This window comes from Leptinotarsa decemlineata, unplaced genomic scaffold (genome assembly GCF_025532065.1).
Source record: "Leptinotarsa decemlineata unplaced genomic scaffold, Ldec_3_MD MMD2_tig00000505_RagTag_RagTag, whole genome shotgun sequence".
In the NCBI taxonomy this organism is placed as follows: Eukaryota; Metazoa; Arthropoda; class Insecta; order Coleoptera; family Chrysomelidae; genus Leptinotarsa; species Leptinotarsa decemlineata.
In genome coordinates this window covers 17,951,459-18,095,637 of record NW_027412549.1, presented here as the reverse complement: position 1 = coordinate 18,095,637, position 144,179 = coordinate 17,951,459, and the positions used below count along the sequence as shown (strand labels likewise).

The following is a 144,179-nucleotide window of genomic DNA, read 5'->3' as shown; positions in this document are numbered from 1 at the left end:
GCAGAAATAAAATATGTTTTTTAGAATGAGGATAATTATCAAAACTTTTAGTCGAGTATATCTCCGTTTTTACATTACCTTTCCCAACTTTTTCAAAGAAAATTTCTTGTTCGTAAGACAGTGTACGCCCAATTAAAATGGCAAGTAAATCAATATCCTGTCCTATTATAACTGCAGTTTTTTTAGACTTTGAATCTTCGATTGCAGTTTCAACAATAAGAACATCGGCATCATCTCTGGCTTGTTTAGTAGTAATATTTGCAGCTTGTAATTTTTCAATTAACATATTAATGAACTTATCTTTGTTATTTCGATTTGACGTAGTGAAAGAATTTTAAAATTTACAGATTTTAAAGAGGCACTAAAGTAGGGTGCTAATGCCGACTGAACGCCTCCCCCCACCCCTTTTGACCTTGAGACGTCACACGACCTTGAATGACGTCACCTAACCTTGAACGTCGTACACGTAGTATGAGCTTGAATGCGGTGTTTGACCTTGAGTGTGGGGTTTGACCTTGACGTTCGACACTTCGACTACCTTGAGCTTGCTCCATGGCATTGAATGTTGACCTTGAAAGAAATCGTGACGTGTACAGAATATAACCTTGAACAGTGGGCGTTCGGCGTTGTCCCCTCCCTTGTTGGTAATTCCTATATAAGTTCAGAATATCGTATGACCTCACCTAACCTTGAACGTCGTACACATAGTATGAGATTGAATGCGGTGTTTGACCTTGAGTGTGGGGTTTGACCTTGACGTTCGACACTTCGACTACCTTGAGCTTGCTCTGTGGCATTGCATGTTGACCTTGAATGAAATCGTGACGTGCACAGAATATAACCTTGAACAGTGGGGTTCGGCGTTGCCCCCTCCCTTGTTGGTAATTCCTATATAAGTTCAGAATATCATGCTTCCACATTCAGTTTAGACACTCTAAAATACCCAAATAGGTAAACAGAAGTATTTGTCGAATTCCAAAGTGAAGACAACGAGTATCAACCCATCCGAGAGGGCGTTTTCGTCAGTGAGGTGAATATATATTTTATTTTAATTAACCGTAATTTCACTATATTTATGAATATGGATAATTTGAAATTTGACATTGAAAAAATTAATTTTTCTATAATTCAACAAAGTGAAGCTTTAGAGCAGAAACCTATAAACGCTCTGGTTATTGATAAAGAATATAAAATAGAAAAAATGTCAATGTATTCCACACGATATGGTAAATCAATTCAAGTAGTTTTATTGGATGAGGAAAGTGATACTCCTTTTAAAGCATGGCTTCCAAAACGTGTCACAGAGCAATTACCAGAAGACTTCATTCGTGAAGTGAATTCATCCAAAGCCAAATTCACACTTACTTATATGGGTCAAAGTTCGCAGGATTATCCTGGTGCTAAAACCCGATCATTGATGAAATTCAATGTTTTAGATTGAACATTTTGAAATTATGATTTTTTTTGTAAATAGTGAAAATATGGTAGATTAATATAAAATATGTATCAACTTGGTCACTTCATAGACATAGTCAGATTTCAAGTGAGTATTTTTTTTTATATTATTTGCAAACTAATGAATGCCATTTATGAATTTTCAGAACTCACCATTCTATAAATATGTGGATGCAATATTCAGCCCAAGAGTGGCCGGAAGCAGTGGATTTGGATTCCGCCATAAGAAAAATGGCTTGGGAGATGGCTGATCTGAGTTTTGATGCTCTACATTCATCAAATTATGATTTGAGTGTATGTTACGATGCTGAAGAGGTGCGAAAACTTTTGGAGCTTAGTGAGAAGTATGAACTCGGTGTGGCATTGTGTCATAAATATTCATATGGGAGTAGAAATTTGGATGAGTTCTGTGAGTTAATAATTGAAGCAGACTTGAAACATTTTCTTCAAGACATATGCACCTACCTACCGCAAAATATCATAGAGAAATATCAATTGGAACCACAGAGTCCCAACCCGCAACTGGAAGAAGCGATAAATGATGGTGTTGTAAATATTTGAAATCTGTTGTATATGTTTGTGAATAAAATAATGTTTCAATCCATATTTGTTTGTATCTAATTGTTTGGTGAATAAAAGATATAACATAATTATTGAGTGTTTTATTATTCATTAATATCGAATATTTCATAGCATATTACATGTCAATCTTATTACAATCCAGTTTGAACAGAGCCATTAAGAGCATTATATGATAGAACAGCATCGTGGAGGATGAGTGCATATACTTTGGTGTTTGCTGGAAACTTCACCTTGCGTGTTTCGAATTCTATTTTGATGTCGACAGTGGATGACTTCATAGCTTCGGGTTGATGGGAGCAGTCGATAATGAATAGTGGGTTGTTGCGAAAGCTACCAATATCCATCATCGGTTCACTCATAGTTTTATAATAGTAGCTACGTTGGAAGTTTTCATATGCATAGTAAGCTGATGAATCTAACTTCTTGTCGAAATCCAGATTCCAACGCTCATATGGGTATACTTCAGAGTTCAGAGATAGTCGAATATTATTAATATTCACATGTGTGAATTTCGTTACATCTTTGGACATATTTTCGGATTGGTCGGTGTTTTGAAAGCCGATGATGATATATCGTGGTCTTTCGAGGCTGCTGGTTGTCTTCACCGCCCATATATCCGAGGATGTATCACGAAGTGTGGGTAATTCATAAAGGTCCCACATACGATAAGCCACCTTCACTTTAGCATTATTACCATTTTTATTTATGCGATTCAATAGTTTCAGTTTCTGTCGATCTTCCGGCACAATGTGCCTGATTCTCCATTCTATTTTATTGATTTCCAAATCTGCATCGACTTCCCCAATGAATGAATTTTTGAATGAGCGAGCTATAATCAAAATGAGCTCCTGCTTCACATTCATTATCCCCTTATTGTAATCTTCAGCAAAACCCATGAGATACTTCAAGGGTAATTTACCACTAAATACATTGCTAACGGGATCGAATATATCTTGTTTATTCACATCGAGTCCCCATCCTATCGGTAGTAGCGAATTTGCATGCGTTTTTCCAAATGATATCATCGTTTTCATTGTGGTAGTTATGCCAGGTTTTCGAACAACAACCACTTGCTCACCACCCATTTCATAGCGAATTTCGTCGAAGAGAAAGGCGAGAGCATTATTGGATAGGTAGCACCGCTTTGTGGCATCAGATGGTGTGAACTTCCCCTCGATATAAATGTAACTATCTGCAATATCGAGTATGAGATCTTGATAATTGATTGGAATTCGTATTTCATCTGAATTTTTGTAATATGGTGAACCATACGGCTTATATGTATGCTCATGAAGGCTGATGAGGGAATGGTCGAACATGGGCTCCTCGAACACTTCCAATTTATCACTTGTGGTGATTGTCGCCATGTTATTACTATTTTTTATATCGCACCTTCAAGCCAATAGATTTGAGAAAGTTCAGGCTACTAGCACTTATTCTATATCTTGACCGTTTGGCAGATATACGTGGAATGAATCGACTGCTGGATTTTCGCTTCTTTAAATGCACATGATCATAACCTCCACCAAATACATTATGCTGACTCAACTGCTGCCGCTGCGGCAATCGCTGACTATTGAAGCACAACCCCATTTTTAGAAACGATAATCGCAGAATTTATAGTTCCATCAATGAATATCACCTGCTCAGCGTTAGGAAGTAACAAATACTGAGTAACAATTTGATCAACTTCAGCTTTATATTGACTTTTTTCACAGATGATCATCGCTCACCATCGTTTTTGCTCGATCGTTTGAATGCTTATCGAGGGTTGTTTTTTCAAATCAGATTGCAGCGATTTGATATCCTTATCCATATGCTCATACTTTTTTACAAATTCTACTAATTTCAGTCCAAGCGTAATGAGATCTTCCCTCACTGATACGGAATATTTTTCTACTCCATCTAATTTCAAATTAATTTTGTCAATATCAGTATCTAATTCTCCTCTCATCTTTGAGATGTAAAAACCGACATATCCTCGATTAACACAATCCGTACTCTCTTCAGGCTCTGCTATATTTTTCAAACGTTTATTTTCCATATCAAAGTTTCCATCGGTTGTTAATTTGAAACCAACTCCAGGCTGCCCACGCAAAACAGTATTTGAAACTGCCTTACTTCTGCGACCAAACTTATCGATGCTTCCTTTACTCATTTTCTTTATGATACACTAATGACAGTCATCGATGTTCTGAATCAACGTATGAGAAACGATGATTGTTACTAATGACTGTCGTCGATGTTGTGAATAAATATATGAGAAATGATGATTATTATAGCTTTATCAATTCCAATTTGACTATTATTTTTTCACCATTGAAATTGATCAGATTACCATTATCATCCAATATGCGAAGAGTGATATTGTCGAGGTACTGACGACCACCAGGTCGGATTGGCATATAAATAATATTTTGTGGCTCCTTGGTGAGTTTGTAACCGGGCTCTACATCAATATCAAATTCAAAGATGCTATGGATTTCATCGCCATTCGAATATGCTCCAGCTGTGACATTACAATCCACACGAATAATCCTCACCTTATTGATATTCACGGGCAATGTTGATTCATGTATTTCACCACAATTGAAAACATTGTCATCGAATCCTAGAAGTTCAGCAATGCTGTTTTCATGTTTGAGATGAATGTAATATTTCGATCGCATTTCACATTTCAGAGTGTTGTTGTTTGCACGTAGGAGAAATACTTCGTCGATATTTTCTTCAATTCCATTTTCTAGTTGCACTTCTTTGGATTTCATGAATCTTTGAATCACCTTATTAATTTCATCAATTTCATATGCCCCAGGTGGAATTTTTATAATAGTGGGGGGTGAGATAATTGTCTTCGAATAGCCGATAACATTATTCTTAGCATCTACATTGAATATGGAATTGTAGGAGTAGAAACCATGTAATCCCAGACCATAATTACTATTGGTATCCAATTCGATGGGTGGGTAGAAGTTGGCACTCAACTCGCTAGAGTATCCCGACAATGAAAACGTGCGTGACATGACTGACGAATTTTCGATGATTCATGTCTTTTTATTGCTGACAGCAGAAATTGTGGACCAATCGTCGCTTTTTCGGTGGTCTATCCATATCATTATGTGTGACTACATTTACATCATTCACTTTACAATAACAACAAAAAATTTTTCTTGTAGGTGGACCATCATTCATATCGGAATTACTACTGCTACCGCTGGAATCATTGTAATGCTCTTGACAGTACTGATACTTCAAGACATCAATATCATTTTGTAGGTTTTGTGGTAACTTATCCCATACAGATGCAATTTCATGTGATGCACACCCAATCAACACCTCTTTCGGCATATCAGCGAGTTGTTCTTTACTCATTTTTTGTAAAGTGCGTACTCTGGAATATGCGATCAATGAATGACTCATCCTCTTGATACTCTCCCTATCCTGTACTGGTGTTAACTCCATGTCTTGTTCTGAAGAAACTTCAAACACAAATGGCCACACCATACTGTGTTGAATCGTTGTTCACGCTTATAGTTATATGTGATAGTATTGATAGGATTCGAACCCATATAAAAATAGTGAATCAGTTCTTTGGGAGGGGGTAAATCGCCAAAACTATCAAAATATTTTATCGAAGTTCCCCTTTTTCTATATGCTACCCAATGTGTCCCTTGACCATGTCGACTATCCAAATTTACTATGGCAGATTCATATCGGAGTGGTCCTGATTTTGGTAAATCGTCACGCATATATACCCCCCGAAAATATGGAATCGTCATTTTCTTAGCGTAATAGTTGAGGTCGATATTGGAGAGAGCTCTTTTAGGTAGCAAATTTATGAGTTTTTTGAATTTTGAGGTTTCAAATAGACTCCTAATCCTTTGCGGTAAGGCTTCAAGTAGATACCACTTCCTTGTTTACCTATAGCAATTGCCTCCATGTGTTTATTATGGCGATTTGTCTCACTCAACTGCTCCCTACTCGCTTTTGCTGCTTGAACTGCTTTCGTTATACCAGCAGTAGCACCGGCTAAACTACCTAGTGCTGATAAACCAGCAAAAATTGGAATGAGTGGTAGTATTCCACCAATTTTAGGAATCGGTATGATTCGCGGTGTGCGAATTTTCTTTTTCCCACCTGCAGCCCTCATATATTTGCGTGCTGCTTTGAGTGCAATTTCAGCTGCTCTTTTAGAATTTTTGACAACAAATTCACTTCCACCCGCTTTGTGTAGAACATCACGCACTTTCTGAACGATCCCAGAACCAAAAGCTATCACCTTAGAAGCTTTCAATATTTTTTTAACTTTTTTTTTCTTAATAGAACGCTTTTTCTTCGGAATGTGTGACTGCTTGGGAGATGAGTCACAACCCATACCAAATCGGCGTTTCCCTTTCATTATATTCGTAACTAGCCAAGCAGCTCCTTTTTCTCCAATAGTAGCGTCTTTTGCTTTGACACGATTCCAAGCACTTTCTGCAAGCTCCTTATCCGCTATGTGTCTAGCTGCAAGATTATCGGGGTTCTGTGAATATGCAATATCGTGTTTTTTGCATGCAAAATCCAGCTGATTGACACCCGAATCACCTCTCAACAATCTTTTCTGCAATTTGGTGCCCGGACCGCAATACTGATAGCCAGGTAAGTGTAATTCAAATGGTAGATTATTGATGAGGGAATTGATCAATCCTCTACCAGTTTTATTTGAATGCAATTCAGTAGATCTGCATCGACTCATAACCCCTATTTAAATAAAGGAATCGATGTGGAACCCTGCTTATATAGTCTCCAACTGTCATACAATGCGCATATTGAAGCAGAAGCAGCAATTTTCCATCGATAATTTCGATGAAAAAGTGGGTGGTGGATCGGGAAGCGGTGTCAAACAACGTCACGGATCTTTACTTCCACTTTCTATTCGCGGCCTGATTATTGGACCTTCTAACTGTGGCAAGACAAATGTTATGATTTCTTTGCTAACGCATCCTCTAGGATTACGATTCGCAAATGTTTATCTTTATTCAAAGTCTCTTTATCAACCTAAATACGAGTATTTACGTGAAGTATTATCTCCAATCGAAGGGTTGGGTTTTTACACTTTTGCCAATAATGCAGGTGAAATAGTAGAGCCTTCAGACGCCAAACCTGATTCGATATTCATTTTTGATGATGTTATGTGCGAGAAACAGGATGTTATACGATCATATTTCAGTATGGGTCGTCATAAAAATGTGGATTGTTTCTATTTAGCCCAAACATATTCACGAGTTCCGAAGCAATTGATACGAGATAATGCAAATTTTATCGTAATGTTCAAACAAGATGATATGAATCTCAATCATATTTTTTCCGACCATGTATCACCAGATGTAACATATAAGCAATTTCAAGATATGTGTGCGAGATGTTGGGAAGATAAATATGGATTTTTAGTAATTGATAAGGATCGAGAAGTGGTAAATGGACGTTATCGAAAAGGATTCGACGCTTTCATATATCCTTGACGTTCTTGAAGAATTGAATCACTTGAGTGCTAGATAGTGGAGATAACACTTCATTATACAAATTCTTGGAGTGAATTATGGAGGGAAAAAATGATGATGAAATATGTTTAAAAAGAAAGTTAATTGAAGCAACGGATGCCGTTCGGAAGAAATTCAATTATATCAAAAGTAGTCGTCTAGGTGATCAATCAGCACTCGAGAGGATCTATGAGCCAATAATAACACCTTTGAAAGTAATATCTGCCAATACTGAAGGAGCATCTCAAATGAATCAAGTGATGCAGAAAACAAAGCCTGCTACACCATTAACAGCCAAAACTATAATTGAAAGTGAGTGGAAACCGAAATTTGAAGGGGCTTCCTCGAAGGATCTTCAAACCTCTCAATTGACAACTTTAGATTCACAATCACCTAATGTATTCGATGATGGTGATGAAGTACAAAAGCATATAAAAAAGTTACTATCAGGAAATCCCTCTTACGATACAGTCTTTGGAGTACACATGAACACTGAAACGGGAAATTTACAAATGGGAGTAGCTGATGTGGAATTTATCGATGAGAAAATTGTGTTTATGAAAAATGGTAAAACTATTGGCTCTTATCAGGGCACTCCAAAACTATATAACTTGATATTCATGAAAGTACCATCGAGAAATATCCCCTCTTCCGATATGACCACATATGGTGATATACTCAAATTAACAAAGGCTGCATATAAATACAATGAGAGAAAACAAGGTCTTCTATCGAATAATTGGAAGAAATATAGAGAAATAATCCTACCATTATTATCCAATGGAAACCCTAGTAGAGAAGGTGCTGGCATGATCAAAATACCCACCCAGAAAAAATATATCAGAAATAAGCATACAGATTATGTTTATTGGAATGAACTCGAAGAATTGATTGATCGCCTTCGACTACTTTGGAGTTCACGACTGGCTGGACATACCGGACATGATAATGAAATATTAGCCATAATTGAGGAATTACGTGAAGAAGGATTAGTCTATTGAACGCAATATCATGAACATGATGTGTGAAACTGGCTCAGTCGATCACAAACGATCTAACTATGCATACCACAATTGATAAATTTGGTCGTAGAAGAGGTGGTGTTAGTAAACCAATAGTTGGAAGATCTGGTGTTGGATTCATTCTCACACCAAATGGTGATTATGATATTCAGAATAAGCGGTTTCAAAATGTTGGTGAACCTGTAGACAGTAAAGATTCTGTTACTAAAGGATATGTTGACGATCACATTAGAAAAGTCAATGAGACAACTCTGAAGTATTTCCAAGAATTCATTGCATCAACGCTACGTAACATCGGAAAACATATTGATTCAAAACATAATGAGGTGCAAATAATCATTGACAAAAATGCACTCATCACTTCTGCATTAGCTGATCAATTGAGTAATGTGGAAAAGCGAACTGACGTAATAGCTAAGTTGGTTGATACTTTTACTGAGCGAGTCATTGAAGTTTAATAGTCAATCGTTACACTTGCACCTGAACAGTAGAAAAGTGATTCCTCAATTTTATCATCTTGAAGAAGTCTTAGAGCAGTAATATGAGTAATGCAAAATGGCAGGTTGTGAAAGAAATACACAAGCCGGCGCGTCGAAATTTCCCCCGTCGGAAGACAATAATAAAGGGTTTTTCTGACTTGTGGCAGATGGATTTGATGGAAATGCAACCATATTCTAAAGAAAATGAGGGATGTAGGTACATCCTTATAGTTATCAACTGTTATTCAAAGTTTGTATGGTCAAGGCCGTTGAAGAATAAAACTGGTGATTCAGTTACTGCAGCTATGGCAAGCGTGTTGAAAGATGCTAAATATACTCCAAAAAATTTACAATCTGATCATGGTACTGAGTTCTATAATTCGAAATTCTCATCGTTAATGAAGAAACACAACATCAATCATTACTCAACATTCAGCACAAAAAAAGCTGCAATTGCAGAACGAGTAATCAGAACATTGAAGAGTTGGCTTTATAAGGAGTTTTCACTTCAAGGTCATTACAAGTGGTTGAACATTCTTCCTAGAATTACTCGTCAGTATAACAACAAAGTTCATCGTACGATTGGTATGAAACCTGCAGATGTGAAACAGTCTACTAAATTGTCAATGTATGCCGAATCTAAGAGTCCACATGTGAAACGTAAAAAAAATACGTTTAAAATTGGGGATAGTGTTCGAATCAGCAAATATAAAAATGCATTCGATAAAGGTTATACAGCAAATTTTACAGCTGAAATATTCAAAGTTGTGAAAGTTAGTAATACAGAACCTATAACTTATGCATTAGAAGATGTGAATGGGCAACCAATCAAAGGCTGTTTTTATGGGCTGGAGTTGAATAAAACGAAAGATCCCAATACGTATTTGGTGGAGCGAGTTTTAAAAAGAAAAGGACATCGCCTCTATGTAAAGTGGCTGGGGTTCTCTGAAGATCACAACTCATGGATCGATGAAAATTCTTTAGTGTAATGACATTATCATGATTGTACTCAATATTAGATAAAAAATAAAAAAATAGTGTATTAAAATTGTTTTATTTATTAAAAACTAAATAGAATAATAACCTTAGAAATGATGCAAGTAATATGTAAACTATTGGTTTTATTTTTCATAAATTCAACATATTGAAATCACTTCAAGATGTGTATGTTAGCATAAGATTTCCATGAATCCTCCGTCTCTCTATCCGCTCTTCATGGGTTAGACACCAGCACTCTCGAAAGTGGACATCTCTGTTGGGGTGAAATTGGCCGACATTCTCACACAATTGCCAATCATTTCTACAAGCACTGCATAAATTGTTCCAACAATCCACACTATATTCACCACATTGTAGACATCGCTGGACTAATGTATCGCAAGTCGCTACACAATTTATGCATATATTCCTTGAAATGCCCATATTATTACACATAATCTCTTTCGAACATTCTCTGCACTGCTGGCGGTAGTCACTTACTTCTAGAGTTGAACCATTTATCCTCTTCCGAAGTGGGTCTGGATTCCTTGCCACAACACATCTACGACACAGGCCGGTACATGGGTTGATATATGTTTCAGGCCAATACCCATGGCAGTTGTAACACATTATATGTTTGCCAATTTTGATTGGAAAGCCGCGTATTGTCGGTTTTGTATCCCACTCTTTAGGGAAAGACATATTCACTGATAGATGTACAAATATTCAATCGATGAATTAACTACACTCTCACGCTCCCATGTTTCCCTCTTATAAACAGGTACCGTGAAGAGTGGAGTAGAGTGGAGGGAGCTACCACCACCACTGTCAAAAATCATATAAAAATCGGTGAGTGATTGTAAACTTCAGTCAGTATTCAAGTATCACCACAAGAATACATTAATATGTCTGCCCAGAGAGCTGCTGTGTTAGCATTATTATCTCAGAGAGATATTAATAACCATGAGCTGGTGGAAGAGTTTGAAGACGTTGGACAGATAGTGGGTGTTGACGAAGAAAATGATGGTGGAGATATGCAGTATGAGGTGAATGAGCAAGGTGCAGAAGGTGGCTTAAATATCGAAGACGATGAGGCAATTGAGCAAGGTGTTGGGGATTTAGACATTGATGATGATGAAGAAGGTCTTGTTGAAGAAGAAGATGAAGGTATCGCAACAGATTCGACTCACGAGACTGACGACAGCGGAGTAGTTATTGGCAATGTTGAGTGGTTGAATATCACTGAGACATTGGATGATCCGTTAGATTTGTATTGTGTAACGGATAGCCATGTCAGGATCAAAACGATTGACGGTGAAATAGAGAAGTTGTGTTGGTGTTGCTTCCGCTTTTATTCTGTGCGGAATAACAATGGAGGGTATTATGAGCACGTCGACATTCATTACACCGCCCGCTTCATGGAGATGGGGCAAACATGGTGTAAAGCATGTGATAGGCCTTTGACCAACTTTAGGAGAATAGCCGTCTGTATCATATGTAACAACACCCCACCTCTGGAGATGTAACCGTGGACCTTCGGGTCAACAAAAAAAACAGCCCTTTTCAGGGCTACATTATTTAAACAAAGAGTAGATATCTCATAATGAGATTGCAACAACACCCCATCTGCGGAGCAGTTACCGTGGACTTTCGGGTCAACAAAAATACAGCTCTTTTCAGAGCTACAAACAAAGTGTAGATATCTAATAATAAGATTGATCACTCAGTCAAAGAAATAGAATATTTTGAGTGTCACATAATCATACGAAGAGTAGTTTGTAATATATGGATATACCTCTAAAATGTACATCCATATACATATGAGGTATGCACAAATGTGTTATAGAATATGTAAGTTCTCTGAATATCTTATCTTTGTAAAATAAATCACATTGAAAAATGATTGTTTAAGCGTCCGAGTGGATTTGAATCTGTTTGATAACATACTAGCTCTCTCTTATCTGAACAATTGCAGAATTCATGTCAAGATTTGGAAATATAATTTTCATGAGACAATATTTCAAATTCGAGGGGTGTTTATTCAGAGTAGTCAATAAGAGTAATTGGTATTGTAATTCAGAATATTTATTTCAAAGGTGGAAAGGAGAGAGGGAGGTAGACACTGCCCCAACCACGCAGTGTCTCGTGTACACCAACCAAACAAAATGTGTACTCCGAGGAAGGATAAAGGATGGGTGAAATAGGGAAAAAAATAGGAAAAAAAAAGGAAAGGATTACAAGTCGTCGTCGTCGTCGCTGTCATCGGGTCGGGGGAAGTACTGCCACATCACCGAACCCTCAGAAAACGCCATTTCCTCCGCAAATGCGTCGTCGTCCCAGAGATCGTCATCATCATCATCCGAGCTGCTCGAGTCTTCGGAGTGGTCTTCGGTACTGGTCACATGCAGTACCTGGACCGAAGATGTGGAAGGGTGATGAGGCGTGGTGGTTGAATCGGCCTCCATATCTGGATTCTCCATATCGGAATCCTCCAACTGAAGATCCGGGAGTGGCGCTGTAGGTTCTTCCGCCTGGGGTCCGGTCGTGGAATCGGCTTCCTGGTATGTTGACATGCTGACGATAGCTACTCAACTGAAGATTACATTGAGGAACTCCTACATTTATACTCTTGCACAGGAGGGGGTATAGTGGGAGGCGGAGTGGGGGGGAGGTGGGGGTCGCAAAAAACGCGCCCCGGATGCAAGTGGTGGATGTTGAGCGCCCCAGGCCGCGAAGCGGCCTGCTGAGCGATCGCTTCACGATCGCGAAGCGATCGTGAAGCGATCGCGAAGCGATTACTTTGCGATCGCCTATACAACCTTTCCCTTCGTTACTTATCCGAATATACATTGCTTGAAATTTCTTTATGATACGAATTTTTATCAACATTATTAAAATAATGTTCCAAAGATATTCAAAGATAATGATTAACTGTTTCCATTTTCTAATTAGTTCGTTTTATAGCGAAACAACTAACGTTTCACCGCAAGGGTGTACCGATATAGCCCTATTTTTTTCACTACTACCAAAAAGAGTGGTTAGGTTGAATGCTGCCCCATCCACGCAGCATTCCGTGTGCACCAACCAGGTACTATGTGCACTCCGAGGAAAACCTAACCTAACCTACCTGATCATCATCATCATCATCATCTATAATGATGATGTCAGGTTCGGGAGAATCAACCACCACGATGATATTTGGTGGAGCGATTTGATGATCTTCAAGCCACAGTTGATCCACAAGTTCTGGGCTGGCAAATTCATCATGTTCAAACTCATCTTCGTCTGAGGTTACATCTTGTTCTTCATTCAGCTCTATTGTTGTATCTGAATACCCATCGAATTCATCATCGGGAGATGTTGAATCAACTACAGCAACTTGAATGTCACCATAGGACCAATTCTCTGGTGGGGCAAAATGAGGTTCACTGGTGGAATCAGCTTCCCGAATAATTGGTGTTGCTTGATTCATGATGAACGAACAAGTTGAAGAATATTGAGAATACAATCTTATTTATATGATTTGAAGAAAGTGGGGTAGAGTAAGGGAAGGGGAATATGTGAAAAATAAAGACCCACTAGGTTATTTATTCAAGTATTGATGTGAGAATTGGGGAATTAATCCAATATAATATTCATTAGATTCATGATTTCATTTTTACACATTCACATAAATGAAATTTGTTTGAATAATGTTGAGAGAAGTAATGATGAGAGAAGTGTCAAAAGGTTTTGGAATTATACTCAGAGCATTACTAGAATCACTTTTATTTATTCTCTAGAAAAAATAACTATTTTACAATTCACACACTTTCAAATGATGGAAATTCTATACAATTATTCTATTTAACTAATTTTATTCTATATACTACATGTGACTAGAAAATGACTAGAATGAAGGAATAAATACTGCCCCAACCACGCAGTATTTTGTGTGCAACAACCAAAATAGATATGCACTCCAATATTCCTTATTTTATTTTTTCATTCATAACATTCATAACCTTAAAATTAACATGCAAGTTTTCATTATATTCCTAAAATTACAATTTTTTTATTCTAAACTTACATCTAACTTAAACTAAACAAAAATATATTTACAAAAGGGGTTAGGTATTAAGGAACCCCTGGCACATGGCATCCCATTCCTGAACAAGAGGTCCATATTTTTGGATGTAAGCCAAACTCTTTGCTTGTTGCGAATCTTCTTCTTGAAGTTTCGCCCTAAGCATAGAGAGTCGCTTCTCTAATTCCAGTTTCTGGGCCTCGATGGTGGAAATATCCGCCATCAAGGCCCTTTTTCTGGAATCAGAACCATCCACAACCTTCTTTTCCCTCAAATATCTCTTTTTCACAGACTGTGCATAGGTAATAGACTCTTTGAGTTTATTACCCTCTACCACAGTCTGTGAAAGGACATTTTCCGGGCCAACCTCTTGTTCGGAATGCTCAACACGTACCTGGGGGGTGACTGGAGGGGGTGACGCATTCCGATGGACCTGGGGGGTGACTGGAGGGGGTGACGCATCCCGATGGACCTGGGCGACGACTTCCACCAAGTTCTGCACCTCCATCACTGGAAGGGGTGCTGTAGGCCAACCACCGTAAGGTGAGTTCTTTTCACACTTTTTGCGAAAAGCACTCAACTTACCACCCCTCCCACCTTTGGCTTTGGATGCCTTCACAGGTACGGACTTCTTCACAGGTGCGGACTTCTTCACAGGTGCGGACTTCTTCATCTTCTTGGCCCTCTTCACCGGTTTCTCGAACTCATCCCCTGAATCGATGGGGGATAATGGTTCGATGGGCGATAAGAAGCTTTGAAGATGCGATAAATCCGCCAGAGACTCGTCCAGGTCCGGGTTGTAGACATTCAGTAAATCTTCAATTTGGGGTGCTGACGAAGAAGTTGGTCCACTGAATGTCGACAAAGTTGGTGGGGGGTCAATCTCCTCCTCCTCGGGGGTTGGTTTGAAGTCCTCGAAAAAGAACTTCAAGTCAGGAGCCGCCACTTCCTGGGTGGAAGTCATCCCCGGTGGTGGAATGGGAGCCGCCACTTCCTGGGTGGAAGTCATCCCCGGTGGTGGAATGGGAGCTGCAGCTGGTGTTGCAGCTGGTGGTTGTACCATGATGTCCTGTAGGACAACCACCCTCCTCCGCTCTACATCCTCCAACTGTCTCTCACTGAGAGTGGTAATCGGGGTCATCAGAGCATTCCTCAGAAAAGACATGATTCTAGAAAGAGAAAATGAAAATATTAGACAATATAATATAAATAGTATGGAAGTGTGTACTTACATCAAGCTGCTTGGAATTTTCAACTAAGTTGGCTGGCAGGTATCTCAGGTTGGCTGCTTCTTTCGAAGGAAGACTGCAATCGAATGATGAACTGTGGCCTCCTCCTCATGTTTTATAGCCGTATGCTCCCTACCACTTCGGGTGGGAATGGAAGTGGGGGTGGAAGTGGGGTAGGATAATTCGTTTGAAATATTCGACAAGTATGAATTTTACAATTTGTTGAACAAACCAGATAATGAGTGAAAAAATTCAATTACTCGATTGCTCTTCCAATAAGGCAATGAGTAAATTTAATTTCTTGTCACTTATACTGTTTTCATCTTTCAGTACATTCAAAAGAATTCTTAAATTTTGTTCGGAACTTGTCTGATAGAATTCAATATCGTTGTGGCCCCAAGGTAATGTCTTGGTGGTATTAGGAATGATGAATCGCTTATCATCATTATGTGATAGCGCGACTTTATTGCACATCAACGTGTAAATATCATGTAAATCACTCCTGAATACATTCATCTTTCTAAATATTATACCGCCTGTTTCAACAATCCTAATGTAATCTTCAATTGAAATTTGATTTTTTATAACGGATTTTTTAATACATTTTGCTTTCTTTATTTCATCAGACACACTTTGTACATGATATGCTTTCGCACCGGTGCCATGGAAACTGATGATGGGATCACTCGGAAGTTCATCCTTCATATTTCCAATCACCGATTTGCTAACTGGCACATTGAATTTATTACCCAACCTATAGTTAGAAGTGTCAAATTTGTCAACATTTGCAATCATAAAATTATAAAAATTATCCGTCATTATTTTCAGTATCAAAGAATCCGTATCGGTATAGAGAAGAGAAGCTTGTGGTCCGTAATGTTTTTTGATGACATCATAGAAAAAATCATAAATGACTGTTTTCGACATATCCAATATACTGAACCCCAAATACAATGGTTTATTATAACAAACCTTAACTTTATCCATATGTATGACGACAAAGTGTTCCGAAAATATGGATAATGTTTTGAAATTGGGACGAGCTATCAAAGCATTGGCACCCATACCTCTTCTTATGGATTCCCAATGTGTGACAATTCGAATGTCTCTTCTATTGTTTACATTTTCCATCGTTTTGCCAAATATGGAATTTATATTCAATTTGAAGTAACCCTTCTCAAACTTATTGGTAGCCTTATTTCTCAAATTTGTATTTAAATCGATATATTTTTTCAGCCACGGTGACTGATTGAATCTGAGAATTCTATGAGTTTTCATCACCATCAAACCATTACGGACCGCTTGTTTCAAATTCCTATAATGAACGATATATTTCTTTTTATCATTCAAATTAGGAATAAGTTTGGGTATTTTGGACTTTGAACCAGGTGGTATAATACTTTCAACCAAAAATGGTAAATCCGAATGTAGATCGTGTAACTCGACAGGATAATGCACATCTACTTCAAGTATGTATCCTTGGGGGCTATCATCTGGAATACTATTGATATCCAACTGACATATTTCACTGGCGGTCAACCAAGTGAACCCACCAAAAGGTAATGATTGAGACATGCTATGACCATACAGATTTGTTGCATCCAAATACATTATGAAAGATGAAGGTTCTTCGGGATTATAATTTGGAAGAAACTGATTGTTTGCAATATGCTTTCTCTCCGAACACTGGCTTACACCACCACGTATACCGTTTTGGAGAAAATGCACCATATCGATATCAGTTAATAATTCCAAGTTGACACCCGTATACTTCAACATAGCATCCCAAGAAAGACCTGGAGAAGTGAAATAGTGAGCAGGATCCAATTTATATGTATCTAAACTCATATTTCTAAAATTTTCAAAAATATCGCACAACAGTAGAACATCAGATTTTAGGTATATGTCAGAATATTCACCCAAATCTTGACAATTGAATGTGTTCCATACCTGCTTTACTCTATCATAATCCTAATCAGAAACATGTTTTTCATTTAATTTATCATAAAAGTCCACCTTTGATGGTATACTAGAATAATTTAATTTATCTAAAGAATCGATAAAACTGTACGGAAAAACACCTTTCTGCCTCATAAGTTTGAATTTATCCTGTTCCGGAAAATATTTTCTTGTTTCCACAAAATGTTTTTCATCTAAATTGTCACCTAACTCTTGAAGGGAAGCAGCCATAAATTTAAAACTATCGATGAACCTTAATTTCAAAAACTTATTTTTCGTCACTCCATTGTGATCTACTATTCTCTCCATAATTATATGTTTCGTGAAGGAAACATACTTTTCTTTAGTTTGAGCAATGACATCAACTTTTGTTTTGTTTGTGCATAACTCTTTTATGAACAAATGACAGTCATACCCACTGAGATTATGAAAAATTATGGGTATAAAGTTGGGCAATTTGAAATTGAGGTTACAAATACTATGTGCAGCTCCATTTCTTTTTTTCCCCGTTAGATGGCAGTGGTCACGCACCTTAATATCACCATCACCAAATGGTTCTCCACATATACCACATGTGGCGGCAATATTGAAATCATGCTCTTCCTCATCAGTCAATGGACTCATTGGAATGACTTTCTTCAAATATTTGTGATAAATATTGGTGACATCAGCCTCCAAGTTTGACACAAACACTTTAGCTGCATCAGCACCTCTATATAGTACAAATTTAGATATAGAATCATCAAAAGAGCACTTTATGAGGTAAGAAAAAGCATATGGTTCATGAAGATATGTTCGATTTGTATAAGAGTTAGCAGGATTTGGCTCATTAGTATGCACTGGTTTCAGAATAGATTCGAAATCAGCATATACAACGAATGGAACCCTCAACTGTTTCTCGATATTTTCAAATTTCAAAATATTCTCAGGTACCCTTTTACCAAATTTATCAACCCTGAAATTTGTGGATGGTGTCGTTGTCGATATGTGATTACAATCATTCAACTGATGTCGCAATAAAGTTCGTTCATTATCAAAGTACAATAAACAACCATCACAAAAATACTTTTTATGACCACGGGCAGATATTTGTGATGATACTAGTCTCGATAAATCCTTAATCCAACAATAATGACTATTACCAGAATCATCTGTAATAATCAACAGATTAACATGACTATTTAATCTACGTTTAGAATAGTGTAACGGACCCACAACTTCATATTCAATTCTACCATTTTTAAAAACATTTTCCAACCCATAAACATTGATAGAGCAATCGTTCATAACCTCAAACTTAGGAATATCTTTCAACTTAACTGGAAATTCCATACCTGCTACATTCAAGACGGTTGAGAAGTGGGGATATGATGAAATTTCATTAAGTTTCTGACTGGCAGGGTATAAAGCTGAAGTCACAGCCCACGCAAAGCAGCACTGATCTTGATTAAGAACATTCACCACACTTTTCTTCAATTCGATGAACCTTGGCAATTTGATGAATGAAGACCCTCCGAAGGGGCTATACTTGTTGATATTCACCTCCAAGTACAAAATTTTCTCAATGGTCCAACCTGAAAATATAGGTTTTCTCTATAAGTCCATCATCATCAACATTTTGACTAGATCACATACCTGAATCCCGATCTTGAAATTCCGCTGCTTTAGCAGTTAAACTATCTGCAAAACTGCTATAAACCACATCCAAATCATTCGATTGATCAATTACTTCATTGGGACTATTAAATGATTTGATGTCTGAAAGATCCTTAGTTTGCAGACTGTACCGCCCAAACACTTCCATGTTCACTTTCATGCATTTATGGATATCCAACACTTCTTCGAGTAGTTTCACTACTTTCTACTTAATTTCATTGAAGAATGTTGGGTAATCCATGTGGTGGTTTTCACTGTCCACTCGGTAGCTCACAATTCGACACTTGAAAGCTGTATTGACAATTTTCACACCTTCCCCATATTGAACACATGCATTTGTTCTGTGCTGCAACGTCCTCCGATGTACATTCATCTGATCGCTTGCAATAGTCAAATTGCAGCAAACGCATGTTTGCAGTGTTGGAAGTGCTGGGGGTGTCAACCGTTGCCTCTTCGATGTTGGAGGTCCATCACCATTTGCGGGTGTGCAGGAATCCCGCTGATGACGACGTAGGTTGTCACTACGAGTGAAACTTTTTTTACAATCAACGCACGAATACATCTTGTATATAGAAATATATACCGTACGATAAGGAGAATTTGAAATGAGTGAAACGTTCACACCACACTCCTTATAAAAGCCCAACTCCTCCCCCCCACCATAACCCAAATGAGAGCTACAAGGTCAACATTCAATGCCACAGAGCAAGCTCAAGGTAGTCGAAGTGACGAACGTCAATGTCAAACCCCACACTCAAGGTCAAACACCGCAACGCCTAATCCCACTGTATATTCTGTACACGTCACGATTTCATTCAAGGTCAACATTCAATGCCATGGAGCAAGCTCAAGGTAGTCGAAGTGTCGAACGTCAAGGTCAAACCCCACACTCAAGGTCAAACACCGCATTCAATCTCATACTATGTGTACGACGTTCAAGGTTAGGTGACGTCATACGATATTCTGAACTTATATAGGAATTACCAACAAGGGAGTGGACAACGCCGAACGCCCACTGTTCAAGGTTATATTCTGTACACGTCACGATTTCATTCAAGGTCAACATTCAATGCCATGGAGCAAGCTCAAGGTAGTCGAAGTGTCGAACGTCAAGGTCAAACCCCACACTCAAGGTCAAACACCGCATTCAAGCTCATACTACGTGTACGACGTTCAAGGTTAGGTGACGTCATTCAAGGTCGTGTGACGTCTCAAGGTCAAAAGGGGTGGGGGGAGGCGTTCAGTCGGCATTAGCACCCTACTCACTAAATTATTTTCTATTCAAAATGTCATTAGTGTAAATGGGAATGTAATTATATTATGATTTAAGTTTTTCTCTTAATTATTTTTTAATTTTAGTAAACGGTTATCAGTATTATTGAATAGATATAGATTTAATGCATGAAGAAAATTATAAAATATAATATAATAGTTAATAAAAATTGACAAATATTTATAATCATTGATTTATCGATAGTTCATCAACTATATATGGCGCGTTTTCGACCGGAGGCACCGGTTGACCTGAAGTGATGCTGTGACCGAGCGCTCTCCGCCCTCTATCTCGAAAACGGTTTACCGTATAAAAAATTTTTTTAAACAAAATTTGTAGAGAATTTTGTATTCTACAATATTGATAATAAATACAAATAGCAAAAAACCCATAGGAAGTGAGATATTTCCAAAAAAAGCGCAAAAAACCGATTTTTGCGACCTTTGACCTTGAATTTCAATAGTTGCTTACACCCTATCATATGTAAGTTTTGAGACAACTTTTAGGGTGTCAATGTACAAGTATTTACAGACTTACAGCTGGGTATCTCGAATTCCGAGATTCTTACCTAATTTAAGCTTAAATGACTGGATTACACCCAAAGAGCGTTCAGTGCTGTAGAACCGAAGGATTCGACGGTACCACGTGCATCGGATTAGTTATAATAAACGGTCAGAAATTGATATTGTGTTTAGTTTATTCGCTGTTGTTATTATTGTTTTTGGTTTTTGTAGCTGATTATAATCTTCTATAATATCCTTAAATTCATTTTTTATATGAGCGTACGCCTATGGTAAAATAATGAAATTGGCTCCGAACTTCGTTTCGAGGGGACCGAAAACTTTGTGAATTTATGAATGAAAGTAGTGGGAGTGGACTTACTGGTTGATTTATTATACTATGACCTGATAACAATTTTTCTCCCAAATTTTTTATTGAATGTACCTACAGGCAAGCCTTATCCAGAATGATATTGAAATGAAAGCGACACTAAATCCCAACAGTGTGAGGATTCCTTGTCTTAGGCTTTTAATATCTATAATAATATCGAAGAAAATACGAAATAACTTTCTTTAATATTTTTCAAATGTAGATTTTGAAAAAAATTGTCTGAATGAAGAATGTTCTTGAAATCAAGTTACCAGAAAATTTCCCATTTTAGATTATTTTAACAGCTTCCTGATAATTATTTCAGGATTAATTTTATTTATTTGTATCTAACTAGGTATGCTTGGTTGAGTGGAAGAAAAGCTATGTATGCTTAATTATCCGGTCAAATTAGACTAAAAAATAAGAGTGAAGGTACATAAATTTAAAAAAAAATTGCAAATGCATGTAATTGTTCAAAACATAGTTAAAAATGAGATTTTGAAATTTCGAATGATTGCGATACCTGGAAAAATATGTATTCGAGGTCAAAGGTCAATAATCTCGAAAAAAATTGGATTTTCGCGATTTTCAGGAAAACGGCGAGTTTTATCATAAAATAACCTCAGATAAAAATTGTAAATCATAAAATTCTCTACAAAAAATGTATTTACTTTTTTTTCTTAGAGCCACCGTTTCTGAGATACGACGAGTCAAAAAGTTGTAATCGTCATTATAAGCATAAGTATGCCACGTATATACATCTCTTAAGTTGTGATTTAAGTAAAAATATTTTTCTATTGGTATACATGAGTATAAATATAAGAATATCAGGTAGAATGAAATCCAGTCCCTTAATTTGTACGCTAGTGTACCTTGAGCCAACATCTGTCTCCCTGTTCAGTACGTACGTAGACATTTTGGTGCCAGAATTTCGGACGTATTTGATGGCTATGATGATTACACGAGAAATACTAAAGCTGCAGAACAATGTCGTCGAACTTTAGCAACATCTTCATCTTCCGATATTCTATTCTTACAGTCAACAGAAATTTCTTGCAAATACTCACAACAAATCTCGGTTCATTTCAATGTTGAAGGATAAGTTTATTGGCGAAACTATATTGGTTAAACAGGCTAATAACGATGCCGACGTACTGATTATTGAAACAGCTATAGAGCAATTTAATTTGACAAATACAACTATTGTTGTTGGTGAAGATGTAGATTTACTCGTACTTCTTACTGCTCGAACTCCACCTGAAAAAACTATTTTCTTTCTAAAGCCAGGAAAAGCTCAAAGTCAAATCGAAATATATTCGTCAAAAAGTTTATCTACTTTTGTAAAGAGTCAAAATCATGTACTATTTTTACACGCAATAACTGGCTGTGATACGACGTCTGCATTTTACAGGAGGGATGAAGCAACAGCCTTTAAAATGTTTGAAAAACAAGATTTAGTTCAATGTGCTGAAGTTTTCAAAAAAAGTAATTCGACTCAACAAGAAATTATCACCAACGGGATTCTGTTTCTTCTTCCTATGTACAAAGCTCCGAAAAAAACCACCTGCTTAGATAAGTATCGATATGCATGTTTAGTAAAAAACACTAAAAATAAGAAACAGGTGCAATTAGCTTGTCTTCCTCCAACCTCAGTTGCTGCTCATCAACATCTTTTCCGGGTATATTACCAAGTTCAAGTGTGGCTTGGTTATCAGCAAGACCCAAAAGACTGGGGTTGGAAGTTGGTCGACAATGCATTAGAACCTATTCAGACTTTACTCCCACCTGCGCCGGAAAAACTGCTGAACACAATTTTTTGATACTGTAAAAAGGGATGCAGCGCTAAATGTGGTTTTAAAAAAGTTGGACTGTTGTGTTCTCTGGCATTTACACATTGTCAAGGCCAGTCATGTTCTTATGTTGAATACTCAATAGTGGAGGATTCATTTGATACCAACGAGGAAACATGCGATACATCACTCTTGACGCAGTTTACCTACACCCAGGATGAACATCAAGAAGAAGAAGAAGATCAAGAAGAAAAAAAAAAGACCAAGAGAAGAACGACAAGAAGAAGTATTTGAAGGTTATGACTCAGATGAATACATTTTTACATTTTTTAAATTTCAATCGCTTTTATAATTTCCAACCCTTCCTAATATATTTTATTATGCAAGCTTTCAATTTGACAGAATCACAACAGACATGTGGAATAGACCTACTAGGGAAACCACGTTAAAAAAATGCGCTAAGTACACTACCTCATACGTGGCGTGGAAACGTGTGCATATAATGACGATTACAAGTTTTACAACTTTTTGACTCGTCGCATCTCAGAAACGGTGGCTCTAAGAAAAAAAAGTATCAATATATTTTTTGTAGAGAATTTTATGATCTGCAATTTTTATTTCAAGTTATTTTATGATAAAACTCACCGTTTTCCTGAAAATCGCGAAAAGCCAATTTTTTTCGAGATTTTTGACCTTTGACCTCGAATAAATTTTTTTCCAGACATGGCAATCATTCGGAATTTTAAAATCTTATTTCTAAGTATGTTTTGAACAATTACACGCGTTTGCAGCTTGTTGTAAATTTATGTACCTTCCAATGTCTAGATTGACCGGATTATAACTCCGCCAAGTGAAATAGCAGGCCATTTATTATTATTATTATTTATCAAATCGAAATATCTTACTTAGGGTATAAGTTCGTAGTTATCCCAGACAACTGCTCACTATACGCTGTCCAGAACGATGCGCCTATTGATGCTAGAGTGGCTGACACTAGTACAGTTATAGCTGATTTTGGGTATTTTGTTAAAAGCAACAGTATGAATGGTGAAAATAGATACAACTGCATGTCGATGTTTAGGTACCATGATTGTCCAACGCACTGGAAAATTCAAAAGATACGTGATGTACCATTTCTTATACCTTCAAATTGAATATTTGAAATCAAATTTTCATTTTTGTACTCCGCCTGGAATAATGGAATAATTATTAGAACATAGTTACACAGACTACGGAATATTGCAAATCAATACATCGCAGATGAAGAAGAAATCGCACAAGAGAATTGCCGTGTTTAGTATTGCCAGGTCTGCTTTGCAGTAGATCTCCTGTTGTAACTCTCGAGCCAATGTTTAACTGTTTGAGCGTAAAAAACCCATGAGCACTCAGTGAATTTTCTATAATAATCATTAGATAACTGAAGACAGTGAAAATTTCCATGTGTGCAGTAATATTCATAAAATATATTTTCTACTGTTGTTTGCAACAAGGTATTATTTTTTCTGACACAATGACCTGGCAACACTGGCCGTGTTAGTATGTCCCAACTTCGTGCTTCACGAACAAAACATTTTATTCCCTTGAAATGTTTCATTTTTTAGGCCTAAGCATGGAGAAACAATAAATTTTCTGCAATGAAGCCACCATATATTGAATCCGAAGATTGGGACTGGAAAAAGCATGGATGCCGATCCCAACTTCCAAACCTTTCGAACTTCTGAATTTAATTTTCTACAGATGCAAGGGAAACTGTGGAAGTATGTGTGGTTGCCAAAAAACAGGCCTTAAATGCTCTGCAGTATGCTACAATGGGGAATGTTCCTTCTGACGAAAATCAAGTAGTTTTCATAAAAGAGCTCTAAAATAACGCATTTTAAAATTATCATTTCAACCTTTTTCTTTAAAAAATTAAATACTTGAAAAAGAGGAATGAAATAATGCATTCAACATTTAAAGGGATTCGTTTCTATTTCACCATTTGGCAACATCGGTTATATCTAATAAAGGACAATTAATCTGTTACCTGAATGAGACAAACTAAGATAACATATTTCAGAGGCGTGCTGTTCTGTTTACTTAAGTTCCGAGTTCCGAGACATTCAGTGACATATGATATTTTGTGCACCTAACCTATCTTGCTCTATATAAATAAATAACAAAACAACTGTTGTTTATGCGACTTGTGGAGGTGGTATTGAACTATAATTTATATTTTGCCTTAATTGTTTATTTATAAAGATATTTTTCCTTTTTTAAAGTAGAATATCTAGGTACGTATAAATTATTTCAACTTAATATAGGCGCTGTTGTCAATATGTGAATTAGAAACAAATATCTTTGAAAATTAAAACCCGACATTTGAAACATCAATTTGAATAATTTTCGAAGTGAATTTGAAAAACTCATGAATTAAACTCAACTTTATTTTGTTCTAACTTGCATTTGCTGTAATAACCCAAATTGAGGGACATTCCCCATTGTATAAGATTGAAATCCACCACAAAGATGGTGGAGAAATAATAAATCAATAATAACATAAGAGTGTTTAGAAAATGATAAATTATATGAATAAAAAATATATATATAAAAGAAGTAAAAAAGTCAAAAAAAAGGTCGAAGACTTGAATTTTCAATTTTATTTTGAAAATATGCATGGTTTTAGATTCTTTCATAATATCTGGTAGAAAATTATAGGCACGTGGAGCCATCTGATTGGGTGATTAAAAACTAATTTGGTTTTTGCAGATGGTACAAACTTATTGTTTTTTTTTTGTCTTGTATCAATATCATGCTTATATTTATCTGGTACAAACAACTTATTTCTATTCTCAAAAACAGAAAAGCACAAATAAAAAATTAAAAGACTGGAAACAGAATTCTAAATATTTCAAAAGCATTTCTGCATGAATCAAGGTAACTTATGCCATTAATTATGAGTTTTGTGCCATAAAGACAGAAGCATACTCCATATCTCAGTTTGGAATCAACCTGAACAGCTGATCAACTTTGAAACCTCTCTAATATTTTGGAAATGAAATGAAATACTGTTTGGAATCTTTGGTGTAGTAATGAATATTACTGAAGTTTTTTCCTAACATCAAACCGTTATTTTAACACCTCGACACGTGTTTTGATCACCAAGTGATCATCTTCAAGAGGAAGATTAAACGCAATCTTCAGTCTTCCTTTTGAATATGATCACTTGGTGATCGAAACACGTGTAGAGGTGTTAAAATAACGGTTTGGTGTTGGAATTATTATCGACGTGTCATCTGCATACATTGTTATGGGTCCTAATATCGGTCCTTGAGGCACTCCTTGTTCGGAAAGGGACATATTGTTAATAGAGTCTTCTGAAAATCGCACCCTAAATGTAACTTTTCGATGGACTATTTAAATTCTAAGACGGTACGAAGTTTGCCGGATCAGCTAGTACCTGAGACATGAATACTCACCATTCTATTTACGTTGACGTAGTTCTGAATGTAGAGCAGAGTGGACCACCAATAATCCTTACAGTTGTTTTCGAAACCGTTTATTATATAACCCCATTTAGGCCCCGAACCCATATATCTCAGAAGAGTGGCACTAACTAATACAGCTCCTGCTAATGATGGGGTTAATCTGAAAATGGGCGTATTCCTCGATACAATTTTTGACAGTTTTTACAAAGGCTAAAAAATGAGTTCAAATAGATTTTACGTTAACAAGCTGCTGTCTTCTCTAGGAACGACAATCTTCGAAAGCCGAAACTTGTTCAAGCTGAGGAGTGACGAGATCTCATCTGTCAATGTGCAGTTCCTAACACATCATATATATATATATATATATATATATATATATATATATATATGTTGGATGTTTGTTGGTTGGTTGGTAAGTGATAAACTTCTACATCGTTCAACTGATCGTGATGAAACTTGACATGTATAAGTAATTTTTCATAGATAAGGTTTTTAGGCAATCAATTTTTCTGTAACTCGCCACTAGATGGCGCTGTAGAACAATTTTTTTGAAAGCACTGTTCTATAACGCTGTGCACGTCTAAGTTCGTTGATTCTGATTCTGTCAAAACAAAATGAGAGGTAGAAGGCTATAATAGTCTGGGTCACAAGATCCTTTTTTTGGACCTTTTGGCTGAGGGCACCGAAAATTATGATTATGATTCGAATTGGAATAACCTCTAGCCAATTTTTGAAAAATTTCAAGAGAGGCTCGAAAAATTGGAAAAAATTGTAAACAAAAATTGTAAAAAAAAGAAGGTTTGGGTTTTTGCAAATATCTCCGAAAATATTCGAAATTTGAAAACATATCCTTAAAGAGGAGGAAATTTTCTAGTAAAAGGTCTCATCTCCCGGAACTCTATCACCATTATTTATAATTTTAATTAGAGGTGAAAATAGCGCTAAAAGAGAGCAATGCGCGTCCCGCACGCGCTGACTGATAAAGACCTTTGAACAATAAAAAATATTTTGTTCCATTAAATATCATCATTAAGAAAAAAATCACGTTCCTTCTAGATACTTGAATAAACGAAAATCCATAGAAAAATGTTTTTCCCGTAATCATTTTATTAGATATACTTTAGTTAATTACCTAACTTTTACAAGTTTTAAATTCATATAAACTAAACTAAACTTTTCTTGAAAGCCTTCAAAAAAGACTTCCGTTGGAAAACTTCAAAAAATTTTATTTTCCACTTTGTTATCAATAATCAAGGAGGTGAAAAGTGAAAAATTCAATTGAACCAATGAAAAAAATATTTTTTTTCAATATTCAAATTTATTCGTATTCTTATTATTTGAAGTTACATAAAAATTGTTCTTCATAACTTTTACCTCTATTTGTTTAAAAAAATCGTTGTAAACAAATGTATTGTCTATGAAATATTTGAAATTTTTTTGGGGAGAATTTTATCAGTGATGAATATTATGATTTTCAAAAACAAAATCGTTTCTTAAAAAAGTTGTTGATCCTTAAAAACGTATTTCTTGAATAAACAATTTTGTTGCTACTAATTATGAATATTAAGGAAGGGTTTTTATAATCATAATTTCTATTTCTCTTTGATATTCTAAAAAAAACTTTTTTTCAATTCACATTTTCTTTATTTATATAATAAACAATTCGTTTTCAATAAAATAATTTTTACGATATATTTTTTTGAATACTACCAAAAAAACAAAAACAACCATGTCTTATTCCTTGTGTAAAAAAATGTTTCCCTATTTTTTACAATTTTTTTAATATTTTTCTTTTTTTACACAAAAAGTGACAGATTATTGTTTTTGATTTTTGTAGTATTTGAAAAATATATAGCAAAAATTGATTTTTACTGAACAAATTGTTTATTAATTAAATGAAGAAAATATAAATTGAAAAAAAATTTTTTTTAGAATATCAAAGAGAAATAGAAATTATGATTTTTAAAAAACGATTTTGTTACTAAAAATCATAATATTCATCACTGATAAAAATCCCCCCCAAAAAATTTGAAATATATTATAAACAATATACATCATTTTATAACAAATTTTTGAACAAATAGAGCAAATCATTTTTATGTAACTTCAGATAATAAGGATATGAATAAATTTGAATATTGAAAAAAAAATTGTTCATTGCTTCAATTGAATTTTTCACTTTTTAACGTCTTTGATTATTGATAAAGTGTGAAATTAAAATTTCAAGTTTCCAACGGGAGTCGTTTTTGAAGGCTTTCAAGAAGAGTTCCAAGAGGCGAACAAAACAAAAACAAAACAAAAACAAAATTATCATGGTTTTTATGTAAATTTAAAACTTATAAAAATTAGTTACTTAACTAAAGTGTATCTAATAAAATAATTACGGGAAAAATTTTTTCTATGGATTTTCGTCTATTCAAGTGCCTAGAAAGTAAGTGATTTTTTTCTTAATAATGATAGTTAATGAGTTTAAATAATTTTTCTTGTTCAAAGGTCCGTATCGGTCAGCACGTGCGCTCTTTGAGGATCTTTCTTCAAATTTCGAATATCTTTAATATTTTCCGAGATAATTGCAAGAAACCAAACCCCATTTTTTTACTAAATTGTTTAAAACTTCTGCAATTTTTTCGAGCACCTCTTGAAATTTTTCAAAAACTTGCCAGAAGTCATTGTGAATCGAATGAATCCTGGATCATTTTGGGAGATAGAAGGCTATAAGGACCGTATCATTAAAACTGCGATCACATATGGACTCTCACTTCGTATCGTCCAACTGGTGCTACTAATCACACGTTGAAAGGTTAGAACCTCGTTAAGCTAATTGCACACACACACCGATTTTGGACGGCCGACTTTGTACTGGTCGTCCAAATTCTAATAGTGAACCACATGTAGGAACGGGACCTTGCACACACGCCGACCTGTGATCGTCGCCGGTAAAATACCGGCGCATACTCACCGGTTTTTTACCGACCATTCCAGTCTCGAATGCTCGATGAAATTGTAGTTACTACGCATTAACTTCGTTCTGGTAGTGCTTGCTAATTACGACAACAAAGCAACTGATTGTTTGACCGATAAGAATCCGGTGAGTGTGCAAGCACCCGCTACCAATAAAATATCGGCCGATTTTATACTGGCCGTCCAAAATCGGTGTGTGTGCAACTAGCGTTAGTCCTCAGCTCGCACAAGTTTCGACTTCTGAGGGTTGTCTGTCGTATGGGTGCGATAGCTGGTTAACGGATAAACAGATTCTAACAGATTTAACAGAATTGTTCTATTTTAATTTCATACTCACCGAATGTATCTGTGAAAGTAATGTTTGAGAATGTTGAATTTTTTTTCGTTCCTCTTCTCCTTGAAGAATACATAAGTAACAAGAACTCCACCTACTATCAGAAAGGTATCGCAGGCCAAATTCCCACTAGCAAAAATCATGCTGAAAGAGGAGTTTGTGAACTGAAAAAATAGTCAGATTTCGAAAATTAATATTGTTCGAATGAAACAGTTTCGTTTGATTATTCTTATGCTGTTTTCAATTAGTAATTTGGTAGTTTTATAAACGTATTGTGAAAATTGTTATAAGAATTTATATTAATAGTTGGACTGAAAGGTCCGCAGGCTAACATAGAATACATGTTTTTGATGAAGTTTGATTTTATCATTCAATATAGTCAAGGCCGTAGCCATTAGGGATCAAGGGGGATTGATCCCCCCTAAAGTTCTACAAACAACGGCCATCCAAAAATTATATCAAATACAACGATTGACTTGTTTAAACATAACAGGAGTTTCATTGTCAATCACCTTCAAACAAATAACAGGAGTTATGAGAATAACACCAACCGCGGCAATGGAATTAATTACTGGTCTGACCCCTCTGGACCTGTACATTAAGAAGGTTGTGTTAATGGCCATGTTACGATTGCACACGGCTGGTGTAAACCTCGAAGTGGGAATGGGTTAATTGAGGCTAAGCTTATGGTGAGAAGCGCACACTGCGCAACCTCTGCTGCAGGCAACCGTGATGCAATTGAACCCAGGTTTGTGTTTAATACACCTTGCAAAATACAAATAAAACGGAACTAGTCAAACGTTACCCCCATGCTCAATCCCTAAAGAGATGGGATGGAATCAAAGGATCACCAGGATCACCCTCGGCGTCCCTGGTAAGCTGGCGCTGAAGAATTATCTAGCGATGACCAGGAAAACTCTACGCCAGTGAGATTTCTGACTGGCCACTGTCGACAAGAAAACACTTCCATAATATGGGGCTAGTGGACACACCTCTATGCAGGATGTGTGAACAGGAAGATGAAACTGTCAGGCATGTCCTATGCGAGCTATGAGTTATCGTCAATAAGAGAGTGTGTGTTCGACGAGTCTTGGCCTACACTTGCCGATATAACGGCCGATATAACACATGCCAATATAACAGGTTACTACTAGTAACCTGTTTACCTTCCTGGAAAGGACAGGATCGACGATGACTTAGGAGGACGACTCCTTGGGAGGATGTATAATGGGTCACATTGGCCTAAGTGCTGACGGCCTACACTCACCCTCCCTACTCTACAGATACAGATACTATTGAAATTATAAACTCCGTTAGAAATTCTATCAAGTCCTTGGCAAAACGAACTAAGTGTTTGAAAGAGAATATTGAAAAATACTTTCCCGAAACACAATGGGAAAACCTTATGGCAATGTGCGTACAAACTTGCAAAGATCTTGGCGAAACTACTTGTTTCCACATGCACCCCTGAAAGGACTTTCTCTTCTCTGAACTGCCTAAAAACTCATTTAAGAAACTCCACAAGCCAGGAACGACTAAACGGTTTGTCGTTAATGTCAATCCATCGTAGAATTGACATCGACACCGAGGAGGTAATTGATTTGTTTGCTGCAAAGAAAGCTAAAAAATTGAATTTGATTTCGTTAAAAGATGTTAATATTTCTGTAATGGTTTTCTAATAAATATATATGATTATGTAACACAATTTTTCTACTGTTCCACCAAACCAAACCCCCCCGAAATTGTTTTCTGGCTACGGCCTTGAATATAGTTGCCATCGAGAGTGACACAACGGTTATAGGATTATACAATTTTTGATACTTTTTCATAGTAGGATTTGTTTTCATCCTCCAAATAGGGCTTAGTTCCGACGATCGATACTAATTTTTTCCAGCGAACAATCTCTTGAGGTCTGAGAACAGGAACGAGTCGCTGTGGACCAGATCTATAGAATACCTACGGTGGCTGTGGAAAAAATTCGAAACCCAATTCATACAGTTTTGCCATCGCCTTAATTTTTTTTTGTGATGCACTGTTTGGAACCTTTTTTTTAATAATAATATGCTTTGGTGTACCTAGTAATTAATATTATTGGAGTTTTTTCCCAACACCAAACCGTTATTTTAAAACCCCGACACGTGTTTCGATCACCAAGTGATCATCTTCAAGAGGAAGATCAAACTTTGATCAAACAGTTTCATCTTCCTCTTGAAGATGATCACTTGGTGATCGAAACACGTGTCGAGGTGTTGAAATAACGGTTTGGTGTTGGGAAAAAACTGCAGTAATATTCACTTTTCAACAGTTGATTTTCCTGGTGCAAAGTCCGAATAAGGTTTATCAAGCCAAGCCTTAGCTTCAACAGTATTTTTTTACCAAAAATCAATGCTTTATTAGCACACGAATTTCCTTTCCATCCATTTTCTTCAAACTAACAAAAGTTGCTTCACTCAAAGTGATCCATCACACAAATTAATAGTCCGACAGCTGTGAAATTTGTACACGTGTCTTTCGAAGGTGAGGGTTGACTAAAAATCATGGATTCGATTCTAGTAGCGCCATATGTGTGTTAGCCTACGAACATTTTAGCCCACCTAATATTTCGGCTACTGAATAAGCTATTCAAAAAAGCTGATATTATTTCCAACTTCCCACTTTTAATGTTCATAGAAGATTTTTTAAATTCAATACAAGTCTATCTGTTACTTTCTATCGTTGCCTTTTTTGCTGTAGCACAGGTTCTGAATTGTTTAACACGTAAAAATGGTTTGAATTATTTCAAAGAATTTACTTTTCAGAATGTAAAAAAGGTTCATTACTGAGGATTCAACAAAGGGAAACTTGTACCTAATTCACTGCCGATATTGAATTATTTTTTAGCGGCAGTACATTTCAATAGGATTTGTTTTACCTGCTATGAAATAATTGCAAGCTAATTATTAATAGATAGATATTTTTAATCTTTGACTAATATTTATAATTTTCCCAGAGGGTTAAAAATACTTTGGACCTTTGATGAGAAAGTATTATTATTTCAACTTATTTAATATCAAAATTAGGAACTGAAAGAATCTAGATGAATCGTATCATAATTGTTTAGTAAATTATTTTTTTCAAACAGGAACATTGCAAGTGCGATAATTGTTGAATAACAAATCTGGAAATTTTTGAAGCTATTTCTGAAAGGCACCAGAATAGATTTTCTTTGGAAAAATAAGAAAGTTGTTATTTTTCAATCAGTTATCAACAATTTACTTAGGTTAAAAATAAAAAAAAAGCTTCATTATTCATTGGATTTTTTTAAAATTATTACTATCGATCTGTTTTTCATGATCAGAAGCTACATGAAAATAAATTGAAAATTTGTATCTGCTATTGTTTGAATTATTATTATAAACAAATGTGTTGCTTATAAGATACTTGAATGTTTTTTCAAAACATGACCTTTGGTGCGAATTATAATACAAAAAAAAATCGTTTTTTGAAAAAAAAAGTTAAATTGCTCAAAAACAGATTTGTTAATTGACATTTTTTCTACCACTTGTAATTAATATTGAGTACCCATTTTTTTCAATCAAAATTCATGTTGTTCTTGAATCACTGCAAAACAATTGGTTTTATTTGAATTTTCATGTTTATTCAACAAACAATTTGTTTTTATATATTTTTTTCTCTTTCTACAAAATGTAACAGAAACAATCTTTTATTATTTCTTGAGAAAAAAATTCAGTCATATTTTATATCGAATTTTAAATATTCTGTTCTTCTTCACTCCATCATTCTCAGCTGATTTTTTATGTTTAAATTCATTTGAAATTATAAACTAATTTTGAAAAAACTATGACTTATTTATTCTCTATTGATTGAAGAACAAATTCAGCTCAAAATTCAAAACCTCACTCAGTTATCCATTCCATTCAAAGCATTTGTTTATTAAAAAAAATCAGGAAATTGTTTTTTCAATTTTTATGTATAAAAACTCATAAACTATAACAAATATACTTATGATGTACTGTTTGGAACCTTTGGTGTAGTAACATTTATAACAAATATGACTATATCACTCATATAACTTTAATCCGACGTATAAAATTTTAACAGTTCCAAGTATTTGTGATTTCAAATGTATAATGTTATTTAAGCAACATGTTGAGATGTATCAAATAGTTTCTCACTGCCAACTAGAAATGAAGACCTCATCAGAATTCTTGCACACAGCTAATTATTCTGTGAAAAATGCCCCTCATATAGAGGTATAACGTTTTTCAATCATCTTTCCGTAAACCTGAGAGAGCAACTTCTTCAAATCAAAATTGAAAGTATATTTGCAAGACAAATGTTACTATAGTATCAAAGAATTTCTTGATGCAGAATAAAAATGTGTTTGCTCATATTATATTTTTGAATATAAATGTAATAAATATTTTTGGGCATATGTGTAGACATCTATTAAATAGTGTTATTTTAATATTGTTGATTGTAAATTTGTCTGCTATCACACTGTTTTTATTTGTGACGTATCCGATATCATGCTGTATGTGATTTGTAAGGAATGAATAAAGATTATTATTATTTTTTACCAAAGTATGCGCTGGTCAGGCCCTATCCCCCGAAGTCCCGATACATTCGCCGGGAGGGCACGCCAGTATTATCAACCAATGACCACTCCCCACACCGTGGGGTAAGTGATCGTTGGGTCCGAGAATTATGTGCCCTGAGCAAACGCAGTGAGCCAAGAATGACAGCCTTCTGCATCTGTGCGGCTAAGATTTCTGCCTTAGTGCGGCAAGCCGGTATGATTTTGAGATTCTAGAGTAGAGAAGACATCATTCCACCAATGACTCCAATAATCAGAACAACCATCTTGACACAGTGGTCTGGATAGAATCTGCGGAGTTCGAAGAGAACATCTCGATATTTTATCAATTTCTCCTCCTCTTTACGAACGATATTAGTCTCGCCAGTAGCTGAAAACTTCACGACAAATATCGTCTTGCTCTGGTGGTCGAGAAGGACTACATCAGGCTTATTAGCTTGTATAAGCCAGATGGTGGGGAACGAATAGTTTCAATAAATTCGGCAATTCTCGTTCCCCACAACGGATTCAATATCCCCCGGAGCATAGGGCAACACTGGTGTTTCGTCAATACAGTAAGAGTGCCGTAGATGGTTATATAGCACTCTTAGGGCCGCGTTATGTCGATGGATATAGGCCGAGACCGCATATGCTAGACATGCTGATAGCAAGTGCATTCTTGTGTCAAGAAACCATCCTTGTGTCCATGGCATCCCTGTTGTCGGGGGAAGTACAACCATGGAACAGACGATTTCTTGTGACTTCAGGGCCCTAATTCTGTGGAGCGCCCTGCGTGTTTTGATTGACCCCATTGGTGACATGGTGGCATGGCCGTGCCAACGGGTGAGAGAACTGTGACTTCGTTAGTAGGCTGGGAAGGAGCTAATAACCCTGCTGCCGAAGATAGGATACGTAAATCCTAAGATTTTAGGCGGAAAAGACAGCATGCTCCTGATGTGTTTCCCAACACAGAGCATGCAATCTCGCCATGTACCCTCTTCGCGTGGGCTCACTACTCTCGTAGCAATGCATAGGCTTTCTCTTAGCTCATGCGTCCACTCAAAGCGTCCGTTGTCATTGCCAGGATTGTCATCGGTAGGCAAATCATCGTTATGGGCCCCACCACCTTGCCTCTGACCCCTCCGAGCGGGTGGATTGTGGGGGCCCCTTCTTTGATTACTACGAACCAAGTGTTGGGTCTACCGGGTGGTTAGCCCTGTGGACCCACGGTCGGCACCAGAGGGAGCGCCTGGACTGCCGGTCTGGTTTTGCACCAGTTGCTCAGGTAAGTGATGGCGCAACTCACCAAAGGCCAAGGGTGTTAGTGGCCATCCCTGTTTATTATTATTATTACTCATCAATAATTTCAATATTGAAAAGTAGTCTATCATCATGTGGGTGTATGAAAACAGAAAACCATATGGACTTACATCTACAACATCTTTTGAATTGAAAATCGGGCCACTGGTATAAACGGAGTTTGTATGTACGGCAACTATCCAAAGCATACTTATGAATCTCAATCCGTTCAAACTAGAAAGTTCTCCTGAGTTTTTATTCATATGAAATAGTTTTCCAGCATTCGTATAAGTGGAAAAAGTTATGAGGGCGGGATGAGCTGGAACTGAAATGATTAAAATAAAAATATTTCTTTATGTGTTCAATTTCATTCTAGTTCGATTTGATTTATAAACTATAATTTTTTCTATAAGAAATACTTGAATGGCATTTGTGAATCTGCCTTTGATGAATCATACAATTGAAATTACATATTTCATTCTAGAAATTGAGTGTAAGGTGATTGATGCTGAATGAATCGGTTCTTACCTTTATTCTCAGAACAACAGTATATGTCATATGAGGTAGATACTACCATTAGGACCACCACTACGGTCAAACTCGCACTAAAAAAAAGCAACGTTTGGTTTGTATAATTATCAAGATACTACCATGAAATGAAATTGATACTGAAACAGATATAAGTTTCAACGAATGTTTTAAATTCAATTATTGTTCTATTATTGGGTTGTTTAAAAAGTTTTATCAGTTTTTATCAGTCTACTTTGAACTGTAATATCTCCGTGCCTTTGGGAAGTGCCTGGTTGGCTCAGCGGTGTCCAAACACTGTCCTGAATGTCTTCTGTTACCACAGAGGATCCACTTTTCATCACACAGCAAAGAAGAACAGACCTCGAAACGTGACAATTTCTGTCGATCGTTCAAATCGTGGTGCACCCACTTTCCGAGCTTCTGGACCTTTCCAACACGTTTTAAACAATCAAAAACCGCATGGGAGCAGAAGCCTAGTTTTTCCGCCACCCCACACACCGTTTGTGATGGATCAGTCCTCACCAGGGTTCTCAAACCCTCGTCCTGGATTACTGTAGTCTACCACTTCGGGGCTCATCTTCGAGGTTGAAATCTCCGAAGGAAAATTCGCGAACCAACGTAATAGTGCGTTCTTCGACACTATCATTGCCATAAACCTGGTTGATTTTCCGTGCTGTTTCGGCAGAGCATTGACTTCATAGAGAAAAACTGGCTAAAAATCTATCGGGCGTGTCCCCAGGTAGCGGATAGGGGAACGGCCCGGGGACTGGAACCCTGTCCGGGAAGCCAATGTGGCCTTACGGACGGGGTCACCGGAATTCTGGTCAGTGGCAGAAATAAGTAGGGTGAGGGGACAAAACTCCCCAAAAGCCTTTGCAAAACATGCAGCCGTGGGCCAGACTACCCAAGCTAAGGTGTGAGGAATCGTGCCGACAGCTGAATGGCCGCAGGGTGATATGCGGTACGAATGATCCTCTTGGGGAATTGGGCGAAACCTCATTGTAATCAGCCTACCGCTGGTAATGCTGGCTTTGCCAGAGGTGACCAACTGTGTCCTTGCTACTCGTAGGAACACACATTAATGAAACAAACACAAAAACAGAAACAACAAAAACAAAAACTAATCCCGAAGCTGGACAGAAGTGCTCATCTCAATCTAAGGCGGTGGCTGGGGATGAACAGAAATGTCCAACACAATCTACTGCGTGGAATGAGGCTGGACATAGCAGATCACCTCGTGATGTAATACAAAGGCCAAGGCGTAAGCGCATTTGCGGCGCCGGGGCCAAAAGGAGAAAGAGAGCGGAAGAGGTAGGAGTGGCAGCAACTATAAGTGCACCCTCCTCCTCCCCCACTCCACCTCCAACAGCAAGGGCACTTCCTGCAGCGGGAGCCAAGAGCTCCGCTTTGAATAAAGGCAAGGAACCGGCTGACACTGCAGGAAACCTTCTTCACTTGTGCACCTCCACAGAGGGAACTCCAAGAAGGTTGAAGAAGCCGCGCAACAAGCCGCTGCACTTCCCAAACCCTTCGCGGTGGCCCCTGTGAGGCACCTCAAGGTCTCCAAAGAGAGTGTGTGTTCGGCGAGTCTTGGCCTACACCTGCCAATATAAAGGAGATGTCTCCTAATGACCTCCTAGTCCACCTTCCTGGAAAGGATAATAACCTAGGAGGACAACTCCTCGGGAGGATGTACAATGGGTCACATGTGGCCTAAGTGCTGTGGGTCTACACTTACCTTCCCTACTCTACAGATACAGAGATACAGATGGAGCTACAAAAACATGTGCTAGTAAAACTGACAAAATTTTTTGAAACAATTTCATAAATATCCACTTCGAGGAACAAGAGAATATGCTGAGTCATTCTGGCAAAGAGTGAAAGTTTCGAAGCTTATTCGAGAACCAAGACAGTGCTCAGATTTTTGTTCAATAATGATAATAATAATTGCTTTTATTGATAGGAAACAAAATACAGAAAAAAAATATATATGTTACGGGCAACGTGATTAACTGGGCATTATTAATGAGGACCGGCAATTATTAATAATGTCCAAGAGCGATGGGCAAAGTGATTAATTTATCACTTTGACCGGCCATTATCAATAATGCCCGACGGCCCGTGGTCCATGTAATGAGTCAGTGTTTGAGATAGCTTGAATTTATCACTTGCACCGGGCAGTATGGATAATTATTTACTTGTAGCCGGGCAATGTGATGAATTGGTACACGGCAAACCTCTTCATAGCCAATCTTAAGGTAGGTTTAAAATCAGTCTGGCCCTCATTTGACGGGTTAACGGAGATAGTAAGTGAAGATGACCTTGAGACAATGTTAAGAGATGGCGATTCCGGTGAAGGTCAAAACGTAATTGTGGACACAGCGGATGATGCCGTAAACGAAGACAGCGATAACATAGATGAAAACTCAGCCGCTGTTGGTGGTTCTATTTCTGTTACGATTGAACCTAAACCCCGTTCCAAACTAGAACAACAATCTGACGATATTCAACCAGAAAATCAGCAACCTACTTTGGAGATAATTAATGAAAACTCTCGACCAGACAATCAACAGCCTTCTGAACTGGAACAACATTCTGCCGATAGTCTACCAGAAAATCAGCAACCCACTGTGAGTGTGGACATAATGAATGAAAACTCGCGAGCAGACGATCAACAGCTTTCTGCCAATATGAGCAATGAAAAGGAAAATTCTGATGATAAAAAGGCTGCATCTTTACTCAACGCAAAATCAAACGAAATTGGGAAGGCTCGTAACGCTGTTAATTGATAAGCAAGCCGAAAAAATATTGGCGCGTTCAAATGTAAAATTTCCTATTGCAGAAATAGGCCAAAGCGTTTGCGTAAGGATACCAGATTTATATCGAGCCAAGATGGATAATCGTAATATAATTGCTATTATTATATCTGTCGAAAAAGAAAAACTTTACAAACTTGGAACTAAACACGGTATTTTAAACCAATTGTACTCCAGAAATGAGTTTACTGAGTGTAAAGAAAAGTTCATTTCGATCGACGATGGTCCAAAAGTTGATATTACTCTTCGAGAATGTGATCGAAGAGACTCTCATTTTGATGGACAAGGCTTCCAGCATTGTAACTGTAGTGGTGACAGCAATTCAAAACGTTGTAAATGCAAGAAATCAAACATTCTTTGCAATTCCAAATGTCACAAAAACTCATCTCGCAAGAATAAATAATTCTAAACTCAATAACTTTCTTGCGCAGTCCTTAATTATTAGATATTTCTGTTGATTTTTCTCAGTTTACTAATTTTTAAACTATTGTTTTTGAGTAATATTTTTATCAAAACAAAAGTAGGTAACTACTGATGTTATTACATTTTTAACTATTTATTTTTCAACTACTATGTTCAATAGTTTATTTTTTGTTAACTTTTCATGAAAATTTTGTAAGTTTTTTTCATTCAATAAACAAAAACAGTACAGTTCACCTATTTTATTACTTTGCCCAAGATAGGGTGGGCATTATTCATAATGGCCGGGAAAAGTGATTAATCATGCTGTTTTAATCACATTGCCCAATTGAGTCGGGCATTATGAATACAGACCGGCAATTATTGATAGTGCCCGGACTTATCGAAATGCCCGTAACATATATACAAAAATATAAACTCCTATCAAATGGTAGGATTCAATTTCTGACCATGTTACAGAGAAATCGCAACATGAGCAGACCTTGCTCAGTATGCTCATATCAAATGGATACCTACATGCCAAAAATAGCCTCTGTTGTCAATCGGGGATACACGTCATCTATTGTTTGACATGCCACGGATTCAAAATTTATGAATTCAGGTTGCATATCATTCAATATAACCAATACATCATCATCAGAACAGTTGCTGGGAATACATATGGCCCATGTTGGATCGCCAACCAAACTCACTCCAGTTGATATGATAGATATGAGATTTCTCCAGTATATCTGAAAAACAATCAAAACTGTGTTGACCCTTGTTCGGAGTCCAGATTCAAAATTTTTCATGAGATATGAAATGAAATGTTTTATTCAAATAAGGTACATCCTAATAAAATATAACAATGATAATAATGTTTACATTAATAAACGTATAAACACAATAATAAAAAAAAATCTACTAATATTTGATGATAAGTACCACCTACAATAATTAAAAATGAAAAAAAACATAATAATGTGGTATCACCCTAATGGTCTCTTAAATGGTTTAATAAATTTCTTTTAAACAGAATAAGACTGGTAGAAAATTCACGTTTTAGGGAACAACTTGTTTATATTTTTCTGAGTACAATCACTGTTTGCAAGCAAGTGTTTTTTGAGTACTCGATTCCATTTCTGACACAGAAATCGCCAAACACGCAAAATACTTCTAACTTTTATGCATCTCACCATCAAAATGGACGATAGCAAGTGAAAAGCGATCGTTCAGACTAGGGCTGGAACCACCGACTAACACGGTAGTCAATTCGAGTGAGTGAACAAAGCACCCACGTCGAACCGCTTGGCTACCTACCGAAACATAAAAAATAAAAAATCGCTGATCGAATTACATGAAAATGGCACAAAATGCATTAGAATTACATCCATTTTGTGTGATTACACTCAAAATGGAGACAATAAAAAGACTCAGAATGTTTGAAATCTGAAAATAAAATTAGAATCTCCTCTATCTGATGGTGGTCATGGTATTTGTTGCTAGTGGATATTTTCCCAGAACAATGTTGTAATAAAAATACTTCATACCGCAGAACTCGACAGTTCATGCACTTAAAATTCAAATTTTCCTGACGGAATTTTGTTAGAGTTCTCGATATTTTATTCAAAAGTAAACAAATTTGTCAGAATTCCACAAAAAATGCGAAATTTTGCTGTATTAGACTCAACACACTGAAATATTAATGTCTTATGAGAGTGATTTTTTTTTAAGGTAACACACTAGGTTCAAATGTAACAAATGTTTTACCATTATAACACTTAGCAGAACAATGTTCCTTTAGAAAAAATGTTGCTTTGAAATTTCACCGTTAAGTGTTTAGAAAAATGCAAATTGTAAATTGATCTAATAACTATACAGGGTCTATCTTAAATGATGTAATTTTTTTTTTAAGGACAGAACACAAGCGCTACAGGAAAATCATTGAGACGCTCTCAGATCGGTGCTTGTGCGAAAGTAGCGATTCACATTGGATTTGAATCGCTGGAGATCAAATCAATTTCGAAAAACGTTCTCATGAAGTTTATTCTACATTAAATCTATCCTTTCTTCGAGCCATCTGCCAATTAGGCGGATGGCCCTCCTCTTGATGGAATCCAGCAACTTCAGAGTATGTTTGGGGGCGGAGCTCCATACATGAGAATAATACTCCAAAGAAGGTCTGATCTGAGTTTTATTAAGCAGTGTTACAAGCATTTGAGAAGCAGCCTTTGCAATTCCAACGAGTTGACTGTGCCAAGACATATTGATGTCCATTTTAACCCCCAACGAACTTATCGAAGCAGAAAGCTGACCTGACATAATTAAATCCGGTTCGGAGACATCCATCTTCTTGGAGAAAACCGATGCCTGGGTTTTTGTGGCATTGAATTGAGCCAATTTAAAATCACTTCAAGATCCTCATTAACATGCAACCTCCTGCTGCCGGTAAAGATGTGCCTTCGTAGCCGATGCCCTGGAATCCACATTGAATGACGAGACAAGTGTGCTGTGGTCAGCAAAGCAATATATTGGTTTCTTGGTTTTTTCCAATAGGTCATTGATATACAATAGAAGGAGGGTTGGAAACAATATGGATCCCTGGGGAACACCAGTGTTGATGGTGAAAGTATTCGAGAGATATCTATCGACGGCCACCTGCAGGGAACGTTCTTACAGGAATCTGAAGAGCCATACACAAAAATGATTCGACAAGCCATAGCATCGAAGTTTGGCCAGTAAACTCATGTCACATACGTTCAAAGGTCTTAGAAATATCAAGCGTAACAACTCTTTACAGCTTTCAGCTTACAGCTTTACAGCTTTCCCGAAAGCCATATTGATGATCGCTCAAGATGTTGGAGCCTTCCAAATATTTGTGGATATGGTGGTTTACGACTTTCTCCATGATTTTTGATATCACTGATACCAAAGCGAGTGGTCTATAGTTATTTGAAAGATTATTTTGCCCCTTTTGGGGCTTGGCTGGACTCGAGCAATCTTCCAACAAGAAGGAAAACTCCTTTTCTTGTAAGACAGGTTGAAAAGTCGGCAAAATACTGATGCGAGTTCATTTGCGTACTTTTTAAGTACGATGACGGCAACTTCATCAGAGTCAGACGCCCTGTTGATATTGAGCTGTTTCAAAATTCGCCTGACTAGACGCTGTCGAAGAGTAATTTCTAGTGGGGGATTCTAGTGTGGGTATAGTGGGTGGTGCCTTTCCCAGAGAATCGACTGTGGAGTGGGACGCAAATTGTTCAGCGAGTAGATTTGCTTTCTCTATGGTTGTTGTTGCGATTGAACCATCCGCTTGTTAGTGGTGGAATGGATTTGGTAAAGTTCTAATTAACAGGTTTAGCTACAGACCAGAAGGATCTAGATCCGTTGGGATTGGCTAGCAGTTCATCCCTAATTTTCTGATTGTGAAGTTTTTTGCTTTCATGTATCCTAAGTTTGCAGCTGTTGCGAGCATTAACAAACCTAGCTTGGTTTTCGGCACTGGGATTTTTGCGCCACTGCCGGTAGGCGAGATTTTTGGAGGCGACAGCTTGCTCCCAATTTTTGTTGAACCAAGGTTTGCCGTTAGAATGTCGTTTCATTGAAAAAAGAATATACAGGGTCCTGCAACAGTGGCGCGGTGTTCCATATCTCAATTCAAGAAACAGATAGGGAATCTAAATTTCTATAATATTACCTTATTGCACGAGCCTGACAAAATAAAAATATTGGCGGTCACACAAGGTGTTCAATTTTTTCTGGGCGGATCCCAACTATGTTTTTTTTAATGTCAACCTATATTTTTTATCGCTTTTTCGGTTTCTACATAGAAAATAAAAAGACACTTCATGTATATCTTCACTTCGAAAATTTTGACGGTTTTCGAGATATCTAGCATGACAGGTTTTTTTTTCCAATATTCGTCACTCAGAATATTTGAAATTATAAAGTTGTGCCAAGTCCAATTGTATTTAATTTTTGGTCAACTATTTTACAGTGGTAACTCTCTCAAACCGTGACCTGTGATATACAGGGTATGAAAAACCGCTTGCCACATATTGTAAATAAAAATTTGCAGAATCTTACTTATTTTAAATGAAACACCCTGTATATTATTAATCCATAAGGAGCGCCAACAAAACCTCTACAAATTTCATTAAGTATTCCCTATGCCTAGGTTCAATAGTACTTCTTAAAAACGCATTTTTTTCGAAAAATGGTCGTTCTTCCTATTTCTACGCCATAAACTCGACGAAAGACTTTTTTCAAAGCGGAATCCATTTAACGACTGATAAGAATGTACAAAAGATATTTTGTTTCAATTTTGTACATTATAGCGGGTCCAAAGAAATATTTTTTTACGAAATAAATGTATGTACCTATCACATTTTTCTAAATGGAAAATAATTTTTTTCATTGGATGCAGAATTTTTTCCATAAATCGTGCAATATCAAACCAAACAAGATTAAATGAAAAAACATTGTGAATATTACTAATTTTTTTTTCATGTTATGGTGTATATTCATGAATTCAGGGCTTAAGTTCTAGATATTTAAATTTGTCAACTGACAAACTACAAAACTAAAAAAGGAAAAGTTTAATGAAGGTTGATGATGAAACTTTTGTAAAATATGTTCGACATGTCTTACATTTTCTTGAATGCAGAGCTGAAGTCTATGTTTGAAAGACTGTTCTATCTTGCGGAAGACAGCTGGTGCAAAGCTGCCAAAAGTCACATATTTTCGGAAGAAGCTGGCGGCTCGGTGGCTCGACGTAAATTGAATGTTCGCATTGCCGAGCACAAGAAACACACACAGCGAGGGGAAACCAGCAAATCAGGAATAGCAGACTATGTTTGGACCCATCAACACAACATCGAGTGGTCCCAAGCTGAGATCTTGCACAGAGAGGAACATTGGTTTAGGAGAAAATTCAAGGAAGCCGCATACATGTTGTCCAACAACCTATTCAGCCAAGCCAGCGTAGAAATACACAACATATGGAAACCCATCATCAAGCGAAAAATGGCCAACTCCCGCCAAAACGGTCATCTCCCACGGAACCAGTGAAGCGGAAAATGGAAAGCGGGGATAAGTGAAAGTACTCGAACGATCTATAAATAGTCATCTCTCGGAGGAATCAGTCCAGTCATCACCCGAAGACGATTGTAGATACTAACAATCGAAACGTTGTGAACTAACGTGACTTGGAATCTCTCCACTTTTTATTTTTATTTTCTTTTTTCATTTCTTTATTTTAATTTATTCAATTGTTCTATTTTTACTTGTATTTTATTTCACTATTATTTCATTTCAGGTTTATTTTGCTTAATATAATTGTTATTTTCAGCCATTCATTTTCAATTCTTCTTTTTATTTGTTTCAGGAATTTCAAATCATTTTATATAATAGACAATGGAAGTCCGAACTAGTGAAATTCATCATGAAACATAGTCAATCACCTTCAAACAAACTTCATTTAGATGATCTCTCACTTCAGCCGAATAGTGAGCAGGTGCACATACATTGTTCCATTCATATGTCCCTGAAAAAATTATGGACCAATTACATATTCTCCAATGATGCCTCCCCAGACATTTATCGATCACCTATGTTGATAGTCCACCTGTCTCAATAAGTGGGGATTTTCTGTCGAATAATAATGGTAATTATGTCGATTCACAAATCCATTTTTATGGAATGTCGATTCATCCGACAATTAAATGGTATTGAAAGAATATTCGTTTCGACGAATTTTTTCCATGGCCCAATTGCAAAATCTCACTCTTTTCTCAAAATCGGTATACAGTAGTATGAGATGGATGAAAGCGATGTTTCTTCAAAAGTCGTTGCACTGATCTCTCATTTATATCCACTATTTCACCAATTTGTCGTTGACTCCTACTAGGATCTTCTTCAACAGCAAGAAGAACTTGCAATTCATTATCTTCATTAGTAGCTGGATTGATGCGCTCATGTTTAGAATAACTGATACATCCGGTTTCAACAAATCGTTTAATCGTTATTTTATTCGCTGAGGTTGTATTAGACCTAAAAAATATGGCACAAATTTCGAGATTATTGAAATTATTGTAATTATTTAAGAACGTTATTTTGCGGTGTAATTCAAAACTTGTTTATCTAGCAACAGGTGATTTTAGGCATGGGGCGATATTTTAAGGAAAGTCTTGGAGAAAAACTATGCTATCAAATGAAGAAATTGCACGGTGTTCTATTTAGAGAATGAATGTGTTATAAACATAATATAAATCTCGATCACAGTCGTCACATATAGATTTCACAGTAAAAAAATCATTGGTATTATGGCGATACAATTGAGAGTTGTCATTTTTAGAAAAAAAAAATAAGAAAAACTATAGGACACGCTATCATGTACAAAATTGAAACGAAATATCTTTCGTACATTCTTCAGTAGTCAAATGGATTTCGCTTTGAAAAAAGTCTTTCGTCGAGTTTATGGCGTAGAAAGAACGACCATTTTTGGAAAAAAATGCTTTTTTAAGAAAAACTATTGAACCTAGCCATAGGGAATACTTGATGAAATTTGTAGAGGTTTCGTTGGCGCTCCTTATGAATCAATAATATACAGGGTGTTCCATTCAAAATAAGGAAGATTCTGCAAACTTTTATTCACAATATGTGGCAAGCGGTTTTTCATACCCTGTATATCACAGGTAGATTTCAAATATATCTTTTGAAAGAGTTACCGAGGTAAAATATTTGACCAAAAAAAATTCAATTGGACTTGGCACAACTTTATAATTTCAAATATTCTGATTGACGAATATTGAAAAAAAAATGTCATGCTAGATATTTCGAAAACCGTCAATATTTTTGAAGTAAAGATATGCATAAAGTGTGTTTTACTTTCTATGTAGAAACCGAAAAAACGATAAAAAATATAGGTTGCCATTTGAAAAAACACAGTCGGGATCCGCCCAGAAAAAATTAAACACGATGTTTGACCGCCAATATTTTTATTTTGTCGACCTCAAGTAATGAGGTAATATTACAGAAATTTAGATTCCTAACTGTTTCCTAAATAGATATATAGAATACCGCGCCACTGTTGCAGGACCCTGTATATGCATCCATGGATGATAGAGTAACTTCTATGACTTGAGAAGCATGAGTTGATGAATCTCTTTAGAGCTGAAACAAACATCTAGTCAGGGGAAATTTCGGAAATGGTTTTGAAAATCCTCCCATTCAGCTGAACTTTAATGCCAAACTTTGCACGGCTAAGATTGTTTCCCAACATTTATCGGTAATAAATGAGTTTATGGTCAGAAGATCCCAATGGAGACTTTACGGTGACTGTAAATTTCTGGATTGGTTGTTAGGTATAGATCCAGATCCAGATCCATCACGGTCAGGAATCCTGGTTGGCTTATTCATAATCTGAGTAAGTCCACTGTTTATTGCAAAAGCCTCAGCTTCGCGACCTTGTTCGTTGTTGATATTTGAGCCATTCGATATTGTGCACATTGAAGTCACCGAATATGGAAATTTCGACACTGGGATTATTGATTCGCAGAAAGTCAATGGTGTTTGCAAGTGAAGAGAATGATGGCTTTTATTGGGAATCGTTTGGTGGCCGATAAACGTAACTAATGAATTTGGTGATCATCTGTGATATTATTTTGAACCACATAACATCAAATTTTCGGGGTTCCAGGATTTCCTCTCGTTTACAGGATATATCGCTTCTGACAAGATATATTCCAAAGTTACGTATGAATCGGGAGTGGAAATCATAGCCAGGATATAGAAAAATGAGGGGGTTTGTTGAAGTACTGACTTTGGTTTCTGTGAGTGCAAGAATATGAGGACTATTTGATTGTAGATGTTGGTGCACTGAGTTTATATTTGAGTTGAGTCCTCTGATGTAGAAATCGATTTTGAAGTTGCTAGTTGGCCTCTTAGCAATTGCAGTTACCGTGCTATTACCCTGTGGACTGCTGCTGACTCTCAGAAATAGTGGTTTTCGAATAACTTCTGCAAGATGATGCCCTTGAGTCAGCTTCCACCCGGAGATCCGATTGGGGAGCTATTTTACCTCCAGAGTATTTTAACCCTAGGAGCGTCATCATGCATTTCTCCTCATATATCCACCCTTGATTTCAAGTGGTGATATTTTATGAATATAAATTCTCATGAACGAACGTGTATCCTAACTTGTTTTGTGAAATTGTGTTGCTGAAAAAGTTTAGGGAAAACTAGCCAAAGTTATGAAACTGAAAAACTGCAAGATACTAACCATATGTAATTTTTTAAAGTACTGGAATAAACCGGAGATGATGAAAATTAATTTTTACATCTGTCGTTTGTGGTTGTGAAGAAATTTCAGGGGATTAAGTTTTGAATATATTTACGATTGATGAACCTTCATCTACAATGAGATGAAAATGATTCTATAAATATCTGACATTATGCTGCATTATTGTTTCTTGACCAAAACCAGCCTGCTCACTCAGTGGTGTGGGCGTGGGAACTCAAAAGAAAAGAAATGTTATATAAAATAAAGGGGCGCCACCCGTTTGATACGGTATTGTGTCGCCAAGAAACTTACCTAAACGGGAAAGAAATATAATCGACAATTATAAATAACAACCGATCATAAATAATCAACACTTAATGTCCAATGAAAAGAATTGATTTACTAGATATCCATTAACCAATACAAGTTGATAACTATGGTTGATAACTGACAACATATCGTTCATATATGAATCTCCAAATATAGCTATAATTGGCTCACAAAATAAAACTATTATTATTATGACATAAGAAAATATGGTCTCATATATTCAGGTGATAATAAAATGTTTATAATTAAGGAAGAGCCTGCACTGGTATTTCTTGGTTTTTGCAGTATCGTAGCAGCAATCCCAGCGGTAGAAATTATAGATAAACTATGAAGAAATACTCGTTTACCGGACGTGTCCTTCTTGCAATATTGTATAAAACAAAATAGACCAAATAGTCCTCACGAATACCGATCCTACGACAATACTTCGGATCTTAGCTTGGCGGGACTTGAGGACTTTTCCTATTTCACCCAGACAATCTATCGTCGAGCAATAAATCGAAAGTGATCTGTGGTGCATTCAAGGAAATGAAAAATCCAAAACTGGAACCCTCAATATTAGAGGGTTCATTTACTCAATAGTAGGTTTCCAAAAGAAAATGATAAGACACAAACTTTCCTTCAGTAGAGTTCAGTGCATAAATCCATAGAAGCAGAAGATTTCAGGATTGGTATCAATTGGAGCATCAAACTAATTCCTATATGATGATTTATATCTGCAATAATCCTCAAATCGACAAAACTTTATAACAATACCAAGTCACAGTATAATTGCTATAAGAACCAGTAGGATCACTTCCATGAAAATGTTGGTCAAGATTTCATTTTTTGCATTTTGGGGCGTAACCTGCTCCTGGGATCAACATTTCAAGCGGCGCAGTAGATCGACAGTGAATTGACAGATATTATGCAGAGTTGCCGGCGCATCGCCAAATATGTGATTTCTACAATTTACTTTCTTTTACAAAATTTTCAGTGGATAATTTCACGCATCCATAATATCTGACCAACGATAACTCTCATAACATCAATTGATACTTCAGATATATCATGTATAATCATCCATATAGGTATTTTAACAAAAATTTTCGGTGTATTGATATATCACAGGATTGTTCAATTTGGCACTTGGCAACAGTGTGCCACATGCCATTCATAGTCTCAAGTTTCAATTTCACGCCTGAATCAAGACTGTTTGGAAAACTTCTTTGGAAAGGTACGTCAACAAAATGGAAATTGTAGGAATCCCACACCCATTCAGTTTCAAAGAACATTTGGAAAAATGTTTTTATTGAATTACTTTGATAGTTCCGAAGGTTCTAATTGTTTGGAAGAATTTGATGGTATTCTAGGAACAATTACTCCAGAACTTGTTCAGGACAATTAATCCAGAACTTGTTCAGGACAGCTCTTTATTGTTACCAAAACCAGAAAAGTTTATGCCTCTAAAAGTCTATACCACTGATTATAAACAGTTGAATATTACAGAAAAGAATGCTATTATGTATATTGGTGGCTACTTCTTAAAAACGTGTTTCGAAAAGCATTCTTGCCATGTATGTAGAGAATATGCACAGGGGCAGAAAGAATTGACAGACGTTACAATATATGCCCATTTTAGAGCATATCAGAATGCACAAAATGATACATTCGGTAATTTACAAATGCCTGAATATAGTTTTGTTGTGTTTCTGAATGCACTGGAAAACATTTTTTGTAATCAGTTCACTGAAAAAGCCACAGATAAAAATGTTGGAAATTCTATTAGAGCGTTGCTTTCTGAAGTTACATTTCACAAACCATGTGAGCATTTTCCGTTAGACTATCTCATATCATTATTCGTAAGAGTGAGAATATTTTATAGCCTGAAATTCATTAATAGAGATTTGAGAAGCACCAAAACAAGAAAACCTTGTAGTAAGCTACTGACTGTCAATCACTGGTAGATGCTATAAAGTATTCCCAAATTATTATTTTCATTTTTAAATGTATCCATTCAATTATCTAAATGTTCCTGTAATAACAATGAAATAATATTTTCATCATCGTCATACTTATTCTAATTTACTACCGTAGGTTTGGCCGTTGTTTGAATGACTTCACTGACTCGACACCTTTTATAGTGGGGGAGAGTCTCACAGTTCAAATTCAAACCTGCCACACAAATTTTTTACTTACGTAGAAGCAGTGACAGTAAGGGAGAGCGGTAACAAATATTAATTTATTTTATTTATTATGATATGTGGATATTTCATACTTGCTAAAAATACATATGTAACTGTTTTGATAAAAACCCGAATTTAAAAAAAAAATGCTTTATTGAATAAGATTTAAGGTTGTTAGACATTCATCGTTTTTCCCATTTTCTCTTCAAATGTCACTTCTATTCTATCACTTTTTTTGGAATTGACTTAATAAAAATCGTATCCGAGTTTATGTAGAGCAGTATATAAAAGATTCATGTGTCGAGCAGTGTATATACACTGAACACGACTCGGCCAGTTGCGCGGGGGATCCAGCGCAGTAAAAACTTCATACCATCAACATCAAAGTGCCGACATCGAAGTGATCCTACTGGTTCTGATATAGCTATATACTGTGACCAAGTCATAGGTACCGATTCCACAAATAGAAATTTGTCATTAGATGATATTTATCAGAATTTTTATCATCATATTGAACAGAGACGTTTTCAAACTCTTGCATTTTCCTTTTTGACATGTATCAATTTGGATTTTGAAACTGATCATTACGTTTTTTACCTCTTTTATTTGTAATTAACGTTACTGAAGTTTCGTCCTATAAGGACATTTTCAAAGAACAGAAAAAAACATATGAAAGTGGCAATCACACCACATGCTAGGTTATCCGATTTCCTTTTCAATGCCAAAAATAAAGTGGACAAGTTGGAGAAATTTGGAGTTTAAAAGTTCAAGTGTCCGGACTGTAATAGTGTTTTTTCACTACTAACCTGAGAAATTGCTATTATTTACTCCATTCCCCTAACAAGAATTGATATTTATCACCCTTGGTAAATAATGATGATAAAAAAACACCTAGGTAAATAATGAGAACAATTCTATAATTTTAAAGATATTCACAGAAACTTTTGTTAACTTAAATTATCAATTAGAAATAGGAAATTGAACACTGGAAATACGCTTGAAAATTATTTGAAATTATAATTAATTGTACAATTGTGACAAATCATGTGTATTCCAGCATTTCCTGTATTAATGTAATTAACATTTGGACTTGGTAAATTCACTTCTGTGTTACAAACAATCCTCGTATTGGGTACATTACATTTTTGCACTAATTCGGCGATTCTCTTCTTATCAGCTATTGAATCCTCAATATATCCTTCAGCCACTGCAGCCGACTTCCACCCACCGTGCCGTTTCAGGCTTAGTAAGTCTCCTCCGTTTTCTGCGAGAAGTGTTGCCGAGCTACGTCTTAGAGAATGACCAGTATAACACTCAGGATTTTCTTATTTGAGATAAATAGCCACGACATATTGTACTTTACTAATAGTATTGTGCCCAATATTTTGTTTGATATGTTTATCTTTACGGTATATAAGAAATAGTTTTGTAGTGTCAGTTGGCCTATTAGTTAGTAATTTTTAATAACATTAGCCCATTGCAGCTCAACAACAACAAACTTCCTTGATGTTCTGTTCTTTGAATAAGGAATATTTATTATGATAGTAATATCATCGCAAACATCTAAATCGTCTAGGAGCATATTGCATAATTTATCTGTTCTGCAGGCACCGGCAACACCAATTACAATAACAGCCTTAACATCATTCCATTAAAAAATTAAAATAAAAAAGTAGTATACCTTTTTTGATAAATATTCGTCATCAGGAGCTTCAACTATAAATTTGTCAATTTCTTCCTTTGTAAATACTTTTGATTTCTTAGGTTTATAATGACTGTTTTTTCGTTTTAAAAATGCTAAAACTTGAAAAACTTTGCAATGTCAATATTTTCTTTTATTGCAAGTGTCGATTTTAGCATGGAATAATTTGCGCACAATGTCGACCCCTGTTTTCCTTCAGATTTCTATTTGAAATACGCTAATGAAACATTTTCTGTTACTTTAGCAACTTTCCTTTCTTCACACCATGTTTTCAGTTGGTTATATGCATTCATGTACAGTCTCTTTGATTTTTCTGGCAATAAATCACTACTTGTACTAGTTGTCACCACTCTAACTTCAGGCGGGGTACACATCATCTCTAAATCATCGTAACTTGAATTTTCACCCATTTTTCAATTAATTATATTGACGTTTTACCTATATAGATCTATTAACTTCTTCAAAATGACATCTAAATTTGAATTAAAACCGCATTTGGCAAACTGACAGCAATAATAATCATTGTACAGTGTTTGGTTGTCATAGAAACGTCGGCAAACGTTTTCATGGCCTAAGTAGATGTTGCGCGCTTATCGAAATCGCGTATTCAACATGGAAACTGTACCGTTTCAATTTGACATGCCACAATTCATAGCTGCCTTGGGTTATCATATAACCAAGGAAATTTTTTTCTCACTATAATGCAGAACTGAGAAATTCTAAGTTCTGAACATACAGAAACAATGAGAGAAGTGGAACATTGAAATATATCAAAAATGCAATGAGATATTTCCTAAATTCATATCAAAATTTGAAACATGCCAAATTTTTACATAAATAAAGCCAGTCTGATTATAAACACGCTCCACTCTACTTGATATTCCGATATATTCAACAAATTGTTAGAAAATTATTAATGCCCAAATTAAAATTGTTAATATGTCAATGTTAATAGTGAAAAAAATTCTATATAAACCTCGACTGAGAAAGCTATTATATACCTCGCACATTATATCCCTCAGCGCTACGCGCCTCTGTATATAAAAATGCTCTGTAAATAATAGCTCACTTCTCACCCTAGGTGTATAATATATTAACATGTGTGACAATGTGATAAAAATGTCCAAAAACGGTATGCTGAACAAGAAAAATCCTTCAGACTAGGAAAAATGATTCGACGTTTTCCAAGCATTCCTTGGCATACAACCACAAGTTTCCGAATCTAAACGATACGGAAATTTTGCATTAGTTTTGCAAGGAAGGGTTGCAAATTCAATTATTTGGAATCCTCGGAAATTCACAAGCATTAACATTGCGGATGCAACCTGTTAAATGATCGAATCGATTTAGTTTACTCACCGGATTTCAAATTAGCATATCCACATTGTCACTAGTAAACAAAATTCAGGTCCGCAATCAAGCTAAGTACCTATATTATTACCTACAGTCGTGCTATATAAAAGCTAATGTAAACAATCATTTTTAGTTTAATGTATACGTTTGAATGTGTGCATATATATATATATATATATATATATATATATATATATATATATATATATATATATATATATATATATATATATATATAAAAAATAAATAGATAAGTACTCTTTGATCATTCCCATATTGATTTCAATTTAAGAGCCACCGGTATACAGCTGTTTCAGCCTATTGGGCATCGTCAGTACCGGGCAGGCGGTCCTCGATTGAAGACAAAATGAGAAAAAACCAAGAAAGTACTTGATAAAAATAGCTGCGTAAACGCAAGCGAAACATAAGTGGAACCACCTATTGGTGTGACACCCAAGTCAACTTGCCAAGTTTTTATGTCAGTGTTGGTGGTTTGACCAATCAACCGACAACTGCGGTAGCAGAAATTTGGGAAGCTAACCTGAAATGCCATCGGAAAACGAATCCACATGTTTCTAGAAATGATATGAAATCTAGAAAGGTTAATGCAGTCAAGCTGCTGGAAAATAATTCCACTTATGTTTCGCTTGCGTTTACGCAGCTATTTTTATCAAGTACTTTCTTGGTTTTTTCTCATTTTGTCTTCAATCGAGGACCGCCTGCCCGGTACTGACGATGCCCAATAGGCTGAAACAGCTGTATACCGGTGGCTCTTAAATTGAAATCAATATGGGAATGATCAAAGAGTACTTATCTATTTATTTTTTGATTTTCATGGAATTATTTTCCAGCAGCTTGACTGCATTAACCTTTCTAGATTTCATATCATTTCTAGAAACATGTGGATTCGTTTTCCGATGGCATTTCAGGTTAGCTTCCCAAATTTCTGCTACCGCAGTTGTCGGTTGATTGGTCAAACCACCAACACTGACATAAAAACTTGGCAAGTTGACTTGGGTGTCACACCAATAGGTGGTTCCACTTATGTTTCGCTTGCGTTTACGCAGCTATTTTTATCAAGTACTTTCTTGGTTTTTTCTCATTTTGTCTTCAATCGAGGACCGCCTGCCCGGTACTGACGATGCCCAATAGGCTGAAACAGCTGTATACCGGTGGCTCTTAAATTGAAATCAATATGGGAATGATCAAAGAGTACTTAACTATTTATTTTTTGATTTTCATGGAATTATTTTCCAGCAGCTTGACTGCATTAACCTTTCTAGATTTTATATATATATATATATATATATATATATATATATATATATATATATATATATATATATATATATACAGAGTGACCCATTTGAAAGCGGGCCACCTCTCTAAAACTGTTATTTATTATCCGATTCAGAAGTTTTTTTTTTCAATAGATAGAGCGTCAATAGTTCTATTAGAGTGCTGTGAAGTCGAAATATAAATAAAATTTTCAAGGCCTACTTCGAATTTTTTTCAAGGTCAAAAATCCAAAAAACATACTAGCGATTTTTTTATATGAAATTTGACGACGCCACTGGATTTGTGATGCTTTCAAATGGTTGTGACTGAAATTTCAAGATGAAATATGTTTTTTTAACAGAAATATAGCATAAGTAAAATTTTTATCACTTTATCTAAATATTTCGAATTGTCGTCATATTAAATCACAATATTATTAATAATATCGTTTAAAATGCTCTTTCACGTCGTTAGCAGTCGAGCTTGTAAACAGCAGTTATTCAAAATGGTGTCAAATTATGTTTCTTTCAAACAGAACTCCATAAAGTATAGAAGATAGTTATGTCCATCAAAACACTGCAGTTTTTTTGTCATCAGAGAAATGAAATATACATCTTTACATCAAATAGTAATCAATATTCAATAATCAATAATAACCAATACTGATGAAATAAATGAACTACAACAAAAAAATGGATTGAGATGAGAGTGCCCAGACATTAATTTCCGTACTTTGTAACTAATTTCCGATTTAATTCGATACGTTTATTCTACCATTTTCTAATGCTAACTAATCATAAGATTCGATCAAAATTCGATCATTGGTTTGGGGTAACATTTATGCAAGCCTGGTCTTATTCTTTCACGCAGTTCCTCTTTGGTGGTTGTCAGTTATTCCGAATATCTACATATCTTGGTTTCATTCAAACATGTTTGGGATGCCACATTTCGAAAATATTATTTTTATTAGAAGGCTTTGAAAGTTAAGTTGCCGTGGAGATGACAAGTCATTAAAATAAAAGACGAAAAGACACAAATTTGTCAGTATTAATAGTGAAGTTTATAACTCTTCAAGTACCTACACTAATAAAGAAGTATGGCAGATAATTTGACTTTGCAGGAGAAAATTGAAATAGTAAAACTTCGTGGTAACAACGACAGATCCGAAAGGGAAGTATGTAGAATTTTCAATAACATGCATCCGGAGCGTCGAAATATTAGCAGAGCTACAGTTGGAAGAGTAAACAAAATTTTCAATCAGTATGGAGCTGTTAGTAAACATATCCTGAAGAATATTAATACTGTACAAAGGCAGAGACGAAATAATTCTGAACGAATTCGAAATTATTTTAATAATAATCCGAAAACAAGTGTGAGAATTGCAAGTTTGGACATCAACTTACCGCGTGAAACAATAAGGAGAAATCTTAGGAAATATAATAATATGAAGCCCTTTAAACCAAAGTTTCTTCACACCTTAGAAGAAGGCGATAATGAAAAGAGGATGGAGTATAGTTTATGGGCTCAAGGAGAATATCTAAATAACAGGAATTTTCTGAAAAAAATTTTGTTCAGTGACGAGGCAACATTCACAACCAATGGAACAGTTAATTCTCAAAATTCAAGGTACTGGACGGAAGAAAATCCACATTGGATAATAAATTGCAGAAGACAGTACTCCCAAAAAATAAATGTTTGGTGCGGAATATTACATACCAGAATAATTGGCCCCTTTTTTTTTGAAAACAATTTGAATGGTCAAATTTTTTTGAATTTTTTGAAAAACGAGTTTTCCAACGCTATGGATGAACTTCCACTAGCAGAAGAGGCCCATATTCTATTTCAATTAGATGGCTGTTCCATCCACAATAGCAGGATTGTTAGAGATTGGCTGGAAGAAAATTTTCCTAATCGGTGGATAGGGCGAAATAGTTCACTGATTGAGTTTCCCCCCAGATCCCCGGACTTGACTCCACTTGATTTTTTTTTATGGGGCACCGTTAAGGAAAAAGTATACAAAACTCGCCCAACGAGCAAAGAGGAACTGCGTGAAAGAATAAGACAGGCTTGCAGAGATATCACCCCAAATCAATTATTGAATGTTTTGGTTAACATTAGAAAACGATATGATAAATGTATCGAATTGAATGGAGATTTGGTGGAACAGTCCAAAATTTAATGTGTGGGCATTGTCATGTTAATACATTCTTTTGTAGTGGTTCATTTATGGTTTTAATATTGATAATTATATTATGATATAAAGATGTGTATTTCTATTCTTTGACAACAAACTGCAGTGTGCTAATAAAGATAACTATATCGCACATAAAGTTGTTATGTTCTGAAGAAGTATTTCAAACCATATTATTTACAAAATTGTTATTTAATATACAACTATTTGAATTATTTTGACAGTGATTGGTATATTTTACTTATGCCATATTTCTGTTAAAATACATTATTTTATCTTGAAATTTCAGTCACAACCATTTGAAAGCATCACAAATCCAGTGGCGTCGTCAAATTTCATATAAAAAAATCGCTAGTATGTTTTTTGGATTTTTGACCTTGAAAAAAATTCGAAGTAGGCCTTGAAAATTTTATTTATATTTCGACTTCACAGCACTCTAATAGAACTATTGACGCTCTATCTATTGAAAAAAAAAACTTCTGAATCGGATAATAAATAACAGTTTTAGAGAGGTGGCCCGCTTTCAAATGGGTCACTCTGTATATAGTTGTCTAAAATATGTTCACGCAAATCCAGAGATGTTCTCAAAAAATGTACTCGATCATTCTTATGATACCAGAAATAAACATCTACAGCAAGTTCCTCTTCATCGATTGAAGAAAACACAGCAAGGATGCGATTATTGGGGCGCAAAATTATATAATAAAATTCCAGACTTTGCAAAAAAGAAACACTCGAATGAATTCTCCATCTGGCAGAAAAATGTCCTAATAGAAAAATGTTTCTATTCAATAGAAGATTTTATAAATGAATAATACATGTACTACATCTCTTGTAGATTTACATGTGAATGATAATTTTGTATATATTTATTTATTTTATTTTGATCTGTGCATCTCTGTGTATATGTATTTTAATTTTAATTTTAATACTAAGGAAATAACGACGTTGTAATGTTTCATTTACAATGAATAAATTGATTGATTGATTGATTGATTGATTGATTGATACAGTACAGTTAAACGAAAAATGGCAAATTTTTAAACTCTATACGATGCCATATTTAAATTTTAAAGTCGACGTGTAATACATTTATGGGCTACAATCATAAGGTTTTTTAAAATATTAGTTTATTTCATTCAATTATATTAGCCACATATCAAAACAATCGTTGACATTCACATCTTTAACACATTTGCGAAAAATAATGTCTATAGACGTCTTTGACGTAATATGACAACCTCTGATTTTCGGCGTTATTAGCTGTTAGTTGTTACATTGGCTGGAAACTTGAGGAAGATTTCCGAAAACGAATAAGATATGTAGGTCACGGTCTTGTAAAAATCAGTTCAATCAAGCGAAGGTATTGATTCATCAACAAATTTTCTGAAAATTATTTACCTAGATTCTAAAGATTGTTTATTGTCATGTTTCAAACTTATGAAAATAAAACAAGTTATATTGAAAAAAAAGTTATATATAGGATGAAACTATAGTAACGTTTATGAGTTTCTACCACGTAGTAAGAACGCCATCAATTTATTGATCATGTGTACTTGAAAAGCTAATGCTTTTCAGATAAAGCAATGTCAACCATTCAGAAAAGGTATTGTTGTCGTCCTTGGAAAGTTAGAAACATATCGTTTGTAATAAAAAGTGTCTGGTTCTACAGATTTGTTAAATGAGCAGATATTAAAAATGTTTGATTTTGTTTCCATTGGCATATTTCATAAAGCTCTAGTCATAAACATATATTTACCATGATTTGATTATACAAATCACTAAACAAATGTAATTAAAGGATTTATAGAAAAATTATAAAATTGTGAAATAAAAATAATACATTGTTGCCTTCATTTTTACAAATAACTTTCGAAAATGTCGGATTCGTGTTATTCTACCGTTATTATTCATATCAAGAAAAATACATGGGCTGTTCAAAAAATAAGGTAAATGTTCAAATTTCGCGGACTCCTTGTACTCGATTAGGGAGTTTTAAATCTTTTATGTTGGTACTTTCGTCTAGAACATATGTTTACAGTTTCAACTGTTTAGCATGTTAAGTTTGTTGGTGAGAGGCATAAAAGTTAGAAATGTTTTGCGAGCTATTACAAAAAAAACTGAACCAGAGAATTTGCATAAAATTTTGTGTGAAAAATTGTATTAGGTGCTCAAAAATACTTGAAATGTTGACGATGATTATACTCTGAGTCAGAAAAATGTTTACAAGCGGTACAAGCTCTTCACAGAAGGTTAAGAAGATGTGAATGACGACGCTCGCCCTGGACGCTTCAGCACATCAACAACCTATGAAAATGTTGAGAAAGTAAAGAAAATTATTATGGAGAATCGTCGAATCACTATTACAGAAGTTGCTGAGGACGTCGGTATATAGGTTGGCTTATGCCATGCAATTTTTTCGTAAATTTTGGGCATGAAGCTTGCGGCAGAGAATGGGGAATGTTCCTCAATTTGGGTTATTACAGCAAATGCAAGTTTGAACAAAATAAAGTTGAGTTTGATTCATGAGTTTTTCAAATTCACTTCTGAAAGTATTCAAATTGATGTTTCAAATGTTGGATTTTAATTTTTAAAGGGATACCTAGATATTCTTCTTTAGAAAAGGAAAAATATCTTTATAAATCAACAATTAAGGCAAAATATAAATTATAGTTCAATACCACCTCCACAAGCCACATAAACAACAGTTGTTTTGTTATTTATTTATATAGAGGAAGACAGGTTAGGTGTAAAAAATGTCATGTGTCACAGAATGTCTCGGAACTCGGAACGTAAGTAAACAGAACAGCACACTTCTGAAATATGTCATCTTTGTTTGTCTCATACAGGTAACAGATTCGTTGTCCTTTATTAGCTATAACCGATGTTGCCTAATGGTGAAATAGAAACGAATCCCTTTAAATGTTGAGTGCATTCCTCTTTTTTAAGTATTTAAATAATTTTTTAAAGAAAACGGTTGAAATGATAAGTCTAAAATGCGTTGTTTTAGAGCTCTTTTATGAAAACTACTTGATTTTCGTCAGGAGGAACATTCTCCATTGCTGAATTTTGACCGTCGCCTGAGCATTGCCCAGAAATTGTTGAATGACTTCACCGTCGATCCAGATTCGTTTGAGAGGGTCATGACTGGCGAAAAATCGTGGGTATATGGTTATGACATCAAATAAAAGAGCCTAGGAGAGCCAAGACTCAAAAAGCCCGCCAAGTTCGATCGTATGCCGGGGTTTTGCTTACTGTTTTCTTCGATTACCATAGCGTAGTATATCAGGAGTTCTTGTCATATGGTCGTACGGTCAATAAGAAGTATAATCTTGAAGTGATGCGCCGCTTGCGAGAAGCAATACGAAGAGAACATCCGGTTTTGTGGAAAAACAATTCATGGATTTTGCATCACGATAATATACCTGTTCACTCGATAGTGCTTGTTCGTGATTTTTTGACAAACACAACATCGTAACCATGCCTCAGCCACCGTATTTACCAGATTTGCCCCCTGCGACTCTTTTTTTTCCCAAGATTGAAGAGACCGATGAAAAAAGAAGAATGACATTTTATTGACCTCAAATTACAATTTCTGTTACATTCGAAGATATTTGCAATAACAAAATTTGCTTAGGTACGCCATACTGAAAATATAAAAAGTATACATAGAGTACATAAAAAAATCTCACAATACAATAGTTGTGACTCACAATATAAATACACATATATACACACACACCCACATATACACACACATGTAGGTACATATATTAGGTCTACTGACAATTGAGTACCTAATCAATCTTATAGAAAGCTTGGGTGACAAGTAAAGTTTTTACTTTGAACTTCAATTCTTAAGGTGTTTCCACTCACTAGGCAAAGTGTTATAAATTTTTATAGGAAGAAACTCCGTTTGTTTGGCTGTGTTTTGGTAATGCATCTTCAGTAGCCTGATGATATATTTGTGTTTTGTATCATAATGGTGAATCCTGGAGCCACTATTACATTTATTTTTATTTTTATGTACAAACAATACTGCTTCTAGTATATACATGGAAGGTAATGTAAGTATGACCCATTTTATAAAGATTGGTTTAGTTAGCATGGGTTCTGGAATCAAATTTTCCTAAATCTCTCATTATCTTTTTTTGGATAATGAATACTTCACTTGCATGTGAGGAAGCACCCCATATCAGTATTTCATAGTTTAAGTGGCAATGAGCCATGCCAAAATATGCAGTTCTCAGCACATCGTTCGAAACTAAACTCCTCAGTCCTCTCAATGCGAAAGGACGGCGTTTTTCGACGATTGAGAGGATAACAATCGAATCATTCTGAGAGCTCTCGGACATACCAAAAAGTGCATATCAGAGCTACTAAGAGGATTGGAATAAACGCTGACACAAGTGTACTATATCTCAGCGGAACTACTTTGAAGGGAGAAATTGATGAATACATGAAAATTCACTCCATGTTTCGAAAAGTTATAAGGAATACACCGCAACATAAGAGTAGGAAAGTTTTCATCAACATATTTCTCTATTCGAAAAGGTACTAGAGAAACACTCATAACTACTGCGAGTATATAAATATTCAAAACTCCAGTGTGAAATCGTTTGAAACTTTCTCAGGTACAGTTTCCTCAAAATTCAATATCACACAAATTTCGGAACATACCTGCTGTTGAAGATTGCCATTTTCCGATGTAATATATGGATCAGAAGTGTTTGTGATCGTTATACTTCCGAGGCAGTATTTGCCTAGGATATTATCCGATAGCGATTTTGTTTCCACACATTGCTTGAAGTCCCCCATTTCCCCAAAGTTGTATGAAATCAGTCCCACAGGTACCTTGGAGGTTGCATCCCACACTAAAAAACCAAAATCTCATTCTACACTGTAATAAAGTAGTTGATGAAAATATATCACATGAAGCAGCATAACAAAATATAGATAGATGGATAAATTTATTCAGGTAATTACCTACAAAGTATCTACAAATATATGTGGATCTACGACTTTGTAGGTACTGTGGCAGATGCCCAACGGAAAAACAACAACTAACCAAGCTAATGCCGCGCAGAGAGTTGAAGTAAAACCATCAGGCACATGTGCAACGTCTTCGACTTTGAAGTCGGTTTCTGCTTTTCATAGTGGGAAATTATTTCCCACTATGAAAAGCAGAAATAAATTTCGTTTGGTCGATTCGACCGATTTGATTCGACTTTTTCTCAATTAGACCAGAATCACAAGGGAATTGATCTTAGCAAATTGACCATTTATAATTTCAAAGTCAATTGAAACAGTCAGTAATGATTTTCGTAATATTTAATTGTGCGATTTCCACTGTTTTGTTGTAATATCGACTAGTCACACGCCCCGGCTCCGCACCGGTGCAATGATGATACCAAATATAAATTCACCCATGGACGCTCCTTTTTCCCCTGCGGCTGGCGCCCCAGTTGGAATATTCAAAAGTGATTTCTTATTGAAAATCTACAACATAAAACGAACCTACTTATGAAATTTCAGCCACCGAAAATATAGCGGTACGGAGAAATAGTGATGAATAGTTAGTATATTTTCAAATATTCTAACTGGGAAGCCCCAGGGGGCATCTACAACATAAAACGAACCTACATACAAAATTTCAGCCTTCGCAAATATAGCGGTAACGAGAAATAGTGATGAAAAAGTAATTTTCATATGAAAACGCGCCCATTTTACCCCCACGAGGGACGCCCCAGTTGGATGCGCATCTAACACCTAATAAGTATCTATATACCAAATTTTAGCTTCCTAGGACTTTCGTATTCATAAGTAAAGATTCTTTTTGTATATTTATTTCAGAAGTACCAAAAGACCTCAAAACTGTATCGAACATTTTCATTTTTGAACGTAAATTTTATTCAAAGAATGTAAACTTTCACGGCAGTTTGCCTGTTTTTTTCGCCTTTTTTGGCCGTGGTCTACAGGTTTTTATGCCTGACGATTCGTCTATCACTGCGGTAGACATTATAAAAGGCGATGAAGTAACAGTCGATGTGCTTGAGTTTCAGCATGATGAGAAACCAATAATTAGGTCGACAAAAACATTCAGACAAAGTCTAAGATCAGCTAAGGACCTCAGAGGACTTTTGGCAACAGCCGGGGTATACCGGATTTCTTGTAGCTGCAGGCCAGTCTACATGGGAACCACGAAAAGAAGTGTAGGTACCCGTCTCTCTGAGCACAAAAAAAATTGTCGACTTGGATGAATGACAAATCAGCTGTAGCCTAATATGCTCTCAACAAAGAAAATGCAGTGATAACGTATTCTAAAAACACTTTATTGTCTTAATGACACGCCCGAGGAAGCCATTGTATGGCGAAACAGGGATAGTTTCACTAGAGAAGAAGAGGCAATGGACATTAAGAAACTCTGACTACCTGTCCTTAATTGTACACAGACAAGGTTAGGTAATCCCATTGAGAGAAACCAAGCCACGCTCACTGATAATAATATAAAACCAGCTAGCATCTCAGTTAATGCGTTCAGAACAGCGGGAGCACCAAATGGGATACTGCGACTGGTAACATCGCCCAGGATAATGTCTACCGCGGTAGTAGACGGAACGTCAGACATAAAAACCTGCAGACCACGGCCGATAAATAGAAAAATAGCTTTCACAGAATGTATTTTCTATTAGGGTTTGAAAATCTAAATTTAGGAACTGATTGTAATAATATGATAGGAATAACATGTTAAAAGGTAAGACCTCATTAGTCCTTACCTCGCACAAGTTTCGACTTCTGAGAGTTGACGTTCGTAGGGCCGCGACAGCTGGTTAACGGAAAAACTGATTTTTTCCTAAGGTGTTTCCTAACTACGGTATTAAAACTTCAGAGGGTGATTCAACGCCCCTAACAAATCATCCTCTGAAGTTTCGTACTGTAGTTAGGAAATTCCTGCATAGTGTCCACTATATAGTTGCTCCAAAAACGGTAATATTATAAGGTTACATTTATCTTCTATATTGAAGAGCGTTTTCAAGTCCAGGCGGTAGCCAAATGGACGATTTGAAGGTGTTTGTTGTTTTGCTTCATGAAATATATAAATTCTAAAAAGTATTTGTTTTGCTTGGAGACATTCAATCTGATTGAAAATATGCTTTTTATATTTTTCCGCATATCTTTTATGAATCCTGAAAAGAAAACAATAGTTATTTTGTTACTCAATGAAGTGACAAGTATTCGCTAACTTGAGAAATACACGAAATAGACAAACGTATTTTAGGTACATACTTTCGAATTTTGACAAATGATTTTTTTTTGGTAAACAAAACCGAGATACGAATTGAAAATGAAAAATTTTTAGGAGAGATAGTTTTTCCGGCTTCTCACTTAACCATCATAAAGAGTTTTTATAGTAGTTATTTTTCAAATTGAAAGGGGTATATTTTTCGCATAGATTAATTTTTGGGAAAGAAAAGTTTTGGCTTTCTACTTCTCCATCTTTATACAAAAAATGTGGGAATCTTCCGAAAAAAAGAAGAAAGCAATTAATTCAAAAATGAATCATATACCAAGTTGTGTAGGGCATGCAAAGAAGTAACTTTCAGACACGAACTGGAAGAAAAAGAACTCAATGGAATCAGATATCATTCACAGGATTGCTACACAATAAAGTAAATGAAAGAGGTAAAATTTCACTCACATGAATCCCTGTCATTACAAGATGAAGCACTCAATTCATTCATAAAATTTCGACTTTGTGTCACGATGTCATCGATGAAAGTATGTAATGACAGTTACTCGCTCATTTGACTCAATTCCAGACATAGAAATTTTGCTTGAATTGAAAGGGGTATATTTTCAGGAGAGATTGATTTTCGGAAACAAAGTTTTGGCTTTCCAGTTTTTCATCTTCATTCACACAATACTGTGTGAAGCTCGAAAATGCTATCGCGGTTTTGTGAACCTTCAAGTGGAAATCTCACATTAAATTGTGTTTCTTGAATACGTATATTACTATGTTCATGTCAACAACTAAAATATAACAACACTGAATATATCGATCGTCTATTGATCGTCTAGGACAAGTACTACCAGGGTGGTTCCAGAAATCCCCGGCCTGACCTAGAGATGGCGGTAGTTATTTGAAAAATATCAGTGTGTTAGTGAGAAAATTAGACATTCTTCATAAAAGAATATTAAAAATAATGCTCTTCTAACCGTTTAGTTACCCCTCTGTAGAATTATTTCGTGATGCAAATATACTGAGCATTAGAAAATTGTATTTATATAATATCATTGCATATCTCTATAAAATTAGACGAAAATTACCAAAAATCGATCATAACTATGACACAAGAACAAAGTGTAACGAATATGTCATAATAAACAAAACCAAAAAATCTATGGGACAGAGATGTTTCACACACATATCACTCAAGGTTTTTAATTTACTTCCAGAGATGTACAAAATATACATTCACTCCAGAAATTCTTACCGTCTCCTCAAAAAACGTTTCAAAACCTTTTTATTGACCACAGATTCTGAAGTGATAAATGAATTGTTTTGATTTACTATAATGAAATTGTTGATCACCTGATATAACAGGTAAATGCTATAATTATTATCTTAATTATTTTGTTTTCCTCTCTTTCTGTTTTGCTTTGTATTTGGCTCAGATTCTGAAAACAAAAACTATGTCAACTCATACAACCAACCTGGTTAATATGAGGTTTCTATGTTTATAGTATCTGAATTGTAATGTAGCTACCAGTTTCTTCATAATAAACATATTATTATTATTATAAATATTTTCATTCATAAATATTTTTAAACATTAGAGAGTACACAATCTATAAATCATATGTTTCAAGTTTGAAGACGCTGCGTTGCTTAGTATTTGTTTGGCAGCAATCAATCCTGAAAGTTTTCGGGAATTCGTGAAAATGGAGAAAATTGGTCAGTGTTATGTGGTACAATATTTTTATCTGAAAGGCATCAGCTCAACCAGTATGAAAGATGAATTGTATTCTACTCAGGGCGAGTCTGCTTCTTCGTTTACAACAGTAAAATAATGGGAAGTAGAGGGAAGAGAAACAGTGAAGAAAATCCACAAGGCGGCACTAAATGATCGTCTACTGAAAGCTGGTCTGGATTCCTGCTGACTCCCTTGCAATGGAGGGTGCTGCCTTGCAGCTTCATCGGACCAGAACCTGTCATTGGCATAGTTTTAGGCTCTGGCAAACAAATATTTAACACCTGGATGGCAAGAAAATGTATGCACTTCTGGCAGAATCTTCCAGGATTGGCTGACTCCAAGGCGTTTATTCACCCTTCGGGTTACGGTGGAGGATCAAATAGACCCACTTACTTTGGGCACTTTGGACCTAACCTAACATAACCTCTTATGCAAACTTATTGCGGCGTTTGAGTGAATAAACGGCATTCGGCTAAAAAAAAGTGTTGATTTATCAAGACAATGCACCAGCTCACAAATTCATTATCGCAATGACCAAAATTAATGAATTGAAGTTTGAATTGCTTCCCCATGCACCCGATTCGCCAGATTTAACCTTTCTCTCACGATTTTCTGTTCTTAAACTTGAAAAAATGGCTCAGTGGTCAAAGATTTTCCAACGATGAATAACTAATGTCGGTTATTAATGGCTATTTTGAGAAACAGGACAGTTCTCATTATAAAAACGGTATCGAACTTATGCAACGTCGTGTACAGAGCTGCAAGGAGATTATGTTGAGAAATAAAGAAAAATTTTTCAAACATTTTTGTTTTTTTTTTGTTTGGCGGGGAGATTCTGGGACAATGCTCGTACTTATTCAGAAAATTGCTGAACAGTTTGAAAAAATATGGATTAACTGATAATTACTTCTCAGAGCCCAATTATTCTCCGCTGTGGAATTCTTCAAATTTTCTGCACTCAGCTCCAACGCTAATCTACATTTCTTGCTAACTTTGGCAATTTTGTTTTTGTTTTCGACGGTTTCCAACAAAAAATTTCCATTAATTTCACCGATTTTGAACAAACACACAAAAATTAAAATCGCTTTCATTGCGCTTAATGCACTGATAACTCACTGGCGCGAACCGACGAGTTACTTTGTTTTATATAATAATCAGTTGATGCCAAACACAGATACCTAACTAATTGACTGGTGATTAGAAATTTTGTTTTCAAGTGTCATGGGTGATTGACCCTCACAGAAAATGCATTTTCGGTGTGATAAGATTTTCTGTGAGTACTCTGCCGACACCCATTAGAAATACTGACATCATTTCGACATTGAAATATTCAGTAGAAAACAACGAGTTTCGGTTGGACTAAAAGTGGGTTAGCTGATAACGTTTTTCAGGTTTACTTCGAATCGGCTGCGACACTTCAGTGTGAAATTAATTCAAGGTTTCGGTGTTTTCTGACAGTCAATCATTTTTTTTGCTGAACCATATTTGCAGTGATAAAAACTTTGTTTCGTTTTTTTTTAACTCTGTTCAGAAATGTATTAGCTTCATATACAGTTGGAGAGATCATTGACATGGCATGTGTAGGAGATGCATGTTGTCAAATTGAAAATTGCTCTTACTTTCAGGAAATTTTCAAGAGGGATAATTTCACGGAATATTTTCAGTTCTCGTGGTTTAACTCTCTTAAAAAAAAAGAAGGGTTAATAAGTAGTTGGTATCCGCGACTTTGGCCGCGTAGAATTTGGTTTGTCAGATTAAGATTCGTGGCAGACCATTTTAAACAAATGTTTATTTTTACTTTAGAAATATAGTAACTTTCGCACAGAGCGGTGTCTGTGCGAAAGTGGCGATTCACATTGAATTTGAATTGCTGGAAATTAAATCTGTTTGGAAACACATTCTCAGGAAGTTTATTACAATACATACAATACAATGCAATATCTTTATTCCTCAAAATGATCACTTCACAATGATATAGGAGTCGTCAATGGTAAAAAACATGAAATGTATATTATGTATATTAGTACAAAATACATAAATTTAACACATGAGAGTGCTTGTTCAAAATAAACAATTAAAAGTGCTTATACATGTACATATTAGCTGAAATAGGCAATGCCGGAATGATATTCATTGTTGATTGGCGAATGTGGATATTCCAAATATTCATTAATATTGTAAAAACAACCATCTACAAGATAGTCTCTGATTCTCCGTTTGAATACTAAAATTGATGCTACACTTTTTAGGCCGGAAGGTAGACAAATGAAAAATTTGGAACCTGCTAGAGATGGCGTCTTTTTGAATAATTTGGTACGATGTTGTTGTAGTTTGATTAGATTCCCGTTCCTTGTTGAGTAATTATGACATTTGGAGTTAGTTTCTAATTCGAGTTCGCGATTTTTCACAAAAAGCAGACAGTTTTAAATATCTTCCTTTGCTTGAAAACAGGTCTACATGAATCAGTATGACGTAGATTGTGAAACATATGAATTATTCGTTTCTGGGCAACAAAGACCCTGTTAATATTTGTTGCATCTCCCCATAAGACCACATTATAAGATAGAACAGAATTAACAAGAGCATTGTAAACATAAACGAGCATTGTAAACGAAAATGAACTGTTAACTTTCATGTCACAAATAAAAAGTAGATCAAAAGGAATAGATGATCTCGATAATTCTCTCTTAAATCTCTGTTGTCCACCTATAGTGCCCGTTATTTTACATATTATAAACTTTTGCTTGAAGAAAACAGTTTTTCCAAGTATGTGGAAGCAGTCTATCGTGGTACCAATACCCAAAATTAAAGAACCTAAGGAATTCAAAGACTTGCGTCCTATAAGTCTTCTTCCATTTCTTTCTAAAATTTTGGAAAAGGCTATTGAGAAACCACCTTCACAACAACAATGTACTTCCAATTATGCAATCCGGTTTCAGACCAAACTACCTATAGCTGTGCTTCAGCTTTATTGAATATATTAGATGATATCGTCGCAGCATCGGATAGAGACAAAATCACTGTCTTACTATTGATCAACTTTAGCAAAGCTTTTGATACATTGAATCATCAACTACTTCGATCTATATTACATTATAATGGACTTTGTCATAGCACTTTGAAATTTTTCGATTCATATCTTTCACATAGACAACAAATTAAGAGTGGAGAACCACATGTCAGATTTCAAAAATACTTCTTCAGGTGTCCCACAGGGTTCAATCCTTGGACCTTGGACACCTCCCATTTGACAACCTGTTTGAAAAAACTCAAATATCATATGTATGCCGATGATACACAGTTGTATTTTTCTTTTACTCCTGACTCTCTACAGCAAAGCGAAAATATCATTAATGACGATTTGAATCAATTCGTTAATGTATCGAAGAAACATGCCCTGGAAGTTAATAATTCCAAATGCTCTATGATTGTATTTGGAAGGAAAGTCGCAAGGTCGAAACTTAGAGATCTGATCATAAAAATTGATGACACTGTTTTACCGGTTGTAAATCAGGTTAAAAATCTAGGAGTTTGTATCGATGATGAACTCAAATTCAAAAAACATACTTCAACATTGATTCAAAGAGCATTTGGGAAAATGAAAGTATTATACCCTCATAGGCATGTCTTGAGCCTAAAAACCAAATTACTCATTTGAGATTCGTTGATAGTATCTATTTTCAATCATTGTGACGTAGTGTATCATTATTTTCTGAATAAAAATGAGAAACAATGAATTCAAAGAGTTCAAAACTCTTGTTTGATATTTTCATACGGTATCAAGAAAAGAGAACCGATTTCTCATACACTCAAAAAAGCTAGGTGGCTGAAAATGTACGACAGGCGGACTCTTCATTCTTTGACATTATTTCATAAAGTTATTGTCAATAGAACACCTCCCTACCTCTATAACAAAATAACTTATCGAACTGATATTCATAATGTAAACATCAGGCACAAAATGATCCATGTTGTTAGACACTCCATAGAACTATTCAAAAGGTCATTTATATATGCGATAGCTGAATTCTATAACAACCTACCACCTTCCTTTCGGTCGAAATCTGTTTCCAGTTTCAGGTACTGCCTGAAAAAACACCTTCTGAAAAATCAATAATACCCGAATATATTCTATGACACATTGGCTCTTGTAGGCCATAGCTAAAATATTTGTAGTATACTTATGTTTGTATCGATATCCGCCTCATGAATTGAATATTGTACCCGCTATCACAATTCAAATTTTATTTTAGGTCCTTTGTTTTTTTTTGTTTTTCATCTTTTTCATTTTTTTTGTAAGGTGCAAGAGGAAGAATGAACTTTGTTCAATCTTGTATCCTATTGAAAAATTTGTATTTTGTTTTTCTCCATATTGTATCATGTTATTTCAGCTGTCAATAAATTCATTTATTATTATTATTATTATTATTATTATTATTATTATTATTATTATAAACAGTTGTTCTTCACTCAGTATTTTTTAAGCTGCGTTAAGGAATAGAAACTGCTATCAAGTATTTTACTCACGTAGCCAACCTGAAATTGCCAATTCAATGAGTGGTCGATGTGAACTCCTAAAAACTTTGTGGATTCTGAAAGGTATATATTCGTGTTATTTATGATAGCACGTATGGGATGTTTCACAGATTTTCTTGGAGAAAACTGTACCAATACGTTTTTTTTTTTTGCATTGACCATAAGTCTATTTCTTTGTCCCACTTTGAGAAATTTTGACTTATTACATTCATATTATTAGTCATCTATGTTTGAAGACTGGCAGTAAATAAATCTAAAGCAAATGAACTTCAAACGTTTGAACGTTTGAAGTTCATTTGCTACCCACACGGAAGCCACGTAACGCAACGTAAATGAAATAATCCACAGTTAATTTATCATTATATGTATTTATTTTACTATTTAACTGGTAATACATAATACATACTAATAATAAACTAATAACAAAATAACTACTATTACTAGTACGTACTTGTTCATAGCTACATTCCTACCTATCAAACGGAAGTGTTTGAAAAATAAACACAAACTTTTATCCAGCCACAACGGCATGTCACGTATGATTTAAAAATAGTTAATAATAACAACAAAAAAGCAACGCACTATCATGAACATAAACATTGAAAAATAAAAAAGCACGTTCAATGAGAAGGCTGACACTCAGACTCATCGATAATTTTTTTAATGTTTGCAGTATAATTTGATGCAGCCATTTGAATACAATTATCCAAATGTTCATCTGTAAGTCGATTGCGATATTTGTTCTTAATAAACTTCATATTGGAAAAAGAAGATTCACACAAATAGGTTGAACTGAATAATTCTTTCACTTTCAAGGCAACACAGCATAGAACTGAATATTTGTCTTTACTTACAATAGGCCAGATACATTCAGTACTTGAGACTAACGATTTTAAGGCTAAATCATTTTGAAACTCAATGACTTCCATTTCTGTTGCAGCGATGTCTTCGCCAAAGTTCTGCATAACACAAGTTGCAAACTGTTGGATATCAATTTCCATAAAGGGTGAAACAACAAACTGCGCTACTAAAGCCATTTCATTGAAATCCTTAAAATGATTTTTGAAGTTATTCTTCAGGGTACAAATTATTTCTACATGATATTTGTTGTCATAGGGTTCTAATGGATTTTGAGATATTTTTTTCTGAAAGAATAGGAAAATGCTTGGTATCGCTGTTAATCAGGTTTTGTTCCCAAAACTCCAGCTTTTTGATAAATGCTTTTATATCAGAAATCGTTTCCGCTAGTTCTTTGTCTCTCCCCTGAAGCTGCAAATTAAGTTCGTTTAATTTCTCTGTAATGTCCACGAGAAAACTAAAATCTCTAAGCCAGATTGAATTTTCTAGTTCCGGAGTCGGTTCATCGCGTTGTTTGAAAAAGTGAACTATGCCAGATAGGACATCATCAAAACGTTTCGGCACCCGTCCTCTACTTAATCATCGGACTTCAGAGTGAAGGAGTAGGTCCCCGTATTGACAGTCAACTTCATCGGCCAAGATTCTGAATATTCTTCTTCGTAACGCTTGAACTCTAATCTTGTTCACAATTTTTACCACCCAGTTTCATAACGTTGTTTAGTTTCAGGAAATTTCCACATAATGCTTGCTGATGGATAATGCAGAGAAATTGCGGAAAAGTTTCATCTTTACGACATAACGCCACCAGACCCTTATCGCAACCCACCATAGCTGGAGCGCCATCGGTTGTCAAGCCTACCATTTTCGATATTGGAATTTTCACGGAAGAAATAATGTTTTTCAAATGAGAAAACATCTCATGTCCAGTAGTGTGTCCTTTCAGTGGAATGAACTTCAAAAGTTATCTAAGTCAGTTCTTAACTGTAAAAAAATATCATTGCTCATTACTTCTACACGTCTCATCACTGTATTAGCAGAAAGTTGCATAGATTTTATAGCTGAAACAATCTCGTCTTTATTTCTAAAGTTGGCAAATAACGAGTAGCTTCTAAAAACGCCTGTTTTATCATTTCTCCGTCTTCATAAGGTTTCCTTTTTTGTGCAATTATCTGGGACACACGGTACGATGCTTCAGTTGCAGCCTTATTTTTGTCGACTGTTCTTAAAAATATTGATTGTTGTCCAATTAACTGCATTTTTAAATGTTTCAGTTTCTTCTTTCTGGCGGCCGAATGTAGTGGGAATGATTTTTCAAAATTAGAATGTACAGTTTTATGATGTCTCTCAATATTTCCTTTTTTAGCAACGGAGACCGAAGTATTACATAACAAACACACATTTTCATTTTTAACTTCTGTAAAAAAGTATTGTTCTTCCCATTCCGAATGAAAGGGGTATGTCTTTACCTTCTTACAACTGCTTGCCATAATATTATTTTTGTTGTTCTATACTAACCCAACCGCTGGACGTTGGTTACGCGTTCAGTTTTAAACTAAGCGCAATATCGCTGCGCTGTGCGTATTTATCCCGTTCAAAGCAATCCAGATCGTTCTTGAACACTAACGCGCTGGTCCGGCTGGTTGGTTCTAGCCGATTCTAGCTTGATGGCGTCAGCGGCAGATCGCTCACCGCAACGTTGCCGCTGTTTATGTTTAATATAATGACAATTAGATTTTTTGTGGAATTTTCGGAAGCTTCTCTGATTTTTGCAGTTTGTATTTTTTAAATTAAAATCGTTGTGAGAGCTGCCAGAATTGCCTCCGCGAGCTACCGGTAGCTCGCGATCGACAGGTTGGCGACCACTGCTTTAGATTGTATTACATTCAATTACACATAATTGCAGTTCTCCAGATAAAATAGTTTTTAAACAGTGAAGTTCGAGGTGTACTGAGTTGAACCTCAAAACGATGTGTGGCAACAGTCCGTCGCGTATTCTGATATGTACCGCTCTTGGTGGAATCAAATGTGCCAAGTCTCTTGAACACTTCCCGTGAAAGTATCTTCAGAAGAGATACAAATCTCCAACTCTTCTCCGATATTCTAGGCTATCAAGGTTGCACGTGATGTCTGCGTCTCCAATCAGGCTGATTGATCTTTTCTTAAATGGAATCACGCAACTTCAGGGTAGAGCTCCATACATGAGAACAATACTCCAAAGAAGGTCTGATCTGTGCTTGATAAAGCATCAAATGTCGCTGATGTGTGTACAGTGTTCTGGTTCGGAACAGTGTTTCAAGCTTTTGAGAAGCAGCTTTTGCAATTCAAGCAACATGATTGTGGCAAGACATATTGGTGACCATTTTAACCCCCAACAAATTTATCAAAGCAAAAACCGATTTCTGGGTTTTTGTAGCATTGAATTGAACCTGGTTACTTTCACCTAAATTTGAAATCATTTCTAGATCCTCATTAGTATATGCAACCTCCTACTGCAAGTGAAGATGTGCCTCCGTAGCCGATGTCCTGGAATCCCAATGGAATTCCGAGACAATTGTGCTGTCGTCAGCAAAGCAATATATTGGATTTTTAGTTTTTTTCAATAAGTCGTTGATATACAATAAAAAGACGGTTGGAGACAATATGGATTCCTGGGAAACACCAACTTTAATGGTGAAGGTATTCAAGAGATATCCATCGACGCCCACTTGCAGGGAACATTCTTTCAGGAAGTTGAGGAGCCATACACAGAAATGATCCGACAAGCCATATCATCGAAGTTTGGCCAGCAAATCCTCATGCCACACACACAAATATGGGCGACATACGATAGAAGGTCGCCTGTTAATCTTTGTTTCCGAAAGCCATATTGATGATCGCTCAAGATGTTGAAACCTTCCAAATATTTGAGGATATGGTGGTTTACGATTTTCTCGATGATTTTTGATATCACTGATAGCGAAGCGACTGGTCTATAGTTATTAGGAAGATTTTTCTTGTCCTTTTTGGGAATAGGCTGAACGCAAGCAATCTTCCAAAATGAAGGAAAACCTAGACGCTGTCGAAAATCAATTTCCTACATTGTGGATTCTAGTGTGGGAATAGTGTGTGGTGCCTTTTCCAGAAAATCGACTGTGTAGATTTGCTTTTTCTATGGCTGTTGTTGCAATTGAATCATCCGCTTGTATTAGAAGTAGAATTGTGGATTTTGTAAAGTTCTAATTAACAACTTTAGCTACCGACCAGAATAATCTAGACCCGTTGGGATTGGCAAGCAGTTTATCCCTATTTCTCTGATTGGGAAGTTCTTTGCTTTCATTTATCATAAGTTTGCAGCTGTTGCGGACACCAACAAACCTAGTTCGGTTTTTGCCACTGGGATTTTTGCGCCACTGCCGGTAGGCGAGATTTTTGGAGGCGATAGCTTGCTCCCAATTTTTGTGGAACCAAGGTTTGCCGTTAGAATGTCGTTTCATTGAAAAAGGAATATATGCACCCATGGATGATAGAATAACTTCCGTGACTTCAGAAGCACAAGTTGGAGAATCTTCCATTCAGCTGATCTGTAATGGCAAATTCGCGCAGCCTAGACTGTTCCCAACATTCATCGGTGATTTACTCAACACTGAAATGAGTTTGTGGTCAGAAGATCCCAATGGAAACCTTACGGAGACTGTGTAAATTCTGGATTGGTTATTAGGTATAGATCCATATTCCATATTCGGTTGAAGTTCACAGCTTCTTTTTTTCTGTTGAAATTATTATTTTTGTGGAACTCTATTGCCTCCCGTACCAGTCGGGTATGATATCCCTCGTTGAGGGGCAATGAGTTCCTTGTATTCAAACAGAATCCTGTGTTTTCCTTCACTGAGTGCGTGTTTCGCCACTGACGACCTGTCTGTTGAGCCTAGTCAGCAGTTCATTCATGCTCCTTCACCCTTGTTCCTATAGTTATTTTGGTGGTTCCGATGTATATCTTTTGACAAGTGCACGGTATGCGATAGACCTCTGCTGCTGATAATAGGTCTCTTTTGTCTTTAGCCGACCTGAGGCTTTGTTGTATCTTCTTAGTGGGTTTGAAAATAGTTTCAATGTTGTGTTTCCCCAAGAGTTTTCCAATTCTTTCTATGACCCTAGGGATATGGGGTAGATATGCGAGTCCAACCATCTGATCGTTCTCCCCGTTTTGAGTCGTGAAACTCTTCAGTTTCAAGTGACCTTGAGATCGAATAGATACAGTGTATCTATCAAACAACAACAAACGAAGAGAAGGTGTCTATGACCCCTAGGGTCACTTGTCTGTGACCTAGGGGTCACAGACAGAATTGGAGAACTTTTGGGGAAACACAATATTAAAACGGTTTTTTAACCCACCAAGAAGATACAACAAAGTCTCAGTCCGGTGAAGACAAAAGGACCCACTATCACCAGCAGGGGTGTATCGCACACCGTGCACTTGTGGAACGGTATACATTGGAACCATCAAAAGATCCATAAAAGGCTGGAGGGACATGAAAAAAACTGCAGACTAGGCCAAACTGGCAAGCCAGCTGTGGTAAAAAAAGCACTTATTGAAGGAAACCGTAGGATTCTGTCTGAATACCATAGCCGACTGGTACGGGAGGCAATAGAAATCCACAAACACATAGATAATTTTAACAGAGAAGAAGAAGCTGTGAATCTCAATCGAACATGGAATCCCATTCTAGAAGGTTTGAAAATAGCAAACAGCATGACCGCAGGTAGAAAAGTGTCAACGTTATTGACAATTTAATAAATCCAGGTACAGCTATTTAGCACACCAAACTACCTGGGAAGTTATTATAAATACTCGTTACAGAGCCACAATATCCAGTCATCGGAGATATCAACTCAGGATGTATAAACCTCTGAGGAAGCTAGCCACAAGCGTCAGCGAAACGTCAGGAAAAAATTCCAAAAATCAACGGCCTTAAAACCCCGAAAATAGTGGCACTGAATATTTGAAGAGTTGGGAAAAAAGTCTTTCGGCTTTCTATTTCTCTATCTTTATACAAAAATTTTTGGAATTGAATGCCAATAGTTGACATATTTGCAAATTACCCCTTTTCAGTAAAAAGTAAAAAATATTTTTTACTTTTTACTTCGTCATATTCATACAAACATTGTGGAAAACTTCACACAATCAACTTCAGAATAAAAACTTTTTTCATAGATGTGTTTATTATGGATAGAAGAACAGTTTAGCAGTTCAATGTCATTTCTTTTCGAGTTTGAAAGCCGTGGAATTTTGGAACTTCTTCCTGACGTTTCGCTGGCGCGAGTGGCTAGCTTCTTCAGAGGCTTAACCATCATGGCTTGCTATCCGATGACTACCTTTTAGGCTTCGTAAAGCGTATTTATGCGATACAACTGATTACCTGACAAGGTAGTAATGAAGACGTTTATTATTGTATGAATATAGTAGGGAAGGTGAGTGTATTCACACAGCATTTAGGCATATGACCCATTGTACATCCTCTCGAGGAGTTGTCCTCCTAGGTCATTGACCATCCTGTCCTTTCCAGGAAGGTGGACAGGTCTCTGGGAGACATCTCCTTTATATCGGCGAACACACGTTCTCTTTGGCAACCTTGAGGTGTCTCACGGCGGCCTCCGCGAATGTTTTGGAAGGTGCAGCGACATTACTGTCATTGCGCGGCTTCTTCAACCTTCCTGAGGTTCACCTAGTGGAGGTGTTCAAGTGATGGTGCTTTCCTGCAGGGGCAGCCGGTTCCATGCCTTCAATCAAGGCGGAGATCTTGGCGCACGGCGCAAGTTATAGTTCGATAACCCCTTACATCAGCAGGATATTGTTCGATGACCCGAAGACGACATCAATTATTTTGCTGATATCTGCAAAGTCGGCAATAATTTATATATAAATAGGTGCAATTGATTTGTAATAGCCAATACTTATATTTCATAGTTATTAGTTGTTACTCTGTTCAAATAAAAAGTTTTTAAAAACCCTTTTGTGTGAACGAGAAATATAATTGGCGCAGACATTAGGATAGTGGAAGAGTCCTTAGAAGATCCTCGTCGTTCTCAAACGTTTATCCACTATTCTCCCGAACCAAGTTCCACCAAGAAGCAAGTACTCCAGGAAGAATTCTGGCCGTAGACAAGAATACCTCTTCACTATCGTCCGTCAAGGAATATCTACATAGAAATAAGTTTTTGGTGACAGAATATGCAACGAGCCATCATCGTCATCCTGTAAGCACAAATGAACTCAACTTCATCAATTGCAAATACTATTTTACGTCCCCCTAGCTTAGTTTTACCAAATTCACCTTCAAGTATCAATTCTCGCCCATCCATTATTCCTCAAACAATTGACCAAACTTTAAATCCCATCAACATGGCAAAACAATTCGACCTTAAGAATTTTTGGATTGTACCCGAATACGATGGACCCCAAATGAATTATACCAGTTCATCAACGTATCAACAATGATTCTGAACAAATATTGGAATATTGAAGACCCCGGTTGTTTTCAGAACCATATATTGATTCAAGGACTACTCAAGAAGCTACGAGGTAGAGCCAAAGACGTCATCTCAGTTTATGGATGTAGTGAGTGGAACAGCATCAAAGGAACTCTAATCCACTTCGCCGACTAACGGAATGAAAATTCTTTAACAAGAGATTTGATAAACCTGCGACAAGACCAGAACGAAACACTACAACGTTTTTACGAAAAAGTCATGGGACTTTTAAACACAATATCAAACTATATCGATTTACACACCGCTGATGATACGATAAAGATCAGCAAGAAAAGCTTTTTCCAAGAAAAGCTTTTTCCAACAACAAGCTCTAACAACATTCCTAGCCGGTCTACGAGAGCCCATGGGATCCACCATAAGAGCAATGAAACCAATAGACTTGGCAACAGCAATGCAGTACATCCAAGAAGAAAACAATATCCGTTATCTACAAAGGATGTTTGGACCCCCACAAGTCTCCAAGAAACCACTCCAGACCCAACAAAGAACTGCAAATCACCAATATGCCCAACAATCAATACCACAGCGGATGTACCAACCCATGCAACACTTTCAACGACCCGGACAACAACAACCTCATCAGGACATAGGACTCCAACCACAATTTCAACAACCGACATTTAGACCACATTGGCAACCAAATACTCAACAGAGACAGATGTGGCCTTCAGTCCAACCACAACTTTTTGGACAGAATCAACCAAACAGGCAGAACGGACAAGAACCAAAACCAATGAGCATCAGTACCAGAAATACTTATGGAGCACCAACGAGGAGCATGAGAACCCAACCTCAGGCAAGACCAAATTTTAATCCAGCTCCCATGTTCAACATTGAGCAACATGACGATGACTTTGGATATGAAGCGAACCCCTATTACATTGAAGAAACCTGCTCTTATACCAATCAAGAACCAACTGAAGAATTCCAGGTTCAAGAAGACCAACAGGAACCAGATGTAAATTTTCCATTGGATCCAGGACAAAACCAAGAAACATAGTGGAACTGCATACATTCGACGATAAGAGAGAATTTCCTTATATAACCATTGCAAATCCTCCCCTCAAACTCCTCATCGACACCGGAGCAACAAAATACTTTCTCAATCCTGAATTAGCTTTCCAATATTACAAGGATTGCATCAAAAAAGATCCCTTTGTCGTCACTTCCATTTTCCAAAACTATTCTCAAGATTACAGTGCAGAAATTCCCATATTTCCTAAGTTTAACTCAAACGGCATTCTGAAATTCTACCTCTTCAAATTCCACAAAACTTTTGATGGTCTCATTGGACTCGACAACCTGAAATTTCTAAAAGCTGAATTTTCCTGAATCCTCCCTTTTAACCGAATACTCCTCTTTCCCAATCCAGTACTACGAAACCAATAAGACCCAGTTCTACTCTATTCAATTGGAACCAGACAGCGTGTCCCAAGTACGACTACCGGTGATGCTCTCACTGATGCCCGTGATCATCTAGCCTGGATGGAAATTGTCAACTTCAGTCCAGATGAACTCCAAATCGTTCTAACCGAACCAGTACGCAGCAGCCCAATAAATCTTCAAGAGCATCATATCTATTCTGCTGACATAATCCCATCAGGAAACAGAGACCCAATCAACAACATGGATGATCTAATCAGAACAGACCACCTGAATCCAGAAGAGGATTCCGCAATTATGCGGATGATATGCTGATATTTTTCACCATCCAGATTCCTCACTCACATTCACCAATCAGGTCAAACACCATATAAAAACCAGAGACGAAATCCCAGTCTACACAAAATCATACCGATATCCGTATGTACACAAGGAAGAAGTCAAGAAGCAAATAACTTCGTTATTGGACCAAGGAATCATCAGACCTAGCCAATCTCCCTGGTCCTCACCAATTTGGGTCGTTCCAAAAAAACTGGACGCCTCTGGAAAAGCAAAATGGCGTATCGTTGTGGATTTCCGCAAAGTCAATGAGAAGACAATCGACGACCGCTACCCTATTCCGAACATTTCTGACACCCTCGACAAACTGGGAAGGTGTCAATATTTCATTACCCTGGATTAGGCAAGCGGATTTCACCAAATAGAGATGGCAGAGGAGGACATCCCTAAGACCGCGTTCAACGTCGAAAACGGACATTACGAGTACCTGCGTATGCCGTTTGGACTGAAAAATGCTCCAGCGACCTTTCAAAGGGTTATGGACAAGGTCCTAAAGGATCTACAAGGGACTATCTGCTTGGTTTATATGGATGACATAATCATCTTCTCTACATCTCTGCAGGAGCATATGGTCAACCTCACAAAAGTTTTCCAGCGTCTACGAGAAACTGGTTTCAAAATACAAGTAGACAAGTGCGAATTCCTGAAAAAAGAAGTCAGTTTCTAGGACACATCGTCACTCCAAATGGGATAAAACCAAACCCAGCAAAAGTCAAAGCAATCATAGACTATCCTGTACCTCGAACTGTCAAAGAGATCAGAGGATTTCTAGGACTCCTTGGGTACTACAGGAAGTTCATCAAGGACTCCGCCAAGACGACCAAACCGTTAACCTCCTGTTTCAAGAAAGATGCCCATATAGAGCATACGCCAGAATTCCTAAAATGTGTTCAAACTTGTAAAAACCTGCTTACCAATGAACCACTACTACAGTATCCGGACCTCACAAAGCCCTTTAATCTGACCACAGATGCCAGAAATTTCGCCATAGGAGCCGTTCTGTCCCAAGGACCCATAGGAAAAGACAAGCCAATAGCTTATGCATCCAGGACCCTGAACGAAACTGAAATGAAGTACTCTACCATCGAAAAGGAAATGCTAGCAATAGTTTGGGCCACCAAATATTTCCGACCATATCTTTTCGGCAGAAAATTCAAAATTCTGTCAGATCACCATCCCCTCCGATGGCGCCTGAAGCTAGAAGAGTATGACTACGAAGTGGTCTACAAAAAAGGCACAAGCAATACCAACGCCGATGCGCTCTCCAGAATAGAGATACATACAAAGGAGCTCCATGAAGCAAACTACGACGACGACAAGGCATCTCTATTCAACCATCCTCCATCAGAAGTTCCTGAGTCTGCAGATGACATCATCAACGATCTGTTTAAAGATTACTTTCATCACCATTTTCCTGAAGATAAGGACCTCATACCGCAAGAACAAGAAATTCAGAATGAACCCCCAACTGAAGGAGACAAGGAATGCGTGAACCTGAACCCGGAAGTTACCCCAGACGAAGATACTAGTGGTATCACCAACCATACAGCCAGAGAAAGTCCAATAGTAGAAATACCCATATCAGAGAAACCTCTCAATGTCTTTAATAACCAAGTTATCTTCAGACGAGTAAGCTATAACCCAGCAAGAACGGTGATAGAAGAAATATTCCCGAATGAAAGAAGATACCATGCTCAGTTGGGAAACGATAATATGGACGAAAATATTTTTAACTTTTTCAAAGAATATATCAGCCCGGGAAAGAAATACGCTTTGATGTTCGAAGATGAAGAACTCTACCCCAGCATGTGCAGAATCTTGAGAGAGACATTCAAGAATTCCTCTTTCGATCTCATAAAATGCAACCACCTTTTGGAAGATGTCAGTTGCTCAGCTAGACAAAAAGAAATAATCAAGCAGCATCATGAAGGAAAAACAAACCATAGAGGAATCACCGAAACGGAAACTCGGATCAAAAGATTGTATTATTGGCCCAATATAAAAAAGGATATCGAAGAAGCTATCAACTTATGCGAAACTTGTCAAATCAACAAGTATGATCGAAGACTAGAGAAGCCAAAGTTCATGCTGACACCTACCCCAACGAAGCCTCTTGAAATAATACACATGGATACCTTTCAGGCTGGTGGACAAAAATTCCTGACGATTGTGGATGCATTTTCAAAATATGGCCAGGCGTATCCAATATCAACACTCTCAATGCTCTCTTAGTATTCATCAACCATCATGGAATACCACATATGATCGTCACTGATAATGGAACGGAATTCAGAAATGGACTGATCCAAGAATTTGTTGATACACATAAAGTCAACATTCACTATACCACTCCAGAAAACCCTCAGTCAAACGGGATAGTCGAAAGATTCCATTCCACATTGATCGAGCACTTGAGAATATCGAGAGATACGCATAAGAAAAGAGATATCCAAGAACAGATGCTCTATGCCATCCTAGGATACAACAATTCTATCCATTCAGCAACAAGACAGAAACCTATGGATATTCTGAACGGACATCTCAATAGTCAAGACCCATTCGATATCGACATAAGACGAGCCTTGATTAACAACTACGTCCAACAACACAGGGAAAAAACGAAGGAAATATATAGGAAAATCAACGAAGATTTACAGAAACAGAAAACGAATATCATAGAGAAGAGAAACAAAGAAAAGAGAAACTCCTATTACCTACAAACCCTGCACCAAGGTGTACACAAGAAAAACAATGAAAAGAAACAAACTGCTATCACCCTTCTTTCCAAAATCCATTCAAAAAGACCAAACAGTAACTGTCGAGACAGAAAATGCAAACGCCCATAAGAAAAATATAAGACATTTGCCTAATAAGATAACTAAGTCCATCGTCCCTTTACAGCCTTCATCTGACGAGAGGACAGGAGATCGAAATCCAGAACCTCAAGACAAATCCAGGACTACTTCTCCTCAAGATGGGACAAGCAAAGATCAAGACTAGTACCCACGACTTCATCCACTACTACGATCTTCAACCCATCCACGAAGAGATATTCGCTATAGAATCCCAATATGATGCCGTATCCACAGCAATTCGTAACGGACTAAGTGACCCTTATTTCTTCAACTTGCAAAATTTCGATCAAGGACTGAAGTACCAACTGAAAACTGTCAAGGAAAAGCTATAGACTCTTTATCCTCTCAGTAGACCCAAAAGAGGACTCATAGATGGCTTAGGAAGTGTGATCAAAGCAATTTCTGGAAACTTGGACCAAGAAGATGCAAGGAAATATGAGAATGCTATTGCTTCCCTAGAAAACAACCAAAGGAACATAATAAGTCATGTAAACCAACACATCAGTTTAAACACAAGAATAATGGAGAGCTCTATTAACACATAATCAAGATACCATCTCAATAGAAGTCAAGAGAATTGAAACCGATCTCAATAGACTCGTTTTTGACTTCAATCACTATCTGGAAACCAGAAACGTATTGGATCAAATCAACCTGATACTTCAAGTTATTTTATAAACACTGAATGACTTAGAAATGGCAGTATCCCTGGCAAGGATCAATACAGTCCATAACAGCGTCCTCAAAAGCGAAGATTTGAGTTGGATCGTAAGGACACTGCTCACCTACCACTCAGAAAACCAGTTACTCTATAACCAGGAGGACGACATCCATAAATACTACGACGTAATCAAAATAGAGGCCTACCACACGGATCATAAAATCGTATTCATCCTTCATGTTCCCTTAATATTCCCTGATACATTCGCCTACTTCCACTTATTTCCCATTCCTACACAAAATTCGACAATAATTATTCCACCAACTTCTTACCTAACAGTGAGTCCCTACCTCTACCAATACCTAAATTCACCTTGTGAACGAATTGGCTTGGATTACCTTTGCGAAGAAAATTTCCTCCATGATACTGGCAGATCCCCTGACTGTGTTACCCAGATGTTGGAAATAACAGATGAAGAAGCAAGATGTGAACACGTTCCAGTTTCGATGAATGCAACACTGATTCTGGAAATGTCAGAAGCTCGTTACATAGGAATATTTCCACAGGCCACGAAGATATCTACACATTGTTCTAGTACGAAAGTTATGGTTCTGGAAGGAGTGCATCTGATAAAACTTCCACCAGGTTGTGACTTCAAAACCAACAACGAAGCCTTCATAAACTCCAAAAGTGTCATATTAGACGAACCCCTCACTTTACCAAATATCAAGACAGCTCACATCAATTCCTCGCTGAAATTCAAACCATTGAAATTAGATAAGATTCCCCTGGATAAACTATAACATCTGACCCTAGAAGAAGAAAGGTTACAACTCATCCCAGAAGAAACCAGACAATCTGATAATAGCCATTTCTGGATGACTTCCATTTACATTTCAATCACCATCTTCATTCTATACGTAATTTACAGATTGAATTGGCAAACAAAGAAAGAACCATCCAATGATGATCCACCAGTTCCCGAACAGTCTTCTTCGTCTCTTACAAGACTTCCCCAGGGCATGGAGAAGTTACAGTTCGATAACCCCTTACATCAGCAGGATATTGTTCGATGACCCGATTATTGCCAATCTGCAAAGTCGGCAATAATTTATATATAAATAGTTGCAATTGATTTGTAATAGCCAGTACTTATATTTCATAGTTATTAGTTGTTACTCTGTTCAAATAAAAATATTTTAAAAACCCTTTTGTGTGAACGAGAAATATAATTCGCAGGAAGTGCCCTTGCTGTTGGAGGTGGAGTGGGGAAGGAGGAGGGTGCACTTATAGTTGCTCCCACTCCTGCCCCTTTCGTTCTCTTTCTCCTTTTGGCATCGGCGCCGCAAATACGCCGCCTTTGTATTACATCACGAGGTGATCTGCTATGTCTAGGCCTCATTCCGAGCGGTAGATTGGATTGGACATTTCTGTTCATCCCCAGCCACCGCCTTAGATTGAGATGAGCAGTTCCATCCAGCCTCGGGATTGGTTTTTGTTGTGTCTATTTTATTTGTTTCATACAGTGTGACCCATTTAAAATGGAACCACCCCTGTAAAATGTGCATTTTTCAATCAATCTCAATTTTTTTTTATTGAAATATTAAGCATTAAACAGTGTATCTTGACACTAACTTTCACAATTTTAGTTTCATTTCCAAGGCACTCTAATGTTTTTTTTGTTTGTCAAAAACGGCAAAAGTTTATTAGGCAATTTTTGTTTTCAAATTTGACTACACCACTGGATTCGTAGTCGTTATAAATCAAAACTGTCAAATTTTCATTAAAAAATATTTGTTAACAACGAAGTTACAACAACTTCAATTTTGGAAACAAAGTATTTGTTTGTAATTTTTATTCAGATTATAGACATATTTGAGATCTGACAACACTGTCATCACCCAGTAGAACACCAGTGAATTTGTACAGTGAAAATCCGAAGTCAACAGCTCAATGCGTTCTACAGTTATAACTCCTGAAAATATGGTAATGTGAGAGATTTGTGGTGCAAGCGTTTTGTAATAAAAATCTGACTACGCCACTGAATTTGTGGATAATATTCCCTTAAAATCATTCATTTGAGTGTAGGTTACACTCAAATGAATGAATCAAATTAAAATAAAAATTGAATAATTGAATAACAGAAAATTAAAAGTTCATTTTCAAGTTACGCAGTAGTAGACCAAGTTCAGAATCTCATGTCATGGGATCTCCCAATTGCGCTTTTACCAAATCTTGATAGAATCTTGAAGTATTAATGGTCATACTTGTAAGCTTTTTGGAAGTTTCCAGCGCACCTGGAAAATCACATTTTATGAGATTCTGAACTTACTCTACCTTCTTCTATAGCTGATGAAAACAAAATGTATACAAACAAGTTTCAAAGTATTTATTCAACAATTAATTGCCATTAAGAAAAAACTGATACTAAAATAAACATTGATTTAAAACTAAACATTCAAATTTTTGTGGCTTCTATCAAACCTCCATTAAGTTCAATACATTTATCGTATCTCTTCCGAATATTGTTTACACTATTTCTTATTTGTTGAACTGTAATTTCGGCACAAGCTTGTCGTATCCTTTGCATGAGTTCAGCTCGATTCGTTGGTCTTGTTCTGTATACTTTTTGTGTCAGAATACCCCACAGAAAAAAGTCTAATATTGTTAGATCAGGCGATCTAGTTGGCCATTCAATTAAGTCACTACCTCGTCCTATCCAATGATTTGGAAACTGGTTATTTAGCCACTCTTTAACAATCCTCGAATTGTGCACGGAACAGCCGTCGAGCTGAAAATATAAATTTACTTGTTCCGCAAGAGGCATTTCATCTATTTCGTCCGATAATTGGTTATTTAGAAATTCCAAAAAATTTTGCCCGTTTATGTTTCCATCAAAAAATATAGACCTATTATTCTATTTTGTACTATACCACAACACCAAACGTTAACTTTTTCGGAATATTGACTTTTACAATTTATGATCCAGTGCGGATTTTCCGTAGCCCAATACCGAGCATTTTGCGATGAAACTACCCCATTGGTGCTGAAAGAAGCTTCATCACTAAACGTTATGCAGTTTAAAAAATTTCTTGTATTCAGGTACTCGCCTTGTGCCCACAAACAAAATTCCATACGTTTCACTTCATCACCTGCCTTTAAAGAGTGAAGAAATTTAGGTTTAAATGCTCTCATTTTGTTTTGTTTAAGACATCGTCGAATAATCTCTCTCGGTAAGTTTAAATCCAAACTGGCGACTCGTAAACTTCTGTTTGGGTGGTTTCTAAAATAATCTAAAACAGCACCTTCGTTTAAATTTCTTCTTCGGTGATTATTTTTTAAAATATGTTTGCTGACTGCACCGGTTTCTTTAAATGTTTTGTTAATTTTACTGACGGTGCTTCTGTCAATGGGAAGTCGATTTGGATGTCTGTGATTAAATATCCTAGCTGCTTCTCTTTCACTATGATAATTGTCCCCAGAAATTCTCACAATTTCAATTCTTTCTTCTAATGATAATTGCAAAGCCATTATTAAATGCACGTAACTAACAACTATTATTTTATTTATGATTAACTGTCAAAATCACAGCCTACTGTTGATTTATTATAAAACCTTTGCATAATGAGTTCAGCTTCCTCAAATTATTGATATCTCCTCTAAAAGATTGTTTTAGCTGAGTTATGAAGAATTTACAGGGAACAATTTTTGTCCTGCTCTCTGTTTTATTATTGAATAAATGATTTCCATGCTTTAAATCAATTTGATTTTAGCGGCTATGCGGAAGAATGTACTAAGTACTGCATAACTTGAAAATGAATTTTTAATTTTCTGTTATTCTAGAATACACTTCTCGTAACCTACACTCAAATGAATGATTTTAAGGGAATATTATCCACAAATCCAGTGGCGTAGTCAGATTTTTATTACAAAACGCTTGCACCACAAATCTCTCACATTATCATATTTTCAGGAGTTATAACTGTAGAACGCATTGAACTGTTGACTTCGGATTTTCACTGTACAAATTCACTGGTGTTCTACTTGGTGATGACAGTGTTGTCAGATCTCAAATATGTCTATAATCTGAATAAAAATTACAAACAAATACTTTGTTTCCAAAATTGAAGTTGTTGTAACTTCGTTGCTAACAAATATTTTTTAATGAAAATTTGACAGTTTTGATTTATAACGACTACGAATCCAGTGGTGTAGTCAAATTTGAAAACAAAAATTGCCTAATAAACTTTTGCCGTTTTTGACAAACAAAAAAAACCATAGAGTGCCTTGGAAATGAAACTAAAATTGTGAAAGTTAGTGTCAAGATACAGTTTTTCATGCTTAATATTTCAATAAAAAAAATTGAGATTGATTGAAAAATGCACATTCTACAGGGGTGGTTCCATTTTAAATGGGTCACACTGTATATGTGTGTTCCCACGAGTAGCAAGGGAAGAGTTGGTCACCTCTGGCAGAGCCTCGCATTATCAGAGGAAGGATGATGACAATGAGGTTTCGCCCGGTTCCCCAAGGGGATCGTTCGTAACCCCATATCACCTTGCGGCCATTCAGCTGCCTGCACGATTCCTTACACTTTAGCTTGGGTAGACTGGTCCACGGTGGCATGTTTCGCAAAGGCTTTTGGAAGTTTTAGTTTCCCTCACGCTACATATTTCTGCCACTGACCAGGCCCCGGCGATCCCGCACGTAAGGCTTTCCGGATAGGGCCCCCAGTCCCCTGGCCGTTCCCCTACTCGCCACTTGGGGACACGCCCGATAGGTAGCCCAAACTGGAACGAAAAGCCCTACCGAAAAAAACTTTCACATGAGTATTGAATTATACGGAAGAAAAAGTACTTTCCAAGCAAATAAGTAATTCCATTGAATTATACCAAAATCACTTCATCAAGAGTTTTTACCAACTTATACCCGTGGCTTTGAAATTTCCCTGAGCCGTTTCTGACTACGGTTTAGAAGTATTCTATTTTTAGTTATTTTGCCAATTCATATTGTTTTTGTTATTGTCATAACATTGATTTCACTTGAAAGAGTGAGTGTAAAGTTCTCCCTTGTCTACAATAAAGTGTTAAAATTCAATAACGATGAATTATCTTTTGAAATTATTGATATTTCTAGGAACATTGAGTATATCAGTAACAATTTTTGTGCATTATCGATATGGATACTGGAAAAGAAAAAATGTTCCATATTTGAAACCGACATTTCCATTGGGAAATAACACCTCCATTTTTCCCAAAGGAGTATCCCTTGGAATTATATCCAAATATTTTTACGATGAATTCACAAAGATTGGATGCAAGATCGGAGGTAGGTAATGTTCTTAATCAATGAAATAAACTGCATATACCGAGTCACCAAACCGAGTGCTGATAACTATCAAAAGCTATTTTCAATATGTTATACTCCTACTCCTTAGATTGAACTGTTGAGTTAAATCTAAGGAGTAGGCAGATTGAGACCTTAGAGAAAATTGGCGACGAGACCTGGGGAGTAGGCAGATTGAGGCGTCAAGTCACATCAAATTCTTGAAAATGGCTCCAAACTGGGAGCCGAAACGTCGAATATATATATATATATATATATATATACACGGAAAAAAAAGATTTGTTACTTCAAAGAAATTTATTTAGTCAAATTTATTTCATCACTTTGATTAGATATCATTCATTCCAAGCGACGTGTGTATTGTATCGATTAGATGATAATTTCACGGAGACAAAATGAAATTCTCATTTTAATTTCTCTAATATTTCAATTCAAGAGGTCTTTTACTCAGTCAAATGAATTGTGGATCATTTCAAGAATAACATTTATTGAGTTCTCAAAATAATTCGGTTGAGTCAAACAATATAATTTCATCAAATCAAAAGTACGTCTGTTGAATGAAAACTTTCCAATTCAGTTTAACACTATGGGGTGCTGTTTTGACACTGATATATAATTGAATCAACTAAATATTTATTTTCACTTCAACAATACATATCAATACCTTTAACTAATTTTGGAAATGATTTCAAGATTATGGATAATTTCATTTCAATATTTTTATTATTTGTTGGTTTGAAAAATTGAATTGTTTCCTTTAAAGAAATGATATAGTTGAAATACTTCTAAGGAATAGAGTGCCGGTCGGCACCATTTGCATTTTCGCAAGAACCGTAAACTAATCACGAATGGAATAAGAATTAACAAGGTGTTTTGTGTTTTTCAAGGAAATGACGAGGAGATTTACAGTTTCCTTTTGATTATACGTGGATTGAAGTTTTTCAGTGTTTTCACAGGTATGTTGATAATATACTTTCTTTAATTCCATATTTTGAAATAATTATGAATAGCATGTATTGGATATAATTGCAATATAATCTCTTTTATTTTTAGACATGCAGGAATTTCTTAATAACTTGGGATTAAATGACCTAATTGGCATTTTTAAAGGTAAAAAAATACATATATTATTTATCTCCTAATAATATACTTAAAACACATACTTTTCAGACAGAAAATGATGTAACCTTAGACATAGCTAAAAGGCTCACTGATGAAGAAATGGAAGAAATGACTCCCCCAATTGGCAAAAGAAAAATATTCAATCAAGGAAGCAATTGATGGAATAAATTAAGAATCATATATAACAGAGGTATGTCTTTCATTCATAACTTTAATAATAAATACGTATACCATTACAATTAAAAACATATTCAGTTTTCTCAAATAACTATATATTTTTGCGATTTGCTGTAGATAGTTATTATTATTCAGGTCTATACCTAAGTAATTGAATGCTAGAATTCTTAAATTTAATAGATTTGAAGGCCTGAAAGTTACAATTGGAGACCTAGGTAAATTTTGTCATCACAGTCATATTTCTAATCAAATTTTTCTGTGATGAAGTAAGTCATTGTTTTTTTCCTATTATCAAAAAATAAGGGTATCTCCTTTTGTTAAATTGGATGTGTACAAAAAAAATTATTATATTTTTATATTTCTATGGGATAATATCTAAGCTAGTTAGTAGAAATTGATCCAATAGTATTATTGCGAAAATGTAGACTATCACTAATCTCTGTTCTCTTTCATTTTAGATCATTACTTCAGTGAAAGGTTTCGAAATCAACTCTAATTGTTTTTCAGTAGATATCACCAATAATAATAATAAATAATAAAATATGTTAATGTTTCATATTAGGATTAACCATTTGTGAAAAATTTATATTTTCATTTGAATATTTGTAGAAGTCTATTATAATTTATTGATTGTTTGAATAAATTTGGTACTAAAATTTCTCGATTTTTATTTATATTTTGCTCATTCTCACGTTGAACAATTTTCCACGGCATTTACATAATCAGTATTGAATATGAAATACTATCCGCAAGACTCCCATCAGCAGCTGATTAAAAAATCGTGATACGTAAGTAGATCAATAATCCAGTTGAGAAAATGATACAAAGTGTATTTAATGTATTGAGAAATCTGGTTGTTGAACAAACTATAATATATTCTCACAATTATTCAATAACTTGATCTATTTTGATTGGAGATTCATGTAAATTCAATCACTGACTCTGTATTTCTGATTCTGCTAAAAAGTAATTTTCTCAATATACTAAAACTATACGTAATGCTTTTTATCTACAAACTTAAAAAACATTTTGAAGTTTTGGAGAAGAGAAAAGTAATTTTCAGTAGAACTGAAAATTACTACCAACGAGATGCTAGTACTCAGATTAGTATAATATTTGGTTAATTGAATCCAATAACCAAATTCAAACAAGAGGGAAGGATTTTGATTTGTAACTTCATTTCATTTGGTACATCATTATTCATACTTATTTTGAACTTTCGAAATGCTTTACTCTATCAGAAAGATACTCACAATGAGGTATAAACATTGTTTGTTCAACTACTATTCATTATTTGTTCAACAAAATCATTACTTTAGTGGAAATTTTCCTATTATCAAAACAAGCAAAGTTCTTCATCATCCTGCAGATATATTATGTTTCTTCAACATAACTTTTATTCAAATAGAAAATACATTTGATTATTTCAATCAGATCCACTATTTCACCCATCTTTAAATTTTGTTTGTTCAATAGAATATTCGAATTACTCTAAATCATTCTCGCTATCAATTAGACAAAATATTACTTGAATTCAATTCTTCTTTGAATTGAAATAACTAATGGATGTGATTGTTTCAATGAAATATTTGTTTGATACAATGAATATATGCTTGAAGAAATAGTTAGGAGTCAAGAATTCTTTTTACTTGCATCAACAAAATATTTTGTCGTGCATATATGACACTTTTATTTCTTTGAATGAAGTGAATTTTATTTCATTTAACAAATCTTTTTTTTCCGTGTATATATATATTATATTAAATCAATCAATCAATTAATCAATCAAAATATGCTTTATTATCAAAGAATAACATCTTGTTGACAAAGCCTGTATAAATAAAATTAATTAAATTAAATTACATGAATAACATTTAGATAATTATTTACTTAGTATACATAGTATACGTAGTCAGTACTTTATAAAATTGAATTGTTGAAAAGCAATCAGTCACTCATTTAAAATTTGAAATATAACAAACAATAGTACGTATATGATTTCAAAATGTAAAGTTTTGGTATATTTATTATTAGTCTATTATATCCGCATATTATTCTTCTAAACTATAATAGGTTCTATTATAGAACTCTTTTCCCAGTTTTTCTGTCCAGTGTTGGACTGTATATTTTTGATATAATTTGGAATATGGTAAGGGTATATATATATATATGTATGTATGTATGTATGTATGTATGTATGTATGTATGTATATATATATATATATATATATATATATATATATATATATATATATATACATATATATATATATATATATATATATATATATATATATATATATATATATATATATATATATATATATATATATATATATAGTAGAGTAGTTTTTCGGGGATTCGGTCTAATTAGAATAAATAGGAAATAGAAAAAATTTTTAGGAACAATTGTGGATGAAGCCTTGAATTGGAACTCTCATATTGATAGTGTCTGCAAGAAACTCAATAAAGCATTTTTTGAAATAAAGCAGATGAAAAACTATGTAGATCAGAAAAGTCTGATAAGCATCTATTATGCAATGGCTTTTTCACATATTTCCCTGAACATCATGTCTTGGGGATGCGGTTCGGATTTCAATAGGGTATTTATAGGACAGAAACGTATTCTGAGACTAATTTTTGACATGGAATATCGTGAAAGTTGTAAACCAGTGTTCATGAGAATGAAATTGATGTCTGTCCCAGCACTGTATATTTTTAAATGTGTAGTTTTTATTAGGAAAAATCTTACAACTCTCACAACTAATAGATCCTCTCACAATTTTTATAAACGTCACGCTGATCAACTGAGAATACCCCTCCACAGGACAGCTAAATTTCAAAAATCACCCTTATATAATGGGATCATCCTGTATAATAAATTGCCATCCTCGATTAAAAATCTGAAATCCGAAAAAGAATTCTATAACCGTGTTAAATCCTTGCTAATAACGGATAAAACAGCATACCTGTGCTATGTGAGTATATTTAATTTGGAAATTTCAATTTCGAAAGAAGTCTTCAACATCAAAATGACAACTTTTTGACATTGAATAATGTGAAATACTTTTTCTAATTTTTTATTGTCATTCATCATGGTGATTTATACTGTGTTAATATTACAGGATGTATTCATATTTATATTTTTTGTTAGAAATGAATAAATTTTGCTGAGGTTGTCGATGTCTGTCTTTTTGTTGATATTGTTTTCTTTAATTTTGATTTCAGCCATTTCCAGAAATTGCCTTTTATTTGAATCTGGTTCGAAATGGAGAATTTTGGTGTTAGTATAATTGACTGAATGATCATTATCTAGAACGTGTTGTGTGAGAGTACAAGAATTTCATTTTAAATTTTTACAATTACTTTTATGAAGAGCTATGCGGGCTTTTAAATTTTTTTTCTCATATAAATTTCTCATAGAAATGTTAATTGACTTTTTCAACTATGTGATAACGTGGCCGGCTTTGCTAACACCAAACATTTAAAAAGTAAAAACAATTGAATTTCACGGTATTTCGTTTAATACAAAATAAATTTAAGTTATACTTTAGCCTCAACAACACGTGGTGGTTATGTTATTGAATTGTAGCTTGTATGACACGTTTGTAGGTTTAACATAGCAGCGCCATCTATTGATTACTTACTCAATCCCGTCAACAGATATCGTCAGCTGTAAAAATCATTTGGAGTTAACAGAAAATCGTGAATGTCAAATAATAGATAAATAATTTGCAATAAAATAATATTGCGACTATAAATTAAGATGTAAGTTATCCTATCTTTCAAAATGGATCAAACTGCACACGATGTGCAAATTTGATTGAAATCGGTTAAGTAGTTCAGGAGTCCATCGCGGACAAACAACGTGACTCGTGAAAGCTGAAACAACTGTCTATCGGTGGCTCTTGAATCGAAATCAATATGGGAATGATCAGAATAGTACTTATCTATTCATCTTTTGATTTTCATTGAATCATTTTATAGCAACTTGACTGCGTTAACCTTTCTCGATTTTATATAATTTCTAAAAACAAGTAGATTCGTTTTCCGATGCTACTCCAGGATAGCTTCCTAAGTTTCTGCTACCACAGTTGTCAGTTGATTGGTCAAAAACTTGGCAAGTTGACTTGGGTGTCACCCCAATAGGTGGTTTCACTTATGTCTTGTTTTTGTTTACGTAGTTATTTTTATTAAGTACTTTCCTTGGTTACTCACATTTTGTCTTCAATCGAGGACTGCCTGTACTGACGATGCACAACGGGCTGAAGCAGCTGATCGGAATATTAATCATTATTCCGACTCCTACCCTGGAGGCAATATTGGCACAACTATTTTTGTTTCAGGTGTATTCTTTGGGATCGATCCTCAATTGGTTATCGTGGATCCGGACATCGCCAAAGACATTTTAACAAGTGATTTTTTTTATTTCATGGGAAGGGGCATATACAAGACTTCGAGTGACCCCACAACTGTTCACCTTTTTTCCCAGGATGGGCTCGAATGGAAAACTGCAAGGGTATGCTTTTCATTATGAAAAAATCATCGAGTAGGAGTCGTATGTAATTCTTATTAAATTTTTTTCTGAAGGCAGATAATAGATAATTTGGAAAAATGTAGAAGTCATGTTTGTCTTTCAACTTTTGCTTTTCATATGTATCATTATTTAATGAGAAAAGATCAATCCAGTCAGATTCATATACATGTATGTGTTTTCAATAATCAGAAATGTTGAATATAAAGTAATTCAAAAATGCATTTTGGTATTACAATGTGTTACTTGCATACAATCGAATGGGTTTAACATGAAATATGCTAAATAAATATGGCTCATTACGTTCATTAAAAATTGAACAGCAATCGACAATATTGTGATGTCATCTTGCACAATACTGTAGTTGCTGCATTTTAAATTATTCATAAGAAGTTTCAATTCCAATTCCTTGTAAACCGAATAGTTTTATTGGAAAATGTAATTTTTGTTTGGTTTTTCAAGTTTTACATTATAATTTTGGAACTATATAAATCGAGTTTTCAGTTGACTGAAAAAACACGTTTTTTATTCAAAATCGGCTTTATTCATCAACGTAATCTTTGAATATTACTGGAGGTTTTTTCCAACACCAAACCGGTATTTTAACACTTCGACACGTGTTTTGATCACCAAGTGATCATCTTCAACCGTTATTTTAACACCTCGATACGAGTTTCGATCACCAAGTGATCATCTTCAAGAGGATCTTCCTCTTCGGATTTGATCCTCCTCTTGAAGATGATCACTAGGTGATAACATAAACTGTCATTTTAAAAATTTGAAAAAAATCTAGTAACTTCTTAACATTTGAATGAATCGAATCCCATAGAAAAAAAGTTTTGTCACCATTTCAAAAAGTTATTCAATTGTTAACTAACAAATTTTTTCCCAATCTCCGTTGGCATAAATAATGGGGAAATGTATAAATAATTAGCCTATAAATTTTAAACTTCGTGGTGCCCTTTTGATACATATACTTCATACGATCCTGCGATAAAAGTTCATAAAAATTTATCAATGTGTTAATTATGATTTTTTATAACTATTGCATAATGAAATATCGAAAAATTGTTGATAATTTTTTTTTCAATTGATATTTAGCTATGTCTGTTTTCACATTAAACAATAGCAGTTATTAACACAAGATATGAAAATTTCTACGTAATTTGTTTATTAAATTGTTTTAAACGAATAGAGAAATTCAATATTTTTGAATTTTTTTTTTCGCTATTTGATTGTCTAGAAATAATAATGATTTAAAAAAATGTTTTTTATAATTATAAGGAATAATTTTGCTTTCAAAAATCATAATTTACCCTTTTAAATAGTTTGAAATTTTTTAATTTATTATCTAATTGTTTATTAGTTCAACAATTTGTCATAAACAAATATTGGCCAACATCATATTGTTCTCCTGAAGCAGAAAAAAATTATAAAAACAGCTATATATAAAAAAGTGGCATAATTTTTTTTTATTTATTATAATATAATTTTTTATGGCACTTTCTCATAAATAGCTGTTTTTATATTTTTTTTCTGCTTCAGAAAAAATATAACGTTGGTCAATATTTGTTTATAACAAATTGTTAAACTAATAAACAATAGAATAATAAATAAAAAGAAATTGTTTTTGCCAAACTATTTAAAAGTGTAAATTATGATTTTTGAAAGCAAAATTATTTCTCAACTAATTATTTAAACAATCGAAATATAAAAAAATCGATTTCAAACAATTAAAAATAAAATTAGGAAAAAAACAAGGAGAATAAAAAAAACTTTGACTGACATTGAATTATCTTGTGTGAGACAATATTGTGAAATGGATAGGTGCGATTCTGAAATTCAGCTTCAGCTTTTAGTGTATTTCTATTGAAAAAATGTATTCAGTTCATTTGGTTCATTATTCCTTCAATATCGATGAAACTGAAAACAGTTTTTTGAAATGGAGAATTAATTGATGTTCAGCATTAATATTCATTATTATTTGTTTACTCTCTGATTTACCCTGTATATAGTTATATTTAGATTGATGTTCAGTTGAAACTTAAACAAAGAGAATAAAAAAAAACTTTGACTGACATTGAATTATCTTGTATGAATTTAAACTGCCAAGACAATATTCTGAATTCAGCTTCATATCTTTTGTGATGCCTCTGAAAATGCGTATGCAAGTGTCGCATATTTGAGATGTTCTGGAAAAGATGGCATTAAAGTTTGTTTTGGAGATATGTTGGAACAAAAGAAAACGTGGTAGATGAAGCAACAAAGCAGTATTCGAAGATGGATTTTTCTACTGACAGTAGATGGTTAAAGGGACCAGAATTTTTGTACATGAGAATTTTGGCCTGTTGAAGAAAAATTCAGTACAAATAATAATAGACAAAAAGTAGACATGGAAGAAAATAATGTACTGGTTCATGTAGATATAAACGATAAATAAAAGGTAGTAATGACTTATCCAAATAAATTCTCTATATATCCAACCTCTTGGATATATAGATTCATACAAAATTGTAAAACAAGAGCAAAAACTTCAGGTGAATTGGAAGTATCAGAAATAAATCAAGCTGAAAAAAATCTTCTTAGCAGATGTCAAAAAGAAACATTTAATGAAGAATTGAAATCTTTGAGAACTCATGGCATTGTGAACAATACGAGTCGCCTGTATACATTGGATTGTTTCCTTGATGAAGAAGTCTAGATCAGATTGGGTGGAAGATTGGATAATTCCAAATTTTTGGATGAATATGTGAAAAGACCGATAATTTTAGACCCGAAACACAAAATTACGAAACTGCTTCTATTTCATTATCACGAGAAGTTCAATCACTATGGACAGGACACTGTATTCAATAGCATTAGACAAAAGTTTTGGATACTACGAATGCGACAAGCTATCCGCAGTTGCTGGGCAAACTGCCAAAAGTGTAAGAACAGGAAATCTTTGCCGAAACCTCCGATTATGGGACAGCTTCCAACATGTAGAATAGAACGAACAGTGAGACCTTTTATAAGAACAGGAGTTGCTTATTTTGGACCCCTTTTAGTTTCGGTGAAGAGAAGTCGCGAGAAGCGATATGGGGTGATATTCACTTGTATGGTGACAAGACCAATTCACTTAGAGATTGCACACGACCTGAGCACGGATGGTTTCATTCATGTTTTTCGACAATTTGGTAGTAGACGAGATTTTCCGCAAGATATTTATAGTGACAATGGAGGGAATTTTAAAAGAAGTGACAGAGAACTCCAAAGAGGTTTGGAATCGTTTGACCAAAATAAAATAAAGAAATTTTGTACGCTGAAAAATGTGAAGTGGTTTTTCAACCCGCTATTAGCTACTTTCATTGGTGGATCATGGAAGAGTTTGATGAAATCCATCAAGAAAAATGTGTCGGAAGTTCTTACAACAAGATATCCCCAGGAATAAGTTTCAAGGACAGTATTTGTAGAAGTGGAGAATATTTTGAACTCGAGACCACTTACCCATGTACCCAATGATCCAGATGATATGGACGCTTTAACTCCAAATCATTTCTTGATTGGAACTTGTTATTCAGCGTTATCTTGTGCTGAAACTGATGAAAGGGATTTGTGTTTATTGAATGAATGGAAGGCAGCACGAAAGCTCACAGATTTATTTTGGCAAAGGTGGGCTAAAGAATATCTACCATCTCTAGCAAAACGAGGTAAATGGCACCAGCAGAGAAGAAATGTCAATATAGGAGATACTGTCTTATTTTATGACCCCAGTAGTCCACGGAACATTTGGCTGAAAGGAAGAATTACAAATGTTCACCCTGGAAAGGATGGCAAAATCAGAGTGGTTGATGTTGTTACAGCTTCTGGAACAACATTCAAACGAGCTGTGTCTACACTTTGCATACTTGATGTAATCAAAGAGAAGTCTCCCAAGAATAATCAAATTTGAAGTAATTTCTTTCATTCGAATCAATTACTGCGGGAGAGAATGTTTAGTATTCATATTCATTGAATGATATAATTTTAACTAAAAGTTGAACTGGAATTCCAGGCATATAATAAATCATTTCAGTCGTTGGGAGCAGAGTTTGTGTCGGATATTATTTCAATGAAAATTTGTTTTTCAGGCAAAATCAACTTCTCTGTTCACTTCTGCAAAAATGAGAAAATTTTTGGAGACTATGTCAAAGTGCGCAGATGAAATGGCAGCCAGTTTGGAGCAGAATGCGATTGAAAACAGCGACGTGAAAATGCTCGAAGTTATGGCATGTTTTACAACTGATGTAATTGGTAAGAGCAAATTTTATTTCATTCTTCAGCATTTGAGAACTATCGAGTGCTGATGGTTTATAGGCAAATGATTTTTGGAGACAAAATGATACATTTGAATATATAACAAGGTTTCCAAAAATCTATTATAACACCGTAACAACTGAAAAGCATGCTAACTATGAAAACATTCGAAAAATGGGTAAATATATCATATTTTCATCGTTCATTAACTGTATCTAGTAGACGAGTGATGGTTTCTGAAATTTTCAAACTTAACCAACACTTAATGATAGGGTTTTGATAAACCAAATTTCTCGAATTGTTGGAAAATTGTGTTTTTGGGATTGAATGTTTTCTCCGCCGATTTATGTGGATTTGTTAACAACAGGTAATCCGGTCAATCTGGACATTGGAAGGTACATACATTTACAACAAGCTGCAAACGAGTGTAATTGTTCAAAACATAGTTAAAAATAAGATTTTGAAATTCCGAATGATTGCGATGCCTGGAAAAATATTTATTCGAGGTCAAAGGTCAAAACTCTTGAAAAAAATAGGTTTTTCGCGATTTTAAGGAAAATGGTGAGATTTATCATAAAATAACTTCAGAGAAAAATTGCAGATCATAAAATTCTCTACAAAAAATGTTTCGAAACTTTTTTTCTTAGAGCCACCGTTTCTGAGATACGATGAGTCAAAAAGTTGTAAAACTTGTAATGGTCATTATATGCACACGTTTCCACGCCACCTATGAGGTAGTGTACTTAGCGCATTTTTTTAACGTGGTTTCCCCAGTAGGCCTATTCTACATGTCTGTTGGGATTCTGTCAAATTGAAAACTTGCATAATGAAATTTATTAGGAAGGGTTGGAAATTATAAAAACGATTGAAATTAAAAAAATTTAAAAATTTATTCATCTAAGTCATAACCTTCTTCATGGTCTTCTTCTTCTTGATCTTCTTGATGTTCATCCTGGGTGTAGGTGATGTATCGCATGTTTCCTCGATGGTATCAAATGAATCCTCCACTATTAGTGATTCAGCATGACTGGAATTGACAATGTGTACATGCCAAAGAACACAACAGTACAACTTTTTTACAACCACATTTAGCGATGCATCCCTTTTTACAGTTGCAAAAAATTGTGCTCAGCAGTTTTTCCGGCGCAGGTGACAGTAAAGTCTGAATAGGTTCTAATGAATTGTCGACCAACTTCCAACCCCAGTCTTTTGGGTCTAGCTGATAACCAAGCCACACTTGAACTTGGTAATATACCCGGAAAAGATGTTGATGAGCAGCAACTGAGGTTGGAGGAAGACAAGCTAATTGCACCTTTTTCTTATTTTTAGTGTTTTTTTATGAAACATGCATATCGATACTTATCTAAATAGGTGGTTTTTTCAGAGCGATCTACATAGAAAGAAGAAGCTGAATCCCGTTAGTGATAATTTCTTGTTGAGCACATTGAACCAAATCTTGTTTTTCAAATATTTTAAAGAAAGACTGTTGCTTTACCCCTCCTGTAAAATGTAGACGTCGTATCACAGCCAGTTATTGCGTGTAAAAATAGTATATGATTTTGACTATTTGCAAAAGTAGATAAATTTTTTGATGAATATATTTCGATTCCACTTTGAGCTTTTCTTGGCTTTAGAAAACAAAATAGTTTTTTCAGGTGGAGTTCGAGCAGTAAGAAGTACGAGTAATGCATCTTCACCAACAACAATAGTTGTATTTGTTAAATTAAATTGCTCTATAGCTGTTTCAATAATCAGTACGTCGGCATCGTTATTAGCTTGTTTAACCAATATATTTTCGCCAATAAACTTATCCTTCAACATTGAAATGAACCGAGATTTGTTGTGAGTATTTGCAAGAAATTTCTGTTGACTGGTAGGAACTGTCATAAGAACTATTTGAAAACGAAAAAAATGTATTAGTGGTTTCATTTTTGTCAATGAAAGAATTTTCGAATATTTTAGGATCGGCTGTCTTAGGACTAAATTGTAACAGTTTCAAGGATCCAAACGCTGAGTTCAGAAACATAGGAAGACAATTATTTGACGAATTCACCTTGATGGATACAATAAAAAATTTTCTCACTATTTCTTTTCCAAAACTATGTGAAAAGATTGGAGTGTCAAATATTCAACCTGAGGTTTCGAAATTCTTTTGCAGAACTGTTAAGGATCTTGTGAAATATAGAGAAGATAATAATTTGAGAAGGAATGATTTTCTACAAATGTTGATTGACATGAAGAGATCTACAAATCAACTGACAATAGATGAGATTATAGGACAGGTATTTGAGTTTCTTCTTCAGTAGCGTTCGAGAACTCGTGTAATTAACCTTACTTATAGATTTTTTTATTTTTCGCCGCTGGATTCGAAACGTCCTCTACAACTGCTACGCTGACTCTCTTCGAATTGTCCCAAAATCATGAAATTCAAAACAAACTTAGACGTGAAATAGAAGAGAGCATGAAGAAAAATGATAATCGGATCACATATGACGCACTCATGGGAATGGAATATATGAATGCCGTCGTTGAAGGTGAGTGTGAGATGAAACTGAAGTGAATATATTAATAATGATAATAATTCTAATAATCTCTTCAAGATAATAAATAATCAAGAAAAAGTCAAAGTAATTCAGGTCACAATCTTTGAAAATAACATCTGGGCTGGAAAGTAAGTAGGTTAATGAATATAGTGGACATACAATTTTTCGATTTCATTTTCATAGTACGATTTGCCTTATAGGAAAACATTAAAACGCCGCGTGATAAGGTTCACGCCCCTGCCGACGCGATTAGGACGAACCCGGTTCCTGCTGCGTAAAAAATCCGTCGCTAGGAAAACGTACTTTTAGGCTTCAGTTTCGCCGATAATTTTTTCATTGATGCTAATTTTTCCTCCAGTGAGCATTCTCTTGAGATCTGAGAACAAGAAAAAGTTGCTGAGGGTCAGATCTGGATAATGCGGTGGATGCGGAAGTAATTCGAAGTCCAATTCATGTAATTTTGCCACCGTTTTCATCGATTTATAACACGGCGCATCGTCTTGATGAAACATTACTTTCTTTTTTTTCAAATGGGACAGTTTTTTCCGACATTTCGTCCTTCAAACACGCCAATAACGCTATATAAAGTCACTGTTGATGGTATTTCCCTGTTCAAGATAGTTGATGGATATTATACCTTCCATTCGTATCCCAAAATAATGATACCATAACCTAACCAGTCGACTGTTGCATTCTTTGCACACTTTGGAGTTGGTTTATCACGTGCAGTCCACTCAAACACTGCTCAGAATCATCAATTCGTTGTTGATATTGGTTGATTTTGAGCTCGCGCGGCATCCACTTTGAAGAGTGCTTTTGCATATCCAAATATTCAAAACTTTCCTTCGATACCTTCAGAGCCTCAGCTATCTAGACTAACTTCACTTTGCGGTCATCAAAAATTATTTTATGAACGTTTTTGGTGTTTTCGTCGGTAAGAGACTCTTTGGGGCGTCCACTGCGTGCATCGACTTGTCCATTTAGTCGCAAGTCTACAGAAAACACTTGGGCGTATTGCGTTTATTCTCCGATCTTCTCATAACACCCATTCCATCAGTCTCGTTCCGTGTACTAGTTTGTACAGGTTCCATGTTGGATGTTTGTCATATTCTTCTGGGCGTAATTTTGTACGTCCATATATTGCCTCCTGTAATTCAGTACCTCACATTCGCATAAGATGTGTAGAGCTGTTTCCATCCCTTCGTTGCATAATCTGCAGCTGAGGTCTTCGTTATACAGCCCCATTTTATTCAGGTGTCCTCTAAGCGGACAATGACCGGTTAGTAACCCTGTAATTATTCTGAACCGATCCCTACTATATTGAAGTAGTTCTTCGGTTCTTTTCTCGAACGGTTCCCTAATAAAGGTTCTAGTGTGTTTGTTGCCAGGTACTTTTGTCCAGTACTCTGTGTGCTTCTTATTGGTTCATGTCCTAATCTGGTTTCGTACCAATGATTTTGGTACCCCCAGAGCTGGGTCAGGACCTATATATGAAGTTGATGATCCGCGTCTAGCTCATTCATCAGCTTTATCATTACCTGTGATTCCTGAATGCCCTGGCACCCAGTACAAAGTTAATTTGTTCCTGTTTCAAGTTCATTCAGTTCTTCATGGCATTCCCAGACCAGTTTTGATGTCACCTTTGGGTTTGTCAGAGCCCCTAATGCACTCTTGCTGTCTAAAAATATTGATCCGCTCATTTCTTTGAGGTCTCAATTTAATAAGCCTTGCACACTGCAAGATAGCATACACTTCCGCCTGAAAGACGGATGTGTATAGTCCTAGCGGATAGCTGTAGTTTAGATTTCTCTCCGCTCGGTATATTCCAGCTCCCGTTCCATGTTTGGTTATCGATCCATCTGTATACTATTTTTTCCAAACATGTTTTCGAGATGACTAATGGTCTTCCACTCTTCACGACTTATGATTTTGTGTTAAAAGTGTACTTTGGTGTCATGTGGTCCCTGCACATATCGGTCGGTCGGTCGGTAGCCAAGCGGTTCGGCGTGTGTGCTTTGTTGACTCACTCGAATTGACTGCCGTGTTGGTCGGTGGTTCAAGCCCTAGTCTGAACGATCAATCTTCACTTGTTACCGTCCAACCGGTGTTAGGAATCACACGTTAAAAGGTAAGACCTCGTTAATCCTTAGCTCGCACAAGTTTCTACTTCTGAGGGTTGTCGTTCGTAGGGGTGCGACAGCTGGTTAACGGAAAAACAGATTTTTAAACAGATTCAATATGTGCTCCTCCACTTGTTCCGAAATTTCTGTTCGGTCCGATCTTTTGTAGTTCGGTGAGTTTTCCAGTCTGAATTGTTCCATCCTGGCCTCCCCCATTATCACTTACTGTAAAAGAGGTAGTAATGCAGTTGTTGTGGTAGTTCTCATGCAAGTCTTCGCACCTTGCCTAGTATGTTGATGGCGGTCGCCTGTTTCATCTTTGGCCACCAGACCAGAGATGCGTATGTTATCATGGGTTTAACCACCATCGTGTATAGCCAATATACCATGTCTGGTTTTAGCCCCCATGTTTTTCCATAGGTGCGTCTGGCGAGCATCAGTGCTACCTCCGGTTTTCTCTTCATCCTGTCCAAGTGTTGGTTCCAGGTCAGTTTGGAATCTAGGACTACTCCCAGATATTTAACCTCCCCCGACACTTGTATTTCTTTACTTTGAAGTTTTACCCGAGACCCTCCGTTTTAGTCCTCTTGGTGAATGCTACTATGGTCGATTTGGATGGGATTATGTTAAGCCCTTCTTCTTCGGTCCTTTCCCTTGTTATAATGTTCAGGGCATCCCTTCACTACATTATAGTATTTACCCTGGACTAAGTCGTCTGCATAGCCCAGTGCTTTATACCCATTATGGTCCAAGAGACATAGTAGCTCGTCCATTACAAGGTTCCATAACAGAGGGAATAGAACCCCCCTGAGGACAGCCCCTTACTACTCGTGCCACGACTGTTTCCTCCATAATGGTTGTATATACCAATCTTACCCCAAGCATGCAGTTTATACTCCTACAGCTTGTCTTGTCGATCCCTCTTCTCCTCGACGCCTGGATGATTGATTCTAACGACGTATTATCAAATGCGCCCTCACTGTCCAAGAAAGTAGCTAAAAGTACTTCCTTGTTTTTGTAAGTATATTCTATGTTTTTTGTTACCCGACATAAAGCCGTTTCTGTTTACATACCTGACCTGTATGCATATTGGTCTTGGTGTAATGGTCTGATAGCCAGTGATACGTCCTTGATATATCTGTCAAGTAGTTTTTATAGCGTTTTCAACACAAATGACATGAGACTAATTGGTCTCAAAGCCTTCGCCGAGTCCTGTCCAGCGAAGGCTTTGAGGTTTTGGAATGAAGGTGGCCCTGATCAGTCTACAAATTTTTGGTATGTGTCTCAGTGCTGAGCTTGCCCTGAGAATTATATACAATCTTTTGAAAAGGACTTCCGGTCCCTTTTGAAGCATTACTGGGTATATGCCATCCGGTCCCGGCAACTTATAGGGTTGAAATGAGTTTACAGCCCATTTGATTTTCTCCATATCTATCACCTTCTTTGTCATTTGCCAGTGCTCTATGGATGCACTTTTCGGGGTCTCTAGTTCTGAATTCGCCCAGGACTCCGGTGTTAGATTTGTAATTTCTGACCCGAGAAAGTTACCCGGAAAAGCTCTCTGATAGTCTCTTCTCCGGTTTTTGTATACTCCCCCGTATTTGTTTTCAGATTATTTATTGAGACCTGAGGTTCCTTCGAGAGTATTTTGTAGAGCCTGGCACATGCTTGGGTCTGTTCGACCTCCTCACATTGCCATCTCCACGTATCTCTCTAGGATTTTCTCAGGACTTTGTTATACTCAGTTAGGGACCTTCTGTATTGGTCCCATGAACCTGATTTCCTTGCACATTCGAAGGCTTTTCTAGGTTTTTGTCTCATCCTCGCCAAACTGTTGATTTTCCTGGTCAAGTGAAAGCATTGGCTTCAACAGTATTTTTTCCGCAAGCAACGCATTATTAACACATAAAAATCAGATTTATCCATTTTCTTCAAACGAACAAAAGTTGCTCCACTCAAAATGTTCTGCCCGACAAACTAATAGTCTGATAGCTGTGCCATTCATACACGTATCTTTTGAAGGTTGAGTTTATCCAAAAATCATATGTATTCATTACTAGTGTCGCCATCTGTCTGTGAACCTACGTACTTTTTAACCCATCTAGTATAACTACAACAAACATTTAACAAACATTTCAAAAGCATTAAACGATACACATACGAGATTAAATCTATTTTGTTTAGATATTCGTTGACATTGTAAACACATCTGTTGATTAGAAATATGCCAGTATTGCTTTGAGAACACTTGGGATTTTTTTATTTTGCATATTAACGAAATTTGTTATAAAATTCAACAGATTCCCTATCGATTTCTTCATTTTGTAGATTGTGGAAGGTTAAAAACCCAAAAACAGTACCAAACACTGATTTCACCACAAAAAATGTATTTCAAGGAATATCATGAAAAAATGTTTTTTATATTTATTTATTTATTCATTTACGGCAATGCCTATTTTTCACAAGATAATTAACAAGTTCACACATATGTATTTAACAGTGATCTAAGCTAGGTCAAAGGAAAAAATATATAAAATGAAATAAAAAAAAATCGTAAAAATAATGAATTACAATCTTTTCACGGTCTTTTTGAATGTTTCTCAAAATTCTACCTACAGATTCATTCTGGCCATAGTTGGTGCAACAAAAGGGTACTTTGAAGATTTCCAAATTTCTTGTTCTCCTTGGATTTACATTAAAAGTTATAAGTTGAACAAGTTTCGGAGAATTGATGCTACCATTGATTATTTTATTTCTGACCGGGATATTATAAGCTTATATCGTCATAGTTACGCTATCAATAAAGAGGGTCATAACTCCCTTGGGACATTATAGATTTTATAATTCCCTCTACCTTTCACAAGTAAAAATAAATAGAAATGAAAACTGAACCATATTTTATTTATTCACGTCATTACAAATAATAAATGTACAATTTTGAAATGTTCCCTGAAAATTACTTCCGCCACTGGAAACAATTTCTTCTTTTGTATGGCTGGAGCTTCTGTTCACTACAGTCGAGGTACCTGCCTCTTCTGATGACAAAGTAGACAACATACGCGCCGTTTTATTTCTCAATTCGATGCTATCCTCCAAATACCCCTCCGCCACCGTGGAACTTTTCCAACCTCCGTATCTTTTTAAGTTAGTCATAGTTGCTCCTGCATTGGCTAGAGCAGTAGCAGAAGTGCGACGAAGGCAATGTCCCGTATAGGAAGATGAGTTTGGCAATCCTAAATACATTGCGATTTTGCTGGGGATTTTCCCAAACATGTTTTTACCAATTGGCTGAGATGTACATTTATTTTGTCGGAAGCTCAAAAAAAATCGTTCAATACCTTTAGGACGCAAAGACATATAAAGTCTTAATAAAGGCAAAGCAGAGAACTCTTTTTCATCCACAACTGTAAATTTCTTCGATACACCAGTTTTACTTTCCCGTACGTTCACTACCATAACGGAATCCCGGTCCTCTATATCCGATATCTTCATATTCAAAAGTTCCTGACTTCTGCATCCTCCAAAATAACCCATAATCAAAACAACCTATAACAAAAAAAAGGAAATAAATACACACAAAAAGGAAAATAAGAAAAAAATTACCTTATGCAATAAATGAATATCATTGGGAGCGTCCTTTAGGAATCTGATAACATCTTTAGGAGATAAAACAGCAGACTTTTTCGGCTTATAACTCTTACTCTTCCGTTTCAAAAAAGCCTGTAGTTCATTGAACTTGGTGATATCTCGTTTCTCATGTATAGTCACCATCGATTTTAGCATTGACCATTTAGTCCATAAAGAATTCGGACTATACGTTTCTGACTGAAACGAATAAACACAATTACTACCAAATCTACCGAAAAACATAGAAAATTCCTTACCAGTTCTTGAAAATATGCCAGAAATACAGTTTCAGTGACATCTTTTGGCATAACATTTTTCCGTGTCAGCCAGTCCAGATATATCTTGTATTCTTTTTGGTATACGGCTTCACTTTTCGATGGAATTAATGATTTTCTTGCTTGTTCAGCTTTTTTCAAAATATCCTCCATTATATTTGGGGTAGAAAACACGTTTTCACCGCAAACACAGCTTGATAACAAAGTTCTGTTTATAAACAAGTGACATAGCAACAACCTAGCAACAAGAAAACTCTACTATAATCAACGGTACCTGATTTAAATATACCGGGAAGGTAATGAATTGGTACATTTTTCCGTTTCAAAAATGAACAAAATTTTATTGAAATCGGTCAGAAATAAAATTATCTATGTACCACGGGAATTAATGAGCCTTAATAACCTCAGGCAATTGCTGTCCCTCGGGCCAGAGGCCCTCGGGACGCAAACTTTGCCATCGGTAATTAAGGTCCTCCTAATTCCCTTGATACATAAATAACTATTATGAATTAGTATAAGATCTGCTTCTAATCTTCTATGAGCCAGAGTATTCAAGTTAAGAATGTCCAATATAATTTTATAGTCATATTCACCAATATGATATCCCAGTTTATATGCAGAGTACCTTAAAAACTTATTTTGAACACTTTCAACCATATCAATATCCATATGATATTGAAGCACAACCTGTTCATTGTACTTGGAGAAATGATAATGTTTTTCATACTGTTTGAGTTATTGCTATAACATTTTGTTTCGTCGTTGATGACAAATTATCTGCCAAATTTTTGTTCATGGAAATCAAATTTGTGGTCATCTACGTGTTCCAGTAATTTTGTGAAGGGTCCTTTTGAGGCGATCATAGAACAAATTGAAATTTATACAAAAAATGTGTTTGTAAAACGAACCCTTATCTTTCATCCTTGTTTCCACAATTTTTATCATTTTATGAAGTATATCCTTCTATTTTTATATTCATTGTGCAAAGTTGAGAAATTATTACTGGAGTTTTATCCCAAAACCAAACAGTTATTTTTTTTTAAACTTCGACACGTGTTTGAATCACCAAGTGGTCATTTTCAAGAGGAAGAGTAATCTTTCTCTTGAAGAAAATGTCGAAAATGGCAAATACATCAATCGTAGGAGATAACAGCCGGTTCTTGGCCTTCCCTCACCACTGTGGCGTATTTAATGTCATTTCAATGACTGATGATATCAAGATGACCTTACCATTTTTTTCGATAGCAGAATCGCCAAACTCGCAAAACACTTCTACATTTATGTCTCTCACCAACAAACTAAACATGCTAAACAGTTGCAACTGAGAACATATGTTCGAGACGAGTATACCAACATAAAAAAATGAAAGTATCGCTAGTGGAACAGCTACACACGAAATAAAAATAAATCTGGTGAACATATTTGGTTATTCCGTTTATTTGATCTCTGATTAGTTTAGTGAAAACATTATTGAAATGTTTCTTCATTTTTCACAGAAACCCTGAGGAAATGGCCTTCTTTGACAACATTAACCAGAGTGTGCACGAAAGACTATACTTTTCGGTATTCTGATATCACGATACAAAAAAATACCACTGTTATCATTCCGATTCTTGGATTTCAAAGAGACTCAAAATATTACCCAAAACCGATGGAATATGACCCGGAAAGATTCATTAATAAAAACTTGAGTCGTCCTGGATATTTTCCGTTCGGAGAAGGACCAAGAATGTGTATTGGTAGGTGATGAAAAGTCATATACATATGAGATATATATATATATAGAAATAATATAGTGTAGTGAGAAATGAGTGATCTTACTCACCATGTCACAGTCCAAACAAAACGGGTTACATTCAGAAGGGGTGCATTTCAAGGTGAATCCGCCAATTCCCTTCTTTTCTGCATCACACTATTGCCATTATTCTTTGCGGTCAGAGATAATACATAATTCAACTGTGGCTCCTCCAAGAAACGGAGGTACACGGTCACCCGTTTGTTTCATATGGTTGACTTTGAAATTCATGTCGCCGAAAAAAAATCTCCATCAGTCCTTGAGGGTGGTGGAAGAGTATATGCATGCTATTCGCAGCAAATTTGGAATAAACAAATTTGAAAAAGCTTGATGCGGTGATTGTGGAGAAGCTATGCAGCTCGGAAACTTAGTTCATTATTTGAATGCTGGAAAGACGTATACTTAACTCGAGGTGGAACCATGCCAAACATGGGGCAACATTAGCGAAAAACTCTTTTATCGGCAAGTACCAGCACAAACTTTGTCAGATCTGATCATCGAAACTCTTGGCAAAAACAAAGTTGCTGCCAGTTTTATTCTACTTCTTTGGAGTAGTGTAATGAAGCCTGTGCAGTCGATAGAAGTTAACATTCCCTCCTCTGCTTGGTCCGCGGCAATGGGAGAATAGGAACTGGAGCATTCATCCTTGAGGCAGCTGCCCACGTGGTTTATGAACTGGGTTCTGTTTTTTGACACGAACGATGTGATCACAACTCTGTCAACGAGTTGAAACCCATTCAGCAAGAAACCTACATAAAAGCCGTAGATATCAGTTTTCTCCTGCAGTAACACAAGGGTAAACCGATGCATATGGACTTCTTCAACAAAATTGAAGACATCTAACCTTTGCTTTTCCATGTCGAGTGGGCTGAAGTCACCTATACCTACCGTAGTTGCGTCTGACATCAAGCCTGCCCCACCTTTATGGGTTTGCTGTCGGCATGTTCAGCATATGCGGTCTCAGGCTATATCCATCGATATAATCCGGCCATGAAAGTGTTTTTTATCACATACGGTATCGACGAGACACATGGTGCTTCATATACTAGGCGATATTGATCGATTGTGAAAAATGGGAAGTGCCAAATTGAAACAATTCATTCTCCACCCTTGGGCTGACACCAGGAGATATGTCTGATGTAGAGTACTTATCCTAAACGAGAAATGTGGTCCAAAAAGAGGAGGAAAAAATGAATAGAATTTCGAGATTTTCTTTTCAAATTCTATCCAGATCACTCTGTTAGTTTGATTGTTCTGACTATTGGAGTCCTTGTTGGAATAATGCACTCTCTAGTCTCGAGTCTCAAGAGTATACCGGCTTGCTGCATCAAGGCAGAAGTTTGATTCGCACAAATACAAAAAGGTTTCATTCTTGCGTCCGCTTGGGGCACATGAAGAATCGGATTTTTCAATTTATTTTTTTCGTATGAGCATGCATGTTTCCTGAAAATATGAATCATTATTCTGAGGGAACTCTGAGGGAAGGAGATCCACCATCAATATTCAATGACCAATCCCCACTTACGAGTAAATATGAGTTGAAGCTTTATTGAGTCCTAAGTAGACGCAATGAGCTAAGAATACCTGCTTTTTGCAGGTCAAAACTTCTACTTTGATGCAGCAAACCGAAATGATCTTGAGATTCTAGAGTAGAGAGGGTATCATTCCACCAATGATTCCAACAATCAGAACAACCATATTAATGAAGGGGTCTGTATAGTTTGAAAAGATAATCTCGATATTTCATCTGCTTTCCCTTCTCTTCATGAAATATATTCGTGTCACTCGGACCTGAACATTTCACGACAAATATTGAGGCTTATTCGCTTGTATTAGCCTGAAGGTGGAAAATTAATAGTTTCAATGAATTCCGTACTTCCGATTTCCTACAAAGGATTCAATATCCCTAGAGAATTAGTCAACATGAATATTACTAGAGTTTTTTTCCAACATTATACCATTACTTTAACGAAACGTGTTTCGATCACCAAGTGATCATCTTCAAGAGGAAGATCACTTGGTGATCGAAACACGTGTCGAGGTGTTAAAAATAACGATTTGGTGTTGGGAAAGAAACTCCACTAATATCCATTACTACACCAAAGGTCCCAAATAGTGCATCACAAGTAATTAGTCAACGTCCGTTTTAAGTCAATACCGTAAAAGTACCGCAGGTGATCCATAACAAAATTTGCATATTATTCCGGCACTTTTTATGTTTGAAAAGAAGGGTGGTGGTGGCAAGAATTCATTCATCTATAAAAAGTAGGACCAAAAAGTTAGAAAATATTTTCATTCACTAAACATTTTGTTATTCATTTCAGGTATGCGATTTGGTCTGATGCAAGTTAAGTTAGGCTTAATGACCATATTGAGAAAGTACCAAGTATACACTAGTCCTAGTACAAGTGTTCCGTTGGAATTAGACCCTGACACATTTTTACTACATACCAAAGAACCCATTTATTTGAAGTTGAAAAAATTATAATACTTTTTATTTAATATATTCAAGGTTGAATTTAACTGTGTATTTATTGTTGGGATATAAAATAAAGGAAGATAGAATATTTACAAAGTTGGATTTTATGGACAGGCGAGGCAACTTTCACGTCGAACGAAAGAGTTAGTTCCCAAAACTGTTGCTGGTGGTCCAACCATAATCCAAATTTTATTATAGAATGCCGTGACCAATATTCGTTTAAGACGAATATGTGGTGTGGATTATTACATAACCAAATAATTGGACCATATTTTTTTAGGGAAAATTTGAACGCAGACATCTACAGAAATTTCATCATGAATCAGTTGTCTGAAGCTTTGGATAATCGGCCTCTAGGTGTTAGACAAAGTTTGTGGTATCAGCTTGACGGGGCATCGATCCACCAAACGGTAGAAATGAAACAGTGTCTCAATCAGATGTTTTGGAGCGAAGTGATAGGGCGATATTGGGAAGATTATTGGCTACGAAGATCACCCGACTTATCTCCGATGTACTTTTTTCTATGGGGTTATCTGAAACGAAAAGTGTATAAGCACAAACCAATTGTAAACAAAGAACATTTGGAGAACACCATTTGGGAGTGTTGTGCTAACATAAATCCTCTATTTATTAAAAATGTCACAAAATTTGTAAATGAAAGGACTATAATTTGTATAGAACGGGAAGGACGGCAAACTGAATGATGAATTCAGGTTCTTCAAGATTATTGAGATGAAACAATGAATGTTATGATATTTTGTTGTGAATTTGCTTGTAGTTATTTTGGTTTAATGTTATTTACATATCTACTGGTGACAATAAAGAATATAACATTCATGGAATTAACTCAAGAAGCATTATTATTTGCCGGATAACTGTATCTAACAGTTTACATCCATCAGTAACACTGTTGGGTGTAAACTGCATCAAAATATTTCGAACTCCTCTGCAGCTAATGGGATACAAATCTGCTAAAAAAGGGAATACGAGGAATATGAGAATACGATTACTGACATATAAACGTCCATACATCAAATCAGTTTAACGATGAAATGAAAAAACTGTTAACAAAAACTGGCAACATGCCAATGCGGGTATTTTCTTGGCAAGCTATGACATTGAAGTATCGTATTCATCAAAATTATGAAATTTGAATCATGTTGTTCGAATCGATAAAGAAAATGATTGAGCAAGGGTATAGAATTGGAAACTGAGCAAATGTTTTTGTCTTTTTCGAAATTTAAAAAAAAAAAAGATTTTTTGATTATTTTCGAAAATAATGTTTAATTTGACAGACTTGGAGTAGCACATGACAAAAGAAAAGAGGCTGTTTCTTACTCATTTTTCAACCACAAATCAACTGCGAAGTCAAATTTTAATTTTATCTATTAATAAGGAAAACTTCCATATGTCGCGAAATTTATGTGTGACACTGTACATGTTTTCGTTGATTTCGTGCTGAACCGCGTCTGCAGTTTTGGTTCCGATTGTGAAGCCATTTTCAAAAAATTGATGTGACTTGACACCGGGGCCTCAATCTGCCTACCCTCCAGGTCTCGCCACGAGTTTCCTCAGATATATCAATCTGCTTACTCCTCAGATCGAACAGTTTGATCTGAGAAGCAGACAGATTACTGTGCAGAGTACAATAGACGGTTGGTTGAGAGTGGAAGTCACAGCATTCTGACATTATGCCTCAAACTGTCAACTATGAACTGCCTTATACCTAACCTAGTAGAGAGGACTCGATTCTCTGGGAGAAGAAAATATCAAGAGCAGATAGTTGTTGATTGACAGATGGATCAAAACACTTTCAAGTTCTGGTGCAGATGTTTTCAGTCGCAGACCCAGGATAGAGATATCAATCTGCCTAGAGACTTATGCGACTGTATCTCAAGCGGAAATCTATGCTATTGAATTGTGTGCGGAGATATTGGTAGAATCCAGCCTCATACACAAGTCAATAAAAATATTCACGGTCAGTCAAGCAACGTTGAAAGCTCTTGGATCCTACTGAGCAACGTCTAAATTGGTAGCATTGCCAAAAACGGTCCTCCTCAATAGGAAGACTTAATGAATTGCCTCTGGTCTGAATTTCTGACCATACTGTCCTGGAAGGTAATGAAGCTGCTGACTTCCTTGCAAAGGAAGGAGCTGCAAGCAGCTTTATCGTACCAGAACCTGTCATTGGCATCGTTTTAGGCTTTGCCAAACAAATATTGAATACCTGGATGGCAGGAAGATTCGTGGACTTCTCTGGCAGAATCTTCCAGGATTGGCTCACTCCAAGGCGTTCACTCACCTTCCGAAGTTTGAGATCAAACAGTTGTTGGACTACAGTGGTGATGAACTGCGATGTCTAACAGGCCTTCTCATAGGCCACTGTTGTCTGAATCATCATAAGCAGAGACTCGGACTGTCGTAAGTCAGTGTGTCGCCTCTGTTTGGAAAATTATGAAATAGTAGAAGAATCACACGTTAAAAGGTAAGACCTCGTTAGTCCTTAGCTCGCACAAGTTTCTCAACTTCTGAGAGTTGACGTTCGTATGGGGGCGACAGCTGATCATGCGTAGAAGTTACTTTCAGATAAAAACTAGAAGAAATAGCCCAACCGAAACAAATACTTACATATAAATATTTATTTATACGAAAGAAAACGTGCATTCCAAACGAATTAGTCCATCGAATCATACGAAAATCACTTTATCAAGAGTTCTTATCAAGTTATATCCGGGGCCTAAAAAGTTTCCTAAGCCGCTTCTGACTACGGTTCAGATGTACTAAATTTTCAGTTACCTTGTTATCTGCCAATTCATATTTAATATTTGTTATTGCATAACATTGATATTGAATAACATTGAGTGACTGTTGAGTTCTCGCTTGTAGATGTTCACATCGCATTAGAGTATTAAAATTCAATAACGATGAACTATCTTTTGGAATTATTGATATTTTTAGTAACACTGAGTATATCAGTAACAATTTTTGTGCATTATCGATATGGATATTGGAAGAGAAGAAATGTACCTTATTTGAAACCCATCTTTCCAATGGGAAATAACACCTCCATTTTTCCCAAAGGAATATCCCTTGGAATTATATCCAAATATTTTTACGATGAATTCACGAAGATGGGATGCAAGATCGGAGGTAGGTAACTTTCTTTATCAATGAATCAAACTGTATATAACGAGTCACCAACTAAGGGCTACATTCCCACTAAAAGCCATCAAAAGTCATTTCGAATATATTTATTACAAATGATTGCATTATTCATAATATCTTCATTACTTCATTATTTATAGCAGTTACCTGAAAATGATTCATTATTCCACTGCTTAAGGAAATATACTATAGTATATTTGTTTTGATAAGTTGTCTTCGTTCCAAAATCATTCAGGTTGAAAATAACGTGCAAGCTATTGGTACAGTTACAGTACAGTGGGCAGTTCAAAAAATGAGGTGAATGTTCAAATTTCGCGGGTTACTACATTTATTCAGCGATTTTTAATTTTTTTATCTTGGTACACTGGTCTTGAACATATACAGGGTCTTTCACGACGAGCGTTCGTAAGGAATATATGGCGAACGATTCAAAATAAAAACTTGAAATTTTGTGGTAGTGGGCTTTACAAAATAGTCTTCTCAACTAGAATATTTTCAACTTCCGCTCTTTTTCTGTTATACCGGAAGTTGAGGGAAACTTCCTTATTTCAAATGGAACACCCTGTACACATTTTAGGCCCACTTTATATAACAATGCTTATACCCAAATTTGTTAGTTTTCGAGATATTAATTTTTTCTGAAAAATTTGACAGTTACAGCACCACTCAGAAAAAATCATAACTCATAGACAGTAACAGTTGAAAATGTTTTATTTCACAGAATCATACCGTAAGCATCAAGTCGTGAACAGGTCCATCGAATTTTCGAAAATAATTTACAGGGTGGTCGAAATTTCCACCTAAAACATAACATCGAGAAAACTTATGCAACACAATTTTTTCAAATGCAAAGCATACACTATTCTATTATTTTTGGATACTACAAAAAAAAGATATCAAATTCATGAAGAATGTCCTATACCTAGAATACATCCCTGGTAAGATATATTCGATTTTGGGAAATATTTGAAATGTAAATCATTCGAAGCAATACCTCAGTATGAAGTGAACGTCTGCGATCCAAAAACTACAACAAAAAATACAGGTCCGTATTTAAAAATTCAAAGATGGGGTAGCCAAGTCAGATAACACCATCTATAAAAGATTTATGGATATATTCTTAGAGCACACATCAAGTGCCAATAGCAAAATGTGGACAGATTTTCAAAATGTCTGCGAATAAAGAAGATTTAGGTAAAAAAGTAACTTGAGATTTTTTGGGTTTTCGTGTACATCTCCAGAACCAAAAGAGCTTTATTCGATTTCTTTACATCATTGAATATGTCTCCATCGCAGAGTTTACATCCTCACTTTATGGACGCCCAATTTTACCGCCAGTATTAGGTCTTAGAAAAGACTTGTAACAACTATCATGGTATTTAGCATCAGCAGCTACTAAATCATATTCAGAATCAATACGACCAACGACAGCTTTTGATAGTCATCAGAACGATCTTCAGCTAATTTCAAAATGGATTCTTTAAATTTGAGCGTAGAAAATTTGTAATTTTTTTTGTCGAAGACCCAGCGGTTTCTTTTTCTCAGCCTGTTCATCTGCTTCATCGCCACAAAATACGCAGTTTTCTTTAAAACTAAAGCTGGATTCGCTCACTCGTGCTCTAGTACGAGGTGAGCTTACTTTTGAAGTGTTGCTTTTGCTCGAGTAGGGTAATTCCAAGTCATAATGTTGCATAGTCGTTGGCTACTCAGCTTTTTAATTTTTTCTTGAGTTTTCAATTCAGGAGATATTGGCACAACTATTCTTGTTTCAGGTGTATTCTTTGGGATCGATCCGCAATTGGTTATCGTGGATCCGGACGTCGCCAAAGATATTTTAACTAGCGATTTTGGTTATTTCGTGGCAAGGGGTGTATACAAGACTTCGAGTGACCCCACAACTGTGAACCTTTTTACCCAGGATGGATTTGAATGGAGAACTGCAAGGGTATATGTTTCATTACCAACCTAACAAAAAAAATCATCAAGTCGGAGTCGTATATGACTCTCATTAATTTTTTTTAACCAGATAACTGATAATATGGAGAAATGTAATGAAGTCATGTTTAATTGAATAGAAGTGACCGATACTGGCCGATATCTATATTAAGACTAATTGATAGAGTTTTTACAAAAACCGCGACACGTGTTTCGTTATACAATAGCTTCCTCAAGCGGAATCTCTTGCTTACGTTCGAGGAAGCTATTGGCTCATTACGTTCATTACAAATTGAACAGCAAACGACAAAACTCCAATTTCAAAATGAGAGAATTTACAATACGTTCAATATTGTTATGTACAACACTGTACAACATTGTACTGGCTACATCTTTGAATAATTATTTATTGCAAGTGAAAAGTTTCATTTTCACTTACATAACAATTGAATTGTTTCACTGGAAAATGTAATTTTTCTTTCGTTCTTCAAGTTTCTGATGATAATTTTTTGTATAATGTTCAAATGATATATGAACATTATACAAATTCAATCGATTTTTCAATGGATTAACTGGGAGATAAATGGAATGCCTTTTTACTTTTTATTGTCACAAATATTCATTCCTCAATTTATTCAAGTAACAATTTATTTGTTTAAATTTAATTGATTCATGCATTTGTTCGACACATTAAAAACGATTGTTCGCAAAATTTGTTCTATTTTAAAAGACACTTGATTTAAAATGTTACATGAATTGATTTGTTTGATGAAAAGTTGCGAATACTTATAGATTCATTGTTTGAAATTTTTGGAAGTAAATATCATATATACTTTTTTTGCAACTATCGAATACTCACGATGCATTATTTGGAACCTTTGGTGTAATAATGAATATTACTGGAGTTCTTTGCCAACACCAAATCGTTATTTTTAACACCTCGACACGTGTTTCGATCACCAAGTGATCATCTTCAAGAGGAAGATTAAACTGGAAACTTTCCTAAGCTAACGTTATTTATGCTATGCAGGTAAACCATACGGGAAAACCACCCATACAGGTACACCACCCGAAATTAATTTTACAATTTGCCTTATCTATTATTTTACAATATGTCCTTATTTAGTGTTTAAATGTTATAGTTATATATAAAACAATTTTCAGCTATATAAAAATTAATTTCACATTATTCCTATCCAAATTTATTTTTACAATGTGTTCTTAGTTCCTATGTAGTAATCAGTAAATCCAATAGTATAAAATTACAATTACAGTAATATAAATTTTTTTACAAAAAGGCTCAACTTACTGTTAGTGAGGATGGCCGTAATGAAGTGACTTATTTTATTGTGAGGATGTATATTGATGTGTTTCAATTGTTTAAATGTAACAGTCTTTTCGACACGGCCATCCTCACTGACAGTGAGTTGAGCCTTTTTGTAAAAAAATTTATATTACTGTATCATTTTTTTGTGATACAATAATATAATATATGATATATATATATATATATATATATATATATATATATCATATATATGTACATATATATATATATATATATATATATATATATATATATATATATATATATATATATATACATATATATTTCAGGGATGATATCATATGATGAAGTGCCATTACAGGTATACATCCGTTCGTCTTTGACATAATCACGACGTTTCAGTGAAATCCCACTTGTCATTTTCATGCACTTTGCTTGACTCATCTACCAAGCAGATCATATGAATATTGCAAGTGTGATCTCATTGAAACACCGTGGTAATGTCAAAGATGAACGGATGTTCACGTGTGTAACACAAATTTCATCCTTGTTTGTTATAAACTGAACATAAATACACCATGAACTGACTAATGAGTAGACGTAAAATGAATACCCAAACAGTAATTAGTGCTTTCAAGCATGTATCCGCGTTTCTTACATAACAGTCAAAGATCATTTGACCTCATTATTATTTTCACAATATACATACTACATGGGCTGAGAAGTGTCGGCCTAACACATAAATGACGCTAGTAGAAATTTTATGATATTCTATTCATAAGTTTGTGAGTTATCGTGCTAAGAGTGATACTACTTTCGTTATTTTCAAAACAATGGATCAAAAACAATTACGTGTTTTTATTTTACTCCATCAGAAACAACAATTTAACGTTGGTTTGCTGACTTCCAACATGGTCGTTGAGACACCGATGACGCAGAAAGCAGTGGACGTCCAAATGAGGCAGTAACCCCAGAAAACATAAAAAATTCACAATATTGTTTTGAATGATCGAAAAGTGAAGGTGCGTGCGTTAGCTAACATTGTAAAGTTTAGAACCTGAATTCTGCCTTTTGATAAAAATGTGGGAGATATTACTTAAGAATTAATAATAATAATCGACTTTATTCAGTATTTAACATTACATAATAGGCGAAGTTCAGCTATTAGCTACTCTTACACTTAACCTAATATGCATTATAAGAAAAAAATTAAAAATAAGTAGACCAAATAAAAATAGATTGTGTGATGGAACAATTTGTTATAGGAGTATACAACAAGATCATAGTTTAATGTATACATTCAATTCTTCTGATCACATATTGAATTTTGATTTTAGTTTCTTTTTGAATGTGGATTTCGAAAATTGCATGAGATCCTTAGTAATCGTATTATGAAAAATACAGCAAGGAAGGAAAATGATTGTCTGAGCATGGCTGACGAATGACGAGGGATGTGTAAGTTTTCGTTAGTTCGAAGGTTGCAAGGATGGAGCTCTAACCTCTTTGTCAATTTATTGAATAGAAAAACAGGTATTTTAGATTTCAGTACTGAATAGGTGGTATTGCAGAAGTTACATTCCCTGAGAACGGACATTGATATCGAACCAAGATTGGCACGAGCTTGGGAAATATGTTCAAATTTACGTATTTCCAAAATGAAGCAAACACAAGAATTTTGCACACGTTGTATTTCGTACTGATTAGCGGAATTCAAGAAGGGACCATAGACAGGGACTCCATAGTTGATTTTCGAAAGGAAAAGCGATTTTGAAAGTAGCTTTTTTGTGGACAAGGACAAACTCTGTCTATATGGATAAAGAGCTTTGAGAGTGGCATAGAATTTGATCATGTGCGTTGAATTTTAAATCTTGATCGGAAGTGATTTCAAGTTTTTTGCAGAGTCAACCGATTTGAGTATTTGGTCACCTATTTTTAGTTCCATATGATCTTCAGCATATTGTCTTTGGTTTATGTTGCCGAAGAATATGATATGGCATTTGCTAGGATTCAGATTCAAATTGTGTTTGCTCGACAGAGTTTTCATGACTTCAAGGTCATCATTTATTTGATTTTGGGATACTAAGATGTTGTTAGGTTCGATAATATGGTATAACTGGGTGTCATCCGCAAATGCTTGTACTTGACAATGCTTAATTTGAGAATGCTTAATTTGGACCAAGAATTGAGCCTTGAGGTACTCCTGATCTAACCCTTTCAAGGAATGAACTTCTATCATCAACAAGTACTTTTTGATATCTGTTGTTCAAATAATAATTGAAAAATTTCATGACATTAGCTGAACATCCATAGTATTTGAGCTTGGAAATTGTCATACCTACTACATCTTGTACTACATTTTGTCAATGAGATCAGTTATTATTAGTATTTTATACGAAAAAAGAGGACATGAAGGGTCCCCTAAACTTTTTTTCCATAATAGTTGATTTTTTAACTTCCCGCTAAGAAAATTACAACTTTTAAAAAAAGAAGAAGTGAGCGATAGATAGTTTCGTTCAAACATTTCCATTCAAGTGATTTCGTCAAATGAATTTCAAAATTTTGTGCTACAAGCGAGAAGTTGTAAGGATGCCCTGCAGGATCCAATGTTTTTTTTCACTTATTTTATTTCTCTTCAACTCACAGGTATAAATTACAAATTACACATAAAAAAGCATTGCTACTGAAATGCTCGATCAAATCAAAAATTGATTAAGGCTTTCTGATATATCGATAACAATATTATTATGTTTGTGCAAGTATTCTTTGTAAAAATGCAAAAAAAATGTATGGGATTGAAAACTTAAACGTTGCTGACCCGTCAAAATTTAGACATTTTTTAATTTCTCCTGTGGAAGCCCCAGGGTACTGCCCCCACCAGTCCTTCCCTAAATCCGGCCCTGGTTGGTTGCTGGCAACGTTTTGTTCGAAAATGTAAAGAAGCTATTGGAAGGATTGATCACTGTGTAAAATTATTCATGATCAATTCTTTTGATTGAAAGTTCATTCAGATGTTTATTTGAAAAAATACAGAATAAATTTATGAGATAGTTGTATTTTAAAAAATATCACACTAGAGCAGATTATAATACAGTACGAACAATTAATTTGAGAAATGAATTTAAAATTTTGTCTTTGGAACATAGACTTACCCTTTGCATGTTGGTTTTTCTCTACAAAATTATTAACAATATAATAAATTCTCCTTAACTGTTAGCTTTGATAAAATTTAATATACCTTCTCGCAGAACCCGAACACTAGTTATTTTCAATATACTTCGATTGGTAACAACTACTAGGGCTAGGATTGGACTCTCTCACAAAGTGAATTTAGAAGCATTTGCTTGCATTATATCTTGGATATGAGTGTATAATGCTCTCATGTGTGCTGTTGCTGCATTAAGCACTTTTTTTCTTTTTAATATTAAGTTACAATGTTTAATTTATTCATGCAATAAGACCGATAGGTCTATTTGGATATAAATATATAAATGAATACATTTAAGTGAATTTGGAAGTTAGTTTCACCCATCTAACTTGTTCTCTGTGAAAAACCGTGAAGAATAGATCCACAGTGAATTTATCGTGAGGCTTAACTTCTGTGAATCAGATAATAACATATCCATGTTGAAGAATGAAATATAATTTGGAATATTTTATGAACAATTCAGTTTTATTTTTATTACGTAACAGGCTTGTATTAGTAAAATATTACGATTCAAAAATTACAGTTTCGTGATCGAATAACACCAATTACGATGAAATATGATTATGAAAAGAACTTCAATCTTTTATCTCAATTTTCATTTGATACGAGCATAAAAGTTGATCACGGAATTATTTTTCAATATTGAGATATTGTAATCTTTGCAATGCTAAGAATTGTAAAAATTGTGTTCACACTCAAGATCTCTCGAAGATATCGAGTTAAAAATATATTTTGAAAAGATTTTGTCGAATTCTCGATACACTCAAATTCTTGCATATTTCTTGCAGAATTTTTCAGACTGAAAGAAAGAAATACGAGTATGTCAATAAAACAAGATATCTGCGTGACAGAAATCCATCGTATATCTACTGAATCTTGCAAATAAATCTACATCATACGAAAATCATTAATTTTCAAGTATGTATCGATGATTTGTTGAAATTTTTTTTCTTTCCTTTCTTTCTCCCAATTTACAGTACATTTCTTTAATGCTCCCCTCTTTTATCTTTTGAAAAGGTCAACTCAAAAAATTGAAATTTTGGATAATGAAATTAATGCATGAATACTTTATTTCGAAGTGAAATTGACCGATGAAACTTTCAAGATGGCGCCTGGGCGCCATCTGATAAAAAAATTAAATGGAAAGGGGGGTTTTGTGATACACCCAACCCTAGAATATAATGTCAATATTTCTAACTACTACAAAAAGGCTGGCGAAACTTTTAATAATTGTCTGAATACATCGACATTTAACTTCATAATATGAGATAATAAGCTTGACTTATGAACAGCCTATCCGACATTTAACGCTGAACATTTTCGAACACAGAAACGTCAATATCTCTACAAATATTCATTATTCTTGGCCGTATTTCCAATATTGAAGCAGATTCAGTTTCGTATACTTTTTGCTTCGAATAACCCCATAAAAAAGTCTAACGGTGTCAAAACTGGCGAGCGGGCTGGCTATTCTGTAGGAGTATTCGTCAGGAGCTTCAAAATGATGTGTCACAAGACCACCTTTTCCAGATGGCGCCCATTCGCCATCTTGAAAGTTTCATCTGTCAATTTCACTTTAAAATAAAGTATTCATTCATTAATTTCATTATTCCAAATTTTAATTTATTGAGTTGACCCGTTCAAGAAATAAATGGAAGGGGGGGAGGCATTAAAGAAATGCACTGTATGTACAGGGTGTAACTAAATAGGTGTAAAACATTCAAGGAGGTGATTCCTCATCGAAAAAAAGATATTATTCCTCATATAAAGAAATTTCATTGGAGCATCCCTTGTTAAGATACAACCCCTTAAAGGGGGTACATAAAATTTCTATAACAAATTTTTTCACAAGCACTAAAAAAGTTACAATTTTGAAATTAAACTGACGTTTTGCACTATCAAAAAGACACTTAGCCAGAAATTTATTTGGTTTACCCCTTGGTTGTGAGGGGTGGAAAACGCAACCCCTAAAATTCATTTCCAATGTAACTTTTTGTCTTATTATTTGTTTACCATTTAAAAATCTATTTCCGATAGCCTGTTTCAATCTAAACAAAAAATGTCTCCTGGGTTTTTTGCCCAAAATAAACCAGTTCGCAGCAAAAAATTATTTTAGGAATAACTACAGAGAAACATCGTTATAAATGCGAAAATACGAAACTAATCTATCTGGTCGGTCGCTATTAGCGATAGTGACAATTAAATTGGTATGATCCGAAATTGAAATCATACTAATTGTGTGTTGTTGTTCTGTTCTTAATTTGTTACTTCAATAATTCACTTGTTATTAAAATGGCATACACAAATGAGGAAATGGCTGATATGCATTACGTTTACGGTCTGTCGCAGGGGAATGGGTTAGAAGCTTCTAGAAGACATGCTGAAATGTATTCTCAACGGCAGCATCCTTCACATAGAATATTTGCTCGACTCCATCAACGATTACGAGAATATGGTTCATTCGACAAAAGAACGCAGGATTGTGGTCGCCATCGAGAAGTACCAACACCACAGCTTGAAGAACAGCCTACTACCAGTACTAGAAAGATTGCTTTTCAGCTGAATGTTGATGATATGATGATATTTCGAATTTTAAAGGAACAACTCTTATACCCCTACCATCTGCAACGAGTACAGGCACTGTTACCGCGAGACTTGCCGAACCCTCTTGAATTTTGCAATTGAATGCTGGAAATGATCAGAAGAAATTGTGACTTTCTGAAGACGATAGAATTCACAGACGAATGTAGTTTTTCTCGGGACAAGATTATTAATTTTCATAATTACCACATATGGGCTGATGAAAACCCTCACGATCCCCGGATCTCAATCCTCTCGATTTCTCTATTTGGGGCCATTTACAGCATTTGGTTTATCGTACCCCTGTTCGCGATGTAGAGGACTTAAGAAACCGCATCATCGATGCGTGCAGGGTAATCAGAGAGACTCCAGGAATATTTGAGCGAATACGTGGCTCAATGCGCTGACGTCTAGACGCATGCGTAATGTCTGAAGGTAGACATATTGAACATCTACTATGATTTCTACATGTTGTGTGTTTTGTTATTAATGTATTAGTTTCGTTTATTACCCTTCAATCTTATAATGCAGGTACTAACTACAAAGTAACAATAAATACAATTCGCATTTATGACGATGTATCTCTGTAGTTGTTCGTAGAATAATTTTTTGCTGCGAACTGGTTCATTTTGGGCAAAAAACCCAAGTGACATTTTTTGTTTAGAATAAAACAGGCTATTGGAAATAGATTTTTAAATGGTAAACAAATAATAAGACAAAAAGTTACATTGGAAATACATTTTATGGGTTGCGGTTTCCACCCCTTATAACCATGGGGTAAATCAAATAAATTACTGGCTAAGTGTCTTTTTGATAGTACAAAACGTCAGGTCAATTTTAATATTGTAACTTTTTCAGTGCTTGTGAAAAAATTGTTATACAAATTTTATGTACCCTCTTTAAGGGGCTGTATCTTAACAAGGAATGCTTCAATGAAGTTTCTTTATATGAATGATCCTATCTTTTTTTCGATGAGGAATCACCTCCTTGAATGTTTTACACTTATTCAGTTACACCCTGTATATTTTTCTACCGATTTAGTTTGTTCGCCGAAGTCTGAAACACTTTTTATAATTTTTAAGTGTCTTTCTATCGAAGAAGAATTTTTTCAGTTCATTTGGTTCATTATTCATCCGATATCTGTGAAATTAAAGAGTTTCTTGAATTGAAAAATATATTGATATAATTTCAATGAAAGGTAAACCTGGATTCTCTGGCGTAAAATAAATCCATTTAGTGTTTAGGAGCAGAGCTTTTTTTTAGATATTATTTCAATGAAAATTTGTTTTTCAGGCGAAATCAACTTCCCTGTTCACTTCTGCAAAAATGAGAAAATTTTTGGAGACTATGTCAAAATGCGCAGATGAAATGGCAGCTAGTTTGGAGCAGAATGCGATTGAAAACAGCGACGTGAAAATGCTCGAAGTTATGGCATGTTTTACAACTGATGTAATTGGTAAGAGCAATTTTTATTTCACTCGTCAGCATTTCAGAACTACGAGGGTAGTCTGAAAAATTTATGACCCAACAAAGACATTTTTTTTGATCTTTTATTATTTTTCAACTATACACACTTCTCTCAGCGATGTTTTTTTCTCTGTAACTCTTTCAAATAGACTTCCAAATAGACTCGGCGTTTTTCTCTGCAAAATAATTGTTCACGAAGGTGATTGCCTTTTCACTTGAGGAAGATCACTCTCCAAAGAGCGCAATTTTTAGATTAAACCAGAATGCTGCCGAAACATTCCCAAAAATTAACCAGTGCCAGTGATAGTGTCAATGAACGTAGTGTTCGACGTGGGTTTGCGAAATTTAACTTCTGGAGATTTCAGCCTCGAAGATGTGCCTCGAAGTGGACGATTTACAGTAATCCAGAACGAGAATTTAGGAGCCTGGTAGAGCCTGATCCATCACAAATGATGCGTGGGATCGTGGAACAACTGGGCGTCAGCTTTTATGTGGGTTTTGAGGGTTTAAAACGTAAAAAGCACGAAAAGTGTGTGCCCCACGATTTGAACGATGGACAGAAATTGTCACGTTTCAAAAAATGTTCTTTTTGGCTTTTGTAGAGCACGTAGAGCGTACCAATTGATTTTGCTCACTCGTAGTTGAAGATGAAAGAACTTTCCCTGCAAGTGACCGTCGATGGATAACTCTGGTATATTTTTACCATAAACGCTGGTGTTCCCAGGGAACCATATTGTCTTCAACCCTCTTTCTTCTGTATATCAACGACTTATTGAAAAAAAAACAAGGATCCAATATATTGCTTTGTTGACGACAGTACACCTGTCTCGTCATTCCATTTGGATTCCAGGACATTGGCTACGGAGACACATCTTCACCGGCAGCAGGAGGTTGCATATCTTAATGAGCATCTAGAAGTGATTTCGAATTGGAGTGGAAGTAACCAGGTTCAATTCAATGCCACATATTGGCATCGGTTTTCTCCAAGTAGATAAATGTCTCCGAACCGGATATAATAATTTCAGGTCAGACAATTCCGCTTTCTGCTTTGGTAGGTTTGTTGGGGGTTAAAATGGACAACAATATGTCTTGGCACAATCATGTAGCTGGAATTACGAAGGCTGTTTCTCAAAAGCTTGAAACACTCTTTCGAACCAGAAAACTGTACACACCTCAGCAACTTTTGATGCTTTATAAAGCTTAGATCAGACCTTCTTTGGAGTATTGGTCTCATGTATGGAGCTCCGCCCCCAACCATACCCTGAAGCTGCTGGATTCCATCCAGAAAAGAACCATTCACCTTATTGGAGACGCGAACATCACTTGCAACCTTGATAGTCTGAAATGCGAAGAAAGATTGGGTATTTGTCTCTCTTCTATTGATACTTTCACGGAAAGTGTTGCAGTGACTTGGCATATTGATTCCACCAAGAGCGGTACATATCAGAAATACGCGACGGACTGTGGCTGCTCATCGTTTTGACGTTCAACTCAGTACACCTCGAACTTCACTGTTCAAGAACTCTTTCATTTGGATAACTGTGTTTATGTGGAATAAACATCCTGAGAACGTTTTTACAAATGGATTTAATCTCTAGCGATTCAAATCCAATGTGAATCACTACTTTCGTACATGCACCGCTCTAAGAGCAACTCAAGGATTTTTCTATAGTGCTTGTAATTTGTCCTTCAAAAAATTACCCCATGACCATCCAGAAAAATAGTCGCCATAACTTTCCTACCATAAAAAACAGTTTTTGCTGTTTGGAGTCGGTTCTTTCTTTGCAGTCCACTGTTTGGACTGTATTTTTGTTTCGGGCGTATAATGGTGTGCCATCAACAGTAATTAATCAGCGCCAAAACTTGGATTTATTACTCCTAAACTGCGCCAACAGAGCTTTGGAAATGTTCATTCAAACACGTTTTTGGTGTAACATCTTTCTCATGCCTGAATTTTGATTTATTAGATTAGATTAGATTAGATTAGATAAGTTTATTACCTCATTAGCCACATAAGTGTAGGTTCGTTAGTTACAATCATCGGATACAACCGGATACAATCATTAAAATCTAACATTATATTGAAAAAAATATATATAAAAAAGGTAGAATTAATGATATAAAAATGTTAAAAAAACAGTACAATAAACAAGTATTCTCACACAGATTTGAATGCAAAGTTACTATTTATTAACATTTAGAAGATCTACGAATTCTTGAATATTATAAAGCGGATTGTCAGCCAGTAGAGTTTTTACAAGCTTTTTGAATCTGTTAACGGTGGTATTTTTTATTTCCTTCGGCAGCAGGTTATAAAAGTAACTTTCTGCCCACTCTGGTGATTTTTTATACGAGAGGTGCTTGAAGCTTCTGAGATGTATATTCTCCTGTTTTCTCGTAGAGTATTGATGAAGATCTGATTTTTTTTGTAGGTTGATGATATTCCTATGTGTGTCTATCAATAATTTGAATAAATATATACCTGTTACGGTAAGAATTTTTTGAGATTTAGAAGTTGGTCTACACGATTCACGGTATTCCAGGCTATATATTAATCGAATAATGCGTTTCTGGATCATGAATACCCGGTTCCAACACTTTTTTTGACATGTTCATAATCTCTGTTATCTCTCTCACTTCAATTCGGCGGATGTCTAGCACCATCTGGTGAACTTTGGCGATGTTTCCGTCTGTAATTGCAATCCTAGTCCAATTGGACGTCCCGGACGTTTATCGTCCCCCAAGCTCTTAGGTAAGGTTACGTCCAACGTGAGTGGGTCCATTCGACCATCCACCGCAACCCACAAGGGTTTATTGTGGCTCACAATTGGGGGGTTGTTCCTCCACCTGAGACAGATTCTGTGTACGCCACTCAAGAATTTGGTGCAAGGCGGTTTTATAAAGTACCCCGCTGTTGAGGAGACGACTCAGTCGTTTCCTGGCTGCACCACTAAACCTTTTTTTTTAGGTTCATTTATTGAATCAGGAGTTGGTGTGTGGAGAAGATCTTGCTCCTGATCTAAATTTACAGGAAGGCCAGTTTGCTCGACATCCATCTCCTCTGTAGACTCAGGATCAGAAAGAATTTTTAAGTTTACTCTGTCCAAGAAAGTCCCACGAGTAGGTAGAGAAAGAAGGTCAATCGCGGCAGACCCCCGCATTACCGTGACAAGGCGATGCTACGACGCAAAGGAGCCCGGTATCTCGAAGGTTCCGTAGAGACAGCTGATAGGCTCAGTGTCATTCATCTTCTCGGCACGAATACACACACCTCAGGATTAGGCTATCGTTGGGATGCCATTCAGTTAGGGAATAACAGAATCACAAGTGATACTGTCTTTCCCATATCCAGCGAGGCTACGTGGAAGCTGGCATCCGATGGCCGGTTTGCTCAACTCCCACATTCCAATCCAATGCACTCGCCAAAAACAGCATGCACAGTGGTTCAGGCAGTGAAAGATGAACAAGGACAGTGAATCCGCCTCTTCCAAGCTCTTATGGCCATGTTTAAATTCAGCTGCCCAAAATTTTACTGTGATAAATAATGGTGCAGAGTCCTCACACAATAAACCAACTCATGTCGTGTTTTCATCTTTGAACTATGCAGATGTCCTTCATGGACCAAGCCTCACAAATAGGAACAAAGACTCCAAAAGATTCAAAACTGCTGCCTTCGCCTTATTCATGAGGTACGTAGAAGGAAGAGAATATCATCAAAGATGTCAAAAACTTGTTGGCAACGGAAGGTCACTACACTCAGCGTTTATCTAACGTAAGGTTATCTGCAATGAAATTCCGAATTATCCATTTAATTAAATTACATTTCGGACTGACGTACACAACTTAAATGTACGCCACAAAGGTTATTAACTCCTTCGATACACACTCATGAATTTTTCAAGTGATTATTTACGTATCAGATATGCAACGCTTATAATAAACTTCTTTCTCATTCAAAACATTTTTAAATAGGTAATTTTAGGCAAAAATTGAACTACTAGGTGAAGAAAGTTGACTACTCAATAACACTGGTCTACAGTGGTTTTTTTGCCCTAGATTATAATATTGATTTTGGGTGTATTTATACTTACAATTCATGAAATTATCAATGGTTTTGTAAGATTTGCTCTCGTTTTATTTTAAATATTTATTTTCATTTTCCATTACAAAAATTCGAAAACAAGAAACAAAATAACAGATATATTTATAATATCAGTTTTATTTAGAGAAAAATATGATACTTTGAAGTAAATAGAGAGAGAAATTTCGAAAACATGTTATATTTCCATGAAACGCCTTTTAAGAGCTTTTCTTTTATAATTTTTCAGAGGACAATCTCTTTTTAAAGACCAGCAGTAATCGGCCATCATGTGACAATCCCATCGACCCTGATATCTTTCTTCCATTACTTTTATATCCATGTGGAACCGCTCTCCCTGCTCCTCACTATAATTTCCTAAATTATCTGGAAATTTATACAAATGGTTGCGAAGATAGTGTAACTTGATACTCATATTTGCTCCTAGAATCTGAAAGTTTGTCAGCATATTTTGTACAATTTCTTCATAATTTGGTGCTTTATGGTTACCTAGGAAATTTTCGACTACCAACACAAAACTTTCACAAGCTTTACTTTCCGGAACAGTCATAACTTTAATAAAATCAGTGTCTTTCATCAATTGCCGTATTTGAGGATCATCAAATATTCCTCCTTTCAACTTTTCCATACTAAGTTTTGGAAATTTTCTACAAATATATTTAAAACAATCTCCTTCCTTGTCCAAAGCTTTTACGAATTGCTTTATCATTCCTAACTTAATATGCAATGGTGGAAGTATAATTTTGTCTCTGCTCACCAACGGCTCTCTTATTACATTAGTTTTACCGACAGTTAAAGAATTTCTTTCAGGCCAAACATCTTGTTCCCAATGACGTTGCTTTGCTCTACTGTCCCACATACAAATGAAGCAAGGGTATTTCGTGTATCCACTTTGTTGGCCAAGTAAAAAATTAACCATTTTTAAATCCACACAGATCGACCATTAATGCTCCGATTAATTGTTTTTTTCTGAAACTAATTTTCATATTCTTCTTTGAGTTTTGTAAAATGGGCAATTGGAATTGATGCAAATTTATTTTTATTATTCAGTAAGACGCATTTTAAACTTCTTTTACAGCTATCAATAAAAAGACGCCATTCAGTAGGTTTGTATTCTTTCAAACCCATGTCCAGAAGCAGCTTCGCAATATTATTATAGTATACCAATCCTTCATTTTCATCAAAAAATTGTAATAGCTCACTTTCTCGCGTTCTGTACATTGTAATTGTAACTGCCAATAAAATGTTTTCTTTCAATCTTGAAGCTAACAGTTCTGATCCTTGTTCTGATAAATTTAGATCACGTATTAAACCACTGAGTTCATTTTGAGAAAACAACTTTGGCGTAGATGTTTCACCCTCCCATTCACTTCCACTGGTAGACTGATTCGATTTCTGTGAATTTGGCAACATCATTGTTTCTGAGGGCATGCGAATCACTTTTGAAACATAAATAGGGCGAGGGAGATTTTCACTGTGTAAAACAGGACATTTTGTAGACTGTAAGTCTGGATATCTTCACGTTTGATTTCGATTAAAACCTTTAGCATCTACTACGCAAAAGTAACAATCATCGAAATAATTCTTAGGCTCCATCCAGATTATAGAAAACCAAAGTCTATTCCAGAACGTTCTCCTTTTTTCCACAACCGCAAAGACTCAACGCAAGACTTACAAACTTTATTAGGAACCCATGATTTATTTAATTGGTCCATTTTAAAACCGAAATATTCAGCATAAGTTTCCTTAACAAAGTCTGTGATATTTCTTTTTTGTTTTTTTGATATATAAATACCACAAATATAACAGAATAAATCACTACTATATTTGCACTTCCTTCGTGACAAACTCATGTTTGAAAAGACAAGATAAATATATTAGAACGGACACTCAACAATTGAAACAAAATATTAACATATAACAACTTATCCAGATTTCCGTATTAGTACTTCAATATTATCAAATAACTGAGTTCTCAGCTGTTTTACAGAGCAAAGAGCCCGAGAAGTGGGGATCATGTGATGTTTGTCTAATCATGACTGAGAAAATAATTTTTTCTACTAACAAGCCGATTATTATTGAAAATACAAGATACGTAAAAATCATAAAAAATAGAGCACATTCAGTACTTTCATAAATATATTCGTGATTTAGGCACTCGAAAACATAAAAATTTGCAAAAATATCCAGGGCAACACAAAAAAAAATTTTTCTAGAGCTGTGTAATTTATCCATAATGTATATTTCTTTTTTGTTGTTATTCGAATGCTGATCGGTATCAGGTTTATAATGTATTTCTTTTTTTAATTTTTTGCTTTTTGTATTTGTTATATTTTTGTTGCCAGTTCTCGGCTGTGGAGGTTACGTGGTAGAACAAACCTGTAGTGTTCTACAGTGCAGTTTTGAACTTCGCCTCTTGGTTGTCATATTTTATTTCACCCAATAAAGACCATTATTATTATTTTTTGACCGAAGTATGCGCTGGTCAGGCCCTATCCCCCGAAGCCCTGATACATTCGGGAGGGCGCGCCAACATTATCAACAAACGACCACTCCCCACACCGTGGGATAAGTGATCATTGGGTCCAAGAATCATGTGCCCTGAGCAAGCGCAGTGAACCAAGAATGACAGCCTTCTACATCTGTTCGGCTAAGATTTCTGCCTTAGTGCGGCAAGCCGGTATGATTTCAAGATTCGAGAGTAGAGAGGACATCATTCCACCAAGGACTCCAATAATCAAAACAACCATCTTGACAGAGTGATCTGGATAGAGTCTGCGGAATTCGAAGAGAGAATCTCGATATTTTATCCGTTTTTCCTTCTCTTTTCTGACGATATTCGTCTCGCCAGGAGCTGAAAACTCCACGACAAATATCGACCAGATCTCTCGAAGTTTGTGATGATACTTTATTGTTATTATATTTTTATTATTATTATTATAAAAACACTCACATCAACTCACTCAAACCCTGGGTGCATGTTGCAGCTGCAATATTCATGTTGAAGTCGGAAACTATTCTGGTTTCTTTGAGACAACGAGCAAGATGAGGAGGAAATCTCAATTTTTTATTATTTTTCATTCTCATCAATAGCTATTTGAAAATGAAACAAATTTATCAGTAGTTTCATTTTTGTCAATGATAGAATTTTCAAATATTTCAGGATCGGCTGTCTTAGGACTAAATTGTAACAGTTTCAAGGATCCAAATGCTGAGTTCAGAAACATAGGAAGACAATTATTCGACGAATTCACCTTGATGGATACAATCAAAATTTTTCTCACGATTTCTTTTCCAAAACTATGTGAAAAAATTGGAGTGTCAAATATTCAACCTGAGGTTTCGGAATTCTTTTGCAGAACTGTTAAGGATCTTGTAAAATATAGAGAAGATAATAATTTGATAAGAAGTGATTTTCTACAAATGTTGATTGACATGAAGAACTCAACGAATCAACTGACAATGGATGAGATTATAGGACAGGTACCTATTTGAGTTTCTTCTTCAGTAGTGTTTCAGTAGTCGTGAAACTAACCTTACTTATAGGTTTTTATATTTTTCTCTGCTGGATTCGAAACGTCCTCTACAACTGCTACGCTGACTCTCTTCGAATTATCCCAAAAACCTGAAATACAAAACAAACTGAGGAGTGAAATAGAAGAGTGTATGGAGAAAAATGATAATCGAATCACATATGACGCACTCATGGGAATGCCATACATGAATGCGGTCGTTGAAGGTGAGTATGAGATGAAACCGAAGTCAATATTCAATATTTATTCATAGGTCACCATTTTCACAGTTTACAATGTGAGGATGGATGCACCTAAGTAACTAAAGTACTTGTGTTGCGCTTTCCATCTACCACACAGGGTATTCAATTATATGTCATTATCTTATGTATATATCTATATACATACATTTCGAATAATTAATTTACAAAATTGATGAATATTGGGAATGATGAAGAGCTAGCTTAACATCGTTTATATTTAGCCGAGTACATCGAGAAGTTCGGTATTGAACATAATGAATGTTTTGATTGATTCTTTGAATGAATTGAGATTGGAATTGTTTCTCATAATTGGAAGAAGATTGAATAATTTTGAACCATGATAGAAAATATATATCTGTGTGTCACTTTTATTAGGAGCTGGTATGTTCATGGATGAACTAGTAACGAGTCTTGTTTGTTTTTCTTTGTTTGTTGAAGTTCAAATTTATTTGTATACATCCAAGTTAAACATTGGATATAGAGTTCTCACGTTTTCAGTAATTGCGTTTCTTCATACAGAAATTCAGTAGAGTACAGTTCAGGTTTTTTGAATAATATTTTCAAGATTGTATTTTGAGATATTTGAAATATATTGTACCACCCCAGTACCACCCCAGGCAATATAATATCTTATTACAGATTCTGCTAGAGACTGGTATATGGTGATTAAATTTTTGTACTCCAGAATATTTCTCAATTCAAAGAATTTTTTAGTCAAAAGGGTGAGATGTTTTATAACATACATAGTTTATGTGGTCATCCCATCTCATATGCCGATCCACAATAACTCCAGATACTTAACATATACTAACTATAACAGCACAATTGCAGTTTGTTGTATTAGTACAGTCTCTGTCATGTGTATGGATTATGTTATTTCCAGGTAGAATTATTATTATTATATACCGAAAAAGTGCGTATCAGAAATACTTCAAGGATTCAAAAAACGCAGGCACAAGTGTATTATATCTGAGGAGGACTACTTTGAAAGGGACAGAATAGAAATTGTAGACCTGATGAATATTTTTCGAAGAAAATGAAAATTTAACTCATTTTTTGAAAATTCTTCAAACATCCAGACGACTCATTACCTAGCAATATAGGGGTCGATAATCAATTCCCAGTATTTTATTGCCCTCTTATTATTCACCATCTGACATACTGAATCTTTCCTTTTTTCGATTTCTAAACTTTTGTCGTCATCTACCAGTCTCAACTTCAAGCATTCCGTTCTCCATTACATGTTACACAGGATTTCTCTGGTACATGAAATCGAATATGTAAAACATGTTCTTTATAACGACGTATTATAGTGCGCCTAGTTTGACCAACATATTTTTTCGCAATCCTCACTGCTCATTTCGTAAATCGCAGGCTTATCCTTCGCCGTCGTCTTGTGTTTCTGGTTACTCAGCACTCGTTGAAGTGAACATTTTTAAAAGCTTTCATTTAACTCGACTTGTATGTATATTAACAAATCTTGCAAGGTTAATTTGACCCACTTCCCGGTATCCAATTGACCTGAAATTTTGCATGCTGGTCCAGAACCGAAGACAATGCATGTTAATCATAAACGTGACCTGATGCTGCTGCCAGGATCGAATCTGTACGAGAGATTTCCTCAGCGGTAAATAGCAGGGACACGAACTTTCGTTTATGATAGGCAGTTGGTGGGCCCACCATGAAATAGATGCCACATACAGGGTTGGTTTCAATAAAAAAATATATTTCTAGAAAAAAAATTAAATCGAGCTTTAACCTTCAAATACCTACTTCCCGACCCTAAAAAGAAGACAATAAATAATGAAGTAGGTTGTAATTGTAAGAACCCATATTCATTTGCATTGTAAAAAATATTATTATCTACAACCCTCTAAGTTCCCAGAGTAAGAGGGTCCATCACGCACAAGAGGCATACCATGACTTGTGTAATTTGGTGAGATGGGCATCATTAGCATTGGTTCCTTGAGTTTTTCTGTTGGAGGACTCTCCATTTTATAGATGGACTTTCGTATTGATCGATAACTATCGATTGAAACTAAAAAATATAAAATAAAATAATGATAAAATAACTTTTGAAAAAAACTTCCCTGAGAAGATCAAAATAAAATTTTAAATTGTATTAACCTGTGACCTATGACTTTAACAGAATTGAAATTATAATAAAAGCTTGTTGCGATGCCTAGAAGAAATCTCTACATATTTAGTCAGATGAAATTTAAATTAAGAAACATTCTGACAGAGCAACTAGGTACTGCAATAAATTCCAAACCCGATAAATCCTATGCGTGCAAAAAAGTTATTTAAGGTTGAAGTTCCACATTTTGAGCATTCACGGTACTTTTATCTAATTACAAACATTATGAATTGCTTACATGTTTTGTAGGTGCCTCCTACCTAATTACAAAATTTCAATTACAAATTGAAATTATCGCGACAAGTTTTTATTATAATTTCAATTCTGTAAAGTCATAAATGAATGTATTTAATTTAGATTTATAATTTTATTTTGATCTTTTTAGGGCACTTAAATAAAAGCCTGTTTTAAAAGTTTTATTATCATTATTTTATTTCAAAGCAATTTTCATATTGATTTTTTTTCAAACATCAAACTGATCCGTTGGTGTATTTTGGTTCGTATGGAAGAGCTATGAATTTTGAGTCTTTACTTTTCTGAAAAGTCGGGGATTTACGATGTTTCTGATAACTGGAACATTATGAGCTCAGGAATAATTCGAAACACAGGAAGTGTATTGTCCCTCAAAAAGTTTGCTCAAGGAAATTCATGGGGTCAGTAATAAAATGCTACGAAAGAAGTACTAGTGCTCGTCTGGGTAATCTAGGAAATGCTCGAATGGAAGCTTGAAAAATAACGAGAGGAAGCAACACAGATTATCAAACGTAATAAATAAAAATAATATTTTATTTTGCTTTTGCACGTGAAAAACCTACTCAATTTTGTTTGTTGATGTTGTTAATCTTTTTTTCAAGAACATTTCAGGTTGTCTGTAGCTCACTTTCTAGTAGATTCATTTGTGAATACACGAAATGAAAAAATATTCAGTAAACATATCTGATTTTTTCATATAAGATTGATCGTGTGAAGTTTAATTTGTTTTGTTGTTGAAAATTATCAACTTAAAACTGCTAAACCGTTTATTTGGTCTCTGATTATATTCGAAGGCTTTAGCGTTTTTTCTCTGAAAACATTATTAAAACTGATTGATATACTTTATTGTATAATTTTCACTATGAAGGGTTTTACAAAAACCGCGACACGTGATTCGCTATCCAATAGCTCTCTCAAGCTCAAAACGAAAGTTACTTCTAAATTACAACTATTTCATAGTTTAACATATTACCTACCTGTATGCTTACTTTCCAATGAAGAAATGATGATAAAAGTTATTGAACCTTAACCTACTTAGGCCAACCTACTACGAATATTTCGAATTTTCTGCACAACAAAGGTGTAAATATTGCTTTCAAAACTAACAACAACTTAGGCATGCACATTAGGAATAACAAAAATAAAAGTTCAAATATGGGTCAAACTGAAAGAACGTTCAAAGCCCGCATAAAAGAACACAAAATAGTTTTCAGAATGAAAAAATGGATTCCACATATGCCACTCATTTAATCCAGAGGGACATGAGCTCAACCATGAATTCAAGCCCCTCCATTTCTAGAAGAAAGGTTTGAAACTCAACCTGTTGGAGAGTGTGGAAATAAATAAATTCAAAAAACTGTCAATATCTTATGAACGATCAAACTGAACTGAATAATTCGCTATTATTCGATCTGTTTATTTCCAGGTACTTTCGAAAAATGTATTCATATAGTTAATGAATTCATACCTGACCTTTCTAGGCAGATTCATTCATTGAAAAATAGGCATACAAGTAGGTAATATGTTAGAGTATAAACTAGTTGTAATTCAAAAGTAACTTTTATTTCATGCTTGGGAAAGCTATTGTGTAGCGAAACACGTGTCGCGATTTTTGTAAAACCCTTTATAGTGAAAATCATACAATGAAGTGAATTAATTAGTTTTAATATGGATATTCATCAAGTATCGGCAGTTCTAGTCAATTAATTAAAACATTATTCAAATGTTTCCTTATTTTTCACAGAAACGCTGAGGAAATGGCCTTCTGTGACAACATTAACCAGAGTGTGCACGAAAGACTATACTTTTCGAGACTCTGGTATCACTATACAGAAAAATACTAACGTCATCATTCCGGTACTAGGATTTCATAGGGACTCTAATTATCATCCAAAGCCGATGGAATTTGACCCAGAAAGATTTATGAATAAAAATTCGAGTTATCCTGGATATTTACCGTTCGGAGAAGGACCAAGGATGTGTATAGGTAGGTGACATATCAGATATTCGTATAGTAAGTAATGAGAATAATTAAATGAAAGTGATAATCTTGCACATCTTGAATTTGCTAAATGACTAGCGGTGCTCGATAAAATACTAAGAAGCCTTGAATAACTGATACCACTCAGCGGAGCCGCTCCTTGAGGTAGAGTCCAAATAGAGCGGGTTACATTTAGAAGGGGTTCATATCATTCCCTCAGTCAATTTCTTTTTTGCATCTCATCATTGACATTATCCTTTGTTGCACCCTTGTGGAGGGCCTTATACCTGGAGTCAGATGCTTTCATAAGCCGAGGTCTTCAAGAAGGTCTTGAAGAAGATCCAATGCATCGAGGGGTAGGTGTATCTTCGTAGATGTTCTTAATGTAGAAATCAACGTTCAGATGAAGAAAACTCTTTTTTGTCGAACTTACGGAAATTTCAAATTCCTTTTCCAGGACAATTGAAATGGGGTGGAATAAATATGAAATATAAACATAAGGGATTCTACGTACTCAAGATGAGATTAATCATAAGATTAGCAAAATGAGGACGAAATGATACATGAAATAACAATACTAATGGCAGTGTTTTGGTGCACTATGTTATGAATTGAATCATTTTGTGTAAGTTTAGCGATTAACTTTCAACATGTGATGTTTAGCATTGCTATCTGCAAATTGTGAAGAATATAAGATTCATCAAAAATCCTTTTGAAAATCTTGTTATACTTTTTATATCTTCCAAATTTCCACTCAATATCTAGATCACAGAATATATTTTCGGAAAAACTACACGAAAGTTTATACATTGCATTTCTTTAATGCCCCCCCCCCTCTTTTGTTTTTTGAACGGGTCAACTCAAAAAATTGAAATGTGGGATAATGAAATCAATGCATGAATACTTTATTTTGAAGTAAAATTGACAGATGAAACTTTCAAGATGGCAACTGGTCGCCATCTGGGAAAAAAATTGAATGGAAAGGGGGGTATTGTGACCAATTATTTTGAAGCTCCTGACGAATACTTCACAACCATAGAATATGAAGTCAATATCTTCACCTACTAGAAAATGGCGGAACATTTAATAATTGCCTGAATACATTGACATTTAAGTACATAATAAAAAGTAATAAACTTAAGGTCAGTTCAGAAGATACTCGAAATGATTGCCTTGAACTTCTTGACATATGAACAGCCTATCCGATATTTCACGCCGACCATTTTCGAACACAGTAACGTCAATATCTCTACAAATATTCATTATTATCTGCCGTATATCCACCTTTTGCTTTAAAAAGCCCCATAAAAAAAGTCCAAAGATGTCAAATCTGTTGGACTTCGACGGCCAATCCAACGACTGGGCCAATCCAAATAGTTTCTAACTTGTATGGAGTAATGTGGTGGTGCTCCATCTTGTTGGAATACAATATCCATATAGAATTCAATGATGAGAGGGTCAACAGTGGTTTCCAGCATATTCAAATACAGTTTCTCTGTTGAATTTTGATCAATAAATAGAGTTCCTTCAATATGGTTCCCCAATACTCTTGCCCATACCTTAATTTTTTCTGGATATTGGGAAAACCGAAAACTAAATGAGAATATTCTAACTGATCAATGATGTTCATTGTCGTACTAACATTTTTTGTCGTTTTTATAAACAAAAAATAACTTAACAAACCTTATCGGATTGTTGGAATTGCCATGGGGCAGATAAAAAGGAATATTTCTAGAAATATCGATATTAATGTGTTTGTCTTCAGGAAATTGGTTGTGAAGTATTCTTCAGGAGCTTTAAAATGATGTATCACATGACCTCTCTTTCCCTCTTTTCTACCAGATAGCGCCCAGTCGACATCTTGGAAGTTTCATCTGTCAATTTCATTTCAAAATAAAGTATTCATGCACTAATTTCATTATCAGATCCAGTTGAATATTTATCATAGGTGATGTATCAAAAATAAACTCCCAGTGAATATATCCAAATGTAAAGCAATGACATTTACTAGGAAAAGTAATAGTCTTCACTATGCATATTCAATAGATAATGTAGAACTGCAGCGTACTGACGAGATAAAAGATCTGGGAATTTATTTTGATGCGCAGCTCACCTTTAACATACACGTTAGTCGTACAGTAAATGCAGCAAAGCGTGCATACGGCTTAATTGTAAGAAATTGTAGAAATTTCACAAATTTGTCTGCTCTAACAAAATTGTATTTCTGTTTTGTCCGATCAAAACTAGAATATGGATCTCTAATATGGAACCCCATATATGGAAAATATATTTCTATCGTGGAGAAGGCACAAAAAAAATCTGAAATTTTTGAGCTTTAAAATTGATGGAGTATACCACCTAGAGGCCAAAACTATGTTTCTTTATTACAAAGATTTGACTTTATATCCTTAGAAAAACGCAGGGCGCAGACTTCCTTAATATTTATGTACAATCTTTTGATCAATAAAATTGATTCCTGTGAATTATCATCTTACATCAACATATTTGTACCCCGGCAAACCTCTCGAAAAAGCTGCACTTTTATGTGCAAACGGGCGCAAACTAACCTTATGCTTAAAGCACCAATCTATGTAATGTGCACGAACTATAACAAAATTTGTGAATATTTTGATATTTTCTCCTGTTCTTTAATCGAATTAAAAAATAAATCTAGAGCGTATATCGTATGATAACGCTGAGATCTCTATGTATTAGTGCTAGGAGTATACTTAATATATATTTTCATCTTAAATTGCTCTATAAATGGTTGTTACTGTTGGGCAATAAATGGTTTGTTATTATTATTATTAGTATTATTATTTTTTTCACCATAGTGTGCGCTGGTCAGGCCCTATCCCCCGAAGCCCCGATACATTCGGGAGGGCGCGCCAGCATTATCAACCAATGACCACTCCCCACACCGTAGGGTTGGGTCCGAGAATCATGTGCCTTGAGCAAGCGCAGTGAGCCAAGAATGACAGTCTTCTGCATCTGTGCGGCTAAGATTTCTGCCTTAGTGCGGCAAGCCGGTATGATTTTAAGATTCGAGAGTAGAGAGGACATCATTCCTCCAAGGACTCCAATAATCAGAACAACCATCTTGACAGAGTGATCTGGATAGAGTCTGCGGAGTTCGAAGAGAAAATCTCGATATTTTATCCGTTTTTCCTTCTCTTTTCTGACGATATTCGTCTCGCCAGGAGCTGAAAACTCCACGACAAATATCGTTTTGGTCTGGTGGTCGAGAAGGACTACATCAGGCTTATTAGCTTGTATGAGCCTGAGGGTGGAGAACGAATAGTTCCAATAAATTCGGCACTTCTCGTTCCCCACAACGGATTCAATATCCCCCGGAGCGTAGGGCAACACCGGTGTCTCGTCAATACCGTAAGACTGCTATTTTTTTTTCACCGTAGTGTGCGCTGGTCAGGTCCTATCTCCCGAAGCCCCGATACATTCGGGAGGGCGCGCCAGCATTATCAACCAATGACCACTCCCCACATCGTGGGGTAAGTGATCATTGGGTCCGAGAATTATGTGTCCTGAGCAAGCGCAGTGAGCCAAGAATGACAGCCTTCTGCATCTGTACGGCTAAGATTTCTGCCTTAGTGCGGCAAGCCGGTATGATTTTAAGATTCGAGAGTAGAGAGGACATCATTCCACCAAGGACTCCAATAATCAGAACAACCATCTTGACAGAGTGATCTGGATAGAATCTGCGGAGTTTGAAGAGAAAATCTCGATATTTTATCCGTTTTCCTCCTCTTTTCTGACGATATTCGTCTCGCCAGGAGCTGAAAACTCCACGACAAATATCGTTTTGGTCTGGTGGTCGAGAAGGACTACATCAGGGTATTATTATTATTATTGTTATTATTATTATTATCATTCCAAATTTCAATTTTTTGAGTTAACCCGTCCAGAAAATAAAAAAGGGAATATTAAAGAAATGCACTGTATATAGTCACAGGCGGTGGACCTTTAGGTGAGTTAGGATACAGCCTACATTGCCAGATTTTTTGAGCGGCAAGAAGAGAAAAAAAACCGACAAATATTGATTTTTCTTTTATTTCACTCACAGATTATAACAGTCCCAATTGAAGTTGGTGATAGTTTTCGATTCTAATTCGTTCATTGCTTTATGATGACACAAAAGAGACTTTGGACTAGCTTTATTATCTATTGAACAAGATCTGGCATGAAAAGTTGATTTCAATGAAGTTGTGAGATCATTTTCAAAACGAAAGGTTTCAATACAGATTAAAATGAATTTGTTTTTAAGGAAACATAGAAAACAGTACAATCTAGTCACTTTGATATGTTTATTATATTTGAAAATTTTATTAAAACAACGATAAAAATAAAATAAAAACAACAATATAAATTAATTGGCGCTCCGGGGCGACTTCATTGATTCCAGTGGCGCATTTGCTTTTTCAGCTGCAGGAAAACCCGGAAAAACCTGCAGCATCACATCATCTGAAGATCTTGATCTAACAATGTCCTCTCCAGAGGCTCCAATAAATTCAATGCATCGCCAGAACACTTCGTGACACGACTGTAACCAGTCCGTTTCTTCTTTGACCAAAGCGTAATAATGACCAAATTCAACGCCAGAACCACAGTGAACAATGACTGCATGACTATTATAATAGTGGTCTGCTAGGTTGAAATGTTCATCTATTTCAAACCTTCCAAAGAGTTTCTTGCTTCCGTTAGAGGTTGAGTCTTGTTTGAAAATCATCAGTGTTATTATTAGATTGACTGGTGACTCAGCTATACTTGTTTCCTTATAACAGTCAGTTAATTTGGCGCATGTTTGACAATATAGTCGATCATCACCTGTTAAAAATTTATATTTTAAGTTGGAGCGAAATACTTGGTTTTCGTCAGTCGTCTGTAATGAAATTTGGAGTTTGTGCATAGAATTTTGGAAATAGGTGAATTTTATGAAAGAAAAATATTGAAGGAGATTGAAATAGCTCATCTGACAATTTAGTAGCCTTCAAGTAGCTCATAACACAATTTGCATATTATTTCGGTAGTTTTTTCTGTTTCAAATAAAAGATGGTGGTGGTAGGAATTTATCCATCTATAAAAAGGAGATTCAAGCACGTTCGAAATATTATCGGGCAGTCAAAATTTTATTTATTTCAGGTATGCGATTTGGTCAGATGCAAGTGAAGTTAGGCTTATTGACCATATTGAGGAAATACCAGGTATACCCTAGTCCTAAGACAAGTCTTCCATTGGAAATAGACCCTGACACATTTGTACTACATACCAAACAACCCATTTATTTGAAGTTGAAAAAATTATAAAAATTTCTTGTAATATATTCAAAGTTGAATTTAACTGTGTATTTGTTGAAGTGACATAAAATAGACAAGAATAAAAATGATTCGAATATGAAATGTTCAGAGTTAAAAAAGAACTTTCAGGTACATATATCTACGTTATATGGTAATTTCCTTATACAATGAATACTATTTCCCGAGATTTTTCGAAATAAGAGTACTTTACAACTATCTCAAAATCAAATATTTGAAGGCTTCTCGTATATTACGTGTGTTTTACTGTATTTTGTTGATGCATGCTTAATTTTAGGGAATGCATAAATTTTATCAGGAATAACACTTTGTCGAAAAACACTTAATATAAATAAATTTCCCATATGGTGCATACTTTGGGGATGACACTGTAGATCACCAGCCAGGAAAGGATTAGTAATCCTGATGTCATTTCGGATATCATTTGCCACTGAATTGATCCATTAGTGAGACGATAACCGGTTGGATTGGCGTGGGTTGTTGATCTACTCAATCAATCGACCGCTGTGTGAACCACTAGTCCGAACCGCAAGGCCGGACGATCGATTTTCACTTCCTATCGTCAAATCCGTGCTAGGAAGCACACGTTGAAATATGATACATCGTTAATCCCTATCTCGCACAAGTTTCGTAGTTGTCGTTCGTAGGGGGGACAGCTGGTTAACGGAAAAGCAATTTTTTTTAAATAGATTTCGACAAATATTGGTAGAAAAACTGTTATAGCAGCCAATTCGAATATATTTAATAGCAATTCATCTCTCTGTTATACTGGTGAATACTAAGTTTGTGAACATCCCCTACTATTGAATACATAAAATTGTGTGGTTTGGAAAAGTTTTCGCGGTCAGCAATTTGATGATCTGAAATCCGGGTTGAACCGCGTCTGGTATTCTTAATCTGTTTAAAATCTGTTTTTCCGTTAATCAGCTGTCGCCCCCATACGAACGACAACTCTCAGAAGTTGAGAAACTTGTGCGAGCTAAGGACTAACGAGGTCTTACCTTTTAACGTGTGATTCCTAACACGGTTGCAGAATCATTCCAGCTTCAACCAGATAAATTCTCCCGAGAAAAATATCTGGTAGAGGCGGAAATCGAACCCACGGTCTTCCGATCGTGAGTCATAATAGTTCAAAAGATTCGACTTTGGAGCCATTTTCAAGAACATGTCACTACACTGAGGTTTAGCGACTCGACGCCGGGGTCTCAATCTGCTTTCTCTCCACGTTTCGCCGCTGGTCTTCGCAAGGTTTTCAATCTGCCCACACCCAATCGTCGACTGTGGGCCCACAGGCTCTGGTCTGGTATTCATGTCCCTGGACGAATGTAGGAGGAGGCTGGTAGTGGGAGCAAGGGTGGAGTTGGTAGTAGGAACGGGGTTGTGACGTGCAGAAGCGAGGTGTGCAATGTTGTGAGATGTCACAGGTTTATGAGACTCATTGACGCCCACAATAGATTTGAGGGACTTGACGAACTCCAATTCGCCCTTCGCCAAGACGACTATTTTTAAACCCAAATCCAAAGACCCAACTCAGCAAAGTCGTGCCCCACATCCCAAACAGCCCGATGAACAGACGGTCCACCAAAAAGCTTTTCTTATCCATATTCCTGGAGTTACCGACAAAGTGAGCCGAATTCTGACGGGGTACTATATGAGAACAGTATTCACGATAACCAATGCGGTACAGGGCATATACGAAATACCATGTTCTCCTGCTCCAGAACTTACATCCTCCAAATGAACAGAAGGGTCTCCAACAAGGCCTATGAATATGAGCTTGCTCTCCGTTAATCAGATCGAGTCTTATCCCTCTTTAAACATCACACAAACATCGACACAGTGTACATCGGCTCCAAATGAAAGCAATTTTAAGTGGTTAACTATCATAAGAAAAAATTAAAAGTGATAACATTTAATTGTTCCAACTATCCCTAGGGAACAGTGAGTACAAAATTTATATGATCTCAAGTGAACCTAAG

At 35.6% G+C, this 144,179-nt stretch overlaps 6 protein-coding genes and 1 long non-coding RNA gene across 9 annotated transcripts in view; 4 read left to right on the top strand and 3 right to left on the bottom strand.

The window, feature by feature from the left end:
* LOC141479869 (nose resistant to fluoxetine protein 6-like) overlaps positions 1-66,931 on the bottom strand; it is a 95,628-nt gene extending 28,697 nt beyond the window's left edge. For 2 of the 3 annotated variants that reach the window (XR_012465210.1, XR_012465209.1), the window contains exons 1-8: positions 66,441-66,931; positions 61,239-61,432; positions 39,796-40,010; positions 36,041-36,117; positions 35,644-35,837; positions 29,641-29,801; positions 26,334-26,502; positions 23,784-23,980 (exon numbers count right to left, since the gene is read on the bottom strand). Coding sequence is in view for 1 of the 3 variants with exons in the window: in XM_074174105.1 (XP_074030206.1) it covers positions 23,784-23,980; positions 26,334-26,502; positions 29,641-29,801; positions 35,644-35,837; positions 36,041-36,117; positions 39,796-40,010; positions 61,239-61,432; positions 66,441-66,624 (1,391 nt within the window). In the remaining 2 variants the exon portion in view is untranslated. The remainder of the gene's footprint in view (positions 1-23,783; positions 23,981-26,333; positions 26,503-29,640; positions 29,802-35,643; positions 35,838-36,040; positions 36,118-39,795; positions 40,011-61,238; positions 61,433-66,440) is intronic. The other variant, XM_074174105.1, reaches the window with a different exon arrangement.
* On the bottom strand, positions 14,143-16,097 carry LOC141481841 (uncharacterized). The gene is made up of 2 exons (XM_074174106.1): positions 15,334-16,097; positions 14,143-15,270 (listed from the first exon to the last, which is right to left on the bottom strand). Exon 2 carries the CDS (start codon positions 15,264-15,266, stop codon positions 14,145-14,147), a length of 1,122 nt encoding a protein of 373 aa, XP_074030207.1. The 5' UTR covers positions 15,267-15,270; positions 15,334-16,097; the 3' UTR covers positions 14,143-14,144.
* Positions 66,932-77,047: 10,116 nt separating the features above from the next.
* LOC141481908 (uncharacterized) lies at positions 77,048-82,545 on the top strand. The gene is made up of 2 exons (XM_074174251.1): positions 77,048-77,161; positions 82,079-82,545. Exons 1-2 carry the CDS (start codon positions 77,136-77,138, stop codon positions 82,362-82,364), a joined length of 312 nt encoding a protein of 103 aa, XP_074030352.1. The 5' UTR covers positions 77,048-77,135; the 3' UTR covers positions 82,365-82,545.
* A 5,183-nt stretch (positions 82,546-87,728) lies between these two features.
* LOC141481845 (cytochrome P450 6A1-like) lies at positions 87,729-111,030 on the top strand. Its single transcript, XM_074174124.1, has 7 exons — positions 87,729-88,021; positions 93,685-93,857; positions 97,982-98,144; positions 100,110-100,429; positions 100,489-100,681; positions 108,209-108,451; positions 110,832-111,030. The coding sequence occupies exons 1-7, from the start codon at positions 87,796-87,798 to the stop codon at positions 110,993-110,995; spliced, it is 1,482 nt and encodes a 493-aa protein (XP_074030225.1). The 5' UTR covers positions 87,729-87,795; the 3' UTR covers positions 110,996-111,030.
* On the top strand, positions 88,709-90,309 carry LOC141481847 (uncharacterized). The gene is made up of 4 exons (XR_012465214.1): positions 88,709-88,995; positions 89,093-89,149; positions 89,210-89,351; positions 89,797-90,309. It is a non-coding gene; the product is annotated as an uncharacterized lncRNA (long non-coding RNA).
* LOC141481846 (uncharacterized) lies at positions 105,560-107,427 on the bottom strand. Its single transcript, XM_074174125.1, has 3 exons — positions 106,695-107,427; positions 106,414-106,635; positions 105,560-106,356 (listed from the first exon to the last, which is right to left on the bottom strand). The coding sequence occupies exons 1-3, from the start codon at positions 106,863-106,865 to the stop codon at positions 105,709-105,711; spliced, it is 1,041 nt and encodes a 346-aa protein (XP_074030226.1). The 5' UTR covers positions 106,866-107,427; the 3' UTR covers positions 105,560-105,708.
* Positions 111,031-113,843: 2,813 nt separating the features above from the next.
* LOC141479905 (cytochrome P450 6a8-like) lies at positions 113,844-142,225 on the top strand. Its single transcript, XM_074174123.1, has 7 exons — positions 113,844-114,136; positions 115,924-116,096; positions 124,453-124,615; positions 131,889-132,208; positions 132,272-132,464; positions 136,634-136,876; positions 142,028-142,225. The coding sequence occupies exons 1-7, from the start codon at positions 113,911-113,913 to the stop codon at positions 142,189-142,191; spliced, it is 1,482 nt and encodes a 493-aa protein (XP_074030224.1). The 5' UTR covers positions 113,844-113,910; the 3' UTR covers positions 142,192-142,225.
* Positions 142,226-144,179: the final 1,954 nt, after the last annotated feature.

Excerpts from the sequence above, each read along its gene's own strand:
- LOC141481841 (XM_074174106.1), bottom strand. The coding sequence starts at position 15,266 with ATGTCTTTTCTGAGGAATGCTCTGATGACCCCGATTACCACTCTCAGT.
- LOC141481908 (XM_074174251.1), top strand. The coding sequence starts at position 77,136 with ATGCAACGAGCCATCATCGTCATCCT. Across the intron at positions 77,162-82,078 it reads CGAGCCATCATCGTCATCCT|CCTTCATCTGACGAGAGGAC; the intron begins GTAAGCACAAAT and ends GTCCCTTTACAG.
- LOC141481845 (XM_074174124.1), top strand. The coding sequence starts at position 87,796 with ATGAATTATCTTTTGAAATTATTGATATTTCTAGGAACATTGAGTATA. Across the intron at positions 93,858-97,981 it reads TCGAATGGAAAACTGCAAGG|GCAAAATCAACTTCTCTGTT; the intron begins GTATGCTTTTCA and ends TTTGTTTTTCAG. Across the intron at positions 100,430-100,488 it reads TAGATGAGATTATAGGACAG|ATTTTTTTATTTTTCGCCGC; the intron begins GTATTTGAGTTT and ends CCTTACTTATAG.
- LOC141481846 (XM_074174125.1), bottom strand. The coding sequence starts at position 106,865 with ATGGAGGATATTTTGAAAAAAGCTGAACAAGCAAGAAAATCATTAATT. Across the intron at positions 106,636-106,694 it reads TGGCATATTTTCAAGAACTG|TCAGAAACGTATAGTCCGAA; the intron begins GTAAGGAATTTT and ends TATTCGTTTCAG. Across the intron at positions 106,357-106,413 it reads ATATTCATTTATTGCATAAG|GTTGTTTTGATTATGGGTTA; the intron begins GTAATTTTTTTC and ends TTTTTGTTATAG.
- LOC141479905 (XM_074174123.1), top strand. The coding sequence starts at position 113,911 with ATGAACTATCTTTTGGAATTATTGATATTTTTAGTAACACTGAGTATA. Across the intron at positions 116,097-124,452 it reads TTGAATGGAGAACTGCAAGG|GCGAAATCAACTTCCCTGTT; the intron begins GTATATGTTTCA and ends TTTGTTTTTCAG. Across the intron at positions 132,209-132,271 it reads TGGATGAGATTATAGGACAG|GTTTTTATATTTTTCTCTGC; the intron begins GTACCTATTTGA and ends CCTTACTTATAG.